Below are 144,179 nucleotides of genomic sequence, written 5' to 3' on the forward strand. Positions count from 1 at the left end.
ACATTTACAACTTGAGTTGTAAAATTCATAACAGTGACTTATCTGTGATATATTAAATAAATAATTGCAGTTAAATAAACTGGACTTTCTCAAAATGAGTAAAGCGATGAAATTAACTTAATCCTGTACATACCTTACAGTTTCCTCCAAAATGTTAGGGCGGGGCAGGGGAGGGGTTGGGTGAGTGATGTGGAGACAGGGGATGCAGGGGAAGGGGGATGCGGAGGCAAGGTCATGTGTCTTCTACTGTTGCTTTGTGGAAACAAATTTTAAATATATAACAATAATGTTATCTTGAATTTTATCTTTTGTATAACCACACAATTCAGTTAAACATAATAATAATATAATTTTGCAAATCTACTATACAACAACTACAGTATATTGCCATTTTTGTTTGGCGAAAAATATTATATGGCTACTATACATACACCAGTAGATACATTTGTACACATTTTAAAAGTTGTTCATAATAATTTAGTCTATGCAGCCAGATTAAATTGATCTTTCTACATAGTATATACACTACTGCTATCTACATAAAACACTTAGGAAAATAAAGCTTTGTATTAACAATTATAAACAATATACCCTGCTATAAAAAACATAATTATACTAATTGAATTCAGAATTGATATGGGTATCGTAAATCTTCTAATAGTAACCCACACTCTAATAGTAACCCCTCTTTCAATAGTAACCCACCTTATAAGTCAATCTATAATAATAACCCACTGCTCTAATAGTAACCCATAGGGGTCACTATTAGAGCCACAAAAACTTATGATGCAGCCGTATTTTGAAAATAAGGAGATACTGTACTGCATGTTGATCTCGGCAGTTCTAATAGTAACCCACCCCCCCCCCTTCTAATAGTAACCCACCCTAAAAAAAATCAAATCAAAGAATAACCCAGGGTTACAATTAGAAGATTTACGTTAGATGTGAAGTTTGTAACCTGATGGTGGTAAAAATTAACATAATTAATCAGTAGTTATATCAATCTAATAAACATTAACTCTAATCTGGGAAGAGTGAAATTTTATTAAGAGAATTTCACTCTTCTCTGCTCTAATCAATTTAATCATGATAGGCTAAGTTCTAGCATGGTGATTCGGCTCAATATTGTAAAAATCAAAGCGGCTGCTAGTGCCGCTCGTAAAGAAATATCATAGTCAAAAAAAGCAGAACCAGAGACATCGGGCACGTCTAAATCCATGAGTATAAATATCAAAATTAAAACTATTTTCAATTTTAATTTCAAAACTTTTAAAAAAGTCAAAAGTTTTACAAATTAAATTATGAGAGAATAGTGATGCTTTGTTTTTAAAAACCTCATTTTTTGTTCAATTTTATTTCCCTCTCTATCCTTGCTGACAAACTAGCTTTATTCATCTACACTTTCCTTTGAAACCGCTAATGTTGATTTTTTAAGCAATGGTATTTTCTTTCCATTGTCACTTTCTGACTTTTTGTCTTCACTCTCTTTTAAGGCTTTTGAAATTTCAGCAATGCTCTGTTTTCGTTCTACTTTCTTCTCCTTGTCCTCTTGATCTGTCCGCTGCTTGGCGACCAGTGCTGACCAATTCTGCAAATTTTTCCTATTAAGTGGTAACAAACAAAATAACACATTTTAATACACATTAAAGAATAAATAATTGCAATTTTTTAGTTTAATTTAGTTTTTCCAACTTTTCTAAATCCTTGATTTACACCGAAGTGTTTAAGGCGATGTCATGTATAATGTTACCAAAGTTGCTGGGCCAATTTGGATTTTGAAAGTACTTACGATGCACCATCATATAGTGGCTTACTCCCTGGTACTAATTTGTATAGTAACTCATAGCATGGCAAACATATACCAACAATAAACGAAACCTGAAAAGTAAAAACATAAATAAAAAATAAATGATGTTATACTTGTAAGCCACAGATTAAAACTGTATTTACATCATTTAATATAAAAATAGTACATTCTTATGTGGTTTCATAATCTGAACTGGTTATTCCTTTACCATATACTAATAAATATATAAACATTAAAAAAAATTATATTTATGGATATCTTTATTAACCTATAATTCAAATTCTTACTTGGTTGGCAGGTAGTTCATGTGCTTTGTCCCTATCCATCATTGGAATTGGCTTTTGGCCTTGTGCTTTCTCTTCATCTCCCTAAACATAAATTAAACAAAATCGTAGAAATATTGCAGGCTAATTATGTTTTAAAATTGGAACCCTTTACTTAGACCTTGTTTCTATATGATACAAACTAAACATATATATTATCTACCTGGGCCCTCTTATCTTATCTGGGAAAACAGTTTTTAAATGAATAGGTCACCCAGTATAACAAATAAATTATTAAATCTAGGCCCTTAAAACAAGAGAGTGTCTTTGACTAAAGAGTATAAAGAATAAATTAATAAATAAATCTAGGCCTAATATGATACTTATGGCAAATGAATTATAAATATAAATTCTATTCAATATCAACAATGTTTTATAACATTCAAACAAAAGCACATACATGCACTAAAGATGTGGAACACAACTTAATGTGACAATTATCATCTCAACACTGGTGGAAAATTACAATAATTACGATTATATATCCAGTAAACAGCACACATTTTTCTACAAATTTTATATAAGAATTTTGTAATAAGGATGTCATTGGAAAGATTAAAATTCGACAAAAACAAAGTTAAAAACCTGTTGGTAGAATTCCTCGAATATATCATAAACAACTTTACTGTGAACATCAAATGGTTTGCTAATAGCTGTTAGATCACATGCAGACATAATAACATCATGCGCTAAAGATCTACATTAAAACAGAAATTAACATAATAATGCATATGCAAATAAAGCTTGATGAATATTTAAACATATGCTAATTTTTTATACATGCTATACAAAAACATAAATCATGCAAATAAATATTTGATTCTCAGTGCTGTATCTCCACCTACAGCAATATTTGCCAGTATCATAGGAATATTTGGTAATACAGCATCTCTGTATCATGTTAGGTTACGGTCTATCATGCAAGGTGAAACACATGTGATGGTGTATTATAGAATTCTCCTGTGATGCTGTATTATGGAATTCTTTTGTGGTGCTGTATTATGGCATTCTCCTAAGATAGCTAGATACAGTACTGAGAATCGGATTAAAAAAAAAAGTTCATTTTTACTTGGAATGCAAATATTTATGATTAGCATTAGCAATTATGTTCAATCAATAGGGAAGTTTTGATTTGTAACGACCAAACTACATCGTGTTTAGTTCATTGTGCGCATGTGGAGATATTGGGACGTGTGTCCTTGCTCTTCATCTCGACACAGGTTTGGTGGTCTCTAGGTCAAGAGGACGATGACCGACGCCAACTTCATTGGGTTGATCGTCAGTCGTCACAAATCAAAAGCTCCCTATTTACAGTATAAAATTCAGTATACAAGATTTATAACAACAAAAAATGACAATAAACGATACAAAAAAGCATATACAATATGCAATAAGCAATTAGTGAAAACAAGATGCTGAAATGAGTGAAATGACGTTACACAAAACCACTGAACTGAGCCATTCCAAGCTGTGCTCATCACCCACCTGCTGATAAAATTCATCAAATATAACTTTAACGGTCTGTTGTTGAATTGACCACGGTTTACTGCTAGCCGAAAGGTCACAGGCTGTCATCGTGATCGACTTTATGAAGTTTCTAGATTGAGGAGGTTCAATGGCATTATGGATAGATAACTATGTGTTGGAATAGGAAAGTTCTTTTATAAGAATATACTATGTTTAAATTGTATTCATACTGCCCTCTTTTAGGCTAAAGCTCTGTCTACACTATCATTTGACAACAAAAGTGTGATGTGCCCAAATATGGTAGTGATATACCCAAATATGGTATTGGTCTGACATCATGTCCATATATGGCCAGGGCACATCACATTTTGTTGTCACATAAAATTTGATAGTGTAGAGAGAGCTTAACACTCAACCTTTTAAATACTGTACTGTATATATATATATTCATTCCAAAATTTCTAAAAGTATTGGAATTATTTATAAAGTAAAACATTTACTAAATACATCAGCTTTATTTAAATTATATAATTCATTAGTTTTGCCTTATTTTACATATTGTTGTGAAGTCTGGGGTAATACCTTTAAAACTAATTTAAATTGTTTATACATATTACAAAAAAAGGCACTCAGACTTGTTATGAAAGTCCCATACACCAGTCCAAGTAAACCAATTTTTAATTTTTTTAAAACTCTTGATCTTTATAATTTAATAAAACTATATACCGTCTCTCTAATGCATAAAGCTTTTCATAACTTACTCCCAGTGATTGTTCAAAATAATTTCATTTTATGCTCAGCTGTCCACGATAAATACACGCGACAAAAACACCATTTCTACCCACAATTTAAAAGAACCACTCAAAAATCATTAAGTTTAGTTAGTAAAGGGGTTGAACTTTGGAGTGATATACCTGAGACTCTTAAGTTACTTAAGAATCCTATAACTTTTAAAATAAAATACAAAAATAAATTACTTTTGCAATACTCTGATTAGAACAGGTTTTTTTTTTTATCTTTTTTCTTTTTACAATTACATCTTACTCTCTGAGAAATCTTTTTTTTTTTAAGATAAAGAAAAAAAAAGAAACTTTCTTAAAAGTTACATTTTGTTTGCCTATGCCGTTGTGCCTTTGTTTCATATTACTATTTATAAACTGTTTTGTAACAGGGGGTTTCTACTTATAAGCTGTGCTTCAGAGATTCCCCCTTTCCATTCTTTCATTTTTGTAATGAATATTTATGTATGTTAATGGTTTTATTTTGTTGTGAATGGAAATAAAGAAACAAACAAACAAATATCACGCATATATTATAAAATAGACATTTAGGGTTTGTAGGAAAAGAATAGATCATCACATTTCCAATTTTGGAATTGGTTGTTTTTGGGCAAAAAAATAATTAAATAATAATAAAGTAGTATCCAACTTATTACATCTCTGATAAAGTACAATTTTTTTCAAATCGATGCAATATAAAAGATATATACAATATTATATAACAAAACCCAAATATGATTTAACTTCACGAATAAGTAATAATAATGAAACAGACAATAAGTACCTATGTGATTGATCCTCCCAGCTAAACTGCTTCTTTTCAATGAGACCCTTTAACTTGCCCTTGTTTCCAAAGAACAATGCCAGATCTGTTGCCAATATCGAATGTCGTATCTCATTCAGCACAATCTTGTACTCTTCTGAAGTCAGGTGTCGAAAAATGTTATGGCCGTCATTCTAATAGTACGTAGAAAATGTTTTATTCAAATCTTAATTTAGCATTGACAGCAGATTCACTGTGACAATTTTGTGAACATGAAGTGAACATAAGCCCTATAAAGATGTGCACTAGTTTGAGCTGTAAACAACCACCAATTGTTTTTTTCTTAAACCTCTGTCTACACTACACTAGTTTGACAAAAAAAGTGTAATGTGCCCAAAGATGGTAGTGATATGCCCAAATATGGTAGTGATATAACATCATCATGTCCATATATGGGCACATCACATTAAGTTTGATAGTGTAGACAGAGCTTTATACTGTGTATTCTATTATATCCTATATAAGATTTTTCTAACAAAGTGGCTACATCTATTGTATGCCTATATCTACACCTATTGAGAAGATTGGGGCTCTGGGCCTCTAACCTTTAAGAAAAACCATCCCACTAGGCAATGGGTGAGAAAATATGATTTTTTAAAATGGTACAAATGGGTTCGAACCATAGCTAGGAGAGTAACCAATAAATATTATTATTATTATTATTATTATTATTATTAACACCATTAGCACGAAGTTGCAAGACCTATGCACAGCCCATTCGACCATGATGTTGCGAGACCTACACACTGCCCATTCGACCTGCTTGCGATACCATTAACTCACCTGTAGTATGGTAACAGTCTGGTTGAAGTGATGATGTTCCATCGTCGACGTTGAATAGATTGCAGCTAGAGGTGTTGCGTTGTTTACCATGTACGAGTTGTTCTTTCCTCTGTGATCAAGGTCATGGCACAGACAGGCTATAAACAAAGCCAGTGACTGAAGCAAAAAAGAAATATGTTCATTTTACCGTTTTTGGTAAAAACTGTATGAAGCTGAATGTTCAAGTATTTATTGTTTGTTGTTTATTGTTGTTTATTGATTTCAACAAATAATATAATTATTTCTTTATAAATGTGGATGGTGGTCAAAATAAATCTAGAAGCAGACTTTAAGCAGAGACCACCATTTACAAAATAAAAATAAAAACTGATGACTATCGATTTTGTTCTGATTATTGTCAATGGGTCTATAGAAAAAATATTTCTCTCTGCTTAGATTAGATGCACCTTGTATTCAGTATCAGTGGCACTGGCTAATTGTAACAATTGTTTCAAATTTAATTTATTTTTGTAATAAAAAAAGAAAAAATTATAATGCATTTTGAATATTATTTTCTTTACTGATCAATAATAGTTTCTTTAATTATTGCCTCATTTAAATACAATTGTGTAGTTGGTATATAAGTACCCTAGGCGCTGATTTCTGTTCTGATGACGAGAATAGTATTCTCAAAACATGTCAAGTAATTTAAGGCAGGTTTGCCTGTTCATTAAATGCTTTACGAATTTGATTTTATCTGATCAATAATAGTATTATAATAATTGTATCCAAATGCAGACTGTTTTGATTTTTATTAGTTATCAAAATAAACATGAACCACAGTAACACAAAGGAAAAATAAATTTTGTTTTCAATAAGTCTAGTTTTTGTGATGCAATACATTCTTTAAAATTAGCTAGTTATTAAAAAAATATTGACACACAAAGATAAAAGGATTAAGATAAAAAACATACTTCAAGAAATGTAAAATTGTTGATGTCTGATTTCTTTATGATGGTGTAGACAGTGTGAGCGACCGAGAACGCATGAGTCCAGTTGTGGTAAGGTACGTGGCGATAGTTCTTGCGTACAGTTAATACAAACCGACACAGATCATGGTAATCAAACCTAAAATAAAAAAATAATGTTTATATTTTATAAATAAACAATAACAACATAATCATTGGTATATGAACAAATATATAATATAAATAAATAAATGTTTTGCCTTAATTTTATGATGCAATGCGTCTGATGAGTATTTGAAATGGTTCAACCATTAAAGACTATGTTGTCTAATGATATGATGCTTGCCTTGGTATCAAGAGAGGTTGCAGGTTCGAATCCTGCAGGTAGCATTTTATCACATGATCATTTTATGGAACTTTAATCTGTTGAGAGCTAATGCTACGCAGAACAATGGTTAATTAAGCACTTTGTTTAAATCTTTTTTAATAAGGATAAGAATACGGGCATAAACACCATCTGAAGAATTTGAAAGTAGCATATACAGTACAAAGAGAAAAAGGTGGTATTTGATTTATTTCTTCTTTTTACTGGGTAACCTCTTCAGTATAAGCTCTGTCCCAAATATGGTGGTGATATTCCCAAATATAGTAGTGATATGACATCATCATGTCCATATATGGGCACATCAAATTTTGTTGTCACATACACTTTGATAGTGTAGACAGAGCTTAAGACAGTTCAAAATGGAATTGACTATTTATCTATGTGTTAATCATGGTAGATACTGTTCTGTGGCATGCCTTAGGCCAGTATATGGTCACCAATGCATATTTTTTCATAAATTGGGACTATTAGTGTCGGTTAAACATTTTATTTGATGTAAATGATCAATTATTCTTTCGATAATTGGGTAAGATTAGTGTAAAAAACTATTTATTGATCAAATTATTCATGAACAAGGTTAACATTTTGCAAACATTAAAATGTATGCAATCTATGTGTGAGCACTTTCTATGTTTCCTCATAAAGATGTCTGCCAAGTTTATGCTGATAATAGTCATGTACAGTGTACATTTTTATTTTGCTTTTTATTCACATAATATAGTTATTTTATTCATGGCCAAGGAATTTACTAGAAATTGTGAATCGGATAACTTGGAATATTAATTATTATATAAATATTTTTGCATAAAAATACATTAAATGTTATTATCATAATTGAACAAAAACGATTGAGTTATATATAATATTAAATCAACAACAAAATATTAATCATAATAGGAGGGATAGAAAAAGGAAATTTAGAAAAGTTTTTTTTTTAAAGGGTTGGATTTTGGAGAGATAGGGACCAAATTGTTAACACAGAAATTAAAAGTTGCAATATTACCATCATGTCATTTGCATTCATTAAGGCGTTGGCTTTAAAAGTGGAGAGCAAAAGGTTTTATAGAAAATAATATATATAATTATTAATTTTAATTAGTTAAAACAGTAAGCAAAATAAAACTAAGGTTTTATAAAGACCTTTTTAAATTGAATTAACAGACTATTATAACAAAGAAATATATTTTCAATTGTATTAGATTTTTCTTACCATAAGCCATATTATGTTAACAAAAATGTAAATCAAAGTGAAGATAAAATTTCAAAAACAATTTAATACATAAACAAAAAATATAATAAGGAAAATGATTAAAGAAGAATTGAACCATTGAAGAATTTAATATTTAGAAAAAAGGATATTCTTGCTGAACCAAAAAGATTATTAGTAATATAGCATTTGGTTTTAAAACAATTAATAAAAAGAATCATATTAAAATTATTAACCACAAAAGGGAAGAAGCATGCGGACAAGTTGTTAAAGTCAAAAAGCAACTTGAAGTAGATTCTTCTACCTTTCTTCAAACGACAAAGGACCTTTTCCTGGCCTGAAATAATTATCCAATATACTACTAGTCAAAACATACACACTTGTATACAAATTATGCTAAATAAAATGTGTTATCATTAATGAACATTTAGACACTTTGAAGTATTTAATATTAACAACAGCACAATATACATATCACATTCACACCCCAACCTGCCGCAACCACACTTCCTCCAAACCCGCAACCTCATCCTCACCCCTCTTTAAAAAAATGCCAAAAAGAGAGATCTAAGTACAGATAACAATATAGCTGATGAACAACTGTTGATATGATTATGTGAGGGCGTGTGCCGCAATGTGTTTACTGATTACTGATTGTGAGATCGTGGTTCGAATTCAACTTTTGCTCCATTGCTTGTATCCTTTAGGCAAACACTTTACTTACGTTTGCCTCTCTCCACCCAGGTGTATACATCGGTACCCGATTAGGTCAAGAAAAAATTTTGCACCGATTACTAGCTGCATTATGGGAGTATGTTTCCATACAAGATCCAAAATAATGTGCAGCGCATTCAGAGATTGCTTATATACGATAAGAATGAACTATTATATTATAATGATTGATAATGATGACAATGACAGGGGTTAATAAGAACAGTATTAATGACGCTATGGTAAAAACCCATTAGCAAATACATTACACTATCTGTAAACAATTAAATACTTTGTTACCTTTGCAAGTCAAACAGCTCCTTAAACATACAGATTACATACAAAGGTTTAGTATCCTCATCTAAACTCCAGGGTGAAAAATCATATCTGTAAATAAATTATTACATAACAACAGTAAATATTATTGTGTGTAATAGTAAAAAAAATAAGAATATTGAGCAAAAAATATAGCTGTCTCTGGGATAAAAGAAAACATGACATCCGATATAAAAGAAATTAATTATGGAGCATATAACAAGGATTATTACATAACAACAGTAAATATCATTGTGTGTAACAGTGAACAAAAATAAGAATATTGAGCCAAAAATATAGCTGTCTCTGGGATAAAAGAAAACATGACATCCGATATAAAAAAAATTAATTATGGAGCATATAGGATTGTATACAGTAGAAACACTATTTATTAAGCTCTGTTTACACTATCAAACTTTATGTGACAAAAAAATGTGATGTGCCCATATAATATGGACATGATGATGTCATATCACTACCATATTTGGTTATATCACTACCATGTTTGGGCACATCACAGTAGTTTGATAGTGTAGACAGAGCTTAAATCAGGTTACCTTGCAAGGTCTGGCACAGGATCAGGCACTTGCATATTTATTAGCTTGGTGAACTCCTCTTCTGAACATTGGCGATGGTAGCTTAAGATCTCTAAGGCTACCCGGTGTTTTTGCTCTGACCGGCGTATCTTGTCGTACAGTTTGGCGTGATGTAATGCCAGGCCACAGTAAACCGCAAACGTTTCAAAAGCTTGTTCGTCTGCCCGAGTAAATGCGCCACTCTTTTTATTCACCATCTGCACTACACCGATAATGCTTCAGAAACAAAATGTACAGTATATAGGAGATTGATACCTATGTGCATGAAAATGAGCAATAGGAAGATGCTATGACAAATTAGATCTCTAAAGTAGATCATTTTCATCAGGTTTTAATAATGATAATTAATTTCGAGGTTGAATCGTTGTTTCAAAATGTTTGTCTACCAATCAGAGAGAGTAACAAAATCCTGAAGGAAACAGAGAACAAACCTCTGACATCACAACCTTGAATTGACCAATGACAAGCGACAGTACGAATAATCCATCGATTGTTATTGGTCAATCTACTTGCGTTGCAAACAAACAAACTTTATGTGACAACAAAAAGTGATGTGCCTATATATGGTGATGATGTCATATTACTACCATATTTGGGAATATCACTACCATATTTGGGCACATCACACTGGTTTGATAGTGTAGACAGAGCTTTAAGCCATGTTGTACTTACTGTCCTCTTATCTTAATTGGCATACAGAGTAGAGACTTTGTAACATAACCTGTCTGTATATCAACTTGTCTATTAAACCTATCGTCAAGATAGGCATCAGGGATGTTGAGGATCTCTCCAGATGTTGCTACGTGTCCAGCTACTCCTTTACCAATCGGAAACCTACAGAATGAAAGCAATTATATCTTAAGCTCTATATACACTATCAAACTAGTTTGACAAAAAAAGTGTGATGTGCCCAAATATGGCAGTGATATTATCAAATACAGTATGTCCATATCATGGGCACATCACACATTTTTGTCAAACTAGTTTGATAGTGTGGACAGAGTTTAAATATTTCTTAGGGGAATAATATATCTTTTTATAGTGAGGAAACTGCAATTCTTTACAGCTATAGCCCTCTCTTTTCCTTCATCATGTGATCTCACTGTGTGTACTTATATTTCAGAAATTCAGAAATTATTCTGACAGCGCAATCCATCATCGATATATCAAATTTCAGATAATTATATGGATTATAGATCAGGTATTAAAATTGATGACATAAAGCTAACTGACTGAAGATAATAAGGTTTGGATATTACAGGTAAACTATCAAGAAAGTGACACATTCTTTATATTAACATATTGACATATATCAGTAGTCAGAATCATCATCTACACTGATCCAAACTGACTTGCTGTAATGTATATGAACGTAAAAAAAACAACAGTATTTTGGTTATCACACACAGTTGCATGGTGTTCAGGAGACAAGTTGAACATCTGGGACGCCTCCCTGGTGACTTGGGAGGTTTGAACATTGTATTGCCCTGTATAGGTACTAGAGAATGTTTGAGATTGTTCTACAGTAACTACAGTTCAGTAGCTGGAAATACTCCATTAACTAAATATGGAAATGTAGTCCACTTTATTTACCGTATCTCTTTGTGATCTTTCGTAACAACTTGGCTCCCTTGGCCATCACCTACATCAAATATTCTGGCATATAGCTCTTTGCTTTTGTTGTCCACCAGAAAAAGAGATGCCCTGTCTGCACTTACAAGACGCTGAGCAAAATTCTAAATATAATATATATATATATATATTAACATATTATTTATTAAATATATGGCCGCTAAAGTGGCACATCATGCATGTACCATACAATTCTAAGTGATTTTATTTTTATAAGGTATATTAGTAGGGGATCACGGATGGGAAAATAGCTAGGGCAAGGAAAAACAAAATGTAAGGTGTTTTTAACCATTCAAAAGTGTGAATCATCATCACAACAAGAAGTATAGTAATAATTTAGCAAACAGCCTTTTTTGAACTCTTCCAAGAAATATATTTTTCAAAAAACATCAATTTTGGGGTCATTTTAGGATGTTGTCTGACCTTTTAAAATTGGCAGTAGAACCCCTATTAAGGGGAGACTTTCCCATGAAACACACACAAAATAATATGTTGCCAATTTTAGTCAATGCCTATTCAGGGGACACCTGTAAAATAAGGGAAGACATTTTTGTATCTAAAAGGTGTCTATTTCAGCATAGAGATATTATAGTGAATATCTCTATGATTTCAGGTACTGTATCTATACTTGTATCTTTTTGAGGAAAGAGTAATATTTGAGGAATTTTAAATGTGTAGTAGTACTTCTGTGTATAATTGTAAGTAAATGAAAATGATACCTGTCATAGGTCCCACTTAAGAACTATTATTAATGTGAAATATCCGAAAAAGATTAGCAATAATAAGTTATATTTGGTAACAAATACTAAACCTTTATCTGAGAATGTAAATAAACTTAGGTGGTCTATGCTTGGCCATATACTTAGAATGAGTGAAGATACTCCTGCTTTTTCAGCATTGGTGTTTGGTATAGTACACTCTAATTCAATAAAAGGGCGAATTGGAAAACATCAAACCAATCTGTTAAGTACACTTAGAAATGATTTATTTATCAGATTTTTAAGATAAATAATTTTAACGACCTAATTAATTTGCGTGAGATTGCCAGTAACAGAAATAAGTGGCTTTTGTTATTTTGAATCTTTATTTTTACATTATTTTATATTTTTTGTTGTTGTAGGATGCATGCATATAAGAACGTATCAGATTTTGTAAATCCACAGTGCGTGGTTTTGTTACATTTTTTGGAATAAAGTTACCTATATATATATATATATAAATGAAAATTATATTGATTGACACATGAATGTAATAGCTACCAGGGAACTAAAAATCAATAAAGCTGCATTATGAAATATATATCTCACCATTATTTTCATAATGACACTGTCCATACTTATTATATCTTGAAATATCGATCTATATGAAATAATAATGAGGGTGGGAAAAGCATTCAATATAAAAATAACACAATTAACATCAAGCATTTGGTTAGGTACATCAAAATATAAACTCTACTAAGCATAACCTTGGTAACAAACAATTAAATTATTTTTGAATATTAAACAAAACTAATCAAACGACAGGCTTTGATGTGATTAAGTTTCACAAATTTCATTTCTTAATCAGCCCTTGATTATATTTTTCAATCAATAATGTGATTAATTTTCCTCATGGTTAATTGACGCCAGTGCATATTTTTTCATCAGTTTAAATGCCCACACGTCTTTGATTCTTGCATATTTTTTTATTTATTATATAACTTTACATTTCAAAGATGTATACACTTTAAATTACTCTTTGAGATTGAGATGTTTAAAGCTCTGTCTACACTATCAAACTTTATTTGACAAAAAATGTGATGTGCCCATATATGGACATGATGATGTCATATCACTACCATATTTGGGCATATTACTACCATATTTTGGCACAACACACCTTTTTTGTAAAACTAGTTTGATAGTGTAGACAGAGCTTTCGACAACCAGGTTGACGATCTAAGTTTGGCCGCCCTGTGGTTCATAAAACTTCTTTGTTATTTTACAAATATTCAGATACATATTGGATGAAAATACAGTGATTACATTTGCTATTGGCAAAACTTGGCAATATGCCAATGTAATCAATAAAAATATAAATCATAATTAATTATTACTCCACTTACTTCGTAACGTTCATTATAAAATCGTTGAGTTTTCTTTGCCGCGTCATGTTTTGATAAATCTAATAAAAAAAAAATAATGTAATATAAAAATTATAATAATTTTTTTTAAAAATACAAAAAATGATGAAATAGATTGTGCTATTTTAGATTATAGATCAAATTATTATATATACAATAATATAAACAATATTTTATTTTAGATTGCAAGATAAAATTTAAAACACAAGGGTCTTATGTAATAAAATAAAATTACTAGTAATGTAAAAAAAAATAATTGAAGATGTTTTTAAAGATATTTAAAGAGTTTAACCATTTTAAAAACATATCAATTCCCTCACATCTATTAAGCCGTGAATTTAATGTTCTCTAAAAACATAAGCAGGAAATCCTCTTTATATAAATCTGTTGACCTTTTAAACTAAAAACAAGATAATCAAGAATCTGTTTACATTACTACATTGTACAATTCTATTTTTCTTATTCGTCTGTATATTATTATTATAAAAATGTAATATAATTTTATGTATGAAAAACTCAAATTACATTTATCAGTTGTATTTGTAAAATGTTATCTTAAAATGCTGAAGTGATAATTTGGATGTTGTTTATGTTTATTACTCTTTTTCAATACATCAAAACAAATTTAAAACAAAAAAAATATGTCTCAGGGTGGGCTTAAATCCAGATTGGGACCTCAGGGTGAGCTTGTACAAAGATACACTTATGTGTGAAAAACTTAAATTACATTTATCAGTTGTATTTGTAAAATGTTCTCTTAAAATGTTGACGTAATAATACATATCCATTTGGATGTTTTTTTGCATTTATTACTCTCATTCAATTCATCAAAACAAATTTAAAACAAAAAACCTTACAACTTGCACGTCATTGTAAGATAAGTACGTGTTTGCTGTACTATTGAAACATGTAATAAACAACTAATTAAAATTATGAGTTAAATTCTCAAAATGCTGAGCATGCAATATAGAATTATCAAATAGAACGTTTTACAGTGCAAGGAACAAATACTGTTTGATATTAACCGATCAACTTCCAAGAACGGACATCAAATTAATCAGTTTTATCAACATACTGTATGTAGTATATGCGTTCATTCATTATACCTATACAAACAATGTTTAAGAACATTAATGTTTTTAAACTAGCAAAAGATAATGTCCATCTAATACTACTTCCAATCTCATAATGTTGCCATTAAAATATCTAAAACAAATTAATTTCCCAAAATAGGAGTAATTAATTTCAAGAAAGCTACCTTCAATCAGAGAATTTGAATTTAATTATAGTAATAAAGTATAGCATGATCTTGTTCATATAGATCAATACAATCATTAGCAATAACTACTTACAGGTATAAATATATTTTTTAGTCGAGCAGGTTGTGTTTTATCTTATGATGGGCTTACAGATACAGATTCCTTTTATTATCCAATATAATGGAAATTAAAGTGCTCATAGTGCTTGGCTTGCCTAAATATAAAAATATGTCTGAGTCTCAGGGTGGGCTTAAATCCAGGTTGGGACCTCAGGGTGTGAGCTTTACAAACTGAATATGCACTCAGAATATAACTATCAATACTGTTCTTTTTCTAAATTATTTGTCAATTTTGTTTTTCTAATTTTTTCCTTGTTTTCTTTATACTTGCCCCAAGTCTATATTTATTGTCTTTTTATGTATATTTAACCAGTCGACGTTTTAATACGTATGAAACGCCATATGTGCCAAAATATTTATCTTTTTACTAATATTAAGCCATATAAACGTCTGTATGAATTGATTGAATATTTCAGATTTTTTTTTTAATATCACGAAAGATAATCTCAATTTGCCAAAGTAGTAATTATTACATTCATGTTTCATAATATTCTCATTAAAACCTCTAACAAGGAATTAATTCCCCAAAAGTAATGCATTTCATGAATGATTATGTACTTTCATTGTAACCTGAGGCTAGAATAAGCATCTACTGTACATTAATATTTAAAATCAAGATTTATAACTATATAGTTGCACTGATGAAGGGCTAGTGTTGCCCGAAAGCTCTACTAATTTTTCTGGCTGTTTTACTTTATCGTTTTGATTTAGCTTTCTGCTTACTTTATTTTGTATCTCCATTGATATCCAGCCACTGATACCCACAGCATTGCCATCTTGTCAGTAATTTGCCTTTGAATTACTGTATAATATTTAAAAGGAACAATAACAATGTTGGCTATAAACTATGAAAGTATTTTATTATTTTACAAAGATGTATTGTTATTAATATTTATTTCTTAAAACTGGACCTAGTATTGATATTTCACCTAAAACATGGTTATCTATTTGTATAGTGTAATCTTTTAAGTTTCCTTTAAGCATGGAGGGTGGAATATGATGTTGTTTAGGCTTTTCTGTCTGTGTAGTATATGTATTTATTATTGAATTCATTCTTGTTGTATATTAATTTATGAAAATATTGTACTGTAATTTTCGGTGAAATTCAATAAGTGAATAGAAATGTATTCATGTGCAGAATTAGGAGAAACAGAGGATATTATATACTGAAGTGGAGTGTAGCCTGGGGAGAATGACATTTATCTGCAATCAACCCCCACGCTCTGCTGTTAAACTTGTTTGTGAGGAAATAAATCACCATTAGGAACTACATGTAGATAAATGGTTTATGACAACACATCAAATTTAAGACAACAATGTTGTCACAATCTGTGCATAAATCCTCAGGAATTATATAATAATGAATCTTTATGAATTGAAATATTCCTTAATTTAACGAATACAAAACATTTATTATTTGTTTTATAACACACCTACTATGAATAATTTCAACAACAGTACTACATAGGTCTAGGCACAGGACTAGACTTTTAGGAGACAGAAATCCTAGCAAAACGGAAAATTTCACTGATAAACTCCTGTTCTAATAGAGCTAATATTGAACGACATGTGAAACATAATTAACAAATCAAATGGCAAGAAAACACAAAATTTCACTGATAAACTCCTGTTCTAATAGAGCTAATATTGAACGACATGTGACACATAATTAACAAATAAAATGGCCAGGAAACACTCTGGTATGTTATAACTCATAGTACACTCATTATTTGTTCAATAGTGCCTTTGAAAAGCTATACCTTTTTGGGACACCTTTATTAAGGAGACACTAGTTCTACAAACAAAATGCAGTATATGCCAGGATTGGCTGTACTGTTTGCCTTTTTAAAACACTACAGCCAATCCCTATTTAGAGGATACCCGTACTGAGGGTCGACCCGAGGGTGTCCACTAATAGAGGTTCTACTGTAATTCTTTAATAGTGTAGTGCGAGAACTTACCTCATTCTCATAGTTTGAAGAACTAACGTGCTATAGACAAATATTCACCAAACAACATTGATTAGGTACATAAAAAAAGAAAAAAAAAGGTAGTGAAAGGATTTAAATTATAATGTGAGAATACAATGATAGATAGAACAAGAAAATAACATATAAGATTTTTTTTGACAAAAAAAAAATATACATATATATAAATTTACATCAAGTTTGTTTAAGTACTAATACTTGAAATGATGAAGGGCTAGTGTTGTCCGAAAACTCTGCTAATTTTTATGGCTGTTTTACTTTATCGTTTTAATTTAGCTTTTTGCTTATTTTATTTTGTATCTCCATTGAGATCCAGCCACTGATACCCACAGCATTATTTTCAGTAATTTGCCTTTGGATTTATATATACATTTACATTTACAATTATTTTAAAATTAAAAATAATTATTATTATTTTTTTTTTAAATCAAACTTTTAATACACGATTTTATTTTCCTATTTAACTTCTGACAATTGGAAACTGTATGCATTCTGTGATAATAAACACACCGATCCTAGAAGTGGGTATGTAACACAAGTTCATACCTTTCATGTTTAAATCCAACTTTTAATAAAAGATTTTATTTTGCTAATAATAAATCACATAGCGTCGATCCTAAGGGGTGGGTATGTATATTTCTAAACACAATTTTATATCTTTCATGTTTAAAATAACTAAATACACGATAAATTTTATTAAGCTATGCCACAGCAGATGCTGTCAAACTGCATGCAAAGACATATGTATCATAAATGCCAGTTGCTTTATATATTGATGTCAATTTGTTTTTATGTGAATTTTTTTTGCGTTACATAATTTTCTCATTTTTTTGACACAACATCGTGTTTATTGAATAAAATTTATATGGCACATTGAAAGGAAACGTGTGACTTCATTATCAATAGCCTCTGAACTGGACTGCATTGCTGTTATCAATAATAATGTAAAGAATCGTAATTATGTAAAGACAGTTAATAGTTAAAGATGATGTATTTTCTCCATTAAAAACATAAAACATCATATTTTGAATAGGCCATTTTGCAGTTTCAATAAAATCATTCATTGCATAGTAAAAAAAGGAACAAAAATAAAAACAAAATAAATGGTTGCATTTAACCAAAAACCATTGTGACAAAATATTGACTATTTTTTACTTAAATTACAGTTTTTTCAGGTAAATATTAATATTTTTCCAACTTTTGGTCAAAGTGAATAACTATTATGTTATAAAAAATTATTTTATAAGGGGGACGATACATCATCCGCAACCACGCCCACATGTGGGAACGTACCAACGTACCACCGTCATCATTTCATTTTCACGATATAGACTATAATAATGTTAAGCTCTGTTTACACTATCAAACTTGATGTGACAACAAATGTGATTTTCCCATATATGGACATGATGATGTCATATCACAACCACATTTGGACATACCACTAACATATTTAGGTACATCACTACCATATTTAGGCACATCACTACCATATTTAGGCACATCACTACCATATTTAGGCACATCACTACCATATTTAAGCCTTAAATGATGAGGTATCAACTACTATAAAGTAACAAATGTCAACGTCAGCAATCATCTCAAACGTCATTTAACTGCTATTTTTAAATAAATTGATATTAACCTTTGTAGAATGCACTAAAAGCTTGACATTTAAAAGTCAGTATAATGATTATTGAATGTGTTTTGTATGTCTTGTCATACTATATTAATTAGAAAAAAACTTTTATTGCAGCATGTCGTTTAAGCAAATCATTAAAGTATTACATTTGTTTGAAATAAAAACAATAATTTACAAGACTGTGTCACACTAGTATTTGTTGACGAGAGAGACTGCAATCCAATTTCTCACTATGAATGCTTGATGTGTGTCCCCTATCCCTACCACCTTCTTTTCCAACTACCAGTATTAGGAAGCTTTTGATTTGCAACAAATGTTGTATACAAATAAAGTGTTCAACACTCTGTACACTATCAAACTAGTTTGACAAAAAAAATGTGATGTGCCCAAATATGGTAGTGATATGACATCATCCATATATGGGCACATCACATTTTTTGTCACATAAATTTTGATAATGTAGACAGAGCTTAATGTAATGATGGGTAAACAAAATACAAAACATGAATAAATATTAAAAGAAAAGTGTAACAATTTTTTTTTTAAATACACAAAATAAATACAATGGCGAGTGATGATGAGTAAGATGAGAAAACTTTTATATATATATATATTAATGTTATGTAATAATGTTCCTACCTCTGCATAGTAGTAGGCAAGGCTTCCCCATACTAAAAAGTTGCTTGCAATCTAAAAAGGAAGAAATATCCACAAATCATAATTATCAAAGCCATCTCCTAGTCCTATCTCAATTAAATTCTACATTTAATAAAAAAATATACATTAATCTGTACCCTTCATCATTAAAATATGGGACATACCAAAGCATATCAATATTTATGTAATAATAATATATGTTCTAAACTAATTTTTTATGAACGTCAATTTTAGTTCGCAAACTTCTGATGGGTGACAAGATCCCTGTTTAAGTCTACAATTATTTGATTATTTATTTTTATATATTTATTATTTTTGTTGGTACTGTATGTAAATCATAGTGTGTTGGCGACTGTCCAGCAGAACTTTATAAAATATTTATAAAATTAATTTGTTATCATAAATTCAATATAAAAAATATTCTATGCTGTGAATAACAGATAATTATATAAAAAAATTGTTATTTAATATAATCATAATTTTCTTGCCAATGACAATATTTTAGGTGACAATACACCTTTAATTTACCTCTTCCTCCGATTCTGTAAAACCGGGATGGTTGGTCTTTTTATGGAATTCTAGGACACCTGCAACGAACATTACACAAAAAGACTAATAAAAAATGTATCATTGAATCAATAAAGAGAAAAACAACTTAAGCTCTGTCTACACTATCAAATTAGTTTAACAAAACAAATGTGATGTACCCAAATATGGTATTGGATTTGACATCATCCCTGTCCATATATGGGCACATTTTTTGTTGTCACATAAAGTGTGATAGTGTAGACAGAGCTACAGATTACAAAGAGATGACGGCAATTAAGGCAAGGAGATATTATAAATTAATCCAAACTTGCATTCAGTATATTTTCAGTATAAATGAGGTACAACACACAATAATTTAAAATCAATTGAAACAAACAAAACTGTATGCAAACAATTACATCATGCCAACACTTCCGTTTTACCAAGGAGAATCCAGTATTTTTAAGTTATCACCCAGCTTAACATTGATTTTCCCAGTTTTTCACACTTCTCCGGAAAACAAAATGTAGTTTATTTGAAAGTGTTTTATTAGGCCAGAGTCAACAATCCACACAATACTGTACACAGGCATCAGTTAAAGGTCTACTACAGATTAAGTGCCAAAAACCTAGACTGTATTAAAATACTCACTAAACATACTACAGTGTGATGTGCAAAACTAAGAATGTGGAAAGCACAACAGTGTTAAATTGAAAGTGATGTAGGCTAAACCAATTTTACAGCATGGCCAAATCTACTATAAGTGTGTGAACTGAAACCACTATACAACAGTGTGAAAAACCTATTATAAATGTGCACAAAACTGCTATTACAAAACAGAGTGAAAAGTTGATCTAAATATGTATACTTTACAAGCTACTTGCAAAAGAAGATACTAAGAGTACAACAATTACTAGAGATGGAACAACTAAACTTATTCACCAGTGTGCCACAAATACTACAGAAGTGCATCAATACTACAAATATACTACATGAGCGTGCCGCAAGAAGTGCAAAACCACAAAATTACTACAGTAATACATATAAAAAACTGCAGTAACTAGCAATATAGAGATGTTGGTGAAAGTAAAGTGTCCAAAAGTACTACATGGAAATTTAGGGAATACTATTTAATATCTTTAAATCATTAGGCTAATATATTCGAATACCATGTATTCTGAAACTACTATAGTCATAAAAAAGTAAAAATCAAAATATATTTTGAGCAGCATCTTATTCAATTTCATTTCATCTATTTCGTCTTACATATAACAACAAATAACAAACAATAGAGAGAGACAGGATTCCCAAAAGCGAACTAAATCAAACTGTCAAGTGGGTCTCCAAAACAACAATAGTGTTAAATAATATTAAAATAATATTAACATAAATCATCAATGAAAAACAAAGGTTAAATACTAACAGAAATGACTAAAAATAATATTACTGTACCAGCAACTTATATAAACTAATGAAATCATAATTAAAAATAATAATGATATGAAAGCTATGTGTTTTTTTTTTAAATACAGGTGGAGTTTGCCATAATATTTATGCAAATGAATCCAGGTGGCCGTGAAACACTAAGATGAGAATAGAGAAGAAACACAGTACATGTGAGGAGCTGTGTGTAGGATATGATTGTGTTAATATGTGTTGATACAATGTTGTATAAATACCCATAGCAGCTCCAAACATGTATATGCCTGGAAATCCTGATGTTAAGACAAGGAGGGTTAGTCGGGATATTGTTAAGAATGTTTAAAAAAAAGCTTTGGAAAGTAGCAAGCAAGCAATTATGTAAGTTTAAACAGCAACTCTGGGTTTAATATTGCTTAAACCCTGTCTACACTATCAAACTTTATGAGACAAAAAAATGTGATATGCCCATATATGGACGTGATATGTTATATCACTACCATATTTAAGCATATCACTACCATATTTGAGCACATTACTACCATATTTGGGCACATCACACATTTTTTGTCAAATTAGTTTGATAGTGTAGACAGAGCTTTACTGTGAATGTAGTCATAAATTAAAAAAAAAATACAACTTTCCTACACTGTCATTGTGAAAATATATGATTATTTATACTAAAAACATATTAAAAATTTGTAGTAATGCTTCCAAGAAAAAGCTATATAAATAGAAGTGTTGATTTACTGGAATGATGGGAATAAAAAATACATTAAATAACACATAGTTATGATTGATGTCATAGTATAGCAATTTTAAACCCAGAATTGCTATGTAAATACTCAAAAAGATACACAATACAATAGAAGATAGGAAAATAGTTATATTAACTCTACTCTACAGTTATGTGTACAAGACAAATGACACAGTCCTTCATCTAAAACAAAACCTAAAGAATCCAAGAATGATAATTATGAGTATATTATAATTAATTTAAAGATGGAGGCAGGTTAGTTTTGGTAAACATCAGTCAAAATTAAAGGGAATTGGTAATGTCATCTAGATAAAACTAATCCAAATATTTCTAATGTCAACTTGATGGCACCTAATACAATTCAATTTGGCATTTAAGTCACCTCATTCTGAGGGTAGAATATTGGGTTTTTTTTAATGTTGAAAATGACTTGCCAACCAGTTCGGTTATGTAAATTACTGACAAAATAGTGCCTTGATTATGGAAAGAGTCATGTATTTACAATTTCTTTGCGCTTGTTATTTCAGACCTCACCTTTATACCTTTTTTTGTCTTGATTATAAATTCTTTTCTTCTTATTTTAGCTTGGTCTGATAATGATAATTTTACTGGACTTACAGTTAGAATTTAATCAACAAAAACTTAATTTCGAAGCCTCTGAATTAGCAATTGGATATCAGATAATTTGAATAATCACTTTATGAATGACCTAGCAAGAAAATTATAGTTAAGATTCATAAAATTGATTAACGACTGAACGTACTTACCAGATACATTGTTATTAGCATGAAAAATGGGTAGGCCTAGAGCGGCTTTGATTGTTGTGTCCTTAAGTGCAAGGCCTTCCGGATACTGCGTATGCTAAAGTTAACATATAAAGCTTGATTAATAATGAATCGTTAAGGGTAAAAAACATGATTACATTGAACATTCATTACACAGTATCCATCCAAATAATGGACTCGTTACTGAAGATTAATTTCTCTTCGTATCTTTAGGAGGCTACATTTTCTTATTTTTAATAGCATTAATGGAAGGTTATAATGGACATGATTAGTAATTACACACTGTGAGTGAGTGTGACTGTGACAGCAATTGTATGCAGAAAACCACATACTACATTTGATGGAAATTTGAAGTATAATCTCTCACAGTAGCTATACTGTAAAGCCTTGTCTACACTATCAAACTTAATGTGACAAAAAAATGTGATGTGCCCATATATGGACATGATGATGTCATATCACTACCATATTTAAGCATATTACACTTTTTTTGTCACACTAGTTTGATAGTGTAAACAGAGCTTAAAATGCAAAATATGGAACGGTATGAATAGTATTAAGGTACCTGTATTAAAGTTTATTGTTTAATAGATCAAGATGTTCTATTAAATTTATTTTAAAGACATTACTGAGTAAATTTGCATTGTTGCATTTAAATTAATTTATTTATATTTTACTGTTTAGATTTAAGATATTTGTTTGGTCGGATATTTTATAATAAGATATTTGGTGCATTTTAAGAAATTTGTTTAATATAAGTTTGACCACTAATATCATGCGTGCTGCCACTTTTGCAAAAGTGAAATTCAATAAATTGATAATTTATTTACGTCAGAAGATTTCACTGTCTATATAAAGGTAAATTGTTGTAAATAAATTTAATTTTGGCGCAACCGTTTATTTTTTCAGCATTGGTTCTAGATATAAATAAAAAAATCCTTGATGGCAATAATCTTTATGCAGTAAACAACATCCAGGTACTGGTAACAAAACAAGACTTTGAACTAGGATTCAACTTCTAGGAATCGCTTATGGTCTATTACTATTAGAAAGAGAAATGTCAATAAGACGTCAATCAACTTACCATAGCAGCCAAATCATTTGTACAAACTGCGCTCTGTGAATAGGCCACAAAGCCAGCAAATGTTTTACCCTTTTCAATTGACCATCTTTGAGAAGAAGAGGTGTCAGGCCTAAAATAAATATGAAAGGATGGAGTTATTAACAACTATAAAGAACAGATTTATTTAAAGATGTACAGCATCTTCATAAACATGAAAAAGTGAAAATTAATAAAATCAGACTATGAATACAGTAGGTCATTTTACAATTTTAATAAAGTTAAAGTATTCACTTCTGTAGAAAAACAACCCCCAAAAAATACTTATTTCACTTAATAAACACAAAAGAAAACAATTTTTAGCAAAAAAAAAACCTTGTCTGACAGAAATTTAAGTATTTTTTGCTTTAAATTACATTTTTTCAGGTACATTTTTTTTTCAATCCAGTTTTCGGTCAACGTGAATACGGTAACTGTTACGTTACGATATGATTAAAATCTCATATTAAATACAAAATATATAAAAAATTTTGTTAGGGGGACAATATACAGTATCTAAAGAACAGATTCATTTAAGAAATTGATACATAGACATCTCAGTGATTTGTCTGCGTTGGTGTCCCATCATTATTTTTGATAATTTTGTGGAACTCGGCGCTAATAATCTGCCCAAAGGCCAAATTCAAGCAATGTTTTTATTAAATATGCCAAAGCATTTGATTAAAAATGATTAAAATTTACTTCAGTATACAGTAGTGATGTGTAAAGAAACAAATAACTGCAATTAATTTATTATTATAAATTTAATTAAAAATAGCAACTGATTAACAATCAACTCATAATCATTTTTTTTTTAATATTATATTGTGCATGCCCACATGTATGGTAGTGTACTGATAGAGAAATGGACTGTATTTATTATATCAGTAAAAAATATCAGCAAGCATATTTTCATCAAATTTAAAATATGTTATGATGTCATCATACCGTAACAGTCATGTAAACATTTTATCTACTGTAATTATGAAACTAAAATTTACAAAATGAAAAATATTTTTTAAAATATGTATTATGATCTTTCATCTTGAAATGTATTTTAAGTTTAAAAAACCCAAAAAAAAAAACATACCAACTTTCTCCTGGTTTATATTCATACAACTCCTGAAATAAAAATGTGTCTATGTTTAAATTTAATTTTTATTCATTTGGTGTTTGCATTTTTTAGAAAAGTTGGAGACAATAATGTCTGCAATAATAGCAAATAACATTTCCAGGCGCCATAATATAAGTTAAAATACATGCCATTAAAAATAATCTTATGGTGCCACATTAGAATTGTTAAAAACACACACATTATCCTTAATGGAAGAAATTACCAACCACATTACACACAAAATTGATACTATATTTTGACCTCAAAACCATTATTTATTAATAAGGGAAGTAGATGCTAAGCTTGTGGCTGTATATCACTGCAAGATGCAGAAATTGTGACATTTCCAAGTAAATTGTACAAATTGTACAAGTGACATTTAAAGGTACTGTACTGATCAGACATGTAAAAAAAAACTATAAAAATATATTTAGAATCACGTTTTGCTTTTCAAAAGGCTTTAGCTTACTGTACTATAATGTTTTTGTAAATTACAAAAACATTAGGTATATTACAAATTAGTATTGGATGTGTCCTGGTTTAGCAAGATCTACACAATATTAACTACGCACCATTTCTGTTTCATTCACAAGGTAAAGTCGATAACTGTCTGCGTTGATTAGCGCCGCAACGCACTCTGCCAGCTCGTGAAGTACAAACACTTTATGAGGCTGTTGCTGAAGATCTTGTGTAAGCTCAAACAAAACCTTCCGTCGATCTCTTTTATGCGGACTCTGAAATGAAAATTAATAGCCATGATGTCTTCAGTATATATGTTAAAACTTGAAACATTCAATAAAGCTCTGTCTCCACTGTCACCACTACCATATTTGGGAATGTCACTACCATATTTGGGAATGTCACTACCATATTTGGGAATGTCACTACCATATTTGGGAATGTCACTACCATATTTGGGAAAATGACACCTTTTTGTCAAACTATAGTTTGATAGAGTAGACAGAGCTTAAAGATATATCGTCCCCCAAAAACATAAAAAATGAAGATTAATTAAGTCAGACTTTGAATATGTTATTTTGTAGTTTTAATGTTTTTACTTATAAAAAGGCCAAAATAAATGGTTAATATCAACCAAAAATCCCTTGGCTGGCGGCAGCCAATTTGACCATTTTTTTGCTTTAAATTACATTTTTTCAGGTAAACACATTTTTTTTCCCATCCAATTTTTGGTCAAAGTGGACAACTATTATGTTACAATAAAATGGAATATTCAACAAAAAAATGTTAAGAATTATTTTTTCAGGGGGACAAAACATGTTTAAGAATTTCAATTCAAACACGTATATCAAATTTTAGAACAAAAACAAAACAAGGTAATCAGCAATTTGTTCTTATTTCGTTCATAATCATACATATAATATTAAGTCTATTACGTACTATCTTTTTCAAATTGCCCAATATATTATAATTATGGTTCAAACATACCATCTATCAATTGGTTTGAAAGAGCATCACATGATTACGAAAAGATTTGACTATCTCGAACGGTGGCATGTTGGACAAATTACCAAATAATATATTATAACTCCTAGTTACTCTTTCCATGCAGGTATTTTATACCTCCATGCTCTTTCCTATGTAAAATGATGTCAACTATCACAATAACATTGACAATTACAATGACGTCAATTACATTTTGTTTTTGATCGTGTGCAGGTGTGGATAATGCCATAAACTGCTAGAAATAAACACAAGTCCCACATTTTACATGCTCATGGCTTGCATCGATATTCAATTTAATATGTACAGTAAGTTGCAGATAAATAAACAATTTGAACAGTACGGATTCATATTTTATAAAATAAATATACTTTGTTTACTGTATATTATTCTTATTATGCAAAACTATCATTTGTTATTTAATTTGTAAATATTTTGTTAATAATACAAAAATAATTTGAAGCGTAGTTAATCATAATAATGTTTGGACAATGACAAGACTGGCATTCTGTAGTATTTCTTCAGTTTTAATAACTTTAACCAGGGGACATTCACTGCATGCAATAACAACACATCCGTGGTTAATTGATCAAAATCGCGTCAGAAAATGTTGACTTTATCTCAAAAAGCTTGGCAGATGTAAAATGACTAAAACCTTTCTTGAATACATATTTCATGAATATTTTATGATTTTTAACGAGTAAAGGCTGTTTGCTTTTCGTGAATTAACAGAGGAATTATTAACAATTTATTAGAGCCGACGGAATAATAAGTGTCCGAGGGTCGCGCGTGAGAATTAATAGGTCACGAGTCAAATAACAAACTAGAACACCAACGCTAATAGAAAGAGAATATTTGTGATTAGTCGTTGCTAGGCAACAATTAGTAATCTGGCTCAGATGTAATAAGTTCTACTATGATATTTTCTAGAATACCATGACAACACTCTAGGCTAATGCTCCTAAATTGTAAAACATTTTGGTAATAAAATTTCAACAATAAATTACAAATCTCTCCTTTTTTGTATTTATAACTTTTTAGGATGCCGCTATAAACAAATTTATGATTTTAATAAAAAGATTTTGAGCAACACATATTTTTGTAACTGCAGAGTTGAAGAAATATATATATAGGTACTGGTATACAGTACTGTAGGTCATTATGTTATAATTAATTGTAATTTTTAAATTTATATGTACCTATTAAGGGCCACAATGGAAATAAGTTTGACCATTGGTTACATTTTTTGTGCTACCCTGAAATTTATTCCTGCCCTTTTTTTTTAAATGTTACAGTATATTGTTTGAAATTGAATAAAACAAATTAAAAAAATGAAAAAAGTTTTTGATAGCACATTCAGCCAATTTTCTTCATATCTTTGATTTAAACAGGGCAAAACAAGAGCTCAATATACTTACCATCCATCTCATTGATCTTTTGGTGTGGAAATCTCCTAAAAAGAAAACAAATGATTAAAAAATGTAACAAAATTCTTTAAACATATCATATCAATCTAATTCCAATAACACTGAGATGATTTCTATAAAATAAAACACGTCGTCTGCCTGTGACGATATATAACTTAAAAAGTATAGACGCTATCAGGCAAAAAAACCCCAGTTACAAACACAGAATTAAAGCAATAAGTTAAACTGTGACTATACTGATAATGATATTCTAGTTTATAAACTTAAGAATAAACTGCAAAAGAATAATACTTTCGTTTAAAACAAAAACAGACATAACATTAATATCCAACTGATTAAAATTTGTAGAATTATTGAATTATATAAAAATATGAAATATAAATTTCTATTATAAATTATTTTGTAGATATTTGTCCATTAACATAGATTTGCAAAATAGATGTTTAACAAAAAAATACACCTTACCGGTGACAGCGTTTTATTTAATGCTTTTGTCTTTCCTCGGCCTCGTGTCTTGTATTTCATATATATATTTCTATGTTTTTTTTTAAATTATTATTTTATGTTTATTGCCGAAAGGAATAAAATAAAAAATAAAATAATTATTTAGTTAAATTAATGTGATTGTGACCAATTTCATTTTAAGTTTTATAAAGTGAAAGTGCAGCCTAGAGCGTTGGCTACAAAAGTCTTTAAAAAAAAAAAACCCTTGAGAATGGACTGTTTTGAAGGCCATGGCAACCAGAAGCAAAGGTTATTTGCTGATGTTTGACTGTGTTTAACCTATTGTAAGACCATGGCCCAGAGGTAAAAACCCCTCGAGATTAAATATCAAAGTTGAGAGAGAAGTTTACAAAAGACTTGACAGTTATGGCAAGTCAAAGGTTACTGTCGATAAATATAAAATGAAATACTAGTACAATTTTGGTCTCAATTGTTTACTTTATAATGTATTCTATTTTCTAAAAGCCAGAATTTTTCGCAATGTCCAAAAAGTCTTAAAATTCAGTTGAGATCATATCAAAATTATACTGTAGTTACTGCAGTAATTACATTTGTTTACATTTTGTTTCACTGTACTATTATTTTATGATTACTCAGAAAAGCTTCCTAAATAATTGCATAAACCAGTTTTATATATAAAATGTAGTTTACTGTCAGTAGAATAATTGATAAATGGTTCCTATACATCTCTTATAGATTTATTGAGTTACTGTACCTTTCCCAAAGTCAGAATTTTTGCAATGTCAAAAGTCTCAAAGTTCAGTTGAGATATCATATAGGAATTATTTTACTGTGTGTTCCAATGTAATACGTTTATAATTACTCAGAAAAGCTTCCTAAATAATTGCATAATAAGGTAGATATATATAAAATGTAGTTTACTAGCTGTCGTGTCAGTGTCAGTAGATTAATTAAATGGTTCCTATACATAGAATTGTATCTTATAGAATTATTGAATTACTAATAAGACTAGAGTGAAGGTGCATTTATATAATAATAGTCTATCAACCAGAAGCCATTAGGTCTTCAATTTAAGACAAATCATATTGACCAATGGAATGATTGTCAAATATCAAGTGGTTAATTTAAACATGTGACTTTAATTGGGTAGATGTCAAGACATATGCTAAAGTGTTTTCTGAAACACTAATGGCATGAAAATCAATTTTCTATGACCATCAGAAAAACCTCTCTTCTCTAAGGAGATCCACTTAATGTATAGTGCATACAGTCTATCAGAAGAGATTGCTGAAAACATATTTCATCAATTCTATGATGTAATCGGATGCTTTTTATATTTAACAAAATGTAATTTTAACTCAGAAGAACACTGATCATCAAATAGAATTTGAAAGAGTGTTTTAAATTCCGGATTTCAATTTTGAATTCACACCAAAATAAAACATCAACATTGTTGTCAGTCTTGTGTGTGCAAACTCTGGAGATTTACTAGGAGATTCGAAATGGGTATTATAGAGTCCTGCAGTGCTGATGTCACGACGGTAGGTGGCACTGCGTGCGGGACTGCATGGTTGCTAGCCAACCATAAATTGCGTTCAAACTGCCCGAGTGACTCCAAGGTCATGGTTGGAATAGGCTTATTGAAGTAGTCATTTTAAAACATAATAATTTTCAATAAAAACAAACAGATCACTAAATATTTGTTTTTAATAATCTATTTATTCTTCAACTACAGTTTAAGTTTTAGAAAATCAAGCTATTAAAGATACATAATTTAATAGAAACACAGATCTATAGTGTATATCAAATTTTGGTTGCACCAGCAACCACGCAGCGCCATCTATCGTTATGACGTCACACCGCAGAACTCTATATAGTATAATTAGACTGCAATCTTTTTTGTAAAGCTGCTGACGTACCTGTTCCATTTACTATGTTATGATCAACATGATGATGCGAGTTGTCATGTTTTGTTAAATACTTTGCAGTCCACTTCTCCAGTTGTGACTGATTGATATTATTCAAAACATATTCTTCTACAAAGTCTGGGTTGTCATTCAAGTAGGTTTTTACTTGTTCTCTCATCAATGGTTGTTCTGGAAGAAAACATAAGTTTAGTTATTTTTATGGAGAACAAATTATAGATTTTTTTTTTTTTTTATGCGCATCCAACAGCGAGTAACTTGACAATTACAGGATGGATAAACTATTCAATAACTTTTCATGCTTATAAACTAAGTCTCATTGGAGTTGAAAGAGTCGTGAGTAATACAACCCTCGCACTAGGTCAGGATTGAACCCTGCATCTTGGGATTGGAAGGCAAGCATGTTAAACCACCAAGCTACAACTCCACTAGATTTAATTATAGACATACTGCAGCATGAGAGACCCAAAAAAAAAGCTGTAATTTTTATATAAATATAATTGTAAAGTATTGAAATATAATAGAACGCCCTCTATAATTTTGTGGATGTTGCTCCTAGGTCTAATATATAGGGGTGTGACCAAATTCCAGGAGAGATGAATTTTGGGTTTGAACAGCGACACATCTCCAACTCGACACTTTTCTAATTTTTTGTTGTGACAAATTGTTTATTTGGAACTTGTTTGTAACTTTTACAACTTGTTTATAACTTTGAAAGCTTGGTTAATTGTATGAAACATTTATGTGTAATTTGGCAACATTTGTGATTTCGACAACCTTGTTACTTTTTATATCTGTTTTGAACTGGGAGTAGTTCAAGTGCATCTGTTTACTGTGATTGGTATATTTGAGGCGTCAAAGTCAGAACAGAACGGAAGATCGGTCTATTGTAAATAAATTGTAGATATTGTATTTGCTGGATCAGTGTCTTTTGTTATCTGCGTCGATTGACCACACACGCCACCAAGCGAACTCGCGTAGTACGCTACAGTGATTGACTAGCCTATACGAGTATGGCAGAAGATAGGAAGACTACGCTGACTTTGCAGCGCCGAAACAGAAAGGGATTGGTAACAAGAAGTTTGAACACTTTGAGCGCATTGTTAAAAACGGAAGGAGTTACTATTGTTGACATAGACGACCAATTAGAGCGGGTGGACGAGGCATTCAAAGTAGTAGAAAAGGCCCATCTCGCGTTGTTGGATGTCATTGATGACGATGACATATTTGAGCAAGAAGAGGAGTGGATGGCGAAAGTAGAAAAAGAATATACAGATCAGAGGAGGAGCGCATTGGCTCATTCTTGCGAATTGAGGAAAGTAGACCATGGTAATGGAAAGGTCGACGCTGCCAACAACCAACAAGGAACTAAGGCGGTCGGTGAGCTAAAGACTAGTAGTAGTAATTTAAGTATGGATAGCCTAGTGAAGGCGATGTCTTTACCTAGGCCCGAATTACAAATGTATGATGGCAATCCTTTAAGGTATTGGCCATTTATAAGAGCCTTTGATGTATTAATGTCGGAGGTATCTGACGACAATTTTAAACTGACTACCTTATTAAAATATTGTAGGGGTAGAGCAAGTGACGCCCTACAATGTTGCCTTATGCGGCCCCCAACTGAAGGGTACAAACTGGCAAGGGAAATCCTCTCAGAGAGGTTCGGAGATAAAGGGACGATCGTCCAGACCTGGGTAGATAAGATTGTAAATCGCCCTAAGATTGACGTTGCCGAGTTAAGGCAATTTACCGACGATTTATCATCCTGCAGGGAAACGCTAGATGCGATGGGTTTTCTTGGGGAATTAAATAACCAACGTAGCCTTAGGTCAATAATTGACAAGTTACCACGATACTTACAGATAAGGTGGGTTAAAGAATATCAAAGGATAAAGCTTAGAGGCAGTCCACCTACCATTGCACATGTTGTTGACTTTGTTAAATCGGCCTCTAAGGAGGCAAATGATCCTGTATTTGGTAGCCTTGTCTCGGGTAGTGCAGGTAACAAGCCAGAGAGACAGACGACCAGCAACAGAGAACCCGAAAAACGCCGAAATAAGAATTTTGCCATCGGATCCCCGTCCTGTCAAATGTGTGAAGGTTCTCATTCTTTATTTGGTTGTCTACAGTTTAAAGAAAAGAATGTTGAAGAAAGGCTATCATTCGTAAAGAGGAACCGGCTATGCTTTAATTGCCTAAAACCTGGACATAACGCATCAAGATGTCTATTGAATAGGACATGCTCGGTAGCTGGATGTGGACAGAAACACACCAAGTTCCTTCATATAATTAAGCCAAAGGCGACACAACAACAACAACAACAACAACAAGCCCCCGCATCTAAAGCTCAGCCACATCAAGCAGAGCAGACACCAGCTGCTAGTGTACCGCAGCAACCACAGACGCAGCCAGTTGGGCACGCCGACAAGATGAACACCTTCATCTCATTACCAATCTTGCCGGTCACAATACGATCACCGGAAAGTGGGATAGAGGTAGACGCATACGCACTATTGGACAGTGGGAGTACAAGCTCATTTTGTACAGAGAGATTGGCAAAGACGTTGAAGGTGAGAGGTAGACCGGAGAACCTGATCATTAACACCATCGGTGATAATGAAAGCAGTGTACCCAGCAGAATAATCAGTCTGGAAGTGAGAGGCATGGGTGGAGGAGAACCTGTAGCACTCCCACTAGTATATTCCACACGAAAAATGACAATTCGCTCTTCGACAAGTCGAGCCTTGAAGTTGGATGAAGTGAACAAATGGCCTCATCTAAATGGAGTTAATCTCCCACGACTAGACAACTCAGAGGTGGACCTCCTAATTGGGCTAGATGTTCCAGATGCGTTACAACCGCTTGAAATAAGAGCCGGTGGAAAAGGGGAACCGTATGCCACACGAACATCCCTTGGGTGGTCCCTAAACGGTCCTGTTATGGGAAGAAATGAGAAGAGATCTTCCACGTTTGCTTGCGAGATTCAGAACAACGTGAGGCTTGATCAGATACTGGAGAGATTTTGGACAACTGATTGTGACGTACCTGCATTGGATGACGATGACAGAATGATGTCTGTTAATGACAAAAGAGTAGTTAAACTATGGGATCAAAATGTACAGTTTAAGGATGGACATTACCATTTACCTATTCCCTTCAAGCAACGCCCGCCTATTTTACCGGACAATAGACATACTGCTGAAGTCAGACTTGGCCATCTCCGACGGAAATTGGTGAAGGATGTAAGCCTTAAAGCCAAATATGCTGAGGTTATTAAAACCCTAGTTGAAGAAAATCATGCAGAACCTGTAGGTAACCGCAATTCGACGTTCCCAAATTGGTATCTGCCACACCACGCTGTCCCCAAGAAGAATGGTGACGTACGAGTAGTATTCGATTGCGCGGCAAAACATAGGGGTCTATCGCTAAATGACGTAGTCATGCAGGGACCAGATCTTGTCAACAGCCTGATGGGGGTCCTTCTGAGATTCCGCCGGCGACAATACGCCATCATGGGTGACATCAAGGCTATGTTTCATCAGGTTAGGGTGCCACCAAATGAAAGGGAGGTTCTTCGATTTCTTTGGTGGACAGACGACGAAATGACGGAAGTGAGTACCTACCGTATGTGTGTGCACCTGTTTGGTGGAACCTGGTGCCCAAGCGCGAGCACTTATGCTCTAAGAAAGGCGGCACAAGATAACCGTGCTAAAGTTGATGTTAATATCACTGAGATTGTGAATGAAAATTTCTACGTGGACGACGCTCTAATCTCTGTTTCAACTGAAGAAGAAGGAGTTAGAGTTTTAAAGAATCTGACGGCCTTGTTATCCATGGGAGGGTTCAAGTTGACGAAATGGATAGCCAATAGCTCAGAAATCCTACGTCATGTTCCAGTGGAGGACAGGGCCACGACGGTTAAGGAGCTTGACCTAGAAGGTGCCATCCTACCATCCGAAAAGGCACTAGGGATGAAGTGGAATGTCGAAGACGACACGTTTGGATTTAATGTAAACCACAAGGACACACCAAAAACTCGTAGAGGGGTGTTAAGTGCATTAAGCTCGGTGTTCGATCCCCATGGATTCGCAGCACCATTCACGTTGAGGGGCAAACTCATCGTGCAACAACTCGTGCGTCGGGGCGTTGATTGGGATGAGTCGGTTCCGGATGACTTGTTGTCACGTTGGCAATCATGGCAGAACGATCTCCAGAACTTACAAAACCTAAAGATACCTAGATGTCTAGAAGACAACGTGTTCGGTACTGTGGTGGCACGAGAGTTACACCACTTCGCTGACGCTTCAGAAATAGCGTATGGGGTGACTACGTACCTACGTACGACAAATGAGGACAACTGCACTAGGAGTGCACTTATACTAGCCAAGTCACGTCTATGCCCCATGAAAACTGTGACTATACCGCGATTAGAACTAATGGCGGCGACACTGGCAGTAAAGATTGACAAGACACTGACTCGTGAAATTGGGCTGAAAATGGGGAAATCTTGTTTTTGGACTGACAGTATGATAGTTCTGCAGTACATCAAGAATGAAGAAAGGCGGTTTAAGACGTTCGTTAGCAACAGGTTAGCGACTATACACGACGGCTCTAATCCGGAACAATGGAGACATATCGAGGGGATACATAACCCGGCAGATATTGTATCGAGAGGCCTCGAAGCGAGGCTGCTGGTAAACAACAAGTTTTGGTTGGAGGGTCCCACATTTTTAAGACAAGATACTGACAAAACCTGGCCTATGCAACCAGATGGGTATGGTGATGTAAGCGCTGATGATCTAGAGGTGAAGAAATCTGTGAATGTGTGTACCAACGTGCAAGATAACGTTGTTATTCAACACTATTTCGATCGATATTCGTCTTGGGTTGGATTAAAGCGAAGTGTAGCTTGGATATTGCGATTCAAAAGTTATGTCGTCCTTAAGAAAAGGAATGACATTCAGAGCCTTATCTGTGACAAACTCACGGTGGATGAAACCAAACAAGCAGAGAGGGTGATTATTCAGTATACCCAATCCACACGCTATAAAGACATCACAAACATTAAGGGATTGGGAGCCTTCCTGGCTGACGATGGTATTATTCGGATTGGTGGTCGAATAGAACTGCAGACAACCCTCACCACTGACCAACGACATCAAATTTTGTTGCCATGCGATAACCACGTAACCAACCTCGTTATACGGCATTACCATCTTCAAACAGGACATGGGGGTATTGAACGCACGCTGGCTGATATAAGACAGAAGTTTTGGTTGGTGAAGGGTCGGAGGAGCGTGAGACGGGAACTGTCACAGTGTATCGTGTGTAAGAGGATGAAAGCTCGGCCAACTGATCAAATTATGGGTCTACTACCGAAGTCAAGGATGCAGATTGGCGAACCGCCATTCTCCAGGGTGGGTGTGGACTATTTTGGACCACTCGTCATTAAGCGTGGACGCACAGAACATAAACGCTACGGTTGCGTGTTTACTTGCATGACGACACGAGCTGTCCATATAGAAGTCGCCCATTCTATGACGACGGATTCATTTATAAATGTATTGCAGAGGTTTATCGCTCGACGAGGAGTACCTCAAGAGATGGTCTCCGATAATGGCACGAACTTCGTTGGGGCCAAGCAAGAGCTCAGACGGGCCATGACCGAATGGAATCGTCAACATATCGACAACTTTATGTTGCAGAAGGAAATCAGCTGGTCATTCAACCCACCGAAGGCGTCTCACATGGGCGGAGTCTGGGAAAGACAAATTCGCACTATAAGAACCATTATGTATAGTCTTGTGCGCCAACAGACACTTGATGATGAGAGTCTCACTACTCTGATGTGTGTCATCGAGAACATCGTTAACAGCAGGCCTATTACGAAACTGTCCGACGATCCAAGTGATGATCAACCATTGACTCCTAACCATTTACTCCTGCTGAGGAGTGGACCATCCTTGCCTCCTGGACACTTTGCAGAGCAAGACATCTACAGGAGACGGTGGCGACAAGTCCAGTATCTCGCTGATATATTTTGGAGAAGGTGGGTGAAGGAATACCTTCCATTGCTACAACATCGGCAAAAATGGGGTATGGAGAAAAGAGATCTTAAAATTGGTGATCTCGTCCTTATTACCGATAACTCTACTCCGCGCTATCAATGGCCACTGGGGTTGGTGGTGGATGTGAATGTAGGTAGTGACGGACATGTAAGATCTGTACATATTAGAACTAAGGGTGGTGTCTATGAGAGACCTATAACCAAGTTATGTATGCTCGAAAGAGCTAATTAAGACCCTATAGTCGTGTTTACTATGTACATATGTATTTAGTTTTTATAATATTTCATTTACCTTTTTATTAAGTGATTGTTAAACCCGTTTGGTTTAAAGGGGGGAGTGTAAAGTATTGAAATATAATAGAACGCCCTCTATAATTTTGTGGATGTTGCTCCTAGGTCTAATATATAGGGGTGTGACCAAATTCCAGGAGAGATGAATTTTGGGTTTGAACAGCGACACATCTCCAACTCGACACTTTTCTAATTTTTTGTTGTGACAAATTGTTTATTTGGAACTTGTTTGTAACTTTTACAACTTGTTTATAACTTTGAAAGCTTGGTTAATTGTATGAAACATTTATGTGTAATTTGGCAACATTTGTGATTTCGACAACCTTGTTACTTTTTATATCTGTTTTGAACTGGGAGTAGTTCAAGTGCATCTGTTTACTGTGATTGGTATATTTGAGGCGTCAAAGTCAGAACAGAACGGAAGATCGGTCTATTGTAAATAAATTGTAGATATTGTATTTGCTGGATCAGTGTCTTTTGTTATCTGCGTCGATTGACCACACACGCCACCAAGCGAACTCGCGTAGTACGCTACAATAATAAAAGGCAATTTCAAAATTGTGACATTTCAAAATGTTATGCTTGGGTTGGTGAATTCTTCCAAAAACCTACAGTACATTGGTTTTTGTCTTAATTGTCATTTGGTGAATATTGAGAACTAACAGTACTTCAATATAGTAGATGGTCTAACATTTTTCACTAACAACTTTTAAATCAACATAGCAAATTTACTTTACAATTTATATATGAAACATTATCTAAATCCAATATTTAGGTAATTTCCAGCAGGCGCCACATAATACTGCAATCTATACAGCTTCACTTACAAAGGAAATCAGTATTATTATTGGAGGTGGAGAAATTTCCAGCAATTATACTTTAATTGATAATAGAAGAGAATTGATAGACTGTCTGTCATTTCCCAGTGTCATTAAATTGAGTACTTTGTAATTATATAACTATACAATATTGATATTACAGCCGCCTGATGGAATCTTAAATACAGAAGTATACAATTCTTTGTGTCGTGTGAAAGTATAATGATAAAATTTGACATACAGCAGCGTACATTAAAGCAGCTAGTGTACCTTAATGGTAAAAAAAGATTCTACAAAATTATGAAATTGTTAATTGTTATTTGCATGCTAATTAATATACAACAAGATTAATTCCCATGCTGTATGTGTTTATTATGTTTACGTCACATAAAGCTCTGTCTACACTATCAAACTAGTTTAACTTAGAGATACTATCGCCAGTGTTCAGAAGAGGAGTTTACCAAGCTAATAAATATGCAAGTACAGCACCTGATCCTGTGCCAGACCTTGCAAGGTAACCTGATTTAAACTCTGTCTACACTATCAAACTAGTTTGCCTTAGAGATCTTAAGCTACTATCGCCAGTGTTCAGAAGAGGAGTAATAGTAATACCAAGCTAATAAATATGCAAGTACAGCACCTGATCCTGTGCCAGATCTTGCAAGGTAACCTGATTTAAACTCTGTCTACACTATTAAACTAGTGTGATGTGTCCAAATATGCTTGTGATATGCTTAAATATGGTAGTGATATGACATCATCATGTCCATATATGGGCACATCACATTTGTTTGTCACATAAAGTTTGATAGTGTAGACAGAGCTTAAGTGATGAAAACATACAAGCACCCATACAATTCTTTTTAGTTTATTTTTCTTAGGAACTAATATCACATATTTTATTAATTTAATTGAACATTTCAGAATACTTGTTTTTGTGATCAGTGAATGCTTTCTAATTATGATGTCACAAATAAGGCATCAAATTACAGTACGTTACCATAGAAACTTGATAACAGAAATGATTAAAACTAGCTGTAATGAGCACTTTGTGTTTGTTGGCTATATAGTGTAGAAACACATTCGATTATAATTTTTTTTACAAAATATTTTCATTTTCATTTTGTTGTGGCAGCTATCAGTATCACTCAGCATTATGGATTTCAGTATACATCTAAAATGTTTTAATCTATTGGTAATTTGGCCATGCACCTTTTGTGTTGTCTTTTTGCAGCTTTCTATAGATAAAAAAAAAATATACATAATTGCCTGCTATTAGTCTATGACAATAATTTATTTCCTCACCTGAAGGAGGGATATAACCTTCCATAGAGTCAGTATGCACAAGTGTGTGATGGTGGTGATGGGAGTGATGGTTAAATGACGGTGCCATCAGATACTGTCTGGAACTACTCGGACCAATTGTAGTAGATTGACCTGAAATTAAAAACAAATTAATTATATTCTGATACTATCTTTTTGTCTTGTTGGCCTTTTGTTCATTCACAATTACAATAATTATAAGTGGGTAATAATATACATTAGTAATTTTATATTGTCTTGTATCTGTCAAATTTACCAAGCTGTTCTGTCACAGGGGGTTAGTGATAAGGGTGTTTTCACTGAAGAAAATCCTAAAATTTATTTAGAAATCATAGATATTTATGAATCGATCTCAATGGAGAGACAGCGTAAAATTGGTTGAGATTCAGACTGTACTATTTTGTACAGTTTTTGGAAATACACAACTGTACTTTTGCCTCATCATTCAGATAGAGCAGTTTGTACAATGCATGATAAATTAAGACGGTAGGGGATTGCTGTACAGATCAATATATGCACTGTAATAACAAGAATTTTTTTTTAGCAACCACACCGCTCATCTCACGATAACTACCATCTACATGCATCTCAATATTTATCAGCAAATGTTCTCATTATAAATTCATAGACTCTTTTTTTTAGCAGACGTGCTTTTGGGTGTGGTGCGTATACCCAGAGAGTCTGACTTTCCATCTATTTTTTCAGTCGTGAGTTTTAAATTACTGTATAAGCTACTGCATGGTACAGTAACTGTTTCCTAATGCCTCCGTGCTCTTGAATAAAGGGCCTTTCACACCTGCTCCGGCACGCCTCTGGTCCGGCGACGGCAAATCCAATCGAACGTCAATGTTTCGTTTTTACGCGGCTACGCGCATATCGATTGGTGCTTGGCCGCGTGGAGCGCCGTGAAAACGAAACATTGGCGTTCGATTCGCCGGACTGGAACCGTGCCGGAACAGGTGTGAAACACCCTTAAAACTGTCTAAAGGAGCGGCGCGAAAATACTGTAGATTAATGTTAAGTTCGTAGTTTACTATATAAATAATTGAACAAGAAATGAATTAACATTGAATTTAAATATAAATAAATATATTTGCCACAAATAGGTCATAATACAAAACCTTAAGGCTGTTTGTATTAGGTTTTTCAAACATAATATTGTAAGCTTCATGCAGCTACTTAATCATGCCTTTGATAGTGTGTATGTTTATGCACTGATTTAAGCTCACATTTGTTTGCACTCTCCATGGCGACATCCCTGCAGCAAGTGGGCTTTATTTGTATGGAAACATTATGGCAGTATTGTAATATGAACTAGCATTGAATTAATTGCAAATAGTTGTATTGAGAAATATGTTAATGCTTCAATAACCATCTGTCACATCAATCTTAAGATTTTACATACGTTAGCATTTTTTTTCTTAATTAATGTACATTACTATAATAATAGGTGATTGACATTGATTCATGCTAACATTCTGATTTACTGACACCAATTCTTTAAAGCTTTGTTTACACTATCAAACTTTATGTGACAAAAAAATATGATGTGCCCATAAATGGACATGTCATATCACTACCATATTTGGGCATATCACTACCATTTTTGGCACATCACACTTTTTTGTCAAACGCTTGGTATAATTAATATAAAACCATTTTTTTTTTTTTTTTGTAAACAAAGGCAGCTAAAAAATCGGGCATTTTTTGGCATTTTCGCTTTTGAGTATCATAATAACATTTATCATTTATATTATTTTTTGAAATTGATAACTTGCTTATTCCTGTATCTTTAACTCACCTGGAACATTTTACCAATGATTTTAAATTTAAAAAAAAATTAAAAATAAATAATTTAAACATCAGCTATTATTTTGAGCAACAATTTATATTCATTTGTTTTGTTTTTAAATCCTACAGAAACCCGTCAACTTTTTGTTTTCACAATGCGCAAATTAGTCAGTGTCAAGCTAAACAATCTACACAGAATCATACACCCTGTGACTGACGTAAAAATACTACTGAAATTTTCTATTCAAGTTGAGAATTCTGCATATTTGGAATACGAAACAAAATCAAGAACATTAAATGTATTTGTGCATATCTAGAGATATCATTTGTATGATTTATGATTAATATACGATGAATCAACTAAACATTAAAGTATGTAATTTATGTCTGCAGTTTGCTTTTGAATATTGTCATATTATTTTTACCGCATAATTATCTACAGACAGATTTAAGACATTTTAAGAATTTTCTGTCATTAAAGTTTGGTAATACACGCTCAAAAATCATTCTTTCAACTTTTAAATAAAATATTTCCAATACAACATTCATTAATGTATACTATTTTATAACTGTTAATTTCCCATGGAAAATGCAATATTACCAGAGTTTTGTCAATTGAAACAAATTATTTAAAGATCGATCAACTATTAATTTTACTTTTTGAAAATGTTCACCATCATCATACTCCATCATGTTTTTAACTTTAAAATTGTATTGTCCGCGAAAAACATGAAAAATGAAGATTTATTTATTAAATCAGACTTTGAACATGTTATTTTATAGTTTTAATCAAGTTGATCACTTCCGTACAACTAATTGTTAATATTAAATTGGAATATTCAACCCAAATTTTGTTAAAAAACAATACATCTTTAAACATAGATCTCTAGTAGTAAGAGATCTTGTAATACAGGTAGTACATTGTACTTTGTGTAGTCAACTGAAGACGTATGGTGATAATTGAGAATTTTCAGTTGCAGCACAGTGAACCAAACTGTGAAACAGCCTTCCCAATTATTATGAGTAACATTCCTTTCATCAAAGTTTTCAAAACCTTTTTGAAACACATCTTTTTAGTGGTAATTCATTTTTAGTTGTTTGTAATTTAATCTGACAATACTTCTTTCGTTTCGAACGCATTTTTTATTTTTAAGTGCTCTGCTTATTGTTAAAAAGTTAATAAATATGGCAACATTAACCTTAATAAATATAAAGCTAGTAGGTACTGTAAAAAAACTAAACAAATTTTTGCGTAAATCTCGGTTTAACACCTTCAGTATAAGTTCTTTCTTTGATGTATCATAAACACATGGATTTCATTCACCTTATCACATTGTTTCAAACAACCCCAACACTCAACACTTTTAAACGAACATATGACGCGCACATAAAAACTAAGCATCATTTAAGGTAAGCAAATAAAAAACCAATACCTGTTACAACCATCTGATTTCCTGAACTATTTGTGCCATTATTGCCACCACCAGAATGGAAAAACTGAGGTCTATTGCCAACAGTTGGATAAGGAGACGATGGCGAGTTGGTATTTAAGAAACCGCTGGTGCTTCTGTATGGTTGGTACGGGCTCTGAACCCGCCTGTTCAAAGGGAGCGGAGGAAGTCTACGGGTCCCAACTTGACGTGCCGGGCTCGACATGCTCACACTTTGTCTTGTTTACCCTTTCTTTCGTTTTTATTCCGATATAAGTATAAATAATATGTTTCCTTGAATCATCATGTAAAGCATGTCCTGAAAAGAAGAAGAATTTAAATATAATTAGTTGTGCAAAGTATTATCAGAACCAAAGCATGATGACCCTACTAATAATTCTTATATTATAATTAATGCAAGTAATATTATTTATTAATAACTTAACAGAATAAAATGTATAACAAATATAAAGAATAAACTGATTTAATAAGTAAATAAAGAGACAAAAAATTAAAAGGCAAATCAGGACTACAGAACAATAGCCAGCTAGCCACAAAAACTTTACGAGATGCCACGATCCCCTCGCAGTCACATGTTGCGCAAGAACATTCCTGCGCAAATTAAAATTGTGAAAGTTACTTGCGCAATAAAATCCTTGTGGCAATTTTAAAATGCGCAAGAAATTTCTTGCGCAATTTCAAACATAACATTTTACATAAGCCTAAATATTAAAATGTACCTAGGCCTCCTACCCCTAGTCTCTAGGTTATCCTACAGTATCTAGGCTTAAAAAAACATAGGCCTATTTTTATCTACCTACTAAAATAGTGGTGGTGTACAGCAACATGCAGTGATTTGTAATGCATGTGTATTGTTTGTATGTAGAGGCCTAACTAGCCGATAGCCTGCACATTTACTGTACATGTGGCCGTCGAGATAGCTCTCACTCACTCATCAGACGGAGATTAAACTAAACAATATTAATTTCATGTTTATTGTCAGCTAAATATTATAAATAAACTTACTTCAATTGTTTACACCACCCCGATTTCAGCTTGGCTCTAGGCCTAGCATACCAACACGTTTTGTTTCACCGCACTCTCTCCTCCGTAACTAGCCTGTCTCCATCCACTTGTTTATTTATATCTGAAATGACAGATTGAATTTTGTATTAAGTGTGGAATAGTCCATTATTTCAAAGGGAATTGTACAGATCATCTAAGATCGATCCACAACAAATAAGAGAACAAAAATAATCATCAATCATCATAAAGGATGCAAAGAATTGGCTAATAAATGACCATAATGAAGAAAATGTGTGTTTGGACTTCAAATTAAAAATACTTATTTGCTGCTGCTTGTAATAAATTTCACCTGCAAACAATGTGACTGACAACACAAATAAAACAAAAACCAATATACATTTAGGTCACAGTAAATTTTATTGTCTTGCCAGAGCGCGTATCGCTACGTCACTCTGGACGCGAGCGACCGACCCTGTATGCTACGTCACATTGTACGCGAGCATACATATATTTTAAAAAAACCCTCAATCATAAACTTAATCTTTGTACAAAACCAATTATTGCCTTTTATAAAGAACAATAAAAAAATAATAATTAATACAGTTAGTATTTTACGACACAGCTTTTCTTTGCAAAAAAACAATAAACAAAAAAGTTGGTAACAGAGTATTGGTCAAAAAGGTGAAACCAATACATTTCTTGTAAGCTTTTGTGAGTTGCATTGCTAATTCTTTTTAAACCAATTAAACTATTTTATACATATATATTTACACTTTACCACACTGGGTAACAGATATAACATTGATAAAAATATAAATTTCTCTATAAAAAATGTTTAGTACAAAAAAAATGTAAGCATAATACTGTAGTATTTTAGTATTTTATCATTGGTAAACACTATAACATTTCAGTCTATTCAAAATGTGTTAACTCTTATAAAATATTGCTACACTATGCCACACTGTGCATGAAATATACAAATATTTTTCTTGTTTTCAAACAATTGTTTTCGCTGGAAAAAAAATTATGTTAGCGGAAATAGAGTGGAAATCTATTTTTAACACTTGGGCACATTTTTTTTTTTTTTATCACGGAGCAATAATTATAAAACTTTGCATTATAACTTTGATGTCAAGACATAATAACTTGGTTCTAGTCCTTCTCCTTGCAAAGAATTCAAATTACTCATATCAACAAATTTATAATAGTACTGTAGTGTCAGACATACACGTGTAAAGCTAAATACATTAAATAATCAGAAATAAATAAATATTTCTACAATTAAAAATTAACCCTTTTTGGTTTTGTTGTTGATTAAGTTCATGACAGGCAAGACTTGACCACTTTATTTTTTAAGACTAAAAAGAAAACTATACTTTTATCGGTAATCTGAGTAGAATTACATCCTAACAATATAATGGACAAAATCAATGTTACCTTATATGGTATATGGTTTTAACATCCAAGGTTGTAGCGAGAGGTTAAAAAAAGAAGCAACGATACTTTAAATATAATTATTAATATAAAATATGACGATCTGTGCAGGGAAATTGTAGGAGGGGGGGGGGGGGGGCCATCAAAATTGAAAATTGCCGGCTGGCTACGGCCCTGACATTATAAACAGTTGAAATGATTTACATAGACTGACACTAGTATAACAAAAATCATTGATATACACAAAAATAGTTGAAATATGTTAACATGAACATCAAGATGGGAATTAAAACGGATAAAACCTTACAACCTTGGGAAACGAGGCAATACTCAATGCTAGCTCTTTTAAGGGTAAACATTTTAAATGGGGTGAGATGATCTACATTTGCTTAGAAATTACACAAACCAATAGTTATGTTTGTAGTGCGAGTGCTAGTTTACCTGGATAAACCGACAATAACTCTTTCTCCTTGAAATGCGAGAAAGGGCTATTTTCGGTTTATCCAAGTGAACTAGGCACGAAATAGACTAGATAATACCATCACCATTTAAGTCCATAATACTGTGTACCAATAATTACTATTAAATACCAAATTAACCAAACAAGTATAATTAGTAGATATTCATTAATTTTCATCAACAGTTACAATTAATACCCAATCATAACATTTTTGGTACAATAACGATCTTAATTATTAGATGTGGATTTTTAAACATTTCAATACTAACACAACTTTCAAACTTAAGAGTTAGTAAGATGCAAATTTATATCACAATGATCAAGGTAATCTGGGTAAAAGTTGGTTATAATAAAGATTTAAGGAAAACAATTTAAAGTGGAAAACTAGAGAAATCAAAACAAGGCTTTAGTATATCCTGTGAAGCAGTCTCAATGTAACTTAAGCTCTGTCCACACTATCAAACTTTATGTGCCCATATATGGACATGATGATGTCATATCACTACCATATTTGGGCATATCACTACCCTATTTGGGCACATCACACTTTTTTTAAACACTAGTTTGATAGTGTAGACAGAGCTTTAAACTAGTCAACCGATCTGAATCTAACAAGATTTAACTAGCTGCATATAGCAATTGGTTATGGCTTTATTCATCAGTCACACACAGTAAAATACACAGTATTTAAGAGATATATATCACTTTAAGTCAATACATTTTTTAATTCCTTTAAGCTCTATCAGAGATTATTAAGTTGTTATTATAACTATTAAGTGTAAACGGCCAATGGAAATAAACGCCACCAAGACTAAATGACATTGAAATTGCTTCACATTGATGACACAAAGCCTACTGCAAGATTTTATTTATAACGGTTACTAGAATACACCAGCAAAGATGGTAAGCACAAGCGACAAAATGACGACAACGGCGCTAGCCGCAGCTTGACTGGATCCACTAACAGACATGCAGGTGACCGCTTCGTAGGATTTCAAGTATTCTTGCCCAGCCCATTTCTGATAGGTATTCTTCTCGCCAACATCGACCAACTTGATGGTTGAATCCTTAAATATCAAGTCCTTGCCAGAATAGTCGGCCGAGTCAAATATCTTGAACCTTGAACCGGTTTCATCTGCAAACAGCCTCTGTAAAATTAAATAATTTCATCAGTATACATCTTTTAGATTTAGATTCAATTCAACATACAATGAAAAAGTAAATATATAACTATCAAACTAGAGTACACTAAAACATTTAAAACAAACAACCACATATTAGGGAGGTTTCGAAACGCTAAGAATATGATAATGAAAACAGATACGCCACACACAGTACTCGTTTTTGTAAGCCAGTAAAAATCTATCTATCAAACTTTACGAGACAAAAAATGATATATCATCACTACGATATTTACAGTAAATCACTACCATATTTGGGCACATCATACTTTTTTTGTCCAACTATAGTAATTGATCAAACCAGGATTTTCACTTTTACCTACCTGTCCATTATTAAGCAAGTTCCAGTATTCTTCTTTGTATGCAGTTGATTTGGAACCGGAAGTCATGACAGCATGCGAGGGAACACGAGCTAGGTTGCAATTCATCCACTCGTCAATTGACTTCCTTGTACCGTCTGGACAAAGTAGTTCATAATCTGCTTTATTTAATCCAGCAGCCCAAGAATCCATGTTGTTACCACCGGTGTTGTCGCCAACTGTGACATGCTTCACGAATGCAACTTCTCCGGCATCTTCTACTAAACACCTATGTATTAAGCAGCAGATAAAATGTTACAACAATACCAGATTTTTTAAATAAAGTAACTCCAAGTTAACAACTTTTAAAAGAGTAGTAACAATACTTTTTAAAATGGTGGCCAAACGATAAAGTATGGTGTTTTTTTTTAAATACATCTAAACTTAGAGGTTGCTATTTAAACAAATCTTGGCAGATTGTGCGACATATTTCCCACCCAGTTAAATAAAAGGGGCCTAGTTTTTTTGTATATCCACAATAATCGGGAATAATTAGCATAGAGATGCCACAAAACTACGCATTTATCGGGAGTCTTGCGAAGTCTGCTTACCTAAAAGAGCCAGTGTAACCACTGTACGGCTCAGCGTCATTGCGTACACAAAAGTTATCACCTTCACCAATACACAGTTCACACAAACTATCAGGATTAGTGCTGTGTGGATCATAAGTAGGAGTTTTAGCGCCAGGAACACAGCTTGCAGAGAAGTATTCACCTAATAAGGAAATAAGACATTTACTAATATACAGTATTATATTATGGCTCAAGCATTTAATGCCTAATTGGCCACCACTGTGGTGTGCAAAACATTATTATTATTAATGCCCAACATCCAACAAATTCATATCAGTGGTGTAACAGCTATGAGCGCTCACTGGTTAAACCCAGGGGCTCCAGAGCTTATAGGAGCCCTTTAGCAGTGCCCTGAGGAAAAAACAGACATTAATGAAAAAGGCTAAAAATGCCCAGCCTCTAGCGTTGGCAGGCAACTTAGGGTTCCTAAACCAAAGGTCTCAGACCTTTGAGTTACACCACTGATTCAAATGTTCATGTATTGTATTTATTGTTATTTAAGCCAGGAAAATTATAGTGATTCTTTGCAGAAGCACATTTTAAACATAGTGTATGCCTCATGCATTGTCTTGTTTGTAAGAGTGGACTTCAATAACAATTAAATTTGTTTATTTTTTAAGGAATATTTTTTTAGCTTACCAACAGCAGCAGGGACATTACAATCATCATGCGCAACCGAAATCTCTCCTTGATCAACGAGTGTTCCAACCGGCACAATCCAACCGGATGTCTTCATTATACCAGTATGACAAGATTTACGTCCTTTCAGATCCTTAAATCCAAACGAGGTGCTTTTCTTGGCTACAGCGACAGCCCAGTAGGTTGCCGACTCGTCACCTGTACCATAGTCTTCTCCGGCAACAGGTTGTAAATTGTACATATTGCCGCCGGTGACAATATCAGCTCCATCTAGGGTAACAAGGTCTGCTTGCCCATCTAAAAGTAATCAATAAATATACCGTAATCTCCTCTCTCTGGCTTTCTAAATTATTCTCAAAGAGAAGCCGATCTCAAAATAAAGCCCACTGGACTTCTTTTTTAAAATAAACTTTATTTGAATGTCAAAAGAGTAGAAATGTGTATTTTATTTATTTGTGTATTTTAATTTGTCTCAAACCAACATTACAGTAATATATTGTTTGAAGGTTTTCATGGCAAAATCAGATGTTGATATAATTTGCAGTACACCCCGTATGTTAGTTCTGAAAAGAACTGTTGAGTTTCTCAACGTTTTGATCAATATGCTTTGATCGTCCTAATATACGTGGTGTACCGCAAACTTATATCAACAACATTACAGTACTTGTGCAAAACATAGCAATGCATAATTATGTCTCGCATATAAACGTTATGTATTATAATGATCATTTTCATTTGTTTTAAAACAGTCAAACATTTGTAATCAATCCATTCACTTATTGGAGAATGACACATGCTTTGAAATTAACTAGGGTAAGAACAGAACTAGCATTAAAGGTCTTTTACACTTGCTCTGGTCAGGCTTCAGTTCAGGTTCGCATCATTGCGTCTACCGCATGAGCACCTTACATGCATATTAAGTAAAAAAATGATTGGGAGCCTAGCAAAACATTGAGATTCGATTAAATTCCTGGAGCAGGACCGGAGCTGGCGTGAAAGACGTTTTATTCATATACAGGAAAAAGCTCCTAGACATTATATGCTTAGCTTAGTTCCGCTTTGAATCAACTATATGTTTATACCTTTTATCATTTTCATACACTGGTCATGATGGTCAGCCCTAGCACATGAAATATCCGGCTTTAAGTTCTCACTGGTAAAATTACTCCTCATAGCTTGACATTTGTTATACTCCGCATCAGATATGACACAAAAACGAGCAGTTCCAGATGGACATGCTGTAAGGCCTATATGTAAATCAAGAAAACCATTTATACCAATATTTAATAAAATCTTGTTATTTTAATATTTTAAAAAATAAGTAAAGTAAATAATTTTATTTGGAAATTAGTAAAATAATTTCTAAAGAGAAGGAGATATGCACCACTGGGAGATATGCCTGTGTATCATTTCACTATGAGTACTACTACTGTATCTCATCTGCTACGATCCTCTAGGTCATAGGACAACTAGAACTAGTAAACAAAACAAGGAATATTGCAAATGAATACTAAATTTGACATGGAATCATGTATATAATTTAATCTCTTTATTAAAACCTAATTACCAATTAGTAACCATACATTTTAAGTTATTAATAAATAAACTTGCCTCTGATAGTAAGCAGATATGCTTCACCAAGATATTCCTCATAATCAGTGCTTTCTGTGTTCTTTAACATTATGGTGCTGTCTTTAAACATCAGATCTGTTCCTTGGTATGCCTCTGATTCAAACATTTCAAACAATGGATTGTCATCAGCAGCAAAAAATACCTAAAAATAATTCAATATTTCATTTTCAAATAAAATCATCTTAGTTTAATAATATTACAGTTCACCCACCTATCTGAACACCAGAAAATCGCCCAAAAATTAGACATTTCTTTAGGTACAAAGGGCTTCAAATTCTTTTTTAGCATTAAAAGACATTGAGAATAACTGGAAAACCAATATTAAGCCAGCCCAAGTTATATTGAGAGCGTCGACGGTATTTTTTTTTTTTTTTTGTATTTGCAAGAAAGCGGTCTACAATGAATTTCCATATGTACCAATAAAACATAACACTACACTTTATAGTAACAGTACTTCCTTTTTATGTTATACTTTAAGCCTGGTTTCCATAAATTGCTACATGACAGAGCATAGCGATTCTATGGAAACGCTAGAATATATCGGGGATCTAGTACGCGAGCGCTAAATATTCTTTGGTACGCGTATACGATTCATCGCCGACAAAATCGGCAAAGTTGAACATGGTTGAACTTTGCCGATTTGACTGCGAAGAATCGGCGACATCTGCGCGTGTAGCGATTTTAATGGAAACACTGTAGCGATTTTAATGGAAAGCAGGCTTTACATGCACAACCTTTCTGCAAGGCCCAATAAAATGGAATCTTGCAAGTTACATTTTAATATTGTCTTTGTTTATTAATGCTGTATGGACACAATACCTTGCAAATGATTTATCCAGGGACCAATAATATGGAATCTTGCAAGTTACATTTTAATATTGTCTTTGTTTATTAATGCTGTATGGGCCCCAATACTTTGCAAAACCTTTCTGCAAGGACCAATAAAATGGAATCCTGCAAGTTACATTTTAATATTGTCTTTGTTTATTAATGCTGTATGGGCCCCAATACCTTGCAAAACCTTTCTGCAAGGACCAATAAAATGGAATCTTTCAAGTTACATTTTAATATTGTTTTTGTTTATTAATGCTGTATGGGCCCAATACCTTGCAAAACCCTTCTGCAATGCCCAATAAAGTTGAATCTTGCAAGTTACATTTTAATATTGTCTTTGCTTATTCATGCTGTATGGGCCTAATACCTTTCAAAACCTTTCTGCAATGCCCAATAAAGTTGAATCTTGCAAGTTACATTTTAATATCATCTTTGTTTATTAATGCTGTATGGGCCCCAATACCTTGCAAAACCCTTCTGCAATGCCCAATAAAGTTGAATCTTGCAAGTTACATTTTAATATTGTCTTTGCTTATTCATGCTGTATGGGCCCCAATACCTTGCAAAACCCTTCTGCAAGGCCCAATAAAGTTGAATCTTGCAAGTTACATTTTAATATCATCTGTGTTTATTAATGCTGTATGGGCCCCAATACCTTGCAAAACCTTTCTGCAATGCCCAATAAAGTTGAATCTTGCAAGTTACATTTTAATATCATCTTTGTTTATTAATGCTGTATGGGCCCCAATACCTTGCAAAGGATTTCTCCAGGGACCAATAAAATGGAATCTTGCAAGTTACATTAATATTTTCTTTGTTTATTAATGCTATATGGGTGCAATACATTGCAAGGAATCTCTGTAAGTACCAATAAAATCTAATTTTGCAACTTTACTACTAACAGTACTACATTTTTTTTTGGACATTGGCAGAAAGTCAACTACCCAAATATTATGGCCAATTTGAGATTTAAAACATGTGGCAGACAAATCAGGTTTTCTAAAACAGGAATCTTCAAACAATCTTTATTATTTCACCTTGATTACTTTGGCTACGATTCAAACTTTAATATATCCGATTGTTTCACCAAAGGGAATTTACCTTTTTTAAGGATTATTTTGAGACAAGGAAGATTGTATCTACAATTTCTATTTTGAATAAGCTAATTTATTAAACGGAGAATTCTTATCACCAAACAGTCATGCGAGATCGTTATTAACTGACTGATCTCGCATTCGGCCGAGAACTTTCTATGATCTGATTGACAGAATGTTGTCATCAATGTTCCTTTATTTTACTTGCATCCATAGCAAGCAAATAGCTTATAATTACAGATACCTGCATAAGGCTTGAATTTTCTTCAAGGTGATAATGTGGGACCATATCGGTTCTCTCATACAGGTTATATAGTATAATATTATACTGCATCTGTAGAACGTTTTGTGGGTACCCATTTTGTGTTAGACAGATGGCAATGAACAATGGATACCGATTTCGAATAAAAACTGAAATGTATTTGTTAAACGTTTTCGTATTGTTATGACTTAAACCATAAAGAAAATACAGTTTGTCATTGCCGATTATTAAGCAAGGTCTACTATTTAGGCCTAGCCATAGCGCGGCTAGTGAGTGGGCCTAGGCCTAGCATTTTTTTTACAAATCTGTAAGTCGAAGTTCGCATACCTCAAATTTTTATACCGGTCCCATTAGATTCGACTTAGGCGGAGTCGACTGTATTATTTCTAAACAGGACTCTGACATTGGTAAATATTTCAACCACTATTGTCCTTAGTTTTAGCTACAACATAACTTTTGGTTTATTGATTTCCAATGTTAAAAATGCATTTAAAATGTATTAAGAGTGTAGACTTTAATGCACGTTACAAATAGGATTGTTCCATTACCTGAGCATCAGTTAAAAGTTTACGGTATGAATTGATGTCATCCATAGTAGCAGATCGAGAGGTGACAACAGCGTGACCTGGTACCTGTAAAGACCAAGACCAAAACCATTAAATTCACTAAAGGTATGTTTACAAGAACAAGGCACTACAGCATTTCCAGCAAGAATGTACAAATTTGCATTCATTCTCAATGTGTAAAATAAAAAAGTAATTGTTGCCTATTGAGACAATAAAGGCATTAACAAATAATGCTTCCCAATCACCAATGAATCAGGTCAAGTTAAGTTAATTGGTCAGATGTTTGGCCTATAAAAACAATTTTGTCAGAGAAGAACTTTTCTTACAGTTTATAACTGCTCATGTGGTTTTATAGCCAAGAATTACGATTAGATTCATAGCTATCAAATTAAAGACATTTTGATTACAAACGATTAAATCTAAAGCTCTAGTTTGACAAAATAAGTGTGATGTGCCCAAATATGGTAGAGCTATGACATCATCATGTCCATATATATATAAGCACATCACAGTTTGATAGTGTGGCCAAGGCTTAAAATACCCAAGCAAGGTTGCAGGCTGCAAACTCTTCTACGGGTTTCCTGGTTCCATCAGGACACAGGAGAACATAGTCTTCAGATCGGAGATCCTGTGCCCAGGCTAGAGGACTTTTGCCATCTGTGTAAGCTGGAACAGTCAGGTGTTTTACAAAGGCAACATCACCGCCATCTTCGGCCAAACATCTGAATAGAGAGAAAAAATATATGCGGCTTCAACAATCTGCAGTGGCTAAAAGGCTTTTAGGGGGTGCTTCTATTTTTAAAAGCGTAGTTTAAAAGAGCAGTATTTTGCTTACAAAAATTGATTAGCTTTAAAAAAACACAATTAAAGGAACCATCTTAGACATGGTTTTTAAAGCTCTGTCTAAAATAACGAACTTTATGTGCCAAAAAAATGTGCCCATATATAGACATGCTGATGTCATATCACTACCATATTTAAGCATCACACATTTTTTTTTCAAAACTAGTTTGATAGTGTGGACAGAGCTGGGAGCCAGTCCCCATCTAGCACTCCTCACATGCTGGTTATATAGTAAAATAGCATGGAAAGCTTACAAAACAAATAATAATTTTACCTAAATGCACCATGGTAATTGTAATATGGTTCGCTTGAGGATCGATCACATTTTAAATCGCCAACCCCAATGCATGATTTACAAAGAGATGCTGGGTTATCATTATTTGGGTTGTACTTCGACGAAAGAGCACCTAAAAAAGCAAATAATAAAATGTTAAATTATTGATTAATAACAATATTATGATACTCTTTTTAACAAGATAAAACATTTGAAATAGAATATAGAATTTGTAATCAATAAAAACGCAGGGCATTTAGTAGTTTCATGTCTTTATTACGAATGTATAAACCATGTGACCGGATTTGCAAGCTATAAAGCAACTTTAGAGGACAACGGAAATTCTACTTTTCATAATTCCCAACTAATACATATGCATGACACATGTATATTTCCTTTGTGTTTGTTCAAACCTTTTTTTTTGTGGTAATACTTTGTTTTTCTGTCGTGCTTTAGTTCTCTTAAAAGTATATGCATTAAATCTCATTACATAGGAGATGCTCTCCTTTCAAGTTGACTTGGGGTCAAGAGACTGTAAGTATCGGAATGAAAATTCAGCCCGCTCAATCATGAATAAATAGTTTCAAATTGCGTTCTGGGTAAATCATATGAAGTAAAACCGTGTAATGAATGTAATGAATTCGTATTAGAAATTGTATTTTGTCCGAGGTATATTCTATCTAACATTCACTAAAGCCTTGTTTACACTATCAAGCTTTATTTGACAAAATAATGTGAAGTGCCCATATATAGACTTGTCATCATCACTACCAGATTTGGGCATACTACCAGATTTGGGCACATAACTACTAGATTTGAGCATATCACTACTATATTTGGGCATACCACTACCATATTTAGGCACAGCACACTTTTTTGTTAAACTAGTTTGATAATGTAGACAGAGCTTTTAAACAAACATACATTATATACAGTTTTATCTAAAAGATGTTACCTGGTGCACAGCTCTGACTAAAAAATTCGCCAGCTGATCTGATATCGCTATTACAGTCCACTACATCCATCAAACCTTCCCCAAGTAAGTATCCAACAGGAACGTTCCATCCAGCTGTCTTTTTTACGCCCGTATGACACGATTTTTTTCCTTTCAGAGAGTTTATGTTCACGCTTGTGTCACTCTTTTTGGCAACAGCCACTGCATAGTAACCCAAACCTTTGAAAGAGAATTCATTAATGTAGTACAGTATTGTTATCAACATTCCAATATGTACCCCTGCGACACAAACACAAATTATTATTAATGTACAGTAATGCTTTCAATATGTAAACCCATACACAAATGGCCTATACAAATTTAAACATAGTAATTTGTAGACAAAATAAAAAAGCAGGAATTTTAACAACATACTGTACTATTATTTAATGTTATAAATGTTAATATTTGAGCAAATGAATTTCTCAATTTTTTTTATTCAAGATGTATTGTCCCCCAAAAACATGCACAATAAAGATTAATAAAATCAGACTTTGAATAGACCATTTTGTAGTTTTAATCAAGTTAATCACTTCCGTATAAAAAAAAAACCGAAAAAATAATGTTTTCACTTATAAAACGACAAAATAAACGGATTAATTAAACCAATTTGATCATTTTTGGCTTTAAATTACATTTTTTTTTCAGGTAAATACATTTTTTTTTCGATCCAATTTTTTTGTCAAAGTGGATAACTATTATTTTTTCAGGGGGACAATACATCTTTAATAAAATGTACTGATTATATACCAATTACTGATTTTTCTTGGATAATTTTCACTGTACAACAAGGCAATATTTTAAAGCAATTTCTATTAGTAATTGGTCTAATAAATTAATAATAAATTACAAACATAAGTTTACAAAAAAAAAAAAAAAAAAAAATGAATGTTAAAGAATGCTAAAGAAACCAATTGAATTTTAAAACGGATATCAAACCATTATATTAATAATTATTTGTTTAAGAAGAATTTGTTTTTTTAAGTTAATAATTAATTATGAATTTTCTTTGTTGGCACACTGCATTATGATTACAATATATTAACTTGAACTATCTTAGTCAACCAAGGTCAACTATGATATAAATCAAACAATTCCGAATATAAAATACCATCATTATATTGTTCAGCCATAACAGTCTTTACGTCATATTCAACACCAGCTCTGTAAATGTCACCACCATCCAATGTGATCAAGTGTGCATCATTCCTATGAATCATCTTCAAACAATCCTAAAATTAGTCAAATAACAGGTTTTATTAAATAACTTTATGGTCAAGATGCTCCAATTCAATTCAACTTTTATTTCAGATAATTGTCCATATGGTATACAATACTAAACCATTATCAGTTATCTCAGAATGCTTTAATAAGATTTAGCATGGGATGCCATTGTCATTGTCTACAGTACATAGTTTATTAAATTAGCACAAGCCGCATACTGTAGATCAAATCCATTCAACATTCAAAGGCTGTATGATTTGACATATGGTGTGCTGGCAAAACACAGTACTGTAATGTTGTGTTTGATAGTACATTACCGTACTTGTTAAGATATAGTCTCTTGTGGTAGGATGTCACACAGTCACAGAATATAAATTCAATACAACCAGCAAATATGGTTTGTCCAGAAACAGTTTTTATTCAATATTCAATGTAATACAGACTGTTCTGGCTATAACATATCAATAAAAAATAATAACAATTATAAATTCTACAAAGTTCCAATCTATCTCTTTTCTTATTCAATTTTTCTTATATCTTCTTCTTCAGTACATCCATATTTAAGTAATGGTCCTAATTAATATGCATGTACTGGGAGGGGACTATTTAGAAAAGGGAACATTCCTTGATGATGAGAAAACAGTGATTGATTAAGGATGTGGGTTATAGGAAAGTGAATAAAGAGTAGCTAGGGACAGGAAGAAACCACTAGGAATGTTAATAGATGGAGTAGGGAGAAATCAAGGGTTGTTGGCCTGATGGTCAGAGTGTTACATTATGATTGTGTAATAATAGTAGACATGAAAATAAAGTGAAAACTGGAAGCTGGACATAATAAAACAAAAATCATCTTTTCTTCAAATCTATTTTAGGAAAAAGTAGTAACAATAACATTATACAAAACTGTTTCCAAAAGTATTTGTTTTTTGAAATTATAAATAGTATAAATAATATTCAGAACATGATTTACAGTTGCATACAGTAATGTTTATTTCATAAGTATCCCATCGGGTTTACTAATCTTTGTCTGGAAACCATTATAATCATTCACGCCTTTGTTTTCTTCTAATTTATGACGGGGAAATTATCCAAATTACACAAACTGTTTCCTACAGGAGCAAACACAAACTGGACAACAGTTAAAAAGTCCCCTTTTTTCAACTGGGAAGATAGCCAACAATATTATACACAGAAGAGGATTATATACTTTTATTTAATTAATTTTTTTATGGCTAACGGATGTTGATGTAGTTCTGAAATTAAGTCAACAAGGGCTTCAAGAATGTTGTTTATATTCAATTTTCTTCCTATATATTGGATATATGCCATATGCACTTAACCTGAAAAGTCATAAACAGATCATCCTGTTTCTAATAGGACCTGTTTCTCGCACAAAAGGATGGTACAGTATTCCTCAAAACCAGTTTTGCTAGTTTGTTATATCAAAGATCAAGATTCATGTATTTTAAAATAAGGATCTAGAAAAATGTTAAATGATGGGCCCATCGTTTGCACTGTAATTTTCAAAATTTCTGTAGATATGAAAACTTTTTGTAATTAGCAATGTATATTTTTGTAGTCCGTTTTGTCATTATATTTTACCATGCTTGTTTTATTATTATGTAAAAAGCCTTTGAACATGTTCAGTCATGAAAAGACAGTATACATACTGTATATGTGGTATTTTAAATTCTAAAATAAATAAATATGAAATATTAAAATTTTTAATTTTTCAGTTGGAGATTCTAAACAAATCATTTTATTATTTGTGCACGATTTTATGTAAACTCATTGTACGACATTGGTATCCAAGATATGTGGACATTAACTGGTTGAATTGAGGTAGAATCATGATCAGTATAATCAGAAACAGCTGCTATGCAGAAACAAGACAAATTTTGAATATAAAATATCTTAATCATTAAATCATTTTATTTTGCACAATGTTATGTATCTGAATAATATGTGGATATGTGGACATTGCTCAAGCCTTGTCAACACTATCAAACTTGGCATGCTCATGATACTACCATATTTGGGCATACCACTACCATATTTGGGCACATCACACTTTTTTGTCAAACTACTTTGATAGTGTAAACAGAGCTTTTAGTTGATTCGAGGTAGAATCATTATCAGTATAATAATCAGCTGACATCAGCAACTGCAATGCTTCCCTGTACTTGAAAGATAACTTTAAACAATTAATTTTATCGATTACACATTTGGATAAGTAATAAGTAAACATATGACATTATTGCTTTGTTACTCATTATTGAATATCTTTAAAATTTACCGGAAAAATTATTTACTTTACAGTACTATCTTTTATTAATAATACAGTATTATCTGGCAAAATGTATTTATTGTGCAAAGTAGACTACAGTATCATCTGTCTTCCATACTGTGTACATATGTCCCTCTCAAAGAATATGATAAGAGGTGGGCCTAGGTAGCGGCGAACACTCAAAAGCGAAAAACAGTTTAGATGGAAATTATATCACCTGTTATTGTTAAACTGTGTAGAGCCACTCCCAGATTAAACTTTTAAAAAAAACTTTGGCTTTAGCGAATCAAGGAAGTAGTTTAAAATTACACAGACAAACGTCGGCAAAATTGTTATCAAGGTACTGTTCGACAACCACACAAAGGATGAAAGAAAATCTTGAAATTGTAACCATGTTTGTTAGTAGAAAAGTAAAGAAACACGACAATGTATACAATACTGTACTTTCCGCCAGTTTCTATCTAGGGTCCTGTTTCTACTGCATAAAAATAACCGGTTAAAAACGGTGTGAATAAATTAACCCCAATGTCTTGGGAGCAGAAACAAGACAATTGACACTCTCACTACTAAGGACGATTAAAGCATATTGATTGAAACGTTAAGAAACTCAACAGTTCTTTTCAGAACTATTATATGTGGTGTACCGCAAACTTCATATCAACAAACAAAGGTTGAAAGAAAATCTTGCAATTTTTAAGAATTTTCAACCAAAAACATGAAAAATAAGACTTTGAATAGCCCACTTCACAAATCAATAATTTGTCTTTATTACAACTTACATCAATATCGGATCCTTGTACACAATCCAACGCTGGTGTGAGATTCTTGCCTGCAAAAGCTGTTTTCATTCCCTCGCATTTTGCCTTTTCATTTGTTGAAATAGTACACCATGTAACTAAATAGATCAACAATCAAATTAATTGGAAATATATTTAACTACTAATGAAGTAAAAAACAAATTATAAACACAGCCCTGAACAGTATTTTTTTAAGGATTTATTGAGTTTAAATAAAGAAAACAGACAATTTGAATGATATATTGTGCTGCTCATCACCAGTAGTAGCTTCCAATGAGTTTCTGCTGTTTTTGAGTATTTAAACTTTTATGAGTAAAACCATTATAAATAGGATTTATTTCACAGTTCAAACTAGTACAGTATAAAATCAAACTTAATTCTGTTTTAGTTACTGTAGTTATTCAATGTGATCGTAAGAGCAATTTTGGGATTTTTTCACTCGTTTAATTTTCACGTTGCTGTTCTATTGTTAGTCAACTGAAGCTATTGTTAATTGAAAGGCTTGTTAGAAAACCATTACATATACATACACATGCTTGTAGTGAAATTAGCTTAAATCAAGCATTAAGACACACACTAAAATATATATATATTTTTTACCGGCGGAGGTATGCACTCTCGGAGTGGCTTTCTAGTTTAATAATATATTGTACATGGATGTCAATTGTATCTACTGGTGAGTATTGCTATTGCATACAATTTAATTATCGTCCAGTTGGTGGAGTACCCGCTGCTTAGGGCTAGATATTTAACCTTTAGCCATCATCAATTTGACACCATTTTTGCCATCATATTATATCAAAGACGGTTAATAATTTACAGTTTAAAACCTTGCCAGTACAATTCCGATTATGTAGATGTGTCAGTACAGTTAAAGCTAAAATGTGTATTTTAACAATGCAGAAATTATAATATCTTGGCAAGTACAGTAGGCCTATGCATTTATGCAGGCAGATTGTTTTTACAATGGTGACATTAAAAATATGGTCATGATGGCAATTTCTTGTTGCTTTTTAACAGTCTATATGCAACAAATTCAAACTAAAATAGGTTTTCCAAACTAAAATCTAATAGAAAACTGGATTCCAGTTCGTGGAGTTGTGGCTTGGTGGTTATGATGCTTGGCTACCAATTCAAGGGTCCTGGGTTCAAGTCCTGTCATAATATGTCAGGATTTTTCTAATGCCAAATTACAACTCCACTCCAAAATATTTGTAATAAGACTTTGTTTATGTAGAACAGGATTGCTACCTTTAGAAGGATAGTGAATGCATTCACTTATTATGGTTATCCTTGGCAATTTGCCTTAAATAATATAAAAAAAGTAAAAATTTTCTGCAAAAAATGACCATCCAACAACAAGTCTATTCAATTTACTGCTCTATTGCATCAATATCCTGTATTACAGTAGATCTCACTGTTCTTATTTCTTTATAAGCACAGCACCAAATTTGCATCAACCCTGTAGGGTCTTGGACGGGAAGCTACAACTTGCACATGGGGCCACAGCAGGAACTGAAAATGATTGGTTGATTTTTAATGCAGTCTAAAATAATGCCTTAAGCGGTAAAGATACAATGAAGCCATCAAAATGCGTGTAATCTTATTGTACTAAAAAAACTCGCTTAATAATAATATATACATCTTACATCGACCAATTTTATTTTAACCTACAGGCTGTACTGTACCTCTTTCAGGGTTGTAGCTAAGAATTGTTGAGGGTGGAAAAAAAAATTGTGAGGGTGGTTTTTTACTAAGCTTGCAAGCCCCTGAAAAAATTTGCTATATTGACCTTTATAAGACTCATTTTAATGATGGTTTATATGTGTAATTTTTTACATTTTTTTATATTAATAATATTATCATTGTTCAGGTGAATGATTTTAATAAAGCAAAACATTACTTTTACCATGGACGTAATTATACGTACCTCCCGGTTTATACCTCCATGTATGTATGTATGTATGTATGTGTAGGCCTACCATTTGGACCTAAACATAACTGCCTTTGTGGTTACCTTGCCCCTGAAGAACGCCTAGGCCTAGCTAGCTTGCATGAATTAAATAAATTTGTTCGATTTAGCCGAGAATATTTTTTCAAGATAAAAACCTCTTATTGATATTCATGCCGCACAACAACCACGTAGAAAAACATCACGATGTACTTACATGAACGAACGTACATTTCGCCAGGTCTGCGGCCTGGGCGATGAATGATCTAGGCTATCATCCGAGCCATACTACAGTATACTCGCGCTAATGATGTAATTCACAAAATAAAAAATAATAACAGTACAAGATATATAGTATGTTTCAATTCAATGTTTTTTTAATAAATACACGTAGTCGGGAAGTTACTCCACAAAGCAGTCGGCGTGGAACGGTTGATTAGCCTACAGTTTAATTCGCCGTTTTTTTTAAATATTCTCCACGATTCATTCATACAGAGATGATAAGAAAATCGCGCACAGCATGCATGCAAAGCTAGCAAGCTGCATGCTAGCAAAGATAGTGTAGATGTTCACTCAAGTGGAACTTGGGCGTACCGTCCAATCAGCATTAAGTACATGACAGTTCTGCTTGGTTGATTTTCAAAGCTGTGTGTTTTGTGTGCTAGGCTAGCTGCATTGTGTGATGTGAGCTTGCCCGATATTTCGCGGAAAAAAAAGGAATTTAGGGTGGGCGGACAGGTACGTCTGACGCTGGGCGGAAGGCCTTAAAATTAGCTTTAGACTGGGCGGGAGGCTTTTAGGCAGGGCGGCCCCGCCCGGCTCCGCCCTGCACAATTACATCCCTGCTCTTTAGAGAGTACAGATATATTCATGATGTAGTACATTGATAGGGAGTTTAAAAATATAACCATAATGTTACTTTTACTTTTATTTGATTGTGCGCTTGCAACATGACATTGCAATTCTTTCTTCGTTTGATGGTTAATATTGGTATCCTATCCACACTACAGTCAACTATTGTAGAATATAAATAATAATCAACAAATGAAATAATTGTACTTTGATGAGTTTGAGACCCACCAGTGAATTAAACTTGCATGTAAAATTACATGGCATTTGGTTGCAAAACTAACTAGTCTCTTGTCTTTTAAGGCGAGCAAGTGCGATCACTCACCTAATACACTCCTAAACTGCCCTTGTTTGAGGTGTGCGATTTACAACACGCTTAAATTTGGTAAAATTCTACACACCAAAATACAAACAGCACACCTACAGCACTCCTGAATGTATAAGAAGTGCAATTTGTAGCACACCTATAATTTTAAAAAGACAAGGCCTGAGTCTCGTTTAGTGTAGGCCTACCCAAAAGTCTCATTGCTATTATGTCTGCCAATGTATACTCTATCACTTTCGTGCAGAAATTTAAATTGATTGGTCAGCTTTTTGCCCTACTCAGTGGCAGATCTAGCGGGGGGGGGGGGGGGGCATGTGGGGCGTACGCCCCTATTTTTTAAAGATTTTTTTTTTTTTAAATTAAATAGATTTTAAAAACACGTATCGTTTCGACGGTCATTTTCATAGTGAAAATAGTACGTCGGAGCACATCGTCAGCTTGATCGCATGCCACCAAGCATGTACGTCGACATCCTTTGTGTACTATCAATCTCTAGCGTTACCAACGATCATTCACAGTTAAGTGTAAAAGGAGCAAGTTGATAAAAGCCACGTGGTGAGCTTGGTCGCGTCCTACTAAGCAGGTCGGCATCCTTTGTGATCGTCACTCCCGTATTGTAGAGTAGCGGTACCTCCGACGATCAATAGAGTTTATGAAGTCACATGGTCAGTGCTACTATACTACAGTAGGCGCCCATTTATTAAGTACAATAAAAACAAAGGCTAGGACTGTAGTGCCTATGAAAATTATCCCGTTATGTTTTAATAAAATATAGGCCTAACGGGCTACATATTACTATTAAAATATTAACAATGCTGCAGCATTTCATGACCCTTGTTGTTTTATTTGCTTTTCCGTCGATGATTCTCATAAACAAATCGCGATGACAAAAGGTGTTTTGTTTTTTTCAAATCACTAAATATAATGTAATGATGATCGAGCCGGACCGCTAATTTTTAAATGATCGTCGGTCGTTGAATATGCCGTGATTTTATTTGTCAAAAACATGATCGTCAGTCGATGGCTCGGAGTTTCGATAAATCTCGCGTCGCATGTGTTACGTGGTGGTGGAAAACACTCTCGGCAAGTTTCCTTCATTAATATGCATTAACGTGACGTCATTTTACTTTAGCTGCATGGATGGATGCGAAGAAGTAGTCGCCGTGATCGACCCGGCGCACGTGTAAGAAAATAATACCGGCCTAGGCTAGGACAAGTTTATGCTTATATAAAAGCTGAAAAACATCGTCGCGTTGTAAAAATATAGATGTAAAGTACAGGCAAGTTGTTAGCTTGCTTTGGTGGCCTAGGTAAGTATCAGCTGCATGTTCCACATGTCGTAATTTGCGAGCTTTAGAGTGTTTGGTAAATGACATTACGAGATGTTTGTAAATCGTTTTAAACGACTTACAATGCGCTAGAACGCCAACGCTTCGCTCGATAAGCTACGCCACCCCTATTTCAAAATCCTGGATCCGCCCCTGCTACTGTGACGCAAGTTTAGTTCGATGAGTTCAAGACCCACCAATGAAAATATATGGTATTGGGTTGCAAAGATATATTGTACTAGAAAGTGACTCGGCAATTTATGTATTGTACGGTACTCTCTTAAACATGCTATGGTCCATTCAATTTCAACTAAAGACAAATGCTATCCAATACCTTTTCTAGGAAGGGCCAAGGAAAAACTATTATGAATGTATGGATAAATTCACTCAACCAAATAAAAGCAGCTTCAATATGGCATTTCCATCAGTTCTTGTTCAGTGTATGTGTGACATCGCTATTATTCTGCTAATGATAATCTCTCAAACCTTTCATATTAAACATTTAGGAAACTATGTAATCCTTTTCCAGAATTTAAATTGTAAAATAGTAGATCTAAATTAATTTATATATATGTATATATCCAATCTGCAGACAGTACTGTTTCGATCTTATAAGATCTCGTCAGTGCAGCTTAGGTTTCGAAATGAAATGTACCGCAGAACTGGCACAATATATAGGCCGAGCAACGAGCGTGCTTTGCAAAATGCTAATAGTATTCACAACAAAAATGCACCGTATAATAATATATTATCCAATCTGAATTTTTGCTTAATTTAACATTTCAATTATTTTCTATATTTCAAATTTTCTTATTCAAATTTTTAGTCTTGTGTAATTAATTTTATTTGTTGGTTTTGGTTTTTCTTTTACTTTCTGTTTTTGTTGTATTTTGTATATTTTATCTGTTCTGAGGGTCCTAAATGATCAGCAAATGCTGGATGGATCACCATCATTAAATATGGTTAAAATAAAAGTAAATAAAATAAATAAACATAAGTTTCAACAGGCACTAACACATCATACACACTGATAAACTTGTTTGTGTTGTAGATTAATTCTGTACATGAATCTATTATGTTTAGAGAAAATGTTCACATGATCAAAACATGACAATAAATGTTCAGTTTATAATTGATTTTTTACTTGCTGACGTTTACGTGCTGATCATTTTTACTTTAATTAATATGAGTTAAGTAGATTGATTACACACTGAAACACACATACTGATGCAGATTCATTCTGTACATTAATCTATAATTATGTTTAGTAAAAATGTTCACATGATTAAAACATGACATTAAATGTTAAGGAATTTTTTTTAGAAAATGGCTTACGTGCTGATCATTTTGACTTTATCAATATAATCAGTTAAGTAGATTACACTGAGTATTTTATGAATATGAACTTGAGTCAGATTCAGGGGCCATGCCCCAAAAAACAACAAAGGAAAAGAGAAGAATGAAATAGCTAGAAAGTGGAGGAGAAAGAGAAACATACAAAATACTTGTATCACCATAAACATAATTTTACAGGACACATTATCTTATTAAATGTTTTTTTTTTTTTTATTGTGCTGAAAAACACGTCTGCAGATTCTAGGCCTAAATTAATAGAATAGAGATGCTTGAAAACTACGTACCTACACAACCAGGCCCAACCACGTTCATAATAGCTACTAAATAGTGATCACCATGTCACATGTGGTGATACCGGCCGGGCATAAGCATGATTGGCCGGTTCGGTACTTGCAAGGATTGTTGTCTACAGACTGCAGCAGCAGTCTAGTAGTGAGAGGCCTAGCAGATATTAAATTGAAAATTAATTAAACAAACGTTAACCTTACCTGATTGAGTTACTTTTACATGAATCAGACCCAGACAGAACAAGATAACCAAACAATGCTGCATCATGCCTTTGAGACAGTTCCCAATCACTAAATAACCTCTTAAGTCTGTGTTATATTAAAAATGCAAGAATGTCAGGTCCACACACGTGCTTTTATCAGCGTCTGAACACGTGTTCAGACGAAGACTCCTCCCCTTTTTGGTAGCGTATCTCTATCTCCGCCGTGGGCTAATTTAAGATGTTGGTTGAAACCATTTTGTTATAGGGTGCAGTGATTTCTAATGGGCAAATATTTAAGTAGCCATAATTATGCAGGCTGATAGTAGGGAGTAGGCCTATATGTTTAATTAAATTTCATATTATCATCACCATTTTCAACACAATCCACTAGAGACTAGATGAGGGATTAGTTAAGTATTAAAAGATTATGGATAGACTGTCAATAGACAACTCCTTGTAACTATGAATCCGGATAGCTCTATGCTTAGTCAGGAAATGATATACATGATCCGGGATAGACTTGGACAGGGAGACCTGGAAGTTTTGAAGTGAAGGCCATGAAGACATATCACACTATAGATAAATAAACCTGAAGGGGGACATCAGCTGTATACAAACTCTAGTGTGATGTCCTGCTTATTGGATAATGATCCAGATCCAGATACTAATGCTTTTCCAGTTTGTTATGGGTGGGGGTTATTTATTTATTAATTTCAGTGAAACATAAAAGGGAACACTGTGGAGAGACCAGAGCTGTCAAAGGCGATAGCCAAAGGGTGTAAAAACTACATTATATGAAATAACTCAACATGAGAACAAAAGAAAATACCATTAATTATAATAATTATAATTTATTACCAAAGTATCATATATTATATTTTACATTTATTTAAAATCGAAAACCTTTTGTATCACTCCATAAATGTTCCGTCATCATTTTGTACATTTTTCTACTGGCAAGATTGATTTCTTTGACCCAAGGAAGCGAGTACATGTAGGGCAAAATATATGACCAATTAATTTAGCCCTCTGACCCAAAGCTACTTTTACAACAGTGGTTGACAGGTATGAACACCAGGCTTATAATCTAGAGGCCATGGGTGCGAGCCCTACCCGAGAATTACTTACAATATTTCTCAATTAAGTGTTCTCAATGTCAGAGTTGGGCAAAACATCTAAAACATTGACTTACTGCTCCGATTTAAACCTACTTTCTATACGAATTCTGAATTGGCGTAAAGAAGTATATTAAAGTGTAGTGCATCTACCATTATTTAGTATGTACTATACATTATATGTTAAATTTTAAAAGTTTACTAGCTCTCCATAGTAAGCCGTCAATGTTTTAACTTTGTTGTTCAACACGTTTTGTTCAATTTCCATCCTACCATTTTCCCCTGCAAGAGACGCAAGCTATAAAAAAATATAAATATAAACATTTTACCAAAAATATTTTACTAATTTAATCAAATAATCAATGAATATTGTAATTTAAAAACTATGCTAAGCCAACATGAAATTTAATTTAATAAAAAATGATTTTACTTTTGCTGTTGTTTTAAATGTAAAATTAGAAAAAAATATCAAATCCTGAAAAGGATATGATAGACGAAATGGTCTATTTTATACTGTAGGGAAAATTACATGAATCAGAAATATGTACTGTAACAATCTCTTTAAATTATTAATTATATAATTAATTTTACTATACCTGTTGAACATCCGTGTTTCTTGGAACAAAAAAAGCGATGTTGCTGCTAATTTTACGTGCAGCTTTAAACATCTTAAATGTACATAAAAGTTAAGAAAAAAATTTGTTTATTGGTATGTAAGGGCTAAATAAAAACTTAATGAGTGATTTATTATTATACACAAGGGTCTTGTTTAGTGTTTTTATGATTTTGACATTTTGATTTATTGTGTCATTGACATCTACTTAAAAAAAAACTGCTAGTAAAATAATAGGAAAGAATGTCAATGTTATCAACTCAGTTTATAGGTGTGATGTTATTAGCCAAGTTAAGAAACTAATGGAAGATAACTCACACCCATTGAATGATAAATATGTTGTGAATAAATCAGGTAGAATTCGTCCTTTAATGTGCAATACCACTCGATGTAGGAAATCATTTGTCCTCAACTCTTCCATAGCCAATTTTCTTTAATTCACTTTTCTTTTGTATATCCAACAATCATCTTTTTCATTTTTATTATACCTTACCATTTCTGTTTATTATTTTGTGTTGTATTGCTATGGAGGAAAATAAATGTCTTTTGAAATGAAATGATTCATGTTTCCAACACAACATTTCAAACAAAGATAGTTTGTTTACTTGTTTACTACTGTATATAGTTTTAATGTATTGTATTGATATTTTTAATGTTTTATATATTGTATGCGTTTTTAAGCATCAAAGGAAAACCAATTTCATGTTCGCCTTGTGTTCATGACAATAAAGATTTATCTTATCTTAAATAAAAAATATTTATCATCTCATTCACGAACGAATATAGAAAAGTTAGTTAAGGAAATGAAGACCGCATTTGTTTGAATTTGAATATACAGTACATTAAATGTCTTTATGTTGTCCATAATAATTATCCTGTAACATCAGACACAATTATAGCCTTGTTCGAACTAATCCATGGTTTTAACCATTGTTCGCACTTGAATTATTTACACAATGCATTTTACAATAGATTTAACAGTTGCATTGGCCTTTTAATGTCATGGTTAGTTTACCGTCATAAGATCTATTGTGGTTCTTGTAAGTTAACTATGATCCAGTGTTCAGATCGACCAAGTCTTTAAATTTTTTAATTAAGTTTAACTACCTAAATCTTATTTAATTGTTATCTGCGAAAAATCGTTTAAAAATACCGGGTTGGTATCCGGCAGGGCTTAGTTTAGTGTTTATGTTTATTTTCCTCTTTTATTCGTTTTGATAATTTTCAATATTAATGTATGGTCATGTATGGCTTTGCACGGCCTTGATAAAAAAACACTCTTGGGTGATTCATGTGTTTCCGTGTGAAAATAAAGTATAATATAATAGTCTTTTAGGTATTTCTAACCTTATTTAAAGCTTGGTTCACACTTGGAGGTAATGCAACGATGTGCACTGCAATTTGACCCAAATTTTGCCTGTGATTGGTCAACTCACTTGCATTGCATCCAAGTGAGAACAAACATTATTCCTAAAGCTTTGTCTGCACTATCAAAACTTTATGCAACAAAAAAATGTGTTGTGCCCTTATATGGACATGATGATGTCGTATCACTACCTACCATATTTGGGCACACTTTTTTGTCAAACTAGTTTGATAGTGTAGACATAGCTTTATATGTTAGTAAAATACATTTGAAACAAAATGTATTATAAATATTAATATTATAACAAAAGGATATGAATCAATAGCCATCATTGTTTGGATATCAAACACTTTTGCTTGCAAATACTCTGGTCCACCCCATGGTGGACTCAGATAAACCACATCAGCTTTTAAAGATGGGGCAACATCGAAAAAGTCTCCAACGATGAATTCAATGCGATCACCAACACCATATACTTGAGCATTGTGGCGGGCACATGCTATTTTGACAGGATCCATGTCAATCGCAATAACTAGAAAAAAGATGTTTTATTAATCCTTTTCATACGTAAAGTGTTACCATTATAACAAATGTACGATTGATTGAATAAAGTTCACATCAAGTTCAAAGTTCAAAAGGAAGAGTTTTATGAGACCAGAACATGAATGAAGATACTAAATATTGAATATCGAAATGTGGCAGGCTGAAGGCGCTTGACCTTTGACAAGATCGCCTAAATTTCTAGTTTTTAACCTTACAATACTTGTATTGTATATTCAGGTACAGCCGCTCCATAATTTCTTTGCTTTTCTTCCTTATATCTTTTAACATAAAATTGTTTTTACTAACAAACATTACTGTTTATACGCCTAGTGTAGTATGTTTTACATCTTTAACATATTTTCATAAACATCTTCATATCGTACAACTACTCGTAACAAATTTTCTCAACTTTCTATCATCTAAAAGTCGTAGTTAGTCATGTCTTGGGTCACATTCTATGGTCACCGTACAGGTAGGCTACTACATCAGTACTTCTATAAATGGATGACTAGTTGGTGACAAGAACGCTAGTTGGTCATACCCAGTACCGTTTTGATTTTACGATCATTCGGGAAACCACCTCATGATGGTATCAGCACTTTTAAAAGCGCAAAGATGATGAGGCAAAAAGAGCATTATTATTACTTCATTTTTTAAATGTCTAGTTTAGTACCCCATTTTTATTTTTATATGATCAATAAAAGAGGAATTGAATTGAATAATGAGAAGTAAATTCTGTAATTTGCATACATAGAAAAATGAGACCATCTTGATCAATATCTGTAAGGTAAACAGCCAATTTTAAAGATCATCTGCCACCCCAACAATATCTGTCAATTTCAAGTTTTAAAATCAATATAGTACCTCTTTCACATGTGAAGGCAAACTGAATTGCATCACCACCTACTCCACAGAAGGCATCAACGATGAGATCCGACTGGCATCGGGAGGCATGATGTTGAGCTATCTTTTCTGGTGTTACTGAGAACCAACTCTCTGGAAAACAAACATTTGATGAAATAATAAAATGAGATAATTATTCAATAAGTAAAGTGATAAAACAAATATACTGTATTTTAATATGATAAACTGGAGGTTTCATAGAAACTTGCTTGAAATATATAAGTGGAGGGTGAAGATATATACAAGATGGCCACAGATGACAGCATTGAAAATGTACAAAAAACCCTCACGAGATGGTATAGCAACATGAAACAGCTCCATGAAGAAGAAAATATTTGCAAAGATACTTTAGCAAAATCTCACACTACTTACCTTTGTCCATTTTGATGCCTTTATCAAACTTGGAGAAGAGTCTAAAGCGTTGAGCCCAGTACTTCAACAAATTGGGATTTCCATTAATCTCTGGATAGTTCTTTAACCGAGGATCATTAAATACCACAACTGGCTCGTCTGATTTTCTTTCAGCTAATTCTACTTCATCTTCTTCAAGATCTTCATTTCCTTCAACCTTCTGTTCATTTCCTTTCATCTTCTCCTTGTTTCCTTCCATCTTCTCCTCATTTCCTTCTATCTTATCATTTCCTTCTATCTTCTTTTCATTTCCTTCCATCTTCTCTTCAATTCCTTCCATCTTCTCCTTGTTCCCTTCCATCTTCTCTTCATTTCCTTTCATCTTCTCCTTGTGTCCTTCCATCTTCCTTTCATTTTCTTCCATCTTATTTTCATTTCCTTCAATATTCTGCTCGTTTCCTTCCATCTTCTCTTTGTTTCCTTCCATCTTCACATTTTTTAAAACTTGTTTATCCGTGTTAAATGTTTCTTTAACATCATTACTATCAGAAATAGATTCATCAACTTTTTCTGAATTATTCTTTTTCTGAATGTCTTGTTTATTTTGAGTAGTTAATATTTCATTCGATCCCAAAGTAGGTGAACCTACCACATCTTCTTTCCCGTCATAGTCCTCACTTTCCCTCACATTATCAAAGAAAGATTTCACTCTACTCAAAGCATTACTTTCAATACCAACACTCATTTCAGATGTATTATTTTTTGCAGTTTTCCTTTTCTTAGATTTTACTTTCTTTTTAACTTTCTTGTTTATGTAACACACCTTAAATGAGTTGAATTCGAGCTGGTTTTGAAACCTAAAAATAAACATATTTTGTGACAGCTGAAAATACGCTTTATAAAAGTTTATTATTATTTATTATTACAAGTAGTTTTACTTTGTAACTAAGGAACGAACAGCTAAACTTTGAACCGGTAGAATGGATGCAGAAATGTCAGTTGAACTGAATAATTACTTACCTATTAGGTTTTGAATCAAATTTCATTCCAAGAGATTGAACAAGTTTACCCCCATCTTCATTACAGTCTTCTTCAATGTCCATTTCATGCCTAAACAGAAGAGGGAAAAAATAAATCAATTATGCATATCATTCTATGAAAGGTAAGCGTGGCTTAATCTGTCTATTCAGTGGCGGATCCAGGATTTTGAAATAGTGGGGGCTAAGCTTATACAGTATCTTGTCTTTTGCATTACAATTTGCATAATTTAGGTTGGGGAGGGAGAGGAGGGCCCAGTCCACCCCTGCGATTTAACCAAATATTAATCGATATCAGTTCTCCAGTAAAATTCACATATCAAAAACATCTTTACTCTTTTTACATGGTTTTAAAATGTTGTTTTCTGTTTCTTCAATTCCTATCTTTTATCAAATAATTCTTTAGCTGTTGTCTTTCTCAATTAAAATGTATGCATGTGCTTTTCACTTAATTTTTATTTAAAAATAATAAATATAAATATGTTAAAGGTCAAATGCATTGTTTACCTCTTTTTTATTTTTACCGGCCTTTCCTCTGGATTATCCTCATCATCACCATCATCATCATTGCTCTCGGACTTTTGAGAACTTTTAACATCATTGCTAAAGTTGGAACTGTCGACTGTTGACCCTATAACAAGAAAAAGCATTTATCAGTTTAATAGAGTTTAACTGTTAAATAGTTTAGAGGACCACTCATCTGCTTTATATTTAAAAATACTGTAATGTTTGTTGTCCTCATTAGCAATAAACATGTAAATCTAACCTGTATTTTGTTCGGCTTTTTTTTGCTGTTTTTTGCGTTTCTTTGATTTACCATCTGTTGGTTCCTCTTCTAAATCTCCATCAATCGACTTATTTGATTGGTCAATATCGCTAGTGTCATCAATAGTCAAATGTTCTGATTGGTCAATTACATTATTGAGGCTCAAGCTAAAATCGTCAGCATTATTTTCATTTAATGTTGATTCATCAACACTTTTTAAATGATTCTCAATTGCTGATTGGATAAATGAGTCATTGTTGTCAACATCAACTACTTCTGATTGGTTGATAAAGTTGATGTCATTGTCCTTAACATTTGGCTGATTATTCCACATCATGTACTGCTCATAACATGACCAATAAACTTCTTGAAAATGATTATTCCAAAGTTCTTCCCAGTTACTTTCTTTATCACAAGATCTTTGGGATGTACCATGACTAGATAGACAACTGTCTTCCAAAAATCTTAAATCTTCATATTCAAAACATTGCATTACAGAATCTTCACAGTTTGTATCTGTTATTACATTTCCTTTGTTATCTATTATATCTTTAGGCTTTACATATTGCACATTCAGAGACATTTCTTTATCTTTATCTTCTTTTACACCTACCTCCTCCATTAAAGCTTCTAAGACAGGCTTTTCATTATAGCACCGTGATGAGATTCCATCACTACCATAGTTTTCCTTCGACGTATTCTCTGCGGTCGGACTTTCTATAACTCCATCTTGTTGAGTGTATTCTGGGTATTTTTTAATCCAGCTATTCCACATTAAATTTTGTCCGTAACCGGCCCAATATGTTTCCCATGAGTGCGCTGCATTAACACCATTATTAGTACAAGATATATCTTGGACATTGGTGTCGTACATTGCTTGTTCTGTCCATGTTTGTTCAGTGTTATTCTTCTTTGTTCTTAACTTGCTTCCTTGGTTATGACCATCACTCTATAAATGAAAGAAAAGTATACTATTAATACAGTACATGTACATATAATGTAAGATTCATAAAGCGCTCATATCCACTAAAGCGCTCAAGGTGCTGTGGACTAGATGTTACACTTTCAATAGCATGCTTCTCCCATAAGGGTCTCGTCATGTCCTGCAGCCAATTACGGTGCTTTCTCTCCTGTCCACAACAGTAGCTCTATGAACTAGTAACCCCCCTACTCGTCTTCGAAAGATATACTACAGTAGTGCACATGAACAGTGTGTATACACTGGACCTACGATTTATACAAGATACAAGAAAACTTTATTGTCAAAGGCCAAACATGTGACAGTTGAAATTCTTCTCGCTTGCTGCAAGAACTCGCCACACTACAACATAAATAAATACTAAACTGAAACATTATCTTAAAAATCTACAGTTGAACTCATGGATTGCATTTACTAGGAAGGAGTATCTGTGCCGATTAGTATGACCCTTAAGAGGCCTAATCCTACCTGACCTTTGATACACAATATACTGATTTAGAGGGTGTTTTGTATTATTCAGATCTTGACAAATTGCTTATATAAATAGTCAGTATGTATATCATCGACGTGTTTTACATTGCAGCCAATTACTCTGCCAGCTCATTTCATAAATTTTTATAAATTTATAGTCCTTATCATCTATCAACAATGTGTACAAAGTGTGTGATCGATGAAAACATGGCACAATACAAATTCAGTTGAGGGGTGATACTCATTCTTTTCTAAATTAATAAATTTCATTCTTTGCGATGTTAAATACATTATAGGATTCTCATTATCACCTGTCAAAATAATGGTATGGGTTTGTGGTAAATTTTCATCATAGATTTAAGTTGTATGCGCAGAGAAGACGTCACATCAACTCAAGGTCGTGGGGTCATAAGTATGCGACAGCCTATTAAACTTACTGGAAAGGTTTTATCAAAGGTTTCATCTTTTTGTTTAAACTTATTTCTCTTCTTTTTCTTGCGATGTTTCTTTCCAAGTCTGACAACATTATTTTCTTCAGACATCATTGTTGATCTTGAAAAAGAGACTGGTAGACCCATTGCAAGCATAATGCCTTGTTCATCACACTGGTCAAACTATAGAAAAAGTAACAGCATCAATTAATGAATGAATGGAAAGAGAGCACAGGACACATTATTCCATAGATTTAAAAAGTTATCACCAAAAAACTGCAATTTGTAACAGGGAGAGATAAGTGACATCATCCACGCATTTTTTTGATTTTCAAATGGGGTTTACTGCAATGGGGTGAATTTACATTTTGTAAGAATAATAACTTCTACTAATAGTAATACTAATTACACCTAATAGCTCCAAAAACAATATTCTTTAAAAAAATTCCATTTCAGGTCCATTTTAAAGAGAATAGCCTAGATATAGATAGATAAATATTAATGAAATAATATTATTCTATTATTATAATATTATAATAATTTCCATCCACAGAAAATATAAAACCTTTTTTTTTAATTTTTTCCACAGCATACTTAATGTATCATATAGAAACTTATAAATTTATGAAGAACCCATGTTGATGCTATCTGATATTGTATTAAAGGTTGTCCAGCTGTAAATGGAAATGAAAGGTTGTGGTTTAGGTTACAATGTGTCGGTTAGTCATCTATCAGTCTTCCTGCTGTTAAATTGATACAAGAAAAAAGATTGAAAAGTAGCCAGAACATTAAGTTAAGTTATTCACTACTGTAAAAAAACAAAACAAATAATTATTTCACTAATATAAAAAGACAAACAAGATGGATAATCCTAACCAAAAACCATTGGCTGACACTGACAATTTAAGTATATAAATTTATCTTAAGAATAAAAATAACACACAATATTTTTAAAATCAATTTATTATTTTTAAATTTATTTTTAAAAGCTTTATTAATTTGATTGGCATCAAAAGTTTCTTGTGCTCATTTCTCATGATCTGCAAAGTCTGTTTATTCCTATTCCAAAGTAGGAATTACTGTATACAAAAAATAAGGATTTTATTTTAAACATATTTTATTTTTTAAAGTAATGGTCAAACTCCTTATTTTTTCATTTAGAATTATTTTAATAGCCCAACTGTATATATGTAATTAATTATTTTTCTTTCAGTGTGGTTGACATTCTGTATGTTTTCTATCAACACACTCGACCGATAGGCAACTGTGCCGACAGGTTACTGTCAACCGTGCCAATGTGCTACTGTACACCATGCCGATAGTCAATGTTATGTGTTGAAGCATTAAGTACTACATGCACAGCTAAATACAGTTCAGGGAAATATTTCATTTCAAATTTTGTTGCCAATATGGCTAATCAAACTGAATTTTGAGTCTAGAAATCTGGTTTGTTTTGTATTACTTACTTACTTACTGAAATAGCAGACTTGTAAGATCTACAAATACAAACCTTATCCAGTTTATTTATTGCAGCTTCTGTATGACAAGTGGACGCATCTACACACGCACTTTCGTCGGTATTAGCACAATGTAACTTATCAAGTATTTTGAAGCTATCGTTTGATGCGTGTTTCACCATGTCTGTAGCTGTAGACATACAACTGCTTTCATCACTGTTAACATTACCTTCCTCACCACTGCTATTCACATGATCTGGTCGTCCATAAATACCCCAAAGATACTCATCTATGTCTCTAAAAAATAAAACAAAAGGTATGATGAGTTTAAAGCGCGATCTTACGTTGATAGCTTACCACACACAGGCCACAACCACCATCTTAATTCATTAATAATTAGTTGAAGAAATGCCTGTATGCGTATTACAAGCTGACAGTTTCGATTTCCATGAACAAATTTGTCAAGGGTAGGACCAGGCTAGGCCTAATAACTTTTAAACTTTGTGTGAACTAAACTATCTCTGTCTGGTCAGCATAACAACACATCGTTATTAATATTATTATACAATACTGACTTAAATTTGAGTGTTCAATGACTATGGTATGGTTCTGAACGTCTTACAAACTTGTTGGACCCGATCGTTTCACGCTTTCAACCCGATCGTCAGACAAGCTTCTATGTCTAACTAGGCCTAGGCTCTAGTAGACTAGCAGCACTTATATAGTAGCTTACCTATCGGATCCCGCCTAGCCTAAGCTAGGCTTAACCTTAATATACACGCGTGAATTTAATAATAATTACAATAACATACCTGACAAAAGCTCTGGAACATCCAACTGACACACTGGATTTAATTGTATCTAGGCCTAGCTTATCAAAACACATCTTTATAACCATTGTTTTCTGTTGAGAGAACATGTTTTTAACCAAATCGTTCTTGACTGTCTTCTTGCCAACAATAGTGTAGTCTAGTAGCTACTACACTATCTTTGATCGCATGCATGAGCGGACACACACGTGCGAGACGTACGTTTCCCTGGAACTATGGAACGCCAGGAGAGCTGAACATTAGAAGACGAGGCAGGCCTACTACCAACATCACTTGATTAGGCCAAGTGCAATTTATGAGGACCAAGCAGCTCTAAATTTTCTTAGCTCCCAAACCACGACCACCTTATCCCCAAAGTGTTAGCCAGCGAGGCATGCAGTTCATGCATTTAACTCGAGCCATGATGACGGTAATTCACTGAACAGAAATCTAAAATACAAACAGTGCGAGCCATACACAAAAGCCTAATTTTAATATTTGTACAATTCATAAAACAATTACAATAACAGAGATATAATAAATAATATAATTAATATCTCTATGCAATAACGAATCAGTCGACTGATTTAACCGGTCATCTTGTTTTAGCAGGGCCTACATTAAATAGAATGCCAAATGGTTAAATGAACCAAAAACCAATTTGAGGCTAATTAATTTTGATGTGACAGAAGACCTTTTTGATAGTGTAGACATAGCTTTAGCCTGGCGCCTATAAAAGCTATAAAGATCAGTTTTTTAATATTTCTATCACTAATTTGCAGGGTTTATCGATCCGTTAGGTCATCAGCATTTTAGTAAACTTTTAGCTAAGTTATAATTGTTCCCTAATGTTCCTAGATCGTATACGATATCGCAATTTGATCATAATGCTTTAATAAATTATTGGTAAATTACGGTACGTGATATCACCTTTCAACTTTTAGACCATGAAATTTCGCACTTTTATATATACAATAACAATAATATGTATTAATGACGTTTAATGGGTGGTGACAATATAAAATTATAACAATACGGTATATTATTATTAACTAATTCATTACTTTATTTTGTATAGTTATCAGCAGTATAGTGAACTATCTTTTTCCGAGTTATAATTGTGCATATTGTCCCAGTACTATAAAATACTGAAATTCGACCATGTTATTAGTAAATTATTTGTTAATTACAAATACACAGCCTTACTTTACTTACATACAATCATACAGTGATATCGGTATCGTGTACGTTGAGTTATTAATTATGATAGTAATATAATTATAGTCTTTATTAGTTTGAAAATAATGTAAGCCTACAAATTTGATTTATCACTATTTGCTTATTTGGTTACGTTAGTCGTTTCATCTGCTCTTTGTCGAAACATTTTTTCAGAGCTAACAAGTCGTCAAACATTGCATAATGGTCGATCATTTATCAATAAATATGCATATTTGTCGCCTATTTTGTATTTCTATAATTCTTAGTGTTGACTTTCGTATTTGCAGTGGTAAGTTTGTTGTATTGTTTTATAAAATTATTAGATCGTTTTTACGCAAACATTAATCGTTTTCTGCTTCTTGAAAATGACTTAATTCCATCTGGCCTGTTATCGGAGATTCCGCTATAATAATACCTTAGGTACCTTAGTGATTTGTATTGGTTTTTTTAAGTTATCAACACGCATGCATGTGAAAAATAGTAATCGATTAAATAAAATTAAAAAAATAAATAAATAAAAAACATAATCCCGACTAAAATGCCAAAGATTTAAAGCATTTTATTATTCACTTCGAACAAAAATGTTCCAAGTTTTTATATCAAGAAAACGCACATTCTAGTATTAATTCGATCCTTCTATTTCTTTTTATAGGAGAGTGTTTTTCTCAACTTGGGATGGAATCAGGAGACATTCAAGAACAACAAATCGTTGTATCAAGCGCCTTTCAGAATGACGCATCTTTTGGTCCACAAGGTGCAAGGCTAAATTCCGTTTCCCATAATGGTAATGGCGGCGGATGGGGCCCGTCAATAAATGACACCGACCAACCATGGATTTACGTGGATCTTGAAGAAACGATGAGAGTTACTGGAGTCATAACACAAGGACGACATAGTTCGAGTGAGAACCAGTGGGTCAAAACATTCTTGTTTTGCTATAAAGAAACACTTCCTAGTTCGCATCCATATACCATTATTACTAGTGAAGATTGTTTCAATGTAAGTAAAAAATGAAACAAAATTGCACAAATAAAACATGATTGATTATTATATGCCTATCATATCAGGCAAATAAATTTGATCATGTCTCTCCTATGCTTGCACACCTTCACTGGTTGCCTGTCAAAGAGCGTATAACAGTACAAGATTGCAAGTGTCTTTATATGCTCTACGTTATCGTAACAAACGTATTAAACAATGTGTCCCACTATGCAAAGGTCTGTGTTCTGAAACGGGTCCTTTTATTAAAACCACCTAGAACCAATCTAAAATCCGTGCCTAATGCACTCACGCACCAGAGATATGGAACCAACTTCCTCGTTCCATCCGTCAATTCAAATCCCTCCTGAAAACTCACCTATTTCAATAGTTATTATGTTGCGCTGTGAGACTCAGGTAAAGAGCGCTTTATTATTATGTTTTGTTTGAAGGTTTGCATGGCGAAATCAAATGTTGAGATATAAAGTTGATAGAGGTTTTCTCACTCCTGCGGACGATCAAAGCATATTGATTGAAACGTCGAGTAACTCAACAGTTCTTTTCAGAACTAATATACGTGTACCGCAAACAATTAATATATAAAGTTTACTGTGAGGTTAAAACGGGTATAATCGAACAATCACTATTATTATGTCATTGAACGGCAAACGCATGAATGTGTGATATTGTTTTTGGTAGATATTTACTGGCAACACCGACAACAATAGTCCAGTTGTGAATTTTCTTCCTTATGGAATCGAAGTCCAACTCGTCGTTATCATCCCAACGATATGGTCAGACCACCCTGTAATGCGATTTGAAATTCTAGGCTGCTCAGGTAAATATAACAATTATTATACGAATGCAAACGTTTCGTATCATTTCAAATAATGTTTATTTTAAAGAAAAATATTTGAGAAGAAAAATATGTGAGAATTTATGAAATGAAATTTTATGTGTTCTTTTAATTTATTATGTTATGTTTTATTTAGTATATACTCTAGGCGTTGATTTTAGTTCTGATGATTAGAATAGTACTCTCGACATATGTCACGGTATTTTAAAACAGTTTGCCTGTTCATCAAATGCCTTACAATTTCTATTTTAACCCGAAAGTTTGGTGGCCTATCTACGTGTTACTCTACTTCTTTCTAGATGACTTGCGGTAGTCAGTTAAACTCTATCTAGTGAAAACTTCAGAATCGGGTGTTTTCGACATATCTATCTTCGTTCTTAAAGCCAATCATTATCGGCTTTGATTTCATCCGCACCTCTGTTGCTATAATTTGTTTCAGTTTCAGAATATAATGATGACTTTATTGAAGAAAATTCGATTCAATCAACAGTAAATTACATTGATAATGTTAAGGAAATGAAGCGTTTAGAGTTTATGGAGATAGATAGAAAAGTTGGCGGCGAAAAGCGTTTTACTGAACCAGGTAAAAATAATATTTTGTAATAACGTTTCACACACTTAAGATATGACGTCATTTACAGAACGAAAGACGGCATCGTGTTGTTTTAAATAATGGAAATCGTCTTCCGTTCCGTGACAGAATACGAATGTAGCCCGGAATGTAGCTTGAAGCAGTAAAGAACAAACATGGTTAAACAATATACCTGCACGAAGGAATATAGTGCTTTCCAAAAGCTTGACACTCTCCTTTTCGTCTGGTCTAACATGAAGGTATAAAACCCCATTCAGATCCTGTCACTGGTACTTAAGGCAAAAAAAGTAGGCCCTATTGTCATTTTTTACAATAATTTGCAATTGGAATAATGTTTTTGATATATTCACAGTGGAGGAAGTTTTGCTATGGACATCTAGTAGGTCTACTGATGATGGAATTGTTTCATTGAATATAAGCGAAACATTAATTCAACTCGATCCTGCTAGTCTAGATGGTACGGTAAAGGCATCCTGTTACTGAAAATTAGACAGGGACATGTTTGATCATGGACAAATTAACTTATTTCTCCATAGTTTGATTAAAATCTCAATATTCTATCAAATCAATTTTTTTAAATTTGATTTTTAAGAACTTTTTATTGTAGGCCTAACTTAAATTATTTTAATTACTGTATTTTAAATACTTTTTAATAATTCATTATCACCTTCGTACTATTTTCAGAATCTTTTGGCGTGATTATCTTTGTTATTAACTCCAGTGAAGTCGAGGAAATTCAGAGCTTGTACGATTTACAACAAAATGGCTAAATATAGGCTCCTTACTCGATGTGTATTCAAAGCCCGTTTATAAGCAACTAGGATAAACGCATGAAAGAACAATATAATTGTTAGGATGCAATGATTTCTAGACTGAAAACATCCAGTTCCGTTTGTTTTCTGTGAAACAATGTACACTTATTATCGTCGTAATTCGTTATCGTCATAAACAGTCTTTTATATTTATTAAGCTCTGTCTACACTCAAACTTTATGTGAGAAAAAAACGATGATATTTCTACCACATTTGGTCGTATCACTACCATATTTGGGCATATCACTACCATATTTGGGCATATCACACTTTTGTCACATATACATTGAGAGTGTAGACAGAGCTTTAGAAACAATTCGTCACACTGGATATAAAATGTCCTAAAATGGCATAAAGGCTCTGTTATAATTAAACAAAGTCGTGTATAGAACATTGCTTAAATAACATTATTATTGTTGTTATTATAATTATTCTAATTATTGTTGTTGTAATTATTTCATATCAACAGATCTGGCATTCCGATGACACTAATCAGCGATATCATATCTATAAATGTGTATGACGCAAATTTAGATGAAGTAACGGATGTGAACGTCAACATAGCATTGCCAACAGTAAGTTCTTTCTGTATTATTAATCAGGATAGATGTAGATGTAGATTTCAGGTCATTACAACATTTTAATGCATTCACATTTGGGACATCACTTCTTAACAGCTATATCAGAAAAAAAAAATATCTATACTTCTACTTTCCATTAGCCTATAGTACAAATAATATACTAGAACTTCCAAAAGCTAAGAAGACGTATTTTCCTAAAATATAAGTAAAGTTTGTGTTGGAAAATAATAAACATAGTTTGTTAATAGAAGGATAAACACGAATGAATGTTGGAATACATTTTTTTTCTTAAATCATTATATTAGAAGGGCATTTGCTTACGTTGCGTAGATTGCGTTACGTTGCGTCGCTAGTGGGAACCACGCTTAACTATTGGAGTTTATTTTCTGATGCAGGACTACTGTTTAGTTAATAGTAAACCTTTTTCTTGTAGTTTGCAAAAACAAGCCAACAAAATCTAAATGATACGTGCTCTTTCTTAGATACAACATCAAACACCTCGTAAGTGTATATACATTTTCCTAACTAAAAGAGGGATAAAACACATTAATAAGTAACTAAACAGCTCATTTGTAATTGTTCTTTGTAAGATTTTGGTCAACAGAAGGCTGTTCAATTCAAACGGATAACAACCAAGCGACAAGTGTCACGTGTGTGTGCAAGCATTTGACTTCTTTTGCGATTCTCTTGCAAGTAGAGAGCAGTGGCAGTGAGGTAAACAAAGTTTATAGCGTAGCCTAAGCATGATCTGTTCTATACCTAATCATTTTCTATTGTTTCTCTGCCCCTTTTGACTAGAATATATTCTTCTTAGATTCATATGGGCTGTTTTTATTTTAACGGGTGGTTAATTAGACCAGTGCTTTTTAGAGTGCGGTTTTAAATTGGTTTAGATTTTGAGATTCTATCACATTTTTTGGCAAAGAGGTCCAACAATTTATAGTTCTTTATAATTATAGAGAACATATTCTGTCTTGCTTTTGATTTCACTTTTGTTTTAGGAGGTACAGATAATGAGCATACTAACTATGATTGGAATTTCAATTTCAACTAGTTTTAATCTTGATCATGATACAAATGCTACCGTAAGTTGTGTTTACAATAATATTTTTTCAATATTTACAAAAATGAGGTTGAACAAAGGTTGTAGAGCAAAATTAAAACGTAATCAGAAGAACATGTACCAATTATGTATCAAAATACACATTGATGTTCGATTTTCTAGAATGTTTTTTTTAGTGTAAAACGGTACAATACATAAAGAGACAAAACGGACCTTAAATGCAATATTATAAACATAATTATCGAATAATGTATCTATATGTTTGTTAATATGATTTCTTAGCCTGTGGGTTACACAGAAACTTAATATAAACGTGATTGTTTGTGATAAAATGTGAACAATACCATAAAATCATAATAGTCTATGTTAAGATGATATCTGACATATCAGGCAGAAGATTCGGGTTCGAATATCGGTTTCTCACAAATTTACTCAACTAATATAAATTAATTAATTTCCATACGATTTAGAGTTTCCTTGTAAGATGAAATGTCAGTGGTCAAATGGTTAGGATATCCTATCGAGCAGAATGTTCCAAGTTTCGAATCTCGGTTGGGGACGGTTTTTCTCAATCTCAGATATAGTCATCTTTACCGTTTACAAATTGATTAATTAATGTTAAGTCGATTTACAATTTCGTTTATGCCTGTAGAATATATTGTATGTAATATTAATTATATTGCAATTGTATTTCTAGAGAATTGCGTAATAATGAACGTTTTGTTATTTTGCGGCATCTCGTGATTTCTCTTCTCTGCGTAAACACTTCGTTCACTTGTTTGTCACTGAATATCCAACATCTTGTAAGTAAATTATTGTGTATTTTATTAAAATGAATTAATGTAATACATGAATTACGTTCATCATGCTACGTCATCAATATGTGAGTGTAATCCTCTCTAGCATTTTCTATTTCCCCTTCACTAAAGCGTGGTTACCACTAGTGGCGCAACGCAGCGACGTATCGACGCAAAGTGCTGTATTGCGTAATTATAAGTGGAAACCGACGACGCAATAGTGCTGCAAACATCGCATGTTTGTTTTCACGCAGGCGGGGAAAACGCAATGATTGGAAGGGCATTTTCTTACGTTGCAAAAGTTGCGTTACGTTGCGTCGCTAGTGGGAACCAAGCTTTAGTAATTACATGTTGTTTAGGTACTTTGTATTGCCATAGCTGCAAGCCTTCATTACAGTCTGCTCGTAGCCTTTCTGTGGATGATTCTCTGGTGTACAGAACTGTACTGCAAGATTAGACACCCGTTTGCAGATTACCAGAAACGTTTTAAATACTTTCGAGTGATTGGTTGGATGCTGCCTCTCGTAGGTGTAGCAACGGTAGTTGGTGTTACGAGAGAGGAATACGCATCATCCAGGTAAAAGTTATTTACTAAAGCCCTGTCTACACTAAACTAGTTTGATTTTTTAATGTGCCCAAATATGATATTGCTATTGCCAAATATCGTAGTGATATGACATCATCATGTCCATATATGGGCACATCACACTATCAAAGTTGTTTGATAGTGTAGACAAGGCTAAACATGGTGTACCAATAATCTTGTTTGTATATTGAGCAGAGCGTCGGTTCAATGTGCTCCTTTTTCCAAAAGATTCAAACTAGGCAGCAGAACTTTGTATTCGAGTATGAAACATTCAACAAATGTTGACTGAAACTTGCATGTGTTGGTATATTGACATGCAAGAGAAGGCCTAAATGGTTACAACTTTTATCAAATTATTCACAAAGAAATTTAAATATTGTACATGTTTGGTTTTTCTCATTTCAGTTGCTGGTTGAATACAAGTAATCGTGTGATCTTCACATTCATTGTACCAGTTGTTACAACGATTCTGGTAAATTACATTACATACACTACTGATACACTACATAAGGAGTATACGAAGTTTTTCCTAATTTCTACTTTTTCACAGCCTATTTAAAATCGAAAAAAAAAAGTTTAGTTTTTAATACATTTTAACAAATGTATCTTAATGGTAGGCGGAAACAGAAGCTTTATCGTTATATTTAGAATTGATTATTTTTCTTCGATGCTATACATAAAAATACAACTTTCAATATTAAGGAATTGAATTTTAAATGAATTAAACATTGTGGTAGATGTATTGTATTTTTCAGACTGTATCAATTCAATTAATGGTTGTCTTCTGCGAAGTATATAAGAAATCAATATCAATGCCTACCAGCGAACACGATGAACATCTGAAGTTGAAGAAACTAAGGTAAGACAGGCTGATAAGCATTGTTAATAATATAAAGTATATATATACACCACGTATATTAGTTCTGAAAAGAACTGTTGAGTTTCTCGACGTTTCGATCAATATGTTTTGATCGTCTTCAGGAGTTAGAATGGAAAGCATTGTAATTGGTATCTTCACCAAATGTATAAAGTAACATCACATCATCCTTCTCCTTATCCTTATTACCACCCATGCTGACTGGGTTATGTGTCTGAAGCGATGTTTTCAAGAAGTGGGCCTTCACTGAAGCCACGCCTATTTTTGCTAAAGCGTGGTTCCCACTAGCGACGCAACGAATTGACCAATCACAAGCGATGGCTTATTCGCTTGTGATTGCTAACTGTCTATAACTTCGCTTGTCATTGGTTAAAACGCTTGCGTTGCGTTTACGTCCTTGCGTTACGTTCTAGTGGGAACCAAGCTTAAGCGACGACTACTGCAGTATATAACCATACTAACCAGATTTCTATTTAGTTCATTAAAAAAAATTATATTTTCTAGATCGATATCATACAGAGTGTTGTTGTTAGCTCCAGTGGTTGGATTGCCGTGGGTGACGGGCTTCTTCGTCATTCTTAATGATTCAATGTATACTCAATTTATCTTCATAGTTTCTGCTGCATTTCAGGGTTTGTGGATCTGGATCACACAGTTTTGCCTAAGCCGAGAGGTAGGCCTCTGTCATTATAAATTATATAGGCCTACAATACACTCATGAATCAAACAGTTTGCCAAAGCCAAGCATTAGTATATCATTATCCATTCGATGGCAAGAGCGAATTCATTCAATCAATGTTTGAACAGTGAACATAAATTTAGTTCTCAAACCGCATAATCCTCAGGAATTATGGAATTGATATTAGTACTGATTAGACATAAGTATGTCTAATATAAAATATACAGTTTAAACCAATAACTCCAATTGCTTTCCAGTGGAAGTGCAAGTTGTCAAAAATCCGTAAAATTCGTGAAAATTATTAATACTAGATAGCACGCTCGCTTCGCTCGCGTACCATCTAGGGGTGCTCACAGATGGTTCTCGAATACAGTAGAATCCACGGACGGGGACTTTTTTGGGACACTAAACAAAAACGGAAGTGTCCCCCTAATTGGGGTATTCAGAAATAGAGACAACAAAACCAATACTGGATTCCATAAAGGACAATTAATTTATGTGGATTAAAGAAATTAGGGAGAAATGGAAATGTATGTACGGGAATTGGGCGGCAGCACGTGGTGGTGGTGATGGAACCGCAGTAATAAAGTTGATTGTATTTATATATTATAAGAACCAAACTAAATAAATAGACCTAGACATTCTGCGAAATGGAAATCGGAAATTCATGCTCCTATTCAGTGAAAAATTAAACTGTAGTCTACCTAAATATTTAGGGCAAATCATCGGTTGTGGTGTTGAACTTCCTGTAAACATTTGTGTGAACCAAACTGGGTCGAATTTCTGTCATGAGTACTGATTTGTTGGCCTGTGATTTATGACGCCTAAGGGATCTATCTAGACTTATTTTTTAGAATAATGTACGTACCTGTCAGATACAATTGTCTTGTGTCGTATAATAAATAAGTACTGTAATAGTTACTGAAGTTACTATTACAATCTCGTCAATGAAAACACGAAAATGTATATGCGCTTACTTATGAAAACGTATACAGTATTATACTCATTTATTGAAACAGTAGGTTTAAAAAAGTTTCGTTTGTCTGTAAAATGATGTAATCAAGCTGTTTACATGAGTCTTAATTTATAAGCACATAAACTTACAGAGAAAGTAGGGTATCATAAATTTGGCCTTAGCACTCGGGGGAGTGGAGATGAAGTCCGTGGGACTACTAAATATAAATTGTAATGAACCTCGAGGGACATAAATAGGAATATTTCATGTTTCATTATCAATGTATAATAAATGGAAACTGTTTACCGATTCAAATAATAGAAATTGGTTTTTAACATTTTCCGAACCTATTGCAAGTTTATTCTCAAAGGGCCCATATATTTACCTACCGTATGTGTTAAACCAAGGGCTCATAAATTTACCTACAGTACTTGTGTTAAGCCAAACTCTGGCAGACTGAGAGATTGGGATGTTCCATTCATCGCAAATCAATACATTTGTATAATCGTATATTAAATCTATCAAAATAGTATTTTTTAAAGAAAATCGGCCTGTCTTCAACATTATGATGGTGTACTCTAGCAATCTATCAAAATAGTATTTTTTAAAGAAAATCGGCCTGTCTTCAACATTATGATGGTGTACTCTAGCTGTTCAACCGGTTTTCAGCTATTAAAAACAATTATCGTAGGAGGAGATAGGAAAATGCGAAGCCTCCTCGCTATGTAACATTAGGGTTGAGGGATGGGAAAGCGGATAGGTACAAAGAGGAACAATTTTTAAATATATTCTTTATCCACTGAGTAACGAAATATTTTGTTCATGTTTTATAGGCCTATAAATAATATACCTCTAAATACAGTAGGCCTAAAACATTTGCGATTTAATACTTTGTTAAAACTGTCACTTCGATTGAAATATTAAAGTACATGTCACGATACACCACTACGACGTTTATATTTTTGGTAATTATTAATTAATACAAACGTTGAGAAGGAACTGTCAGTATAAAGTTTATTTGTATATCTAACAGTAGAGCCTATCCACAGTCTCAGTAATAAAGTTTATTTGTATATATTTTTATATTACATCTAACAGTACGAACATTCACAGTAAGAAATGTTCGATTCAAATGAAAAATAGTTAATAGGTATTTACAGTATTGTCAAAGTATTGCAAGTTTATTCTCAAAGGGCCCATTATATTTACCTACCGTATGTGTTAAACCAAGGGCTCATAAATTTACCTACAGTACTTGTGTTAAACCAAACTCTGGCAGACTGAGAGATTAGGATGTTCCATTCATCGCAAATCAATACATTTGTATAATCGTATATTAAATCTATCAAAATAGTATTTTTTAAAGAAAATCGGCCTGTCTTCAACATTATGATGGTGTACTCTAGCTGTTCAACCGGTTTTCAGCTATTAAAAACAATTATCGTAGGAGGAGATAGAAAAATGCGAAGCCTCCTCGCATTTTTTTGGCGGGTATTTTTCAAGATGGACATCCATTAGACAGTGTATTCCACGATCGGAAAACACCCCTATTTGGGGCAAATCGTTGAACCTAAATTCGTTTTAATCGTCAATAACTAATTATCTAACTCAATTTAATTAGTAAACAGGGTTACATCAGGCGGTTAAAATCAGTACCGAAAGTACGAACCATCTTTACATACCATCGAGTGAAAATTCTAGAAGTAAGGCGCGATTTACCGAATTTTGCCCTTACGTAAATTTATATATAGATACCAGGGAAGAGTGAACACACTCTATCCTGATATACCGTTATGTAAAAACATCAAAAAACAAATCAGTTTCAGATTTATTTCACACATAAATATAACACAATACCTACATTTTTCTTTTTTTTAAATATAAATGATAATGATGTGTATGGAGATTGCATTAAGCCAATTTGGATTTAGGTCTGAACCTCGAAATGAATCAAATTTATAGTATATAAATGTACTTTGAATGTACGATAAGAAAAGAGATTGTTGTACATAGAGCTTCCTCTTTTTCTTTTGTCAATGAATTAAATTTATGTCATTTTGTTGACGCCCAATCGATTGTCTAGTTTGTTGTAAATAATCTTAGCTTTGATATATATTGTAGGTACGATATGCTTTTAGGAAGCACTGTAAATGTTGTAACAACCAGATATCGTCGGGTAAAACTATAACCGTAACAAGTACGAGGGTAAGTGGTAATTAATATTAGGATATGTTTTATAGTTAAGTTTCGTTTCCACTAGCGACGCAACGTAACGCAACATAGGAAGAAATGTTATTGAAACTGCTAACAAAAAATTACCTGTAAGCACGCTGATCGTCACGAAATATATTGTTTTTTAAAGTATATCTTTTATGTTTTTATTCTTCCAGACTGATCTTCAGCCTTCTTTTACCTGAAGTTATTTGACTGCATATGTACTGTGAATCCACCTACAAAATAACCATATTGGTTAAGGCCCGCATTTAGTTTAGATCAGCGAGAATAAGTGGATGAACGACATAATTAGAATAACTAAATATTAGATGTGGTTGTTTAGAATTTACCAATGTATATTATTTAATATAAAATCGTTCCACCATATCACTGGTACCAGAGTCTCTATTTAAATAATGTCTGTTTAATCATGTTAGAAATTGAGTAACAATTGTGCGAATTCTTACATATTTGAACATTTATTTATTTACTATCTCACATTATTAATACAGGTATTACTTTTTTTGTTGAGCTGACTTCTCATATTCTTGCAGAGAAATTTAGAATACTTGTATCTCTATTGAACTATAGGCCTATAATCGTTACGTCATTAATATGCATATTCATGAACATCATTTTGAAAATAACTAGCAACACCATCTTCATTTGCATGGTATGGAACAGATTTTTAACTGAATTTAGTGTTTTTTAATCAAATACAATTGACCAAGGAAAAACAACTTTTATTGCTTTTTTGAAAACCTTATACTGCATAATTTGCATCGGACAAGTTCAATCTGTCTTCTTGTTGGGTGTCCTTTTTTAGGTAAAATCAGGGAAGAGTGAATTTCTCTCGTCGCTGATTTTGTGAACCAAAAAACTACAGGAGCAGGCTTTATATACTAATATAATATTAATAGCTAGCTTTATAGACTACACACAAAAACATAAAACAATTTTCACATCACTCAATATTTTTTTTTCAAATAAACATTTAATTAAATCATTTCAAACTATCCTCAATTCAAATGTTTAAACAAGTTGATAAATCATTGGTTGTTGGTATTAGGTATTCAAAAACACTGCAGATGAAGTGTAGGTACTGTTACTATGAACAAAAAGATATTCATGATATCCCTACACTATTATGAATAAGTTGATCGCACATTGATTGTTGGCATTAGGTATTCATAAACACTGCAGGTGAAGTGTACTGTAGGTATTGTTACTAGATCATAGAGATATTCATAATATTTCCACACTATGATGAATAAGTTGATCGCACATTGATGTTGTGTGGTTTTTGCCAGGATTCCTGCTGTTCAAATGATGGTACAATTGTATCCCATTTTCCTTATACAGAGTATTGTATCCATAAATATTCTATTGTTACATAGCAGCAAACTTTTAAATCATTTTCTGTAAGCATCCATGTTTATTCATTATGGATTTAGTCTATTATTTCAATTTACCAAATTGTCAGGAGATTTGTCTAGCTTTCATACACTCACACACACTAATTTCATCTGAAAAAAAAAAACAATAATTGTTTAATATTAGTCAACTGTGAATAACGTAATCTTTGTCAATTAGTATATTTTCATGGTTTTCTATTGAATTTTATCTACAAAAAAGATTGCAGAATCAGAATATTTACAGAGAAATTTATCAATTATTAATTGAGGCAAATTGTATCTTCTTGAATTATAAAGAATTTAAGCTATTAAGTGCACACAAGCATTTCTACTACCAGAACCATAAAGCAAGTGAGCCTCGAACCCTTGCTGATGTTATGGCTAATGGATTATGGTTCCACTACTCGGCCACTCACCTACGTGAACATTTTTCCCATATTTTTGGTGATCAGTACAACAGAGTGAGTGGATGGTGCATCGTATAAGCACTAATTTTCTCTTTATACAACTTACTTGATTAATATATTTTATCTTGTTGTGGTTGATCTAGGCCTAATTCCTCTGGAGTTTGAATGCCCAATTCATCAAGTGTCGGTCTTACTTCTTGCAAAATATATGGGTAGATATTCTTATGACCTCTAGATTTGTCCTGCAAAATTAATTAATTATTAATTAATAGTATCAATTATTTGTAACAACTAATTTGATTAATGTGATGTACTACTACACTACATTTTCAACCGGTACACACTACAGTATTTAGTAGTACTAGTAGAATTTTAAAAAAGACTTTTAGGAAAGAGAAAAAGAATTTATGATTTGGAAAGTGTATTTTTGTGAAAGTATTGCTGATTACTAACTTTGACAGCTTCTAGGATACGGATTGCCATAGCTGTATCATTAAGTCTTCTGCAAGCTTTGAACGCTGCAATTAAAATCTTAGGCTCTGGGACAAGATCATGGCCATGAAGCTCATTTAAACCTCTTCGCAATTCCCAATCATCAATCTCGGGCCGATTGAAATACGCCTCCCATCGTGCATCAAATTGCTCATCTGTTTCTTGTACTTTTGAAGAGAAAAGCCTGACTGATGCTACTGCAAAAGATAAAATGATTAAAATATAATTATTTATTCAGCAGTTTTCTGTATTTGTAGGCCTAATAGTAGGCCTAGGGTGGTACTGTAGGCTGTGGAATTATGAATGTTACATTGCGAAATTTAATTGTCACAAGTTCCTGGGGACACACTTTCAGCTCATCATCATAGCAGCCAGGCTAGCTACTACAGCACTATACTAAGCAGTCAATCCTTGCCCCCACCTCCACAACCCAATACTAGCTAGGCCTAGGCCTACACTCGGTCCCTACCAAGCTCCCGGCAAAATGATGTTCTTCGCCCTCTGTGAGTTTATTTAGTGCATGTTGTGTAGGCCTAGCTAGGCCTACTAGATTCTATAATGTGACCTCAATAATACATTAAAGAAGAGACCTAACCAGCACTTACCTGCAGGTCTATTCAAATATTGCGCTTGTAGTACAGATCTACATACAGGATTTAGCCGGAGAACAATCTGACGAAACATAATGCTTATTATTTGCTGCTTTACAGCGATATTAGTTAAAACGTTGGATTGAGTTCTTGCAACAAAAACCAAAATGGACGAACCGGCAACAATTCCCACAATTCCCAATGTTAAATATGGAACGCCTCCTCTGCCTTCAGTGTACATTAAACATGCAGTTCACACCACCAATCGCCTCCCAATCGTACGTCATGCAGTACATACCAATGGTCATGCAGTACATATGGAACGCCTCCTCTGCCTTCAGTTCACATTTATCATGCAGTACTATTTAGGCCTATATTTGTTATTAAACTTTGTTTACAGATGGTGACCATACAAGCAAATGCGGACAATAAAGGGTCCCTCAAATATGATTTTTTGATTTAGACAGTAAGCCCCAGGGCTGAGTCACAGAATTCAGCGCACACATGCAGCTGGCCAAACCCTGGCACCACTTTCCCTACACAAACAAACACATATAATGAAATGTAATGTTGTTTGAATTATATAGCGCTTATACAATCAAAAGATTGTCTATAAGTGATGAGAGAAAAAACAGAAAGAAATTACAAAGAAGACAGGTTTTTAAGAGTGTTTTGAAAACTATAGGATGCATTTTTAATAGGATCAGGAAGATTGTTCCACAGTTTAGGAGCTGCAACTGCAAAAGTTTGATATATGTCTTAAGGCGGCTGGGAGGAACAAAAAGTGCAGATGGATTAGTAATCGACCTAGGAGATCTTTTGCAAACTGAAGGTGTGAAAGGAAGATTGGAAATTTAAGAAGTTTATTGATTTTCTTTCGTGATTGGTGGACAGTTTTTAAAATTATTTTATTACCCTATTAATGCTGTTAAATGCATTTAATATTTAAAAATTGTGCACTCAAGATTTTACTCTTGATGACTATTTTGTTTATGTGTTTAGTTTCGAACCCAAACCAGTATATGACCCGGGAACATGTTCTATTAATGACTGTGTGTGTTCTCTGGTTCCAAATGGAACCCATGTTTTAGTATGAATTACCTATGAAAATGAAATAGATTTAATACTATTCCAACATATTATCAATAATAATAAATCATTCTGTAATTTCATTAAAGAAACAATACATTTATAATATTTGTTATTAATATCATGTACTGTACGTTGCTAAATGTATTATATTATACAAAATTAAGATCATCATTAGTCTGGCTTCCATATTGGAAACACGCAAGCCTCGCTACCACGTCAAGGTTGATGATCACAGCGAGGACTTACCTGTGGTTGGTTCCATGTCAAAAACTGTATCTTCCTGTTTTTTCCTGCAATTCCACCATTCATGTATATCTGTTAGATGGGCTGGTCCGGATATAATCTTCTATGCCACCTACTATGAAGTATCATATCATGTTGAAACCTGCTTAAGAAAAACTATAGTCACCTTAAGGGAAAGCTTACAATACCAATGCCATCTTACACATTTCCAAAAAATAACCAATATAAAATGCATTAAAACCTAAACCTGTATATTCTTAGCAACACACACAACCTGCAGTGAAAATTTACAATACCAAGATATAATGCCACCTTACACATTATATAGAATACATTTTCTAAAAAAAAACAACTTAAACCTGTAGATTCTTGGCTACACACAACCTGCAGTGAATATTTTTTTATACCAAGATATTCAATTCACTAAAAATAACCTGATTTGAAGTGCATTGCAACTTAAACCTGTAGATTCTTAGCTACACACAACCTGTAGTGAACATTTTTTAAACCAAGATAATGAATTTATTAAAAATAACCTGAAGTGCATTGCAACTTAAACCTGTAGATTCTTAGCTACACACAACCTGTAATGAACATTTATTATACCAAGATAATGAATTTATTAAAAATAACCTGATTTAAAGTGCATTGCAACTTAAACCTGTAGATTCTTAGCTACACACAACCTGCAGTGATAAATTTATTATACCAAGTTAATGAATTTATTAAAAATAACCTGATTTGAAGTGCATTGCAACTTAAATCTGTAGATTTTTAGCTACACACAACCTGTAGTGAACATTTATTATACCAAGATAATGAATTTATTAAAAATAACCTGATTTAAAGTGCATTGCAACTTAAACCTGTAGATTCTTAGCTACACACAACCTGCAGTGAACATTTATTATACCAAGATAATGAATTTATTAAAAATAACCTGATTTGAAGTGCATTGCAACTTAAATCTCTAGATTTTTAGCTACACACAACCTGTAGTGAACATTTATTATACCAAGATAATGAATTTATTAAAAATAACCTGATTTAAAGTGCATTGCAACTTAAACCTGTAGATTCTTAGCTACACACAACCTGCAGTGAACATTTATTATACCAAGATAATGAATTTACTAAAAATAACCTGATTTGAAGTGCATTGCAACTTAAATCTCTAGATTTTTAGCTACACACAACCTGTAGTGAACATTTATTATACCAAGATAATGAATTTATTAAAAATAACCTGATTTAAAGTGCATTGCAACTTAAACCTGTAGATTCTTAGCTACACACAACCTGCAGTGATAAATTTTTATACTAAAATAATGAATTTACTAAAAATAACCTGATTTAAAGTGCATTGCAACTTAAACCTGTAGATTCTTAGCTACACACAACCTGCAGTGAACATTTTTTATACCAAGATAATGAATTTATTAAAAATAACCTGATTTGAAGTGCATTGTAACTGAAACCTCTAGATTCTTAGCTACACACAACCTGTAGTGAACATTTTTTAAACCAAGATAATGAATTTATTAAAAATAACCTGATTTGAAGTGCATTGCAACTTAAACCTCTAGATTCTTAGCTACACACAACCTGCAGTGACCATTTGTTATACCAAGATAATGAATTTACTAAAAATAACCTGCTTTGAAGTGCATTGCAACTTAAACCTCTAGATTCTTAGCTACACACAACCTGTAGTGAACATTTATTATACCAAAACAATGAATTTATTAAAAATAACCTGATTTGAAGTGCATTGCAACTTAAACATGTAGATTCTTAGCTACACACAACCTGCAGTGAACATTTATTATACCAAGATAATGAATTTAATAAAAATAACCTGATTTGAAGTGCATTGCAACTTAAATCTCTAGATTTTTAGCTACACACAACCTGTAGTGAACATTTATTATACCAAGATAATGAATTTATTAAAAATAACCTGATTTGAAGTGCATTGCAACTTAAATCAATAGATTTTTAGCTACACACACACAACTAAAGCTTATAATACCAAGATATAATGCCACCTTACACATTATATATAATAATTTACAAAAAATATTTAAAATTATTTGAAATGCACTGAAACTTAAACCCCTAGGTTTTTTAGCTACACATAATTCAGTATATCTTAGCAACACACATACCTGTAGGAAAAGCTTACAATACCAAGATATTGCCACCTTACACGTAATATATATAATAATTTACAACAAATATTTAAAATTATTCAAATACATACCTGTAGAGAAAACGCAAACCAAATGTATCTTAAATGTGTTTAGTTAGATTTGTATTTGTAGATGCATATAATAATGCTATCTGAAATGAGTAATAGTAAAGAACAATTATTATGTGCAGGTTGTGTTGTATGCTTACCTGTGATTGGTTCCAACAGCCTTGCATCAGTATCTCCATATCTGAAAAGGGAAAATGTGAAAAAATTTAATTATACCATTGCATAGGCCTTGATGTTTCTTACCTGTGATTGGTTCCAACACTCTTGCATCGGTATGGCCATAACTGAAAAGGGAAAATATAAAGAAATTTAATTATACCATTGCATAGGCCTTGATGTTTCTTACCTGTGATTGGTTCCAACAGCCTTGCATCAGTATCTCCATACCTGAAAGGGAAAATATAAAGACATTTAATTATACTATTGCTTAGCTTTTGATGTTTCTTACCTGTGATTGGTTCCTACAGTCTTGCATCGATATGTCCATATCTGAAATGAGAAAATTTAAACAAAATTATTATACCATTGAATAGACTGGATATTTCTTACCTGTGATTGGTTCCAACAGCCTTGCATTGGTATGTCCATATCTGAAATGAGAAAGTTTAAAGAAATTTAATTATACCATCCATAGGCTATGATATTTCTTACCTGTGATTGGTTCCAACAGCCTTGCATCGGTATGTCTATATCTGAAAAGGGAAAATATCAAGACATTTATTATACCATTGCATAGACTTGATATTTCTTACCTGTGATTGGTTCCAACAGCCTTGCATCGGTATGTCCATATCTGAAAAGGGAAAATATCAAGACATTTATTATACCATTGCATAGGCTATGATGTTTCTTACCTGTGATTGGTTCCAACAGTCTTGCATCGGTATGTCCTTATCTGAAAAGATATTCTTAGCTAGCTACACATAATATATCTTAGTTACACACAAACTTACTAAGATATAATGCCACCTTAAAATGAATTTACAAAAAGTAACCTGATTTGAAATGCATAGAAAACTTAAACCTCTATTCTTAACTACACTTATATTTCCTAACTACACACTGCAGGGAAATCTTACAATACTAAGATAATGCCACCTTACACATTATAGATAATAATTTACAAACACATGTTTAACATTTTTTTAAGGCACTGAAACTTAAACCTCTGCGTTCTTAGCTACACTTAATACAGTATACCTTAACAACAAACATACCTGCAGGAAAAGCTTACAATACCAAAATATAATGCCACCTTACACATAATATATCATAATTTACAACACATATTTAACATTATTTGAAATGCACTAAAACTTAAACCTCTACGTTCTTAGCTACACTTAATTCAGTTATCTTAGCAACACACATACCTGCAGAAAAAGCTTACAATACCAAGATATAATGCCACCTTACACATTATAGATAATAATTTACAACACATATTTAACTTTATTTGAAATGCACTGAAACTTAAACCTCTACGTTCTTAGCTACACTTAATTACAGTATATAACACACATATCTGCAGAGAAAAGCTTACAATACAAAAATAATGCCACCTTATATCATAATTTACAACAAATATTTAAAATTATTCAAACACATACCTGTAGAGAAAACGCAAACCAAATGTACCTTACCTTTGTTTAGTTAGATTTGTATCTGTATAGGTGCATGCTATCTGAAATGAGTAAGAGTAAAGAACAATTATTATTTGCAGGTTTTGTTGTACTTACCTGTGATTGGTTCCAACAGTCTTCCATTGATATGTTCATAGCTGAAAAGAGGAAATATAAAGAAATTTAATTATACCATTGCATAGGCTTAGATGTTTCTTACCTGTGATTGGTTCCTACACTATTGCATCGATATGTCCATATCTGAACAAGGGAAAATATGAAAAAAATTTAATTATACCATTGCATAGGCTTTGATATTTCTTACCTGTGATTGGTTCAACAGTTGTGCATCGATATGTCCATATCTGAAAAGGGAAAATATGAAAAAATGTAATTTTACCAATACATCTTTGATGTTTCTTACCTGTGATTGGTTCCAACAGTCTTGCATCGGTATGCCATATCTGAAAAAGGAAAATATAAATAAATTTAATTATTCCATTGCATAGGCTTTGATTTTTCTTACCTGTGATTGTTTCTAACAGTCTTGCATCGGTATGTCCATATCTGAAAAGGGAAAATATAAGAAATTTAATTATACCAATACATCTTTGATGTTTCTTACCTGTGATTGGTTCCAACAGTCTTGAATTGGTATGTCCATATCTGAAAAAGGAAAATATAAAGAAATTTAATCATACCATTGTATAGGCTTAGATGTTTCTTACCTGTGATTGGTTGCAACAGTCTTGCATTGGTATATCCATATCTGAAAAGGGAAAATATAAAGACATTTAGTATATCATTGCATAGCCGTTGAGATTTCTTACCTGTGATTGGTTCCAACTGTCTTGCATTGGTATGCCCATATCTGAAAAGGGAAAATATAAAGAAATTTAATTATACCATTGCATAGGCTTTGATGTTTCTTACCTGTGATTGGTTGCAACTGCCTTGCATCAGTATATCCATACCTGAAAGGGAAATATAAAGAAATTTAATTATACTATTGCTTAAGTTTTGATGTTTCTTACCTGTGATTGGTTCCTACAGTCTTGCATCGATATGTCCATATCTGAAATGAGAACATTTTAAGAAAATTATTATACCATTGAATAGACTGGATATTTCTTACCTGTGATTGGTTCCAACAGCCTTGCATTGGTATGTCCATATCTGAAATGGGAAAATATCAAGACATTTATTATACCATTCCATAGGCTATGATGTTTCTTACCTGTGATTGGTTGCAACTGCCTTGCATCATTATGTCCATACCTGAAAAGAGAAAATATAAAGAAATTTAATTATACTATTGCTTCGGTTTTGATGTTTCTTACCTGTGATTGGTCCAACAGTCTTGCATCAGTGCGTGCATATCTGAAATGAGAAAGTTTAAAGAAATTTAATTATACCATTGCATAGACTTGATATTTCTTACCTGTGATTGGTTCCAACAGCCTTGCATCGGTATGTCCATATCTGAAAAGGGAAAATATCAAGACATTTATTATACCATTGCATAGACTTGATATTTCTTACCTGTGATTGGTTCCAACAGCCTTGCATCGGTATGTCCATATCTGAAAAGGGGAAAAAAATAAAGACATTTATTATACCATTGCATAGACTTGATATTTCTTACCTGTGATTGGTTCCAACAGCCTTGCAACGGTATGTCCATATCTGAAAAGGGAAAATATCAAGACATTTATTATACCATTGCATAGGCTATGATGTTTCTTACCTGTGATTGGTTCCAACAGTCTTGCATCGGTATGTCCTTATCTGAAAAGATATTCTTAGCTAGCTACACATAATATATCTTAGTTACACACAAACTTACTAAGATATAAAGCCACCTTAAAATGAATTTACAAAAAGTAACCTGATTTGAAATGCATTGAAAACTTAAACCTCTATTCTTAACTACACTTATATTTCCTAACTACACACGACCTGCAGGGAAATCTTACAATACTAAGATAATGCCACCTTACACATTATAGATAATAATTTACAAACACATGTTTAACATTTTTTTAATGCACTGAAACTTAAACCTCTGCGTTCTTAGCTACACTTAATACAGTATACCTTAACAACAAACATACCTGCAGGAAAAGCTTGCAATACCAAAATATAATGCCACCTTACACATTATATATAATAATTTAAAACACATATTTAACATTATTTGAAATGCACTGAAACTTAAACCTCTGCGTTCTTAGCTACACTTAATACAGTATACCTTAACAACAAACATACCTGCAGGAAAAGCTTACAATACCAAAATATAATGCCACCTTACACATTATATATCATAATTTACAACACATATTTAACATTATTTGAAATGCACTGAAACTTAAACCTCTACGTTCTTAGCTACACTTAATACAGTATACCTTAACAACAAACATACCTGCAGGAAAAGCTTACAATACCAAAATATAATGCCACCTTACACATTATAGATAATAATTTACAACACATATTTAACTTTATTTGAAATGCACTGAAACTTAAACCTCTACGTTCTTAGCTACACTTAATTACAGTATATAACACACATATCTGCAGAGAAAAGCTTACAATACAAAGATAATGCCACCTTACACATCATAATTTACAACAAATATTTAAAATTATTCAAACACATACCTGTAGAGAAAACGGAAACCAAATGTACCTTACCTTTGTTTAGTTAGATTTGTATCTGTAGAGGTTCATGCTATCTGAAATGAGTAAGAGTAAAGAACAATTATTATTTGCAGGTTTTGTTGTACTTACCTGTGATTGGTTCCAACAGTCTTCCATTGGTATGTCCATATCTGAAATGAGAAAGTATAAAGAAATGTAATTATACCATTGCATAGGCTTTGATGTTTCTTACCTGTGATTTGTTCCAACAGTCTTTCATCTGTATGTATGTCTGAAAACAGAAAATATAAAGAGATTTAATTATACCATTGCATAGGATTTGATGTTTCTTACCTGTGATTGGTTCCAACAGTCTTTCATCTGTATGTCCATATCTGAAGAGGGAAAGTATAAAGAAATTTAATTATACCATTGCATAGGCTTTGATATTTCTTACCTGTGATTGGTTCCAACAGTTGTGCATCGATATGTCCATATCTGAAAAGGGAAAATATGACAAAATGTAATTTTACCAATACATCTTTGATGTTTCTTACCTGTGATTGGTTCCAACAGTCTTGCATCGGTATGCCATATCTGAAAAAGGAAAATATAAATAAATTTAATTATTCCATTGCATAGGCTTTCATGTTTCTTACCTGTGATTGGTTCCAACAGTCTTGCATCGGTATGCCATATCTGAAAAAGGAAAATATAAATAAATTTAATTATTCCATTGCATAGGCTTTGATTTTTCTTACCTGTGATTGTTTATAACAGCCTTGCATCAGTACATCCATATCTGAAAAGGGAAAATATAAGAAATTTAATTATACCAATACATCTTTGATGTTTCTTACCTGTGATTGGTTCCAACAGTCTTGAATTGGTATGTCCATATCTGAAAAAGGAAAATATAAAGAGATTTAATCATACCATTGTATAGGCTTAGATGTTTCTTACCTGTGATTGGTTGCAACAATCTTGCATTGGTATATCCATATCTGAAAAGGGAAAATATAAAGACATTTAGTATATCATTGCATAGCCGTTGAGATTTCTTACCTGTGATTGGTTCCAACTGTCTTGCATTGGTATGCCCTTATCTGAAAAGGGAAAATATAAAGAAATTTAATTATACCATTGCATAGGCTTTGATGTTTCTTACCTGTGATTGGTTGCAACTGCCTTGCATCAGTATCTCCATACCTGCTGAAAGGGAAATATAAAGAAATTTAATTATACTATTGCTTAGGTTTTGATGTTTCTTACCTGTGATTGGTTCCAACAGTCTTGCATCGATATGTCCATATCTGAAATGAGAAAATTTAAAGAAAATTATTATACCATTGAATAGACTGGATATTTCTTACCTGTGATTGGTTCCAACAGCCTTGCATTGGTATGTCCATATCTGAAATGGGAAAATATCAAGACATTTATTATACCATTCAATAGGCTATGATGTTTCTTACCTGTGATTGGTTGCAACTGCCTTGCATCATTATGTCCATACCTGAAAAGAGAAAATATAAAGAAATTTAATTATACTATTGCTTCGGTTTTGATGTTTCTTACCTGTGATTGGTTCCAACAGTCTTGCATCAGTGCGTGCATATCTGAAATGAGAAAGTTTAAAGAAATTTAATTATACCATTGCATAGACTTGATATTTCGTACCTGTGATTGGTTCCAACAGCCTTGCATCGGTATGTCCATATCTGAAAAGGGGAAAAAAATAAAGACATTTATTATACCATTGCATAGACTTGATATTTCTTACCTGTGATTGGTTCCAACAGCCTTGCATCGGTATGTCCATATCTGAAAAGGGAAAATATCAAGACATTTATTATACCATTTCATAGGCTATGATGTTTCTTACCTGTGATTGGTTCCAACAGTCTTGCATCGGTATGTCCTTATCTGAAAAGATATTCTTAGCTAGCTACACATAATATATCTTAGTTACACACAAACTTACTAAGATATAATGCCACCTTAAAATGAATTTACAAAAAGTAACCTGATTTGAAATGCATTGAAAACTTAAACCTCTATTCTTAACTACACTTATATTTCCTAACTACACACGACCTGCAGGGAAATCTTACAATACTAAGATAATGCCACCTTACACATTATAGATAATAATTTACAAACACATGTTTAACATTTTTTTAATGCACTGAAACTTAAACCTCTGCGTTCTTAGCTACACTTAATACAGTATACCTTAACAACAAACATACCTGCAGGAAAAGCTTACAATACCAAAATATAATGCCACCTTACACATTATATATAATAATTTAAAACACATATTTAACATTATTTGAAATGCACTGAAACTTAAACCTCTGCGTTCTTAGCTACACTTAATACAGTATACCTTAACAACAAACATACCTGCAGGAAAAGCTTACAATACCAAAATATAATGCCACCTTACACATTATATATCATAATTTACAACACATATTTAACATTACTTGAAATGCACTGAAACTTAAACCTCTACGTTCTTAGCTACACTTAATACAGTATACCTTAACAACAAACATACCTGCAGGAAAAGCTTACAATACCAAAATATAATGCCACCTTACACATTATAGATAATAATTTACAACACATATTTAACTTTATTTGAAATGCACTGAAACTTAAACCTCTACGTTCTTAGCTACACTTAATTACAGTATATAACACACATATCTGCAGAGAAAAGCTTACAATACAAAGATAATGCCACCTTACACATCATAATTTAAAACAAATATTTAAAATTATTCAAACACATACCTGTAGAGAAAACGGAAACCAAATGTACCTTACCTTTGTTTAGTTAGATTTGTATCTGTAGAGGTGCATGCTATCTGAAATGAGTAAGAGTAAAGAACAATTATTATTTGCAGGTTTTGTTGTACTTACCTGTGATTGGTTCCAACAGTCTTCCATTGGTATGTCCATAGCTGAAAAGGGAAAATATAAAGAAATTTAATTATACCATTGCATAGGCTTAGATGTTTCTTACCTGTGATTGGTTCCTACACTATTGCATCGATATGTCTATATCTGAACAAGGGAAAATATGAAAAAAATTTAATTATACCATTGCATAGGCTTTGATGTTTCTTACCTGTGATTGGTTCCAACAGCCTTGCATCAGTATGTCCATATCTGAAAAAGGAAAATATAAAGAAATTCAGTTATACTATTGCTTAGGTTTTGATGTTTCTTACCTGTGATTGGTTCCAAAAGTCTTGCATCATTATGTCCATATCTGAAATGAGAAAGTATAAAGAAATGTAATTATACCATTGCATAGGCTTTGATGTTTCTTACCTGTGATTTGTTCCAACAGTCTTTCATCTGTATGTATGTCTGAAAACAGAAAATATAAAGAGATTTAATTATACCATTGCATAGGCTTTGATGTTTCTTACCTGTGATTGGTTCCAACAGTCTTTCATCTGTATGTCCATATCTGAAAAGGGAAAGTATAAAGAAATTTAATTATACCATTGCATAGGCTTTGATATTTCTTACCTGTGATTGGTTCCAACAGCCTTGCATTGGTATGTCCATATCTGAAATGAGAAAATTTAAAGAAAATTATTATACCATTGAATAGACTGGATATTTCTTACCTGTGATTGGTTCAAACAGCCTTGCATTGGTATGTCCATATCTGAAATGGGAAAATATCAAGACATTTATTATACCATTCCATAGGCTATGATGTTTCTTACCTGTGATTGGTTGTAACTGCCTTGCATCATTATGTCCATACCTGAAAAGGGAAAATATAAAGAAATTGAATTATACTATTGTATAGGCTTAGATGTTTCTTACCTGTGATTGGTTGCAACAGTCTTGCATTGGTATATCCATATCTGAAAAGGGAAAATATAAAGACATTTAGTATATCATTGCATAGCCGTTGAGATTTCTTACCTGTGATTGGTTCCAACAGTCTTGCATCACTGCGTGCATACCTGAAATGAGAAAGTTTAAAGAAATTTAATTATACCATTGCATAGACTTGATATTTCTTACCTGTGATTGGTTCCAACAGCCTTGCATCGGTATGTCCATATCTAAAAAGGGGAAAAAAATAAAGACATTTATTATACCATTGCATAGACTTGATATTTCTTACCTGTGATTGGTTCCAACAGCCTTGCATCGGTATGTCCATATCTGAAAAGGGAAAATATCAAGACATTTATTATACCATTGCATAGGCTATGATGTTTCTTACCTGTGATTGGTTCCAACAGTCTTGCATCGGTATGTCCTTATCTGAAATGATATTCTTAGCTAGCTACACATAATATATCTTAGTTACACACAAACTTACTAAGATATAATGCCACCTTAAAATGAATTTACAAAAAGTAACCTGATTTGAAATGCATTGAAAACTTAAACCTCTATTCTTAACCACACTTATATTTCCTAACTACACACGACCTGCAGGGAAATCTTACAATACTAAGATAATGCCACCTTACACATTATAGATAATAATTTACAAACACATGTTTAACATTTTTTTAATGCACTGAAACTTAAACCTCTGCGTTCTTAGCTACACTTAATACAGTATACCTTAACAACAAACATACCTGCAGGAAAAGCTTACAATACCAAAATATAATGCCACCTTACACATTATATATCATAATTTACAACACATATTTAACATTATTTGAAATGCACTGAAACTTAAACCTCTACGTTCTTAGCTACACTTAATACAGTATACCTTAACAACAAACATACCTGCAGGAAAAGCTTACAATACCAAAATATAATGCCACCTTACACATTATAGATAATAATTTACAACACATATTTAACTTTATTTGAAATGCACTGAAACTTAAACCTCTACGTTCTTAGCTACACTTAATTACAGTATATAACACACATATCTGCAGAGAAAAGCTTACAATACAAAGATAATGCCACCTTACACATCATAATTTACAACAAATATTTAAAATTATTCAAACACATACCTGTAGAGAAAACGGAAACCAAATGTACCTTACCTTTGTTTAGTTAGATTTGTATCTGTAGAGGTTCATGCTATCTGAAATGAGTAAGAGTAAAGAACAATTATTATTTGCAGGTTTTGTTGTACTTACCTGTGATTGGTTCCAACAGTCTTCAATTGGTATGTCCATAGCTGAAAAGGGAAAATATAAAGAAATTTAATTATACCATTGCATAGGCTTAGATGTTTCTTTCCTGTGATTGGTTCCTACACTATTGCATCGATATGTCCATATCTGAACAAGGGAAAATATGAAAAAAATTTAATTATACCATTGCATAGGCTTTGATGTTTCTTACCTGTGCTTGGTTCCAACAGCCTTGCATCAGTATGTCCATATCTGAAAAAGGAAAATATAAAGAAATTCAGTTATACTATTGCTTAGGTTTTGATGTTACTTACCTGTGATTGGTTCCAACAGTCTTGCATCATTATGTCCATATCTGAAATGAGAAAGTATAAAGAAATGTAATTATACCATTGCATAGGCTTTGATGTTTCTTACCTGTGATTTGTTCCAACAGTCTTTCATCTGTATGTATGTCTGAAAACAGAAAATATAAAGAGATTTAATTATACCATTGCATAGGCTTTGATGTTTCTTACCTGTGATTGGTTCCAACAGTCTTTCATCTGTATTTCCATATCTGAAAAGGAAAAGTATAAAGAAATTTAATTATACCATTGCATAGGCTTTGATATTTCTTACCTGTGATTGGTTCCAACAGTTGTGCATCGATATGTCCATATCTGAAAAGGGAAAATATGACAAAATGTAATTTTACCAATACATCTTTGATGTTTCTTACCTGTGATTGGTTCCAACACTCTTGCATCATTATGTCCATATCTGAAAAGGGAAAATATAAAGAAATTTATTTATACCATTGCATAGGCTTAGATGTTTCTTACCTGTGATTGGTTCCAACACTCTTGCATCGGTATGTCCATATCTGAAAAGGAAAAATATAAAGAAATTTATTTATACCATTGCATAGGCTTAGATGTTTCTTACCTGTGATTGGTTCCAACAGCCTTGCATTGGTATGTCAATATCTTAAAAGGGAAAATATAAAGAAATGTAATTATACCATTGCATAGGCTTTGATGTTCACCTGTGATTGCTTTCCTTGTATTGTCAAAACTAGATCTGAAAAGAGAAGAAACATTATTTTATATGAACATGTGATTTCTTTGTTTTAAGTGAAGAATTATACACTTTATTATAATTCTTTCTACAATTTGTCGAGGTCTCCCAAATTTATTTTGCATGCTTTCTGTAACATTTTACATTTTACACAATAAACAATTGATGTGTTAGTATACATGTAACACTTATAGCTGTGTCTGCATTAACTAATAGTTGTCCCAAGAAACCTAAATTGTCTGAAAAAAAAAAGAGAGTGCAGGGAAAAATTATTCTTATTATGTGCATACATAAAAACAGTAAAAGGCCCATATAAATGACAAAACATTTATTTGTGTAAATCTAAAATGTTACAGAAGTACGCGCAGAAACAAAAGCTACCTAAAATCTAACTGCAAAGTACAAGAAGTATAAATATTATGTGATTTAAACCTAAACATTCTTACTTGGAAATATAAGAATATAAAATAATATTACTTATCTGTCATAAGTGTAGAGAAGCACAACAGGAATAATAATACCAGTCAGCAGTCTGAGGACTGGAAGTAAGACCTGCAAAAAAAAATCTAACATCAAAAAATAAACAAAAAATAAATAAATATTTGTCCTTAAATAAGACAAGTACACTTAAATTGTATTATTATATTCTATAAAAGATTTAACCTATTCAATTCAACAATAAATGTTCCCGTATTAAAATTATACATCTCCCGAGGCCCCGAGACTCCTTTCCCGCTAGTAGATTGGGCTGAGTAGAAAATCAGACGACGTACGCAATGAACACCTGTGACGTCACAGTGACCGGGAACCAGTGAACGCGCTAAGCAGACGATAATAACGGTTCGCGGTGATTTACTTTTACAAACCATAGCTCAATGTAGGCTCAGTTATTTTCGCTAAAATTGAAAAAAATAAACTATCTTGATGAAATCAGTGTTGTAAATAGTAATAGAATATATTGAAATTGAAAATTGGCAAATTTGTAGGCCAAAGTAGCATCAGGCTTATGCCTAAAATTTCAAACGAGTTGATCGAGGGCCTAGGCGAAGAAGTGGTTCATAAAATCAACATTTTCTGTATAAAAATGTGTCATTAAATAAGATAAAGAAGTAAATTATGAGCTAGGGCCTACTAAAAGACTATATTATAATTGATAACTCGTAATATTTTGTATTAGTGCATATTTTTAAACAAATAAAATACTTACCTCCTCTACGGTCCTTCTCTCTCTTGATGTTTCTTCGTCGCCGCCAACTTACGAAATGACAACGTAAGTCGCCGAGTCGGTAACGTGACGAAAACTATCCAAATTGTTAGATGAACTTATTCTAACTGTGATTGGCTAAATCTTCGTTACTGTTTTTGCTGCAACTCGTTGATTGGTTAATCAATAATTACTGTTGCCCCCGCGTATTCTGAACTATCTCGGAACAACGATTGGTCAACTTTTTCACAGAAACACGTGTCTCCTGCATGCTACACACCAAACTCCGCCCAGAGGAAGTTTTAAGAACTTTTTTACTAGAGGGAGCTATTCATGGTTGAAGAGTTGCCAGGATCATACAATAATGTTTTATGTTGTTATTATGTATAAGGACTTCAAAACGCATGGACAATTAGGTTATCAAAAGTTATTAGCTTAGGGTGTCTAGATGATTGAATTTACGTTAGGTGGCAGTGTGATCGACGTTTCATGTCAAGTTAATATAGTAAACTTGTTTTAATCCATAAGATTTAAACTTGAAGTTGATACTTATTAATAGATTAATTTGCTGAATGCATAAATCTAAAGCTGTACTTATTCGCAATATTTCAAACACCATAATATGAATAACTAGAGCCTATAATAAAAGGCAACATGAACATTTTTTACCATAATAAACAACTAAACTAAATTAATATATATATTTGGCGGCAAGAACAATTGTATAATCAGTACAATACTACTACAGATTGTATGAATATTATGATTTTAAAACAAATTTGTTTAGAAATATATTAATAACGTGAAATGCTAGATGTCATAAATTAATAAATCTAATGTTTTAACAGTTATGAATTAACCGTATCTTATTTTTTTAATCATAATGTTATATGTTATTATTTCAATATGTTAAAATTAGTTACAGATGTCAGGATAGGCTTTTATGTTAGAATTAAGGCAAAAATAATTATTAGTCCTCTCTCCATGACGGTTGTCACATAATGCTTTCTATTATTTTTTATTGTATTTATATGTTTCATATGGACAGTTTGTCTGAAATAAAGTTGAATTGAATTGAATTGAATAGTAATACTTTTTACATTTTATCTTCATTATACAACGACGAGACAACTAAATTACGTAAACAGTTCACCGACATTTTTAGTATTATTACTGAAATTTGGAATGTGCAAAATCTATTCTAACCCGTGGTTAATTTTTATTCGGACATAATAATAATAATAATACTAATAATAATAATAATAATAATAAATATTATATATAATATACAGGATAAAACATATCAGATAACAGTGTATCTGTTTTACATTGTGGTCCTGTCTTAATCAAAATATACAAAAGAGAAACTTAATTAAATATAATACAGTTTTTATGAAAAGAAATAAATAGTAATTAATACAACGATAATTAAATAAGAACAATTTTATAATAATCATTTATTTCAATTACCATATCTGCTATTTGTTAGTACATTTTTTACCAAATTGTGAACCACGATGGTGGTGAGTATGTGTTTAAACATCGCGCTTCTCACTTTGTTTACTTACTTGTTTAAAAAAAAACATGTTTTCTGGAACAGTTTGGATGCCGTGTACGTTGTTATATGCAAATGATTGCAGAGTGGGGAAGATGGTATTGTTATAGTCATTCGCGGTCAACACGCCACACTGTTAAATTTTGATGTTGTTAATCTTTACATTAGAAGATTATTCAAATCATGTAAAGAAACAATTTTCCGAGCGGGAACCTAAAAGCTCCACTCTTAGTTTGCAAAAGTAATCTCGAAAAGAAGTCCATCTGGTTTGTCTCCGTTCTTGAATGGGGTTAATGGGAACTGATGAGATCAAATATAGAACATTTGTAAAGATGCCGATGCCTAGACCAGGCTTCGAAATTGGACTAATTCCCCGGCTGTGCTAGGCCTTAGGTATAATGTGATTATTGTAATTGTTTTATGAAAATTGGACAATTAAAATTGGTAACTAAAACGGCACTCTGAGTGCATACCTCCTCCTACTGTAAAATTCTCCTACATAAGATTTCATCGGGAAAAAAAATTAAATTTTTTATGTCTTAATGTGTGTGATTAGGCTAATTTCACTACAACCATGTGTATGCGAATTTGGTGTAGGCCCTAATGGTTATGTAACCAGCCTTTCAACTAAAAATAGTTTAATTTGAATAACAATAGAACAGCCAACAACAAACGGGTGAATTTGAAAAGAAGTAGGTTTTTTAAAACTACTCGTATCAAAAAACCTGTAAGTACATTAAATTAAATTATGTTTTAAAATTAAAAATTACAAATTATAACTCTTGCCTCTTGTAGAAAAATGAAGTTTTTTGGACAAGTAGTTCTCGAGAAAATGCAATTTCAGTTTTAATGGAAGCCTAATTTATATAGACATTCATCCAGGTAGTTTAGAAAGATATCATGTTCACAGATCATACGTACTCCTTTCCACCACACATCATGAGGCGATAACATCAATGCATCTGGTGATGTGCTGGAAACGACCCTAAAAGGCTGTGACAGGGCCTTAGTGCTGAGGCAGGGAGAGCACATTTAACATCTTTTATTTTTCTGTGGCTTTCGCCACCTGTATTTTTTATATTAGTTTTACAGTTGATGGATGTTTTAATTAAAATTTTTAAATTGTAAATTTGTTCTATGTATGATGTAATTGTGATGTTTTTACCATATTTTTTCTGTCGAGGAAAACAATTTTTCCATGTACATTTTATATACTGTATACGGAACGAATAAAGATTTGATTTGATTTGATATTGTAAATGTTATGTTTAGCGCCCTCAATTTTAATCAGAAAAAGGGGAATTAACATTTTTTTTTTCGTTTTAAGTGAAGAGAATTTATATCTCATCGTTGTTTAGTATGGCGTGCGTTGTTATGCGTAGTGGGGACGATAGTATTTGCGGTAGCACGCCACACTGTTTTTTTTTATGTTGTTAATCTTTTACATTAGAAGATTATTATTCTTGCGTAGGCCTACCACATTATACTGTATTTTGAAATATCCGTTTCATGCAAGATATTGTATTGTAATATGTTATGAATAACAGTTTATGGTAGTGGTACCGCCCAGAATAAATATCTTTAAAACAGATAGGCCTAGTTTGTCTCCGTTTTTCGAACCTAGCACAGCTCTATATTTCAAAATTGTCTTTGCTCATCCCTAAGCATGGTGGGGTAGTGAAGACTGTTCTATTTTGTTTCAAAATAATAGATGTCATTTTTTCAGTTTGGATGCCGTGTGTGTTGTTATGCAAATGAGTTTATACAGGTGTAGTGGAGAAGATGGTATTGTTAGTCATTCGCGGTCAGCACGCCACACTGTTAAATTTTGATGTTGTTAGTCTTTACATTAGAAGATTCAAATCATGTACAGTCGAGCAGCAAAGTGCTCATTTAACCGTTAAAACGCTGTTTTTTAACTGCGCAGGTCACTGAGCATCGCCAAGTTATAGTGACTTCCGGTTCGCTTTTCACTTCGCGGCAAGCATTTTGCATGGGAATACCCTTACAAATCTGCTGCAATTTCCACCATCCGGGTTAAATTATATCTTTCTATATTTGGAAATTGTTACTCCTAATATGGAAGATTATTCCCGCCACAAAATTTTGGTATAAATAGCCCAGGAAATGACGACAGAGCTTATTGAAGAAAAAAGTGCAGATGGAGGTGTTCGTTGAGGTAGGCTACATGATTTATTTGTTTGGTTTCGTAGGGAATCCGGCACTTTTCTCATCAGCACGGAACCTTTATAAAAACTTAGTGGTTGGTTATTAGGTTATTAATCTATCTTTTCTGAAAGTTTAAGCTTGGTTCAGCTTGTGGGACGGATTCAATATCCGTTCAAAGCTGGGGATATATTCTAAGCAGACTCCATCTTGGATTCGTATGTTTAGTACAGGCCGTGTGGTTGAGTAATTTCAATCCTTCAAAATCACTATGTGCAATCCGTTTTTAAACCAGTTAATATACCAAAATATGTTATTAGTAGCTTTATTATTTTGGATTTGGTGCTAGTTTGGTAAATATTGCAATATAATTGTAGATTATTTGGTTGTAAAAAAATGTACCCAACTTGTATTATCTAGGCCTAGGCTAGCCCATTTGACGGAAACCCAGTGCTATTTGTAGAGGGATAGAGAGGGCCGCAGGCTAGTTTTTAGTGGCATATCGCCGGCTTATTATAATCAATGTGAAGCCATATTATGTTTAAAATGTTGAATCTATATCCACTGAATTATGGATATATATCGTCGGATATTTAAGGAACGCCGTGGTTAGGATTCCGGCACCGGAACTCAACTGCCCACCGTTAGGGAATCCGACACGCTATTGCGCATGCCCAGAGCTCTGGGAAGTGAATTATAGCTTGCACTAAATAGTGCCACACCACGCGGAGAGCATACGGAGAGTCGGAGTGTTATAGGGATTTACTGTAGCCTAGATAGTTGTTGCGCGAGCGAGAGAGCGATGGATGAAACTTCATGGCCTATGCCATACATGAATTAATAATTAAAATACGACTAATTATATATTATAATATTTATAATGATATTAATAAGTATCAGTATCTATCTAAGATTTAAGAATCGTAATGCTGTTTTTAGCGTTGCGACCCTGACTTCCCGAACAGTTTTTTCACATCCACGCGGTGGCTGCCGTGTCAACAAATCAACTTGTGATTGCATGTTGTTTTTGTACAGCAAAGAACTTAAGTTCTTTGTGTACAGTATAATGCGTTATGAAAAATCATAAAACTAGTCATGTAATTATATAATTCATAATGATATGAAGTTTATATATGAATGAAGCAACCACTTTTTAATTACAAAATAAATACTATACGCCCACTGGTCACGTCTAACTGGTAGCCCTAGCCTAGATTAGTGGATCCCATCAGTAGGCATCTAGGCTAGTTCGCCGTGTGTTGTGGCGCAGCTCATGAAACGATCCATCGCTGTTATTGATAAGTATAGAGTCGCCGATTACCTCGCTCTGCGCATGCGCAATCGCGTGTCGGATTCCCTAACGCTGGGCAGTTGAGTTCCGGTGCCGGAATCCTAACCACGGCGTTTAAGGAAAGTCCTAGGCCTACCCTTTTAATTTACTTAATTAATTTAGGACTATATTACGGGAAATTCTTTGCCAAAGAAAAGAAAATATGTTGTGGCTGTTGGAGGTTTGTAATGACAATAATGTAGCCTAGGCTAGGAAGGACTGTAGGTAGGATGAGGTAATTTGGATGGTCGTACGTACATAGTATGATATTTATATATACAGTATAGTAGTAGTGATCATGGCGACACAATTTAGGATGACTAAAGTTGACATTAAAATTATTTAACTATGAATAGCTCATTATTGGTGTTTTTTTTTCTTTCAGGTTTCTAAGAAACTATCCGACTTGTGATTCATCTTGTGCTGCAAAAACAATCCTATTTTGATATTTGTAAATTGATGTACGTAACAGATGTCTTTAAAAATAAAAAAATAAATAAAAATGTTTATTATAGCGATGATTTAACTCAAATATTGACATATATAACTTGATATTTTAGCCTGAGCAAGATAGTTTGATAGGCATATTTTACTTCGATGTAAACAAGATATTACAATTACATGTTATACTGTATGTAAAATACTTTTGTGTAAATAAAATTATTTAATGGTGGTTAATTTATTAACTTGTTAATTTGTTTGTTAGTTATATGATGTTATACTACTGTATTAATTATTTAGTTAGTAACCAAAGTGGAGTGGATTCGTGCCAGTTGCAACTTGACTGTAATATGCATATATATAATAATATGTACTTCTTGGATAAAGTTAAAGGAAAATAAGCAATAATAAAAATTAAATATTTATTTTGCCATAAAGAAAGCAAAAACTAAACATACAGTACTATATGTACAGTAATACCATGGACCTATAGGTCCATGGTAATACATACTGTAGTATTGAGCACCAGTAGCAGAGACGTCTGGACAATCGAATATAATCGTTATCAGCTGTCTGGGTACCCAAGGCTAGTGCTAGAAAATGGCGAAAATTCGTGTATTCATTCGCCGTCAGCGAAATGAATCCGGCACTTTTCTCATCAGAAGCAAATCAACAAATCCTTTTATCAGTTTGTTTTGATATATAATCTGGATAATATATATTAAAATGGCCTTGGTTCAAGCATGTTTAACGGGTAAAATCAGATTTTTTCCTACCTAGGCCCCTTAGCACTGCGGTACCCTACGCCATGTGGGGGAACCGATCTCAGCAGTATTTCTTAAGTAGCCTATCTTTCGTAAACTCCTTAGTTGAATTTTATTAATATAAATTTAATTGTATGAATATGCTATTTAAATGTTATTGAACATTTTTTTGCTGCATTTTGTAATTCCGCACTACTTGCTTTATCGCGATTCCAAGATGGCGGCAATTCAAATTTTGATTTGGTAATAATTCGCGAGGTCAACCACTTTGCTGCCCGACTGGTAAAGAAAACAATTTTCCGGGCGGGAACGGGAACCTATCAGCTCTCCTCTTTTATTTGCAAAAGTTCGGGAAGCAAAATTCTAACAATTAAACTTATCTTAACTAGGGTCACGAAAACTTTAGTGGACCAGGGCCTCTGATTCGAGTGGAGAATCCTACTATGTCATTTAAAATGGCGTTACGGCAGAAAGATTCTCTCAGCCGATTCGCGCGATGGTATTTAAATTGAAATTTATTTAATTTAGATCTATAATTCGCGTTTACCACCTGTATTAAGTTAATTTTAAGAAAAAGAAATCGATTGTGACATTAAATGAAATCCATTTCATGTTGTTGAAGATCGGTCAGGACGAATAATGAGTTTTAAAGGCCTGCAATTTTATTTCATTATTTATTTTATAGTTATACACTTTATTACAAGCTAACAATTTATTTTCACAGAAATCATGGTATTCCCAGTTTTGTTTATGTATAATATATAACTTTTGATTCCCTACATGAGGTATCTTTACTAATACGGCGGCGGACAAATCTATGCCAGAGTCCCTAAGCTACCAAAATAGTGAATACATTTTGCTATAGATACTTGCTTGCTTGATACTTGCTTGATGTTATGGGTCGGTTAGAAAGCTAAATATAGCTTATATGACCCTTCTTGTCTTCGTATGACTCCGGGCTCCGGGTACACATAATGTTCCAAAGTGATTATAAATATGAAAAGGTAAACTTGCAGTCAAGGGACTTCCAATGACCATTGAGGAGTGACTTGAACAGATTTAAATTTGGAGCATTTACAACATTAGATGGCAAGTTATTCCATGAGTCCACAACTCTACAACTGAAGGAAAACTTCCTGGAATTAAGCCTAAACTTGTTTTTATATAGCTTGTATTCATGACCTCTAGTTCCATGACAATCAACAATAGACGATCAAAGTAATAAAGAAAAACATTATGAGAAATGCTTAGGTAATTCTAAAATACATATTTCCGTCTGTATGTGAAAACTATATTATATTTTATTTTGATAATATTATGTTTGAAGACAATAATCCGTGTATTTTTGCTCTCCTGGCGAACACTGATTCTGGCAATCATTATTTCCAAGATGCTGGTTTCGGGATATAGATTGGATGAAAGTTCACGTCTGTTGTTGTTGTGATCGATACCCCACAGTATATCTCTCGAAGTCTACTTATTTAATGTACAAAATTAGGCTTATTATTGAAATTTTTCACCGTATTCACCAATCAGCAAGGAAATAAATTGGGTGGGTGGAATAAGGTAGGTATTGCTATAACATAAAATGGTTTTATGTAGGCCTAGCGTAGAGACCTAGCTGGCTCGGTACCCGGACCCGCCGTAGAAGCCTAGGCTAGGCTAGGCCTACTTGTTTCCAGACTTAGGCTAAGATTAGCTAGGGTTAGCTCCTATTATGCTATTTGCATTTCAGGTGTATGCAAAGAATTTATTTTCTACTGTGTGTTTAATACGAAAGAACTGCATAACAAACATGTTAATACTAATAGCCAAAATATTATGATTGGTGTTATGTATGTGTGCCTGATAAAATTCATCAAATACAATAAAAATAAGTAAAGTTCTGTTCTTTGCAAATATAACCGACTTCATTTCAGAGCTGCTGGTGGTAATGTTGGATAATTAAGCTATTTGTTTTCTACAACATTGATACAGTAATACGAATTTTATGTTAGCAAATATGAATAAAAATGTGTTGATTACTAAATAGTTTTATGCATGATGGCAGAAACATGGATATCATAGTCTATAGTATTATAAATAAGATCATCTTGCATATTTTCTGTTTTGTTTTCATTATTATTAAATCATTACTGAGCAAATATACTCTATATTGATTAAACTTCCCTTTTCCAGACTTCTGTAGCAATCAAAGCGGTAAAAAAAAAGTATTTTACGAAAACGACTAGCACAACCGGAGAAAGACATGCGGAAGTTACCGTTTAGTAATATCCTCATTGCAACAGTTCTAGGTTTCGCTGGAGGCATCTACATTTATAAACCCATCTATGAAAATTATGCACATGAACAATATGTTAAGAAATTGGAAAATGAATCGGATGCCAATAAGACAGAGGAAGTGGAACAAATAGAAAACAAAGTTGAAACGTGAACAGACATGATGAACAGAATGATCTGTACAAACTTGTCATAAAGAGAGCAACAATCCTTCACCAAGTGTTAAGTATAATATACAGTAGTTCCTTTCGTCAACTTCTGAATTCAACCAGCAAATTATTGATTGGAATAGGTGCTTACCTTCAGTGATGCTTACTGTAACTTTAGTGATGTTAAAGTATATTTAGACAATTCGGAATTTGTTAAGAAACTTTTTAAAAAACGTTTCTCCCTCACAAACTCCAGTTTATCAGTTCATTTGACTAACAAAAAGATCAATCAATTTTTCACAGGACTGTTAGCGTTTGTATGTCATACTAAAATAAAATAATAAAGTGTTGTGGATAATTTTTTAATAGATTGTAAAAAGCTATGAGTTGATACAGCAGTATTTAAGTAAATAAAGGCAAATTTTCACAAATGAAATGTTTTTTTGAATTATATTTTTTTTTTTCTGGTGGAACTAGCCTTAAAGCCCTCCGGGCTTATTTATGTTTCTCCAGCATAAGTGCATTCTAATTATAAAAAAAACAAAAAAAAACACTGTAATATTATTTCACAATGATGTATCTTATGAAAATAAATTGAATTGAATGTTCAAGTCTTTCATAACAACCTGCAATTTGACAACCATTGGCAGTACAGTACAGTACTAGGCAGTACAGTACTAGGCAGTACAGTACAGTACTAGGCAGTACAGTACAGTACTAGGCAGTACAGTACAGTACTAGGCAGTACAGTACTAGGCAGTACAGTACAGTACAGTACTAGGCAGTACAGTACAGTACTAGGCAGTACAGTACAGTACTAGGCAGTACAGTACAGTACTAGGCAGTACAGTACAGTACTAGGCAGTACAGTACAGTACTAGGCAGTACAGTACAGTACTAGGCAGTACAGTACAGTACTAGGCAGTACAGTACTAGGCAGTACAGTACAGTACTAGGCAGTACAGTACAGTACTAGGCAGTACAGTACAGTACTAGGCAGTACAGTACTAGGCAGTACAGTACTAGGCAGTACAGTACAGGGCAGTACAGTACAGTACTAGGCAGTACAGTACAGTACTAGGCAGTACAGTACAGTACTAGGCAGTACAGTACAGTACTAGGCAGTACAGTACTAGGCAGTACAGTACAGTACTAGGCAGTACAGTACAGTACTAGGCAGTACAGTACAGTACTAGCCCTTCATTCTGATCCGTCAAACAGCTTTAATCAATACTGCAACTCTTCGTATTACAGCATAATGTAAACGGAAAAATAATGCACGATTAAGTGTAAATACATGCAACCAACGCCACTCCCAGGTTACTGGATATAATAAAAGATCACATCGAATGTAGGCCTAAATATTTAGGGTTTTAATGACATAAAATCAGTTGAAATAAACACTCAAATACTATCTGTAACAGATAATTATGTTTCTTTGTTTTGTTTATTAACACAAACTCAGCAATCTTATATCTTTAAAGTAAGTTAACATAAATGAGAATAACACTCCAGTGAAAATCAAAGTTTCTCTACATTTTCAGTTCAATTAAAAGTTCTGTTTTATTCACAGTATCAAGCAAACATCAAATTGCATCTGGAAATATTTCTCCCAATGACATCTGAAAATGGAAAAATAAAATATTACTAATTAAAACATGGCATACAACAAAGATGGGGGTGGGGGAGGGTTAGGACAACAAAGGCACCAGGGATATCACTTTATGCTACCTAGTCTTCCCTGCTATTAGTACTGTATTACTAAACCAATTCAATATTTATTGTACATTTTATTCATTAGGACAGATTTAATGTCTTGTCTATATTTTTGTTTGAAAACCAATTTATAAGTATATTCAGTTCTCTTTTTGATTCCTCTCCTGTTTATATCTTGGATGTTGTTTGCAATTGTATTTTCATGACATTTTTTTATACTAATTAAATAATAATAATAATAAATTGGTGAAAACCGTGACAATAAAACCATTAATTTACTTCTTTTTTATCTAGGTATCTGCATGTGTTTATTCTTCTGTCTTGAATTGTTGTTTGATGTATGGTAATTTGTCAAGCACCAGTTTCCAATTTGTCATATAGACCAATCCGACAGCAGCTCCTGCTCCCCATACATATCCAGTCTTTCGCCTTTTTACCAAAATAAAATTGTAATTAACATTTACGGTTTAAAATTAAACTGTACACATAGGCCTATTGCTTACTAAAAATATTAATTAATATAATACTATTTTTTGTTCACAACAATCACACTGTCCGTATGTTCAGTGAATTAGTGTTACTAGTCTAGGCCTAGTTAGTGGTAAGTATTACGTTTGGACTAGTATAAAATAGTTTTTTTGAAGTGTATGCATGTTCAACCATGCCAATGCATTGTAATTTGGTCAAGTTCTTGGTGGGACGATTCGTCCACCTACGTACCAACACTGCCGCGCCAGCAAGTTTAGTTAGCGGCTACTTGATTGACACAGCCTTGTACGTATAGTTGGGGCCTGGCCTAATAAGCACAGAGAACTATATTTAATTCAAGCGGTCTGAAAGAATGTTAACTTACCAACTGGCTGCTATTTCAATGTATTTTCTTCCAATATATCTATTTAAAATTTGAGTAATCATTTTAAACCTTTTTTCGTGATTCTTAGTTTTACCGGTGTTTTTTCCACTTCAATTCTACGTACTCGACTCTACTAGTACTAATCCTACACTGTATAGAAAGAGGGCAGCAAACACAAAAACGTATACAAAAATCACAATTTTAAATTTAAAATAAATTTATTGAAAAATCAATGGGAAAATAAAAACACAGCCCTACATGATCACTAACGAATTTGAACGTATTTTGTCTGATTTAAATTTCGAAAGCTGACAAAGAGAGGATATTGCCAGATTATAACAAATTGTAATAATTAGGCGACCTACTAATTCTATGTTCGTTTGTGGGATATAACAAGAAGTATCGACGGTAGTAGTAGAGTACGTACAATTTAAAATCTGAGTGCGTACTTTTAGAGTGGGCACGAGCATACTCAGGTAGTACTCCTTTTGATTATTCACCTGCTTGTGTGTTATAATAATATGGCCTGGTTTCTTGAATGAAACGGACACATACACATTGATTACACAGAGATCCAATGAGATAATCATAAATGATTTTGGGCCAGTACAGAATAAAGTTGCCTTCAATGGTATTTTCGTATATTCCTTTGCAATGCAAAGTTATAACAATATTCCGTGTAGTTCGAGTTAAATCTTGTAGGGGTCGTAATCGGAAATTGTTGGCCGGCCTACTATCTGGGGCAACTTACAGGATAAAATTACTGTTAATGATATTTTCGTATATCCCACTAAGGATAATACAGCAATGTACTCTATTCTCGGGCAACTTACAGGACAAAGTTGCTGCCATTGCTGTTTTAACATTGTACACACATACGGGAACGATGTCCAACAACTTTTATCCATGTGGCTTTTCACATGATTAAATCCATTTTTTACCCGATCCTATTTGGTGCCCCAGGAAAAATTTACAGGATATGACCAGGTAACAATACTGATTATTGATGAATCTTGGCCATATAATCAGCCCATATAATCAGCCCATCAATCAGCTTTTCACATGAATAAACTTTCTGGGCGCCCGGTCTACTTGTTTAAAACAACTGAAATTGAGCAGAGATTCTATTCAAAGTGTATGTTAAATGTAGTTAATTTTCTTCTGGTTAACAATCATATATCTGTTAAAAATGTATTTATAGAGAATGTTTTTCTAGGTTCTTGTGTCAGTCGAGTCATATTTGCAAATGCAAACATGTGATTTATTTTTATTTTCAAATTTCCTGAAATATTACCATGTAAACTATTATGTAAACATCAGGGAAGAGTTAAATTACAATTGTAATTTAACTCTTCCCTGGTAAACCTAAAATGCTGTAAACATTTCTATTTTGCCATGTAGGCCTATAACAGTCGAGCATTTCTTAATATAAAACCTTTTGAAAAGTTATATTGATTGCATAAATTGTCATGTTATTTTGTTTCTTATTGTTAATTATACATTTGTTTACATGTTTAATTAGTGTTCATCTCAATGTGAATCAAATAACCATTTCCTATAGCTTACTACTCTACTTACTGTAACAAAGAGAACGTTTTTTACTTTTTTGTGAATGTGATAATACAATTCAGAATATTTTTCGTAGTTTATTAATTTGCAATAACCCCCTCTATAGAAAGAAAACTGTTTTTATGCAATTAAGTCATGTTTTTTAAATTTTCTCATCAAATCTTCATAAAACAAGTCATGAATTAAAAATAACAGGCATTTAAGATATTATTTTTCAACTACAGTATTTATTATTGAATTTTTATTGAAAAATAATCTGACCTGAGAACATAATATAGATGATAAATTAATAATAATGAATATAAGCCGGCCCGGGGGGGGGGGGGGAGAATCGCTCATCCTGATCAGCTGCGCGCACGTCACACACCACGCACACACACCCACTCCCGCGATGTCCCCTCTGCTGACAGTCTGTAGCATGCATCAGGACGTCTCCGGCGTACTCTGCTGGTAGGCTATATGCTATGTATTAAAAACCAGTATGGTTTCATGTTGTTTTTGTGCATAAGCCTAGTTAATAATATTATTATTCGAAATTAATATTATTCGGGAATGCAAGGAGATCGATGGATGGAGGATTCTACAAATGAGAGATTTGTAAAAGAGTCTAGAAATTTCCACTCTCATTCTCAAGAACGTTGGTTTTCTCGGCAACCATCACCACCTCCCAACAGCGGCCCGGTTACGATGCCGACAGTGGTCACTCTCACTGTTCAGCCTCTTGAACCTGCTCCTGAGGCGGAAAATTCAAAACGTGTGCGTGACAGGCCTACTAGACAAATGCCTATGGGCTTTGGCTTAGGAACACCGTCCTCAACTTATACTAAAAGACGAAAGAAGTTATTAAAACTTCCTGATGAAAAAAGTACGGGTTCAAATTAAATTTAAATAAAAAAAATATTCTAGCCTCTAGGCCTAGGCCTAGGCTAGCTAGACAGAGATATAGATAGGCCTAGCCTATCAATTATACTATAGAGGGCTCTTTAGGCCCTAGGCCTAGGCCTAGCCTATATAGCTAGCCTACTACTAAACAAGCTACAAGTCCAGCCTAGCTAGTATACAGTACTATCCTAGACCCTACCTACCTTGCTAAGTTTAATTGAGCACTTTTTAAGGCTTGGCCTACACTTGTTATTTTCTTTTTTGCAGGACCAGTATCGACGCAAGATAAATCTCGCTGCAAAACACCATCCCAACCTCTGCAGAATGATTTAGATTGGACATATTTTTTGGACAAGCATCTCCCATTCAGGTACAACATTTTACAAACATTTGTGGAATAGGAATATTTCATAGGCCACCAGTAGTGGAAGGGGGAGCATCTTCTATGACGTCGTCCATCCCAACCACCATAATCTGGAATTTGTATTTATTTTACCATTAGTTATTAATTATCACCATTGCGTTATGTAGGCTTATTTCTGTCATTTATACTCTTCCTCGAGTCCCCCATTTCTGGATCCATGTCTTGGTTTTTCAACTCGCTTATTTATAAATACATACTAGCTTGCATGTATTTTCAAATACATTTAAACAATGCTGGGTGAAAAACCACACCAGAGAAAAAGCAGATGATATAATAGTGATATCTTTAATTGGATTGTTTTAAAGAGTCTTTTACTAACAAACTGAACAATGGTTCTTTGAAAACTGAGGGGTAAAAAAAAAACCATGCACTTAAATATACAATAAAAAAAGTATAAAGCTGAGCATGATAAAACCCATTCATCCATGACATCTAGACCCACAGTGTACATTTAATTTATTTCTATTAGTATGGGTATTAGTATTATAAACCTGGAACAGAAGTTTGTATTTAGTGTTGTATGTAAGTATATTGCACTGTTCTGTTTTAAAATTGATAATTGAAAATGATTAATTAAAACTATACCTATTATTATTATTACAGTTTAATTGTTAAAACAATGTTAAAATTTCAGTTTTCTAGCAAATGGTTCAATGGATTTCATGCTTATAGTGAGTTAAATTTATTGCATCCAGGTCAAACTACTTTTATATTGTGAGACAGTATCCATAGTAACCACATAGTTGATACCTTTAACATACCTAATTCAGTCAGAGACTAAACAGAGAAGTCACTGTTATTGCAACATACAGTAGTTTTAGGCTTGAAAAATATTATTTGTTTAGAGGAGTGTTGGGAGTCATTTGGTGTTCAGTGTTTTAAAGCCTATTATATTTGTTGAGAACTTGAAAAGCATTATAAATTGCTTTGTTCTTTTTGAAAGGCGGTGTTTCTGTACACATTGTTTTATAACATGCTTAATTAAAAGGTTAGTGTGTATCATTTAATATGTAATTGAGTGTCAGATCCATGCATTCATGTGTGGAATAATGGTGGTGTTTAACATTAAAAAGTAACACATCTAGAAAAGAATTACAGTAATCTAAATTATGAGAGCTGTGATATGCATACATTTTATATTATGTCCATGAGAGAATTCAATTGTTGTGAGTGAGTTTATGCCTAATGGATGTAACTCTAAAATCTCATTTTAATATGAAGCAGATTGCTTTTTTATGAGAGTGATTGTCTTCTTCTCTCTCTAGTAAAGATTCAGCATTTTAATTATCAAAGTTCAATGACATTTTGACTTCCAAGTATACAGACACCTAATATAAAGAGCTGCTAATGTATTGTATTGATTATTTTTCTATCAGTTCTGCTTGATTACTCGAGACTCCTGGCAAAATATTTTCCAACACATTGAATCCATCATCGCCTGTTGTATATTTACCTGTGTACCTTTGACATTATCATGTACTCAGTGTAACTTGATGTTCTACTTGGCAAAAATGTTACGTTGTCATTTGTGAATGGACCGAGGACCAGCATCATGGCAGCTGTTGCACCCCCAGAAGAACTGTCCTGCTGCATTGGCATGTTTATGCCTAAAAAGAGAATTGTCTTGAAGAAGAATTCCTCCTCAAACGTTCCACAAGTGAAGCCGATTCTTAAGCCTGTCAGAGTTGTTCCTTTACGGTATTCTAAGTCGTCTGTGTGGAATGCATTGCAGTAAGTAACGTTGATGTGATCTTGTTGCATTTGGACATCATTGTTCTATGCTAGGATATAAGCTAATATTCAATTCAACTTATGTTGTAATGTTTAATAAATATTACACTCACGTACATGGACGCCTTACACTGTTCACAATAACCTTACTAGAATTACAAACTTTAACTTATCACTTTTTTTTGGACAGAATATTAATAATTAATTAATAGGTTAGAACGAAACACACAAATGGTCAAATTGCGCCTTCGGGCCCTTGGCACTCCCACCGAAGTATTACTAACACTCCTTTTTTTCAGAATTCTGGATCCTTGCCTGGTGGTATCCCTCAAAAAGTAATAATAAATAACAGAACACTGAACATTATTTGCCAACAAACATTATTTTATATGGGTGTGGTCTTTTTCCACAAGGTAAAACATTATCATGAGCTGTAGGATAGTATAGGCTGTTTCTTTTGCTACTGTTCTTATTTTGAAAGGAGTACTTTCTGGCTTGTTTGGATGCCTATCTTTTACTTTTCAATCTGCCTACATGTTGTATGAGTATACAATAAATTAATTATCAGTAAATAGCAATGCACCTGGAGCCAAAGAATATGAAGTAAGAATTATTAAAACATCCTGAAGGCAACTTTGTTTATGACATTAAACTTTGCTAATTTCAACAACTGTACTTGGCATGCTGCAGGACATTATTAAGTCAAGTATACTGTACTACACCAGGTCACTGACCCACGAATGTGACTACTGTAAAATTAAAACTCTTTAGTTTTATTTCTTGATTATCGTACACAATGTATATGTGCTTTAACAAAAATCCAGTACCATACATCTGTCCAGATGGGTACTTGAGGTTGTTACCCTAATTATAACTAAAACAATACAAAAATAAAATCTGAAAAAAAAACATTTTTGTCCTTAGAGCCTTTTCCCGCATTCCAAAATCACTATGGATTACAATTACTACAGTAAGGTTTTGCAATATCAACTGACAGTAAATGCAATTTTATGCTCTTGACAAATTAGTAAATACTTTTAATCGCTAATAAAATGTAAAAATTATTTTTTTAATTTAAAATAATATCAAAATTTGTACCTGTGCATACAAATAAAAAAAAAATTGAAATGCATAACAAATTATGTTTTTTTTTTAAATTTTAATAATTTGCAAGGTTGAGTGGAGTAATGCTAAGCTTCACACTCCTTGGATCTCCCGAGTGTTTTGGACGCGATAAAACATTTAATAACCATTCACTTTTCAGCTAAGTGTTGAATTTCTCGCATGGCATTGAACTCATAGCAATTAATTTAATCTGGGTCTGTTTGACCCCATGTCTGTTACTATTCATCTTGCCCTGAGGGAATATCGCCCCCAATTTGTTGTTTGGATCGAACCTTTTCAGATACACAGGCAATAATTCAATCATGGAAATCTTCTTCTTCCTTCTTTCATTTAGGAACAAACTTCATAGTTGAAGGCCACTGCTCCACCATAGTCAATAGACCACTGGTTATAGCTGTTGCAATGCAACTTTTTTGGGGTTTTTGTTTGCATACAGTAAGTTGTGCATATAAAATGTACAATCCCTAATGTTCCTACTTTTTCTTCATGATTTTGTTGATCAAGAAACATTTTCAATTAGGCTGGGAGGAGAAACGTTTTCGCTCCTGAAATGCTGCTGGCACCAAACTTTTTAAGGAATGATTAAGGATTGGAGAGTCATTACAGACTTAGACTTATTTGCGGACCTCCTCAGACCTTTTTCCTAATTTTTTTTGGTAAATCCACCCTTCACAAGAATTCAAATGTTTTTAAATTTTAAAATGTAATATGTATTGTTATTAATTACACTACAGCAAAACATTGTCTAGCGCTAGCAATTCTTTCGACTGTCACTTCTATTCAGTATAATACAAAAAATGTAAAGTTTAAAACAAAAATGTTTAATATCAATAATTTGTGAATAGAACAATACATTATGATCATGTTCTAGTCTTACTTCTAATAAATATTTACTTATTTTAGAAGGTTAAATTATCCTTAAAAGAATAATCAACAAACCACACCCAAAGTTCATTGACAATGCTGTTCACTGGTGCAAAAGTAGTAAGATATTAATTAAATTAATATCACCGCATTGTCAACAATGCATTATAAAACTGCTCATCGTTGTTCATCTTTCGTGTAATCAGAATAAAATAAGCAGGTGGAGTTTAGAGACTTAGTGGAGACTCTGCAGTCATGCATTTGTTATCCATTCATTATTACATCACAAGTGTTTGTATTTTCACTTTGTGTTATTTATTGATTTGTTAAAATAATAAAATGTTTATGAATTTTGGTGAATATCACACGCTATACAGAAAGAAAGGGAAAAACAGCTAAAAAGTCATGAAGAAAAACTATTCAGTATTTATTGATAACTTCAGTACAGTGTTTAACATAAATACAAGTATTTAAGTAATTATATGTTTTACGATGTATTGTACAGTACAACTACTAGGTTTTATTGATAATATTTATTGCTGCCAATTTCCTAAGCTGACTTTAGATAAGAATGTAGGTCATTATGGTCACATGATATGTCTTTTGAATAATGAATACAATTAACTATGATGTTGATTAACACCTGCGTTTAAAAAAAATATTTTTTAATGTTTCTTAACAAAAACTTAAAAACATAATGTGTGTCTTGTCAGGCACTGGATAGTCGCAATATTTTTGTTTTGTGAAAAATGTTATAGGTAATATCTAAAATTCATTAGTAGTAGTACCCGTCCATTGTCATACAAAAAGTATCTTATCCTTGCATTTTGCATTAATTAAAATCTGTCAAAATTATAGGCCTACTACTACTGTATTTTAACATGTGATAATAATGAGTGACAATTATGGTACACCGTCAAAAATATATTGCTTAGGCCTATGTTGCATTGGACTAAATAAAAGCTCTGTCTACACGTACACTATCAAACTTTATTTTGTGACACAAAAATGTGATGTGCCCATCGGCATACAGTATATGGATATAATGATGTCATATCACCACCATATTTGGGCATATCACTGCCAAATTTGGGCACATCAAACTAGTTTGATAGTGTAGATAGTGCTTAACAGATATAAAAATAGTATATTCAACATATATTAATTATTATAAAACAGATTCCTATATAAATACACTATCCCTTTAACATTTCAATCTAATATGAATACAGAAATATCTATGGTAATTGGTATTACAATGATGATTATTTAAAATAAATTAGATATTTTCACTTTCTATTAAATAACAATTGTTTTAATGTATAGAAAGTGAATTTTACTCAAATGGAGACAATTTGATTTATAAAGAAGCCGTGTCCAAGAATAAATAACATTCTTACTTATTAATTATTGTATACTGTATAAATATTTAATTAAAACTGTTAATGTTGCTTAATCTTAAAAGAAGTTTCAATTTAATACAAATGCTGATTAGACTACCAACGGTATAGTAAATATAATTTCACTGTAAAAGGAAATTAAGTTTTGAAAGCATCTTGCGTGCAGGTGGAATTATCTATTTAAAAGGTTTAATTGTATGTGTTTGTTTTATGTTGGTCATTAAGGTTTAATTGTATGTGTTTGTTTTATGTTGGTCACTAGGTGTAATTGTATGTGTTTGTTTTATGTTGGTCACTAGGTTTAATTGTATGTGTTTGTTTTATGTTGGTCACTAGGTTTAATTGTATGTGTTTGTTTTATGTTGGTCACTAGGTTTAATTGTATGTGTTTGTTTTATGTTGGTCACTAGGTTTAATTGTATGTGTTTGTTTTATGTTGGTCACTAGGTGTAATTGTATGTGTTTGTTTTATGTTGGTCACTAGGTGTAATTGTATGTGTTTGTTTTATGTTGGTCACTAGGTTTAATTGTATGTGTTTGTTTTATGTTGGTCACTAGGTGTAATTGTATGTGTTTGTTTTATGTTGGTCACTAGGTTTAATTGTATGTGTTTGTTTTATGTTGGTCACTAGGTTTAATTGTATGTGTTTGTTTTATGTTGGTCACTAGGTTTAATTGTATGTGTTTGTTTTATGTTGGTCACTAGGTTTAATTGTATATGTTGGTTTTAAGTTGGTCACTAGGTTTAATTGTATGTGTTTGTTTTATGTTGGTCACTAGGTTTAATTGTATGTGTTGGTTTTAAGTTGGTCACTAGGTTTAATTGTATGTGTTTGTTTTATGTTGGTCACTAGGTTTAATTGTATGTGTTTGTTTTATGTTGGTCACTAGGTTTAATTGTATGTGTTTGTTTTATGTTGGTCACTAGGTTTAATTGTATGTGTTTGTTTTATGTTGGTCACTAGGTTTAATTGTATGTGTTTGTTTTATGTTGGTCACTAGGTGTAATTGTATGTGTTTGTTTTATGTTGGTCATTAAGGTTTAATTGTATGTGTTTGTTTTAAGTTGGTCACTAGGTGTAATTGTATGTGTTTGTTTTATGTTGGTCACTAGGTGTAATTGTATGTGTTTGTTTTATGTTGGTCACTAGGTGTAATTGTATGTGTTTGTTTTATGTTGGTCACTAGGTTTAATTGTATGTGTTTGTTTTATGTTGGTCACTAGGTGTAATTGTATGTGTTTGTTTTATGTTGGTCACTAGGTTTAATTGTATGTGTTTGTTTTATGTTGGTCATTAAGGTTTAATTGTATGTGTTTGTTTTATGTTGGTCACTAGGTGTAATTGTATGTGTTTGTTTTATGTTGGTCACTAGGTGTAATTGTATGTGTTTTATGTTGGTCACTAGGTGTAATTGTATGTGTTTGTTTTATGTTGGTCATTAAGGTGTAATTGTATGTGTTTGTTTTATGTTGGTCACTAGGTGTAATTGTATGTGTTTGTTTTATGTTGGTCACTAGGTGTAATTGTATGTGTTTTATGTTGGTCACTAGGTGTAATTGTATGTGTTTGTTTTATGTTGGTCACTAGGTTTAATTGTATGTGTTTGTTTTATGTTGGTCACTAGGTGTAATTGTATGTGTTTGTTTTATGTTGGTCACTAGGTGTAATTGTATGTGTTTGTTTTATGTTGGTCACTAGGTGTAATTGTATGTGTTTGTTTTATGTTGGTCACTAGGTGTAATTGTATGTGTTTGTTTTATGTTGGTCACTAGGTGTAATTGTATGTGTTTGTTTTATGTTGGTCACTAGGTGTAATTGTATGTGTTTGTTTTATGTTGGTCACTAGGTTTAATTGTATGTGTTTGTTTTATGTTGGTCACTAGGTTTAATTGTATGTGTTTGTTTTATGTTGGTCACTAGGTTTAATTGTATGTGTTTGTTTTATGTTGGTCACTAGGTTTAATTGTATGTGTTTGTTTTATGTTGGTCACTAGGTTTAATTGTATGTGTTTGTTTTATGTTGGTCACTAGGTTTAATTGTATGTGTTTGTTTTATGTTGGTCATTAAGGTGTAATTGTATGTGTTTGTTTTATGTTGGTCACTAGGTTTAATTGTATGTGTTTGTTTTATGTTGGTCATTAAGGTGTAATTGTATGTGTTTGTTTTATGTTGGTCACTAGGTTTAACTGTATGTGTTTGTTTTATGTTGGTCATTAAGGTTTAATTGTATGTGTTTGTTTATGTTGGTTATTAATTAAAACTGATTCCATACAAAAGCATTCATATTTTCTCAAATTATTTAAAAGAGAAACATATCTTATGACCATACGCACAGACCTAATTTCTACACTATCAAAAAAATGTGATTTGCCCATACAATATATGGAATGGACATGATAATGTCATATCACTACCATAGTGTGATGATAGTGTAGATGAGCTTTACATGGAGTACTCATGATTTTCTATAAAACATTTTACCATAACTTTTAGGTGGTAGACCTGGAATTATTACAGAATAAATACTAATGTACACTGTAGTTTATATTCTTTCATAACTGTTCATAATTCAAATGTAGGCCCACTACACTATGTATGACGTTAATACCGGTAGTATAGATATTAGACAGTATAATAATTGATATCCTTATCTGATTCGGTGACAGATTTGACAACATTTGCTTAGCTTATCTTCACCATGTATTTGACGTGTGCATCATCAACAATGGAATAGTCCTTCAATCACGTACAGAAGGTCAAAAATAATAAAATGATAATATTAGAAAATACCAGATGTTGTCAAACAGAGGAATTCGTTCGTGTTGGAAGTACTGTTTGTGAATAGTAGTAGATAATAAGTCCAAAGAAGCAATGTGTAGTTGTATGAGAATCATCTGATTATGGAGAGTTGCATGGTTGTGGTTAGGCCTCCCAGGTTGAATGCCCCTCCCACTCAGACTACTACCGTAAGAAGCTTAAGCGCCTCTTCTAGGGAGACTTTGTGGTATCCGACAAAAGTGAACATTGGGCTGCAAATTCATCGACCCTTGGGTCGACTACGGGATTCTACTTCTGACTGGTAGGATTGGTTTTTCGTTGTAATTCATATACTTTTTTTTTAAATAAACGTGAAATAATTGGTCAATACAGATGATCATGTCTCGGAAAACTAGACGCATTTGCACTTTAACCAACATTATTGTCTACAGTATATACTGTTTTTTAGGCAACGCATTTTTAAACACACAAAGAAATTACTATCAGTAGGCCTACACTTTTTGCTTAAAGTATACTGCTGTAGTGTATGGTGTCTATAAGTGTAGGCACTTTCTCTTGTCTACAGTAGCTAAAAAAGTAAAAGTCTTGTCCTGTTCTGTTTATGTCAGTATTTGAAATGAATGACAACATTTTATTTTGAAAAACTTGTCACAATACCGCATCCCATTTTGTAATGAGTTACTGTGTGGCTTTATAGTACTATTTCAATTTAGGTTTTATGGCCTTTCCAGCTTTGATAGGTAAGTGATAATTAATATCATCAACCCGCACCATCTTGTCAGTCTAATAAATAATATATTTGTCTAGAAATAGTTGTCGCATTTTAGTACTGTAGATTTACCATGTTTAACAACTGATTCAAGAATGTTTTTTTTTCTTGCTATTTAAATTCATTATTTTCTCCCTGCCTCATTTTAATGATGTAGAGTTTAGTAGTAGTGTAGTACACAATCAGTAATCCGCATTAAACTTACAGTTTTACTTATAATGTATGATATTTTCATTTTTAAACATTATTTAGTTATTTATTTTACTCCTATATAAAACATAGTTTCATTCAATATTTTCATATTTTGTATCAACCCATCTGTATTATAATGATTGTACCTTAAATAATAAATGGTTATTCAAAAGGTTGTTTCTGAGTAGTTTACATTTGACATTTTTCATAATTCATGACTAAATATTAAAGATGTTAATTGTGTTTTGATAACCATTTAGCAAGACCTATACTGTGCTGCCTCAACCAAAAAGCATTTTATGACAAATGATGTTATTTAAATGTACAGTGGCACAGTAGATATGCTATCAATAACTTTGTTCTTCTTAAGGTTATCCATTGTTAATGTATCCCCATGCAAAGTGTGATTTAAAAAACAATGATACCTTCTACTGTCCAATTCCATGCTCAAGTTGTGATTTAATGATTTCCAACCACAGACTAAAGGTGTTCAGGAAATTGCAGAGAATCTAGCCTAGCTCACTGTTTCAGAGTCTGTATTTAAGTGAAGGATTAGAATAGTCTGTGTACTGTATACTGCTTTTCAGGGTTATTTTCCATAGATTATATTTATATTTTCTGCTGCTAATGTTAACCTGGTACTCTTATGCGAAGTGACATTTGCAGCTGACCGGATGACAGTCCATTATTATACTATGGATTATACATTATTCAATATGTGATTAGGAGATAGGTTTAACCGAAAGCTGCTTGCATGCGTCACAAATGCCGATATGGGATTATTTTTGTCGTACAATTACGTCATCATTGTGATGGCATTTGAAATGCCAAGTCTACCATTAATACTGTAGTACAATATTATATTTCACAGCATTACTACACATGATATACACAAGTACTCATACATTCATGCTTGACAGTTCATAGTCGAATGGTTACTTTGAGATTTAATGAAGAAAAATGTCTGAAGAAACCAGTTTTGAGTGTCTGATACATTCTTACATGAAAACAGCCTTTGTTGGAAGATTTATATGGATGTCAGATATAACTTTTCAAGTTATTAAAATGTGTTTTAATCATTTGCGTAGGCTGTGATTTGGAATATAATTGAGTAGAATTGTATGATATAAGAGTACATATGATTTTCTGCTAGTAACTGAGTCTTCAATTGTTGCAACTTTCTATTGCCTTGCATACACAATAAATGTTCAGTATTGTGATTTGAGCACAGAGGATTTTCTTTTAGAGTTTGTCAAAAACCTGCATCAATTTATTTACTTTTGCTGGAGAATCCAAATTGACAATGTTAATAATCGTGTGATTTCTTACGTGGACAGAAATATTATAAATGTGTGGATATGATTGGCTATCGTAGAAGAAAAAATGTTTATCAACGATTACTAAATAGATTGCGAGACGATCGTTATCTATTCAGACAACGGTAAAATTCTTTTTTTCTTTTTTTTTTAATATTTTTTTTTTATTCTTTTTTTTTAAAATTAATTAGGTGTTTATATCACATTCTCTATTCTAAAGTATTAATACAGTAAACATTTGCAAAATTGTTATTTCTTCGACTGCCCGATAATGTCTGATTTTCAAAAAATTAAATAGTATTTTAAGATCCATTAGAATCTTTACACAAAATCTGGTTTCTACATCAACTGTATAGGCCTATAGCTGAGTACATTAGTTATTTACAGTTTACACAAATGTAAATTATTGGAGTTTACACATATTACCCAATAAGATAGTTCAATAATATATTACAGTAAGTATTGTATTAATTTTGTCAGCATTGATTACTAAATAGATACTGTAGGTCTAATAATGAAACTCTCATCAACATTCTAAAGAGTTTGAACTCAACTGAGTGTTGCCTTATCACCATGGAGCTTGTAAACAATTAGATTGGACTGTTCCATTATAGAGTAACATTATAAACCAATTTCCTGTTTGTTCATTGTACAAATGATGTTCATTTACTCTCAGATAATTATTATATTACTGTATAAATAAAGGTTATTTAATATGTCAAATTGTATTTACTTTAACTTTACATTGCATTTTGGGATGATCATTTAATATGCTCAATATTGTAAAAATAAAATGAAACATTCCAAGAGATTGAATTTTTAGTGATGTATTGATCAACAATGGTAATTAATTCATGATAAGTATTGTACTTAAGCAAAGACTAAGGGGAAAGTTGAAAGATTTATTCTTTATTTTACTTAGGTGTTATAATGTATTATAAGTCATCTGGTTGATTGTGAGACATGTTAGTTAGTTAAGCCTAGCTGCTAGGCTAGACGTGACACCGACAGTTTTGCCCTAATTCAGAGGCAATTATGGCCTTCCAATCCAGGTAGCTCTGCCTAGGATAGGTTTAAGAAATATATGCCTACAGGAGAACAGTTAGTATGACAGCAGGCATGGATGAGAACAGAGATAGCCTAGCCTAGCCAGGGTAGAAATCAATAAATACTGTAGTACCAGCTGTGAAGAACAACTAACTGCTCAGCATTCATACACTATTATGCTCCTGACACTACCTTGATATTATTAATCAGGTCTGGAAACGGAAAGTTATAATAGTGTGGAGTATGAGTCGACAGCATCTTCCATTTTTAAATCGTAGATGGTATATAAATGAATTTACATTTGATGGGCATTCAGACAGACACTCGGACAAAAAATGGTACAGTATGTTCTGATCCAGCCTCAAATGTTGATCATCAACCAACAATTATCAGTGACTTTTTGGTTCATGGCACCAAACCATTATTATAAATCTTCCCTATTCCGTAAGTGCCCCTTTTGAAGCTACAGACCAGCATGAACAATTTTTTCCCTCCTCGCCCTACCACCCTGTAAAAATCCAAGATACAGCCTTGTGAATGACATGTTTATTGAAGCCAAAAATTGGACTAGATTGTTATACTATTTCTATTTATTATTATTATTATTTATTATTATTGATTAAATAAAGGATTTGTTTGTTTTTTTCTTTTAGCTCTGCTAACTCTCCGTATGGACATCAAGAGCTACCGACCACATCACCCCTTACAAACAGTTCACAGTTAGACACTGTTCGGTCTATTAGCGATGACCTTCACAACCTTGAACGTAAACTTGAGAAAGAACGTGATCGACGCACAAACACGGACTCACTTGGTGTGGCCAAATTTGAAACAAAAGGTAAGTTGATCATGTTGAAAGAACATATGTTATTGTTACTATGACTTTCGATTTATTACAGATCTGCTGGTTAGTAATCTATCCGAGGGCCTGTAGTGTAAAACCTCCCAGGAACTTTGCCGTTTCGGCTAATGTTTTCCCAAAAATGTTAGCAGTACATACAGTAGGTGAATTTTAAATAGAGAAACAACATCAGAGTGAGTAAATGTTGTTCGGTTAAGACAGTGGAATCGTAATTACGTAGCCATAACATCGGCAAGGGTTTGCGGCTCACTCGCTCCATGGTAGAAGAATGTTTTATTATTTTTAGCTTTTTTTTAAAAAAATCTACTCGGCTGAGTGACCTACAAGGTCTAAATCCGTCCCTGCCAACTATAACAGTGAGGGATCAAGCTTGTTTTTTAGCCTACAATTTATTGTACAAAATAATTTCATAATAGTAATACCGCCCTCAGTTGGTTTTAAGCTTTCATTTAATATTTAATTTTCACTAATATGCAGGTTATTTTTAATGTCTATGAATTATTCTGTCAGTTTCTATTGCGTTCCCACCCTGTCTACTGTTGGACAAAAAAGTGTCATGTGCCCAAATAATGGTAGTGATATGCTTAAATATGGTAGTGATATGACATGTCCATATATGGGCACATCACATTTGTTTGTCACATAAAGTTTGATAGAGTGTAGACAGAGCTTAAAATAGTACATTGACAGATGTTAGTAATATTGAAACAGTTTTGTTTTCTTTGTTTATATTGTTGGTAATCAAAACTAAGGATAATAATGCTAACTTGGATAACAATGCGTACTTGAGTCTCATCAATTTCAATTTATGTCTTTACTTCCTCAAGTTTTTTTCTCCTCAAATCCTCGGCTCACCTCAGAGATAATATGATTTTTTGTATTGTAACATTTTTTGTGTGCTATCAACGGTTTTGTCATTCACAAGTCACTTTGAAAAAATATTCACCAATTTGCTATACATGTTCTTTAATGAAAAAAATCAAAACAGTACAATTAGTTTAATTTAAGCTGAGTCCAGTAAATGAGCAGTTAAGACAGAGGGCAACTCCAAATTACAGCCACTATAGTAGAAAAGGTGTTTAAAAGATAAAAACTTAAAAGCGGTCCAGTGCACTTTTGTAAACGATCCTACATATTTCAGTAATAAATAGAATACAAGTTTTAATTCTTGTTTAAGATATTACAGTTGCAAGGTGGAACTTTCGCAAGCCAGTGGCTGCACCGCCTGAATCACCACCATTACAGACATCCAGCAGTTGCTGCACTGTTAATGAGGATACAGGTAGTGCCAGTTGTCCAAACAAACATATTCCTCCATAATTTTACTAACTGCTTAAATATATTAACTGTAGATTCATAAGAAATTGAAATTGGCACTCAGAGTCGCCTTCAGATAGTGCCAGTTGTCCACACACATAATCTGTATACATACAGTAGGCCTACTATTGCTTGCAACTTGTTATCAGTAGATTCATCATGAGACATTTTTATTTATTCAGTTGCACTGCTAGTATAACCTGATACAGATAGTACCAGTTGTCCACACACATAATCTGCATACATTTTTAACTACATTTACTTCATGCAATTTAACTAGATTCATTAAATGATCATCTACAGTATCTAACCATAGAGGTATAAAATTAAATCTAATTTTATACCTCCATAATCTAACCTCCATCGTCGACACACACCACAGTAATTGCTGATACCCTCTTACATAATAGGTTCATACTCTATACATGCATGTGTTCATTAGGTAGCATCAAAATAACCTCCTTCCCACCCTCCTTATACACTATTAAATTAGTTTGACAATAATGTGTGATATGCCCAAATATGGTAGGGATATTCCCAAATATGATAGTGATATGACATCATGTCTACTACATAAAAATTGATAGTGTATTTGCTTATAGCTTTGTATGAACTCACCCCCGTAATCATCATATGATCAAGTACAATAACAGATTAGTTGGCTAGCCCATCATAGCAGTAGTTTTTACTACATTGCACACCTGACTAATAATAAATTGATTGATAATCGTAATCACAACCAATCATGTCAACTTTTTACCGAGAATTCCAAGATACTGTACCATCATGATTAAAATGTTAGAAATAAATAATTCTGTTTTATAACAATTGATAAAGGAAGTATGTTAAAAAAGATTGTTTCATTCAGATTATAAGATAATTAAACTATTATGTATTTTTAAATACTTTAATTATGTCAAACATTATATCCTGTATTTACGTCTTACTTACCTTATCTAAATCATTTTTATTGAAACACATTTCCTTATTAAATAATATTTTATTTACCAATGTTAGTTCCTCATTTGTAATTCTTTATTTAATTTATTGTTCCTTGTTGATGATTATGTTCATGTTTTTCATTTTTTATTTTTCAAACTAAATATGATGATTATGGTCATGTATTATTTAAACTACTACAACATTGCATGTATCCATACATTTTATGCTACCTTAAAGATATGCCATTTTATGCTACCTTAAAGATATGCCATTTTATGTTACCTAAAATAGTTCATTAATAATAGTTCATTCTTATATAGCGCTCTACAAGCAAGCTTCTCTAAGCGCTGAACATTATTACCCCAGTCATTTTTTGGATCAAACACGTATGGAAACATACTCCCATAATGCAGCTAGTAATCAGCGCAAAGTTGTGTCTTGATCGGTAACCATTTTACACACCTGGGTGGAGAGAGGCAAATGTAAGTAAAGTATCTTGCCTAAGGATACAAGCAATGCGGCGAGAGTTTGCTTCGAACCTCGGTCTCACGATCAGTAGTTCAACGTCTAACACCCTGCGCCACACGCCCTCACCTTAAAGATATGCAAATTTATGCTACTTTAAAGATATACAATACAGAATTGTCCCCCTGAAAAAAATGATTAATGCAAGAATATTAAACTTAATGGTTACAAATAAAATGTAAAGTTTTTAATTATATTTAACTTGCAGTAAAATAAAGGCAGAAAGTTATTCAGTAATTAAAAACTAGTATTAATTAGTAATATCTGTAAACTTCCTCTTTGAAAATGAATTATTAGAAGACTGCCATGTTTAACTGCAATTGGTTTTTGTTTCTATTTGTTTAACATAGTTCATATTCTATTATTTAAGGATTAGAGAGTAGAAAAAAAACAGCCTATACTAACTTTTTTTATTGTTCAAAATGTGTTGTGATTATTAGTATAAGGAACATAATGTTATTGGTCCATATTTTATTGATTTTGTTTTGTTTTTTGGTAAACTTTTATCTTAACCGCGTTTGCTAACTAACAAAACAAGCAATTTAGTTTTCATCCACCAGTGATGCCATTGTATTGATAGTTTAATTTGTATAATACAATAGTCTCTATTAATAGCGGTTTTTGTAAAAGCATCTGAAGAATTTGTCGTAGTTACAGTACACTCTAAATATCGCCTTCCCTTTGAGCATTTTTTATTATTATCTTCAGTTTTAGGTGATGAAAATATGGAAGGATATAAGCGAAATAGTTTCAGGCCTTCAGCCAGAGGCACGTTTTTTGCCAGAGAGCACTACTTGTCTCCAAATTCAAACACGTTCACAAACATAAGTAATGATAACTCACTTGCCATGGGAGCTTTAGCAATTACTGCTCCTCCGTCAGCTACTAGTCGAAAACAACAACAATCGGTTAAAGATCTTAGAACACAGCCATCTCAAACGTTAAGATCGAGAGGAATGCTACCAATGGCAAGGGAACGAGCAAAACGTAAGACTTGCTTATTGCAAAAAATATTCTCTGATAATATCAAATGTTATCCATATAGAGCCTAGGTACTCAACAAGCAGCCAGCAGGCCAAAGTTGGCCCTGTTTAGGGTTACTTGGCCTAAAAGGTATAAAAAAGTAAGGTTTAAAAGATGGGGTTAATGTCCTTACAACCCTTGAGCTTCTTACAATTTTCTCAAGGCTCAATGGGTCCCAATTTTGTTCGTACTACTAAAATTGTATTTTAAGAACCAGTGACCATATCAGCAATCAAACATACTGTGAGATATTTCACTTAAGTCAATAAATATTTAGATAGGATAATTTTAGGATATGAGTAGTGAATACCACCGCACAGACATTTTTGAGCCAGTATGTGTGTATTGGGAGAATTTACTAAATTATTAGCTTTATACACATCGCATTGTGTTTGTACATTGCATGTAGATAAAGCATTGTCATGTCAGTAGTTTAGGTATGACCGTTTGTTTTCCATAGCTCACAGTATTTGCAGAGTGTTAAACTTTTTATTGATGTTCTTTTTGTATTACAGCTCCAAAATATGTATATTCAGATGCTGTATCAGGAGCGACTCCAGCATTTCAACAGAGGATTTCTGAATTGACAACTCTAGAAAATGAAACTTTGAGATATGAAAGAACTCGAAAGCTTAAGAAAAAGACAAAGCAAGACAGAGATTGAAAGAGCTATATTTTTTCTTAAGAGGAAGTTGATCAGAGGTCACAAAGAAGCTAAGTATTATCCTTACCTATTGGAAACTAATTTTCCTTCAGTTTGGCGATGAAACCTGCTTCAAACGATGAAAAATCAAATGTAACCGGCCAAAAGCTTTGTATCGAATTGAAAGTCTTGGACGGTTGGTGATGTCAAGCTGAGGTATCAACCTATCTCATTTACTCTTTGAAGAAAGAACAATGCTGGGTTTCATTACAGTGGTACTAGTGGTATTAACCAGTTGAGTACCGCAAGTACCAGTTTATTTCACCATCTGGTAAAAGGTAATGGATGGTGCATGTTGTTAACCAGTTGATTATCAATGGTTGGTTTATTTCACACTTTGGTGAAAGGTGATGGATTGTTTATGTTAACCAGTTGAGTACCAATACCAGTTTATTTCACCATCTGGTGAAAAGTACCACATGGTGCATGTTGTTAACCAGTTGATTATTATTGGTTGGTTTATTTCACACTTTGGTGAAAGGTGTTGGATGGTTATGTTAACCAATACTTTGGTTTAGTTACTGATATAACCAATAATTGGATGTCAAAGAAATTGTTGTTAAAAGTTCATGGTCTTTCATTGTTATTGTTCAATCTTTAAAATGTGCAGTAATAAGACTAAAATATAATTTGTGCAACCGGCTTGTTTGCAATCTAGGATGATTATTATCAGTTTGCTAGCTATGAAGAGATTCTGATATGGATAATGTAGGTACCAATCCAATGTATTGTGCTGTGCTCAAGAAAGACAGTCAGTGCTGAAATAATGTATACACTCTTTAGGATTGTTAAATGTTGGCTAAGGGAAATCCATCTATATTGTGTTGTGTGCTTCAAACGTTTGTTTGCATATTTATAGTTTTATTTTGCATAAGCACTTGTTTACAGTGCTTATATGAGAATATTGGAAGAATTTCATCTGGTTGTGGAATAGGTATTACATAAAATTTCTTTTTGAACAACCAAAAATAGTATAAGCGAACTTACAGTACGTTTCACACATTTATGATCAACTATTGGAGAAGGGGGCACGTCCTTTTGGACCTATTGGTGGCGCTATACCAACTCATCGTCGTCATGGGATTAACAACGCTAGACGATGAAACGCCAGTTTAGAATGAAACCTGATAGGTTTCGAAACGTACTGTAAGTTCGCTTATACTATTTTTGGTTGTTCAAAACGAAATTTTATGTAATATATTGTGTTGTGTGTTTCAAACGTTTGTTTGCATATTTATAGTTTTATTTTGCATAAGCACTGGTCTACAGTGCTTATATGAGAATACTTCCACCGTGAGAACAACGTCATATGAGTTCCACAGTGAATCCTTTCACAACTGACTTTTTCCGGGTTTCTTTGATTACAACATAGTGAAAATGATATGAGACATGATGACTAGTACCGTTATACTTTCAGTTTCAATCAGTATATACTTGAAGCAATATTTAGAGGCATCTCAAAGATTGCACATAGAGAAATTATGCTTTCACTGGTCTCTGTTTAGAGAGCTGTTTCAGCACTGGGCCACATTGATCAATACAGTGTCCAGAATTGCCATATTGGTCTCATCATATTAGGCAAATACATAATTTATTTTGGGAATTTATTTTGTTGATAACATTTTAAAGTTTATGCAAATTTTTTTTATGCTAACAACAGACATGACAAATTAGTTGCAAATGGAAAAGTATTTGTTTATGTGCATGCATATTCATATTTTCATCTTATTTTTTAACCAATCAGAACTCAGAAATGTTTGATTTTCACGAATAGATTTGCTTAGTGGAAACGGGCTTTAAACTAGAAGGTCTTGTCAAAGTAGAGTAACAACAAACGTAGTTGAAAATAGCTATACCACTAAATACATGTTACTGCATGCATTTGTGTAATAAGAAGAATATTGCAGTTAATGCGCTCTTTTAGTATCGAAATATAAATCCAACATTTGTAAAATCAAGTTAAATTTTCTGGTATTTCTATGCAGATGTTTTATATTTAAAGCTCCTAATTATTTAAACCTTTATTTTGTTACATTTACAAATAAAACTTATATTTTATGAAAAGGTTTCCATTGCATGTACAGGTAGTTACCGAAGAGTTTATAAAGTTTTAAGAGTTTCGAACCTTTGATCTTGTCAATAAATTATTTTATACCTACTTCGTTTTGTTACCTGCTGATAATTGTACTAATCTAAATACCGCCCTCTATGTCGTATATTCTTCCATATTGTATAATCAATGTGTTACACAATATGGTTTCCATCAAGGCAATCTATCCACTATATATCATTTTAACATGATAAACTTTGACCTTTAAAGAGAGGGCGTTTTACAATATAAATGGCGTCTAGACTTAGCCGCCTTTTGTTTGTGCGTTTGTTTTTTCGCGTCCCTGGATTGATAATTAACACACCCTTGTGGGTAGATGCAAGAGAAAAGTAATATATTAAGAAAAAAACTCAATTTACTCAAAACCAATGTTTGCGTTCGTTGCTTTGTTCAATAATTTCTGTATGAGTCATTCATTTTCGGTAGTTAGTAATACAACCTAATTATAATACAAACAACAATGCTAGGTAACAGTTTGATCAACATCATCAAAAAGCTAAATCAAACAATTAGGTTGGAGTGAGAAATTCTAAACTTGCACGAAAAACTATAATGTGGGCTTCATTCGACGCGGTTAATTATGATATTTAGCTCTTCTTCGAAGAAGATAATACATATAATAAGTTATGTAATTGAGAGCCTACCGTACTTACGCCCTATATCAGAATAGATTATTATCTATTTATTTTCATTTAGGCCTATAGGCCTAGATATTGTATTTAAACATATTTTTATTTACTAATGCGGACGCTTGTTCAAACATGGAGAACAGTTTATACCTCCATGGTACCCCACGTCATTTCATATATTAAACTTTATAAGTTATAGGCCTATATGTTTGTTTGGCATGTTTAAATATGTTCCAATTGGCAATGAAATAGGCTAAAGGTGTTTTTTCTACCACTGAAGAGAAGAAAATGTTGCCATCTGTGGCACTTTTGTTGTGTATCAACACCTTTCAATCGATTTTCAGCACGAGATTATATAACTTGGCGTCCTGTACCATCATCACGTTCATTTGAAAATGTTTTTATGAAGTTGTTTGGTTTAAAATTCAGTAGGCCTAGAGTAGCATTCGGTTTATCAGGAGAGATACAGCTAATCAAAAATCAATACAGTTGCTCAGAACCTCGGACTCGATCCGATAAAACTTCTATTTCGTTCAACAAGTGTCAAAACGATCTAGCTTCCAAATGTTGACGATTATGCAATAGTGTTATAGTGTTGCCTTTGTGCCACACGTGTCATAACCATCTGAGGCCACTAAAATTAAGAGACGCATGCTGTATAATATAAAGACACACGTGACAATTTTATTCAAAATGTATGTAAAGATGCACTGTCATTCCTCAACTGAAAACTTGACTTTGAAATGTATATGTCAATTAAAATCATCTTTGCCAAGTTTTACAGTCAAATTTGTTAACAATATCTGAACAAATAAATAATTTACGTCTGTTTTTGGTGTAGATAATGTTTTGCCAATTCGATATGAGAAGTGAGTAATTTAAATCTATCATGTGTTGGAACTAAAGATTTGATTGTGCGTTTTTACCAAACCATAGCTCCTACTTGAGTAGGCCTGACAATAGTTATAATTTGTAGTGTATACTGTTACGTACTAATTAGCATTAGACACTAGTCTGGCCGCAAAATGATAACACTTAAATTAACCAAAATCACTTTCAAATTTTAATTTGGCCTTTAATTATTATTATTATTAAAAGTGGATATCCATAGAGGATGCTTTTCTTGTTTTGAATTCAATGATAAAGCTGTTTCAGCTGGCAACGGTATATCTATATGCTAATGCATCTATTATAGGTAAGAAGGCACAGGCTGTTGCTGTCTTCAACAATTGGACTTAAAGATTGTAATTAGTTAAGCTACTGATTGGTCTTACATAATAGGACGAACCATTATTTAGAAACCCCGGTTTATTGTCACCTTTGTAATGACACAGTGGTGTGTTAAAACCTATCCTGAATGTCACTTATTGTCCATCGCATTGTGTCAAATTATCAAGTAATGCAACTTAACAAAAGCTTTGTGCTGACATTTTTAAGACACACGAACCCGGCCGGTGGCGGCTCAAGTAGTATTAAACGCGCACCGTATGGTGGATGTCATCATCCGATTAGACAACATGCTTGTTAATGTTGTTATTTTGACATTACTGAACAACATGTGACTGCACCGGTGCGTTCACATTCACCGTATGGCCATTTAGATAATGGACATTAATAAACATTATTATGAACCAATTGTTAGATAATTGAGGCTGCCGTCCATACTGTAATGTAAAGAGTTTCAAATTTTTATTTTTTTAAAATAATTTTTTCTCATTTTTCATTTTATATACTGATATTTCAACTTCATTGTAAGTTTAGCGTCTTTTTTTTGTTAATATTTTAATGCAATCATTAACGACTTAGTACGGTATCTCCTGTTTTCCCTGTCTTTTTATTTTACAAACAATACATTTTTTATCGTTTAATTGTTCCTTTGACCCCTATACATAAGCATCAAACTGTATTGATTTTTAATATACAGGAATACCAATAGTTAAGTAAATGTGTTATTATTTCAATAGAAAGACTTAAAAACCGCTTGACAAACAGTGCAGTCGATAAAGTAGATATCATTATCTAAACGCATTGGTGGTTACAAAGTGAAGGGTTATTCGGTAAAAATGGAAAATCCCCACTATGATGCCGGTTAAGAGTCCTCTTCTCCGTAATCAGTGACAACAGGTCATAGGGTGGGGTTAGATTTTAATATTTTACTTAGGCCTATTGAATTTTAAATGTAATTATGTATATGTTTGTATGATGCAGTATGTTTTAAGGGGATATTAGCCGGCCCTTGGTGGCATTTGCAGCAATAAAGAAATTGGATTGAATTGAATTGACAGTAGTCTCAAATGTTATCCAGTATAGGCCTAATCGTCTAATTTTGCAACTGTCCCTAGGTAGATTGTAACTGACTATTGCAAGTCATCTAAACTATAGTGTACGTTGGATACACGTTATCCATGTTACTACGTTCGCATGTAGAGGCAATTTTAATTGTAAATGTATGATGTAAAATGTGTCTTTTGGGTTTTTTTTTTTAATTCTTTGTCATAACGCCGATGTTGGAAAAACTCGACATTTCTTTTCGTATCCTAGTTGATTGAGGAAACTTGAACTGTTTTTTTTAGATAATATTAATTTTCCATGCTGGAGTTATCCTGGCTGATTAGAGTAGTCCAGCCGGTCCGGAAATTAGAATCTTTCTTTTTTTAGATATAGGAATTTTCCATGCTGGAGTTATCCTTGTTGATTAGAGTATAGGCTAATCGGTCCGGAACTTAGAATATTCCTTTCTTTAGATATAGGAATTTTCCATGTCGGTATTTCAATGCATTTTAACTGACATTTATGCAAGATTTCGATGTCCATGACTTCTAACATATTTTGATGAAAGATCACACAGAATAGTATAAATATGTATCAGGCCTATTCGATTTCGAACATTTGAATTACCATTTATTTATTCATTAAAACTTAATTCTTTAACATGCCTTTTCATCGATATTTAAGCGTCTGAAATAATAATTATGAAAAAGAATTGTGCATATTTCATATTAGCCAACGATGCATCATATTTTATTTACTTATATAATGAGTGTTTTTATATAAATAATTTATGGAAGAATTTTCATTATTTATAATTTACGCATTTAGAAATTATTTTAAATTATCTATTGTTAAACTAACATGGCACCAAAGAAAGTATTTTAATCTAGATCATTAAACAAATTCTCCATTGTTAAATCTTCGGAAATGAAACTTCTTTGTAGATGAGAAAGGATTTGTAGTCTTACGTGCAATCAAGGTGCTTGATTAAAGACAGATCTGGCGAAAGGGGAGATACTGCAGTACTCCCAATGACGTCATAAAGATACGCGAACAATTCGTACACCAACACCCGAGCGCATGCGCAGCGTCAACGCTAACATTGGGCGTCTTCATCGTACTGTCACACTGACGAGTTGAGAACAACTGACCAAGTCTGGGAAAAGTGAAATTAATTAATTTCACTCTTTCACATACACTGGGAAAGATGCTTCTTACCTTTTAATTGTTTAATAACAAAACGCAAAATTATACGGGTAAATTCTGTCCGCATAATTAATATTTAAATATAATATCAATATTGTTTTAGTATTATCTTTTAAGATATCGGTACATTTCAAAGTTGATTTCAGTTCTAACGTTATAGTTAAAATAATAAACATATGTGGGTTGGTTTGTTTGTGTTCAAGATATTCGAATAAGCTAAAAATTTATTTTATTTTTATTATAAACACGTGCCAATAAATGGTATCAAATCACTTCTGTGTTATAAACAAATTATTTATATGATATCCAACACATGGAAAATAAATAATCGTGAAAGAAGAAAAAGCTTGATTTTGGGTGGAGTTCTTTCGCTTTTGAACTCTGACTTCTAAAACACAAACAATAGACGGTCGAGAATAAAGCTTAGGCCTAAAGTTTATCCGGAGAAACGTTTACCTTTTCATTCTTTATTATTTCATCTTAACTTAAGTGAACAATAGTAAATTGGATGGAGGCTTCAGGTGGATCTAAAACAAACCAATTTAAAGAAAGGGATTTCCCGAAACATCTATTGTTGTTTGATTGTATAGTGCTTTACCATCTGTGTGCATGTATCATGTATTATTCATATAACAATTGAATAGAAATCTAGTTGTATTTGCCCGAGTCTTTGTTAATACCAGTGATGACTCACCATATTAAGAGAATAATATTAATAATCATAATTTAAAAAAATAACAATACGAACAATCCCAAGTCTGACTTTTTGTTTCTTTCTTCGTTTTCGCGATAATTATTCCCGCTGCTGCTGCTGGAGGAACATTACGTCATCAAAAACTGTTGCTTGGAAATGTTTTTTCCAGTATAATGACGTAATGAACTTATTTTAAGAAAGAGTAACTGTTTCACTGCTCGGAGATGTTTTTCTGTTTATATAGTTTCAGGCTCAAAATACTATTC

General features: G+C 32.8%; 6 protein-coding genes and 2 long non-coding RNA genes across 18 annotated transcripts; 3 read left to right on the forward strand and 5 right to left on the reverse strand.

Annotated features, from left to right (window-relative positions):
* Nucleotides 1-893: 893 nt before the first annotated feature.
* On the reverse strand, nucleotides 894-43,398 carry LOC140062363 (probable 3',5'-cyclic phosphodiesterase pde-5). Of its 7 annotated transcripts, none has more exons than XM_072108549.1 (27): nucleotides 43,292-43,398; nucleotides 42,269-42,584; nucleotides 39,027-39,158; nucleotides 30,540-30,716; nucleotides 28,147-28,181; nucleotides 25,840-26,001; nucleotides 25,244-25,275; nucleotides 24,139-24,247; nucleotides 23,037-23,130; nucleotides 21,773-21,808; nucleotides 20,094-20,152; nucleotides 19,548-19,598; nucleotides 17,240-17,269; nucleotides 13,883-13,941; nucleotides 13,083-13,134; nucleotides 11,737-11,879; nucleotides 10,816-10,977; nucleotides 10,105-10,359; nucleotides 9,533-9,619; nucleotides 8,826-8,858; nucleotides 6,936-7,089; nucleotides 5,983-6,138; nucleotides 5,161-5,333; nucleotides 2,716-2,827; nucleotides 2,095-2,175; nucleotides 1,790-1,878; nucleotides 894-1,601 (listed from the first exon to the last, which is right to left on the reverse strand). In XM_072108549.1, the coding sequence occupies exons 2-27, from the start codon at nucleotides 42,489-42,491 to the stop codon at nucleotides 1,388-1,390; spliced, it is 2,910 nt and encodes a 969-aa protein (XP_071964650.1). In that variant the 5' UTR covers nucleotides 42,492-42,584; nucleotides 43,292-43,398; the 3' UTR covers nucleotides 894-1,387. The 7 variants fall into 7 exon arrangements, with proteins under 7 accessions (XP_071964650.1, XP_071964649.1, XP_071964653.1 ...); XM_072108548.1 differs by lacking the exon at nucleotides 2,716-2,827 and adding an exon at nucleotides 3,616-3,727; XM_072108552.1 differs by lacking the exons at nucleotides 2,716-2,827; nucleotides 21,773-21,808 and adding an exon at nucleotides 3,616-3,727.
* LOC140062346 (uncharacterized) lies at nucleotides 31,559-36,844 on the forward strand. The gene has a single exon (XM_072108519.1). It carries the CDS (start codon nucleotides 31,559-31,561, stop codon nucleotides 36,842-36,844), a length of 5,286 nt encoding a protein of 1,761 aa, XP_071964620.1.
* A 287-nt stretch (nucleotides 43,399-43,685) lies between the features above and the next one.
* On the reverse strand, nucleotides 43,686-65,196 carry LOC140062122 (melanotransferrin-like). Its single transcript, XM_072108180.1, has 13 exons — nucleotides 65,041-65,196; nucleotides 58,726-58,841; nucleotides 55,547-55,667; nucleotides 54,397-54,615; nucleotides 53,442-53,574; nucleotides 52,866-53,046; nucleotides 52,307-52,390; nucleotides 49,548-49,710; nucleotides 49,019-49,183; nucleotides 47,937-48,233; nucleotides 47,277-47,439; nucleotides 46,690-46,954; nucleotides 43,686-46,333 (listed from the first exon to the last, which is right to left on the reverse strand). Exons 1-13 carry the CDS (start codon nucleotides 65,105-65,107, stop codon nucleotides 46,067-46,069), a joined length of 2,241 nt encoding a protein of 746 aa, XP_071964281.1. The 5' UTR covers nucleotides 65,108-65,196; the 3' UTR covers nucleotides 43,686-46,066.
* Nucleotides 65,197-66,347: 1,151 nt separating this feature from the next.
* Nucleotides 66,348-76,022, reverse strand: LOC140063028 (uncharacterized). Its single transcript, XM_072109455.1, has 11 exons — nucleotides 75,887-76,022; nucleotides 75,128-75,371; nucleotides 73,624-73,800; nucleotides 71,737-72,685; nucleotides 71,478-71,601; nucleotides 70,954-71,043; nucleotides 69,955-70,790; nucleotides 69,544-69,675; nucleotides 68,442-68,668; nucleotides 66,754-66,825; nucleotides 66,348-66,455 (listed from the first exon to the last, which is right to left on the reverse strand). The coding sequence occupies exons 1-11, from the start codon at nucleotides 75,991-75,993 to the stop codon at nucleotides 66,348-66,350; spliced, it is 3,066 nt and encodes a 1,021-aa protein (XP_071965556.1). The 5' UTR covers nucleotides 75,994-76,022.
* Nucleotides 76,023-81,510: 5,488 nt separating this feature from the next.
* On the forward strand, nucleotides 81,511-82,749 carry LOC140061928 (uncharacterized). The gene is made up of 3 exons (XR_011847448.1): nucleotides 81,511-81,634; nucleotides 81,922-82,005; nucleotides 82,681-82,749. It is a non-coding gene; the product is annotated as an uncharacterized lncRNA (long non-coding RNA).
* Nucleotides 82,750-88,703: 5,954 nt separating this feature from the next.
* LOC140062788 (cytochrome c oxidase subunit 5A, mitochondrial-like) lies at nucleotides 88,704-91,444 on the reverse strand. Its single transcript, XM_072109118.1, has 4 exons — nucleotides 91,011-91,444; nucleotides 90,367-90,602; nucleotides 90,020-90,155; nucleotides 88,704-89,617 (listed from the first exon to the last, which is right to left on the reverse strand). Exons 1-3 carry the CDS (start codon nucleotides 91,234-91,236, stop codon nucleotides 90,024-90,026), a joined length of 594 nt encoding a protein of 197 aa, XP_071965219.1. The 5' UTR covers nucleotides 91,237-91,444; the 3' UTR covers nucleotides 88,704-89,617; nucleotides 90,020-90,023.
* A 24,946-nt stretch (nucleotides 91,445-116,390) lies between these two features.
* Nucleotides 116,391-117,671, reverse strand: LOC140062663 (uncharacterized). Its single transcript, XR_011847512.1, has 3 exons — nucleotides 117,532-117,671; nucleotides 116,958-117,107; nucleotides 116,391-116,584 (listed from the first exon to the last, which is right to left on the reverse strand). It is a non-coding gene; the product is annotated as an uncharacterized lncRNA (long non-coding RNA).
* Nucleotides 117,672-121,310: 3,639 nt separating this feature from the next.
* Nucleotides 121,311-139,352, forward strand: LOC140062906 (uncharacterized). Of its 5 annotated transcripts, XM_072109294.1 has the most exons (6): nucleotides 121,311-121,394; nucleotides 121,783-122,137; nucleotides 132,285-132,469; nucleotides 133,671-133,775; nucleotides 135,986-136,264; nucleotides 136,816-139,352. In XM_072109294.1, the coding sequence occupies exons 2-6, from the start codon at nucleotides 121,959-121,961 to the stop codon at nucleotides 136,962-136,964; spliced, it is 897 nt and encodes a 298-aa protein (XP_071965395.1). In that variant the 5' UTR covers nucleotides 121,311-121,394; nucleotides 121,783-121,958; the 3' UTR covers nucleotides 136,965-139,352. The 5 variants fall into 5 exon arrangements, with proteins under 5 accessions (XP_071965395.1, XP_071965400.1, XP_071965396.1 ...); XM_072109299.1 differs by lacking the exon at nucleotides 133,671-133,775; XM_072109295.1 differs by lacking the exons at nucleotides 121,311-121,394; nucleotides 121,783-122,137 and adding an exon at nucleotides 128,421-128,608.
* Nucleotides 139,353-144,179: the final 4,827 nt, after the last annotated feature.

Source organism: Antedon mediterranea, chromosome 11 (genome assembly GCF_964355755.1).
Source record: "Antedon mediterranea chromosome 11, ecAntMedi1.1, whole genome shotgun sequence".
Taxonomy (NCBI): domain Eukaryota; kingdom Metazoa; phylum Echinodermata; class Crinoidea; order Comatulida; family Antedonidae; genus Antedon; species Antedon mediterranea.

Excerpts from the sequence above, each read along its gene's own strand:
- LOC140062346 (XM_072108519.1), top strand. The coding sequence starts at position 31,559 with ATGGCAGAAGATAGGAAGACTACGCTGACTTTGCAGCGCCGAAACAGA.
- LOC140062363 (XM_072108549.1), bottom strand. The coding sequence starts at position 42,491 with ATGTCGAGCCCGGCACGTCAAGTTGGGACCCGTAGACTTCCTCCGCTC. Across the intron at positions 26,002-28,146 it reads AAAGATCAATGAGATGGATG|AGTCCGCATAAAAGAGATCG; the intron begins GTAAGTATATTG and ends TTTTCATTTCAG. Across the intron at positions 20,153-21,772 it reads CATGTTTGGAGCTGCTATGG|GTGTCCTAGAATTCCATAAA; the intron begins GTATTTATACAA and ends TGTTCGTTGCAG.
- LOC140062122 (XM_072108180.1), bottom strand. The coding sequence starts at position 65,107 with ATGATGCAGCATTGTTTGGTTATCTTGTTCTGTCTGGGTCTGATTCAT. Across the intron at positions 55,668-58,725 it reads TACAAGGATCCGATATTGAT|GATTGTTTGAAGATGATTCA; the intron begins GTAAGTTGTAAT and ends GACTAATTTTAG. Across the intron at positions 49,184-49,547 it reads ATATCTGCTTACTATCAGAG|GCCTTACAGCATGTCCATCT; the intron begins GCAAGTTTATTT and ends ATTTACATATAG.
- LOC140063028 (XM_072109455.1), bottom strand. The coding sequence starts at position 75,993 with ATGTTCTCTCAACAGAAAACAATGGTTATAAAGATGTGTTTTGATAAG. Across the intron at positions 75,372-75,886 it reads TGTTCCAGAGCTTTTGTCAG|AGACATAGATGAGTATCTTT; the intron begins GTATGTTATTGT and ends TTTATTTTTTAG. Across the intron at positions 70,791-70,953 it reads TTTGATTCAAAACCTAATAG|GTTTCAAAACCAGCTCGAAT; the intron begins GTAAGTAATTAT and ends GTTTATTTTTAG.
- LOC140062788 (XM_072109118.1), bottom strand. The coding sequence starts at position 91,236 with ATGTACACTGAAGGCAGAGGAGGCGTTCCATATTTAACATTGGGAATT. Across the intron at positions 90,603-91,010 it reads ATATTTGAATAGACCTGCAG|TAGCATCAGTCAGGCTTTTC; the intron begins GTAAGTGCTGGT and ends TATCTTTTGCAG. Across the intron at positions 90,156-90,366 it reads GTATCCTAGAAGCTGTCAAA|GACAAATCTAGAGGTCATAA; the intron begins GTTAGTAATCAG and ends TTAATTTTGCAG.
- LOC140062906 (XM_072109294.1), top strand. The coding sequence starts at position 121,959 with ATGGCAGCTGTTGCACCCCCAGAAGAACTGTCCTGCTGCATTGGCATG. Across the intron at positions 122,138-132,284 it reads TCTGTGTGGAATGCATTGCA|CTCTGCTAACTCTCCGTATG; the intron begins GTAAGTAACGTT and ends TTTTTCTTTTAG. Across the intron at positions 136,265-136,815 it reads GGCAAGGGAACGAGCAAAAC|CTCCAAAATATGTATATTCA; the intron begins GTAAGACTTGCT and ends TTTGTATTACAG.